This window comes from Pinus tabuliformis, chromosome 7 (assembly GCF_031772625.1).
Source record: "Pinus tabuliformis cultivar Carrire ecotype Pingquan chromosome 7, CPIR1, whole genome shotgun sequence".
Taxonomy (NCBI): domain Eukaryota; kingdom Viridiplantae; phylum Streptophyta; class Pinopsida; order Pinales; family Pinaceae; genus Pinus; species Pinus tabuliformis.
This window is the reverse complement of record NC_142293.1, coordinates 297,151,799-297,295,977: the sequence shown is the minus strand read 5'-3', so window position 1 is coordinate 297,295,977 and position 144,179 is coordinate 297,151,799. Positions and strand designations below refer to the sequence as shown.

The window sequence follows — 144,179 nt, the reverse complement described above, 5'->3', positions numbered from 1 at the left end:
AAGATACCCTGGTAGCAGTTTTATTGCAAGCAGATGAAGAAGGTTCAGAGCATCCAGTGGCATTTTTCAGCAAAACCTTAAGGGATGCTGAGCTGAGGTATGATATTGCGGAGAAACATGCATATGCTCTTGTCAAGTCCTTGAAATCTTTCAGAGTTTATATTCTGCATTCCAAGATAATTGCATATGTGCCCTCTGCTTCAATAAAATATGTCTTAACACAGCCTGATGCTGATGGGAGAAGGGCTAAATGGATTGCAAAGTTAATTGAATTTAATATAGAATTGAAGCCCACTAAGCTGGTCAGAGGTCAGGGCCTTGCCAAGTTATTAGCTAAATAAAATTGCAAATCGTTGGGCATAGATTTCATGGGCATAATCTTAGAAAATGGCCAGGCAGAAGAAGAAGAAACAACTGAACCAAAAAAGAATCAGACATTGGCCAAAAATCTAGCTTCTTGTGATTGGTACTCTGTAATAGCTAAATTCTTGCTGAAGCTAGAAATCCCTCCAAGCTTTACTCAAAGTCAAGCCAGAACTATTAAACTTAGGGCAACAAAGTATTGCATTCATGAAAGTTTGCTTTATTAGAGGGATCCTTCTGGAATCCCGCTAAGATGTCTGGATACAGAACAATCAATGGAGGCTATGCATCAATTTCATTCCAGCATGTGTGGAGGGTATCATTATTGGAAAACTACAGCCCACAAAATTCTTAGAGCTGGGTACTATTGGCCCACCTTGTTTTCTAATGTCTTTTCATTTGTTAAATCTTGTGACAGGTGCCAAATATTAGAAGGAAAACAACAATTGAAGTCCCTGCCCTTGAAACCAATACATGCTAATGGACCTTTTCAGCAATGGGGCTTGGATTTCATTGGAGAGATCAATCCACATTCCAGTGGCTAGCACAGATGGATCTTAGTTGCCACTGATTACTTTACCAAGTGGATTGAAGCAATCCCTACCAAGAAGGTTGATCATAATGTGGTCATGAAGACTGTTTTTAGCAGAGAATATCTTCACTAGATTTGGGCGTCCACGTAAAATAATCACAGATAATGTAGTAGCCTTCAAGGCAAAAGAGTTGGTGGGTATGCGTGACTCTTATTACCCTCAAGGCAATGGTCTAGCAGAATCTTCCAACAAAAGCCTGATGAGGATAATTAAAAAGCTGCTGGAAGACAATAAAAAGAATTGGGATTCTAAGCTCAGGTATGCACTATGGGCTGACAAAGTAACCACCAAGAAATCCACAGGGAATTCTCCTTTCAAGCTGGTATATGGCACTAAGGCTGTATTCCCCATTCAGTTAACTCTCCCTGTGGAAAAATTACTTCAAGAAGAGCAGAACGAGGAAGAGGACATGGAAAAAAGGATCATTGATTTAGCAGAGATACATCAGATCAGAGAATAGTTGGTGGAAAAGTTTGTAGCCCATCGAAAGAAGATCAAGGAAGCTTTTGATAGAAAGGCCAAATCAAACAAATTTCAGGTGGGAGACTTGGTCTTGAAGTGAGATGCACTGAAAGAGAAAAAGGGCAACCATGGAAAGTTTGATGCTTTTTGGACAGGGCCTTTTGTTATTTCTCAAATCCAAGGGAACAATACCTTCCTACTGAAAAGTATGGGAGGGGAGATAGTTTTTGATGGCCTAGTTAATCGGAGTTTTCTGAAAATTTACGTGATTTAAGGTCTTTGGGTCTTAAAGTTGTAAATATGTTGATTTGTCAGTTTTAGTGTAGGATTAGTCAGACTCCATGCCCAATGGAACACTAGGAAATTTTGCTATTTCGTTTTTACAGGAAAGGCATTGATCTACAAGTTCTTGAGACCTCACAGGGAGGATCTCATCCGCAGAAGGAGCCAGTGTTAGCTCTGCTACATTTTTGGACACTTTTGAGGGTCAAACGCAGGCCAGGCCGGGTTTTTGTGGCTAAAAAGGGACTTGTATCAGTTATCTTTCTCACCCCGCTCACACTCTCATTACCCCCCGCCACCTTTCTTTTTCCTCCAAAACTCTGTATAAACCCTGTTTCTCCAAGCCCTGAGTGCAAAGCTTAAGCCCCGCAAAACCATATTCATGTGATCTCGTGCTCCCATAGTCCATCACCACCTTTTGATCCCATCCATTGATCACCACAACTTGATCTAATGGTCCCTGCTGCAATCAATGAATGATCCACCCGTTTATTTCCTCCATCGTCCAATCATTTACCGCACAATCCAATGGTATCCGCTTCTCCCGTGACCATAAACTAACCACCTGTTAACTCGCGATAAAGTGGTTTCCGTCACGTCCCGTCCGCCACGCGGCACACATTGAATAGGATCGTGCACCCGTGTACGATTACCATCCAACCCCCTATAGCGGTGCGGGGAATACTACTTACCGCCAAAACTGTTTTTCCTGCTCGTTATCTCTCGTGTACCTTCGACTCCCGATAACCGTTGGATCTGCTTGCTTAAGATCCAATGGCCTGTGTCCATCCCAATCTCATATCTCCTGATTCCTCCTGCAAAACGACCCCTGTTGTCCATCTGCATGATCCAACGGCCAAATCTTCCTTCTCCATTCATCCATCATGCAGCCCTTTCGCCCATAACCTACCTCATGCATCTGAAGGATGAAGGGGGCCAGTATTCGGTACTCCGCGCAGTTACTCCACAACAAGTGCATTCAAGAGGCAATATGGCTGAGAAGGGAAGGTACAAAGTCAAGTAGGTAAATGCATTCAATGGTTATGGGATTGCATCCCATATAACAGTCCACCTGCTCGAGAAGTACAACAGAGCATCCACCGAAGATCAATTTTGTTCACTATGGTAAGAAATTGCACTCAGAAACTATATCAGAGAGTTAAAGCAGTTGGTGGTCCATTATGATCCCTCCATGTTATAGACATTTTTGTGCCTTACAGCATGAAGCATGAAATGTCGATAATCTGAGGGATCCAAAGTCCCTAAACATGTTGTTCCTACCCCTAGAGGAACAAGGTCAGCAAACCACAACACTTCAGATCAGTTCTCCACTGAAAAACACTCAAAAACAGGTCAATTTTGGATCAAAGCAACTGCTCCACTGAGCATCTGCGCTGAATGTCAACTGCTCCATGGTGTACCTGCGTTGAATGTCAACTTCATCAAAGGCTACCTGCGCTGAGTGAGTTTGGACATGTGGAGGAATCTTTCCTCAATGTGTCAGTGCCCAGGAAGCTTCCAAAATGACACTTGGATCAAAAGATTCGCCTAAGTGAAGAGTAAGAGGTTCTAAAACTTCGAGTGGAAGGTAGAATCTCCAAGTGGACTCAAGAACTGAAGAACAACTGGGGTTGAAGAGGACAACAGTCACACATCAAGCTGACTTATCTTCACTCCAAAACTCTATATAAGGATCTCATCCCATGGGATCTGGAGAGGGCGGAATTTTGTGCAAAGAATTGCTGTTGGTTTACAGTTGAGAGTATTGGGTGATTGCTTGAGCGAGGTGAAGAGGAGATTTCTTTCCGTCGGGAAGGTGATGCTGGATTGGGCCTCTTATGGTTGTATCACCGCCTGAACCTTACTTTCTTCCATTAATAAAGCATTTGAGGTTCTTCTATTCGCACGTGTTTCAATGATGTATTGTCTTACTTGCGTATTTGATTTATGCTAATCCTTGAATCAATTATGAATGCATGCTTCTTGTAGTTTCCCTTTCTCGTCTTGTTTGCAGGATCTTGTGTAGCTGGGCCCGTGAGAAGACAAGGAGCTGGGAGCAAGCAGCAAAGAGAGAAGATTGGATCGACCATTTGCGCAAGACATCGGTAAGTGGATCTCTTCCTTTCCTCTTTTGCATGTCATAAAGAAGTAATCTTAGATAGCTTTGCTTTGACTGTTGCTAAGGAACTATCACCCTTAGAGTGGGATAGGGTCATTCCGTGTTGGATACTTTTCCCCACAACAGACTGGAGACTCCGCTGGGGATCGTGTCTTGTTGGTAGCTTGTGTTTCTTGCTATTCATTTCCTAAACAAAGGGAGTACCGAATCGAACTGCATTCGAATCCTTCGAAGGCAAAGTAGAGGGCAGCTACTCTAGCTCAGTTCTGGGCGTGTTTATGATTTGAAGAGCTGATCCACAAGGACTCTTATTAGCTCTTTGTGATAGTGTTCATCTTCCTTTAATCATCCTCTAGTGTATACCTGGTTGATAGCCTCTGATTTGGCCTAAAACAGTTGATTTTTGAGCAATCTGTGACCCGGAACCAAAGAGAGACGAGAGTTTTCTCTTCAGTGCAGCTGCAGTGAAGGCTACCTGCGCTGCAACGCAGGTCCCGAAGGGGCTACCTGCACTGAACGTCAAACTGACAGTGTCTTACCTGTGCTGAACCAGTTTTGCATTGTGCAACTGGGGTTCCCTGCCTTCTGTTGCCCAGTTTTCAGTATTGTTTTTGCAGCATGTTGTCAACCTGTATACCCATCTGAAACTATCTTTCTTTGCCATAATTCCGCCTCAGTTGTGTGAAGAAACCGTGATTGTTCTTATTTTATTTCTTACTTTCATTCACAGTTTCCCGTAGCGAAAGTGAACTAGTCTTGCTGTGGCCTCTTGGATCTAGACCTGTGATAAAGTGTCGTTGTGATTCTAAGAGCTAGTTTATTGCTGTTCATAGCTGCTTGAGCATTTGCTTTCGTTATATGGTTCGGATTTCAGTATTTCTTGTGTTGAAATGAGTGAATCTTAAGGTGTTCTTTTGATTATTGGACAAAAGCTTGTTTGCTTTCGCTTGAAATTGAATTCGAAATCATACAACAGCTTTCTTTTTGTAATACATCAACATTAAGGAAGAGGAAAAGAAATACTTGCATTGTGCATGTGCATTTTGACAGTTTGCATGTCGATTTAGGAAAGTGCATCAGTGTGTGCTCTATGATCTGTTTGAAAAGATGATGTCTTTCTTTTCCCTCAGTAGTTAAGATTTTCATAAGTTGAAAGAATTGAAAAAAGCTTGCTTATCATTCTTAGACTGCATTTAGGAGTTGTATCATACATCACGTGGTGATCCATAAAGGCAAACTGCTAAGCAAGATCAACCTAAAACGAAATGAATTTACATAACAATGCTTTGAAACATAACGAAACACAGTAGAGGTCTAGGTAGAGACGTGTTCCGGCGTCGTTAAACATAGTGACTGTCGATCTCTACGAAGGTGGGTGATTCCTCATGAGGGACGATAGCACTAATACGGACTTGTGCTCCCGCGTACCGTCGCGTATATTGGGAGACCCCTATAGGAACAAAGCCTTTATCCATAGGAAGCCGTGTCGGCTGCCCTACTGATCGCGATGCAGTGAACACAGCATTCACGAAGATCGACCACTCGTACCGTAAAACGTATTCTGTGGTTTCGCGAAAGGTTTGGTACACCCTCTGCCTAGAACTCCAGAGTAGTTTCTTTTGGCCTTTTTCAAACTCTATAACTGAAAAAGTCCATCCGAGCATTTGTCACTTTGGGCTCGTTAATACATCAAAGGAGACTAGAGTCATCTTTAACTTTTTCTCGACTCTTAAAAAGTGAAAAAGCAAGTTGTGTCTTTAAAAAGCGTCTAAAATTAATTCAATTCGAAAACACATTTTACCCTGTGTATTGTTGGTTGATCAAGTAATCTGCAATCGTGGAAGAAATTCAATCGATGACCCGTCGTTTGCGGAAGCTTACGAGTCAACCGTCTTTGTCTCCGGAATCGAAAACAACCCGGGCAAAGCGAACTCGTTCAACCGGTTCCAAATCTCCTGTCAAAGTTAGAACAAGTGTTCCAACGACATCTGAGGTTCCGGTTATTCCAAACATTTCTGGAAGCCCTGCCCATATTGAAGAAGTTCAACAGCCCCAGAGGGACGGTAACACTGATCCTAGTCTGAGAGCAAATACTTGTGTTACTGAATCAGTTCCATTGGTGATCGGTTCAGAGAGTCTTGCTCCTCAAACAACTGTCGCTGTTGAAACAACCCCTTCTTCGGCACCAGAAATATTTTACGGACCTGATGGTCTTCCTCTTCCACCTGGTCTGATTGCAATAGAGGAAATTGTAGAAGATCCACAAGCAACTACTCCAACCCATTTTGGAGCAGGGATCACTCTATTTCCTTCTGCATCAGAGGCTAGCCTATCACCCAGGGAGGTTCCTGAAGAATCACTAGGCAATCTACTGGATAGACTCAAAATGTCTGAACAACCGTCAACATCTAGGACTGTGCCAAATGACACAGCGACAGCAGAACCCCCTGCAGTCACTCCGACAATGTTCGCCGGCATACCATCTGTCCCCAGCTCTCAACAGCTAGAGGGAGCCCCTTCGGGGGCCATGACGACAATATGGTCTGTTCCTGTTTGTTCTCCCGGGATAATACCCGGTAACTCCTATGTTGGAACTCAACAAATTGATCCTTTCAGAAATCAGTTTGGGCAATCCGGTCCTCAAGGTTTGATAAATCCTTTCGGTTCCGGACCACCACCGTATGGGGGGCAATATGCTTTTTCGTTACCCCCTCCGGGAGGTTACCCATACGGGAGTTCACAACCATATTCAGGTTATACTGGAATAACTACAAGTGGTTGGATACCTATGCTACCCCAACAACCAAGAGTTGTGTATTCTATGCAACAACAAATGCCTGTGACGAACATCCCGACGACACCAGCGATTGTAACCGTGTCGCAAGTTCAAACGATGCCTGTTGTATGTCAACCTCAGTTTCCTCAGGTTGTAATGTAACAGCCCTTTGACCCTGCAACTCAACCACAATCGCCAACTGGCGGGGCGGCACAAGCGCAAATGGGTACCATTACCCCTCATCTTGGTCCAGTGGTTAGTATAGCACAACAACCCATGGCGTCACAACCATGGTTGGTGCAGTGTCAACAACCGCAATTCCAGCAAGTGTACCAAGGTACCGAGCAGCAGATTTTTGCGAACAGTGGGCAACCGTACATACAAAACGGTCCAAACCAACCACTTTACAGTGGGGTAGTCCACCAACCGTATCAATCATACCAGCACCAAGTACATTATGCTGGTATGCAAAGACCAACTGATCAGGCAATCCCATCGTATCCTGGGTACGCTTCGCCTAATCTGAGTCAACAGCTGCCATTCGTAGCAACTCTAGAGTTACCCGATTTACATCGGTTGACGAACGATCCGATTGCTTATGCCCCTTGGTGGCCAGCGATTCCCCACAAACTCCCTTCGGACATTCCTAAATTCAATGGAAATCCAGGTGAAGACCCGTCGAATCACGTCATGACTTTTCATCTGTGGTGTTCGTCGAACACTCTAAACGATGATTCGATAAGACTTCGCCTCTTCCAGAGGACATTGACAGGTCCAACGGCCAAATGGTATATAGAATTGTCAAGAGCCTCTTTCGACAATTTCAGTTCCTTAGCCACGACTTTCTTAACCCATTTTCAATTACCAATCAGGTATGAAACAGGAACCGAGATACTGACCAACTTCAAACAGACGACAGCTACTCACATATCAGATCATATACATGAGTGGCGTCGCCGTCGTAGGATGGTGAAAACATACGTTCCTGATCAGCTATTAGCTGAATGGTTTATAAAGTCATTACTTCCAGATATAACGGAAGATGTGGCCAAGGGGGGAGTCGTAACAGAGGAGCAAGTCATCGCTCGTGCTCAATATTTAGACTTAGTATATACTCAGTCTGGCACGCTCTACGACAAAATACCTGACGCCCCTAGACCTGAATTTTCAATTCCTCCACCTCCTAAATCGAATATTGACTCTCATGTCGGAGATGGCGTGATTGGCACTGCAAGCGCGAAATCGAAAAAGGCTTCATCCCAGAAAGCCCGTAAGACTTCAGATCAAAATGCCCATGAAGAGATTCTTGCTTCGGAAGTAAATGCCATATCAGCAGATAAAGGCAAAGAAACTAATCAACCAGGAAGCAAGAAGAAGCAAAACAAAGGGAAGAAGAAGCAACAGGGCGATCAGTCACCTGAAAAAACTTCTTCAAACCCTCCTGAGAAAGGGAAAAAGAAATGGCCTTGTATGATATGTGACGAAGATCACAAGACAACAGATTGTCCATACAAAGCTGAGCTCAAGAGATTCTTTAAAAGTCCAAAGAACCCAGCTGTGTTGACGGATCCATTTCCCAATCCAGGTCAAAATATGGTTGATAGTGGAAATGCTTCCCCGTCACAAGTGCTAATGTTATCGATCTCCAAGCAGCAGAATGATGCTTTGATTTCGACAAGGAACAAAGATTACGGGAATCCGAAACTGTCAAACGAAAAAGGTAAAGATCAACCTAGTAGTTCGACAACGACTTCGACAGAAGTTGTCCCACCCATAATGCCAGAGTTAACAATAAAACCGCCTAAGGGTGTAGTACACAAGTCGACCTTTAATCCTCGCGCCAGAGCGGCGCAGCATTATAACATAGTAGAAGATTTGGCCCAATCGCCATCCGCTATGTCGACTCTAGAGGTACTACAAAATTGTCCATCCCAAAGGCAAGCGTTGTTATCGGCAATAGGGGGGGTTGATCCTAAGGATTCCAATCTTGTGTCCTTTGATCACAAAGGATATGACCCTCAGTTACCAGCTCAACTAGCTTTCCTTATTCAAGTGAAAGCCCTCAACAAGACTGTTCATCGAACAATTATTGATGAGTGGGCATCTACATGTATTATGTCGATGAGTTGCTGGAAAACATTAGGGTCGCCAACCTTGTCAAGATCTTCGACAACACTAAAAGCATTCGACGGTAGGACATATACCCCTTACGGTATTCTAAGTAACTTGAAGGTTGAACTAGGTGGAAAAACAGTAGAGATTGATGTTGAAATCATAGATGGAAATCTGGATTACAACATCCTGCTGGGAAGACCATGGATTTATGCCATGGCAGCTGTCGTGTCGACTTATTTTAGAAAGATCGCATTCCCGTTTGAAGGAGGGATTACGGTCGTCGACCAACAGAACTTCCTCCTTAATGGTTCACAAGTTACGGGAAGCATTCCCATGATCCATGAAAACGACCATTCAATCCAAGATATCGGAGTAGGCCTGCTGAAAGACCCCACGATGATGGGGACTTTCTCGCTACCGAATCCTATGTACATAGGGAATGTACCGTTGGTAGCAACCTGCAACATGATATCTTCCACGAAAGTCGCAAAAGACAGAGTCATCATGGATTGTGCAATGGTGTTGCATCCGAGCCCAATCGAAATATTGTAGCAATCAATGTTTCAGGCATGGGAGGTGAGCCCAAATCAACGCTCGTCAAGCGTTTGGGTAGATAGGTCAGGAGAATGTGGTACCCCTTTGGATCCTTGGTCACGAGTGCATGCAAGTGACGAAGGAATCCTGCAGTCAATGTTGATTGAGGGGGCACCATGGGATGATAACCACCATCGTTCCCTTCCTCAGGAAGATACTCAAGGCGACCTGTATCACCCTTCAGTATTTGAATTCCTAACAAATACTGTAAATACAGTGGATTCCGAGAGAAACCTATCCAATATAGAAGAGACTATAGCCATAAATATCTCGACCAAAACAGACATTGTAGAGAATATTTATGTCGGCAAAGGTTGTTCCCCTTCAGAACAGGAAATATATAAAGCTCTTTTCCGCGAATTTAGAGATGTCTTTGCTTGGTCATATGATGAAATGCCAGGCATTGACTCGAGTATCGTTGAACATGAAATTAAGATGTATCCTGATGTCAAACCAGTAAGACAACGGCTTCGGCAGGTGCACCCCAAGAAAGCCGCTGCCATTAAGGCAGAAGTTGAGAAACTCCTCCATGCTGGTTTCGTCTATCCAGTTCCTCTGACCGATTGGGTATCGAATATTGTCCCCGTGATGAAAAAACAGGGAACAATACGAGTGTGCGTCGACTATAGGGATGTGAATCAAGCTTGTCCAAAGGACAACTACCCTACACCCTTCATCGACTAGATAATTGATGAATGCGCCGGATGTGAAATCTTTTCTTTTATGGACGGATTTTCCGGGTATAATCAGATAAATATCCGCCCACAGGACCAGTCAAAGACTGCATTTATTTGTCCGTGGGGCACGTTCGCTTATCGAAAATTATCCTTTGGTTTAAAGAACGCGGGGGCGACGTTTCAGAGAGCAATGAATTATGCTTTCCATGACATCAAGAACATCGTTCAACCTTATCTCGACGATCTTCCGGCTCATTCGCAAAAGCGGACTGATCATCCGCAACATTTAAGAGCGATATTTCTGCGTTGCCGACACTACAAGATTAGACTCAATCCACACAAATGTGTGTTTTGCGTCGGTTCTGGTCGTTTACTCGGCTTTGTAGTCTCCAAGGATGGGATTCGTCTCGACCCTTGCAAGGTGCAGGCAATCATTAATTTGCCTCCACCTTCGAACTTGCTTCAGATTCAGAAACTCCAAGGGAAAGCAAACTTTCTGAGGAGGTTCATTCCAAATTACGCAGAACTTGCTAAAGGTTATACTCGTCTCTTGAAAAAGGATGTACCTTTCGTCTGGGACCAGGTTGCGCAAGCTTCCTTTGATGCTCTGAAAGAAGCGCTAGTAAAAGCATCATTAATGTACGCCCCAGACTATCAAAGAGACTTTAACCTGTATCTGGCTGCAGCAGATACGACCATTGCAATGGTTTTAGTTCAAGAAGTCGACGGAATTGAACACCCTATATATTATTTAAGTAAAAACTTAAATGATACAGAAAGTAAATATTCTCATGTTGAAAAGCTAGCACTTGCTGCTGTTCAAGCGATACAAAGATTTCGCCATTATGTCCTCTTCAGGAAGACCACCGTATTGTCAGATTGCAACCCCATGACTTATATACTGTCGCGACAGTTTCTTGGGGGAAAATATTCAAAATGGATAGCTATCCTTTAAGAGTTTGATCTGGAATTTGTGAAATCCAAATCAAAGAAAGCTTTAGTTTTCGCGGAATTATTATGTGATCTCCCATCATCGTCCAACGATGAAACGTCCAAAGAATCGATTGTGGACGAAAGTTTGTTTCTGATATCAGCAAGTGATGAGTGGTATGGAGATATAATAGTTTATCTCCAAACCCAAAAGTTTCGACCAGACACCTCCCACTCAGAACAAAAACGCATTCGATACCAAGCAAAAGACTACATGATCGTCGGTGATACGCTTTACCGTCGTGGTGTCGATACGGTTCTGAGAAGGTGTCTCACCCATGTGGAGGCCAAAAAAGCCCTGAATGAATGTCATTCAGGCACCTGTGGGGGGCATCAATCTGGATATGCTACAACACAAAAAATCTTACGAGTAGGATACTTCTGGCCAACCATGTTCAAAGATTGCATAACCGCAGTCAGAAGTTGCCATGCTTGTCAGATTTTTGATAGCAAAACCAGAAGACCCCCCGCTCCTTTACAGCCAATAATAGCTGTAGGGCCTTTCGCCAAATGGGGCATCGATTTCATGCAATGTAACCCCACCTCGACCGGGGGGCATGGGTATATTATAGTCGCAGTTGACTATTTTACCAAATGGGCCGAGGCGATGCCTACATTGGATAATACTGGTGAAACAACAACCCTATTCTTTTTCAATCATGTAGTCGCCAGATTCGGCGTACCACAGGCCATAGTAACAGATCATGGATCGCATTTTCGCAATCACATGATGGTTGAATTAACTGCCAAACTAGGATTGTCCCACGACAGCTCTACCCCGTACTATCCGCAAGCTAACGGACAAGTTGAAGCAATCAACAAGGTCCTGAAGCGCATGCTGCAAAGGATGGTGGGGATTCACAAACGAAGATGGCATTTGATCCTGTACTCGACTTTGTGGGCCTACCGAACATCAGTAAGAAATGCCACTGGGTTCACACCGTTTCAACTGGTGTATGGCCTGGAGGCGATCCTACCAATCCAGTGTGAAATTTCGTCCCTTAAACTCGCAATTGATCTCCTCCCCGGAACTTCGGAGGAAGAGGCTCGTTTCTTGGAACTAATCCAGTTGGATGAAACCCGTCGTGATGCCGCTTTGGCTAACGAAGCCCATAAAAAACGAGTCAAGGCGCAGTTTGACAAAAATGTCAAACCTCGCGTCTTCTCAGAAGGTGATTTGGTCTTACTTTATGACCAAGAATCCGACAAATTGGGAGCTGGGAAATTTAAATCCTTATGGATGGGCCCTTATATTGTTAAGAGAGTGTTAGCAAAAGGAGCCTACGAGTTGGTAGATTATGACGGGATTCCACTGGCGCAACCCCGCAACGGGTTGTACCTTAAGCGTTACTATGCCTAATAGTAACCCGTATGCTTTTGTTACATTTTTGTTTTCGCTAAAGCGTTTGTTTCGGTTTAAGTAATCCGCTTTTTACACTTATTGTAGATGTCAAATCCATTGGAACCGTGGGTTGGATATGCCGATGGAGCGAGTCGTAGTTCGAGGAACCTATCCTTTGCAGCATGGGCCATTTTTGACCCAAGCGGCGAGTTAGTGAGTTTCAGGGGGATATGTATTGGTCAATCAACGAATAACATCGCTGAGTATAGCGCGTTGATAGAGCTCCTCTCTGATGCCATCACCCATGGCATACGCCGGCTAGTCGTCAGGTTAGACTCACAGCTCGTGGTACTACAACTCAATGGTACCTACTCTGTCCGAAATCCAGCTATTTATCGCAAGTTCCTAAGGGTTAAAATCTTGGAAAGACAGTTTGATTTTATCCAATATCAACACATTTCCAGAAACTTAAACACATTAACCGACTCATTAGCAAACTATGTGTTAGATAGACATTTGCAAAATTGATAAAAAGAGAAGCATCGTCGATGTTTCATACATGGATCACATAAAAACTGGAATAAACACCGAAAATCAAAAATATATATAACTGTTTAAGGTTTACATATAATGTTCTGTAACCAAGACAAAATCGGTCATATGACCCCAAAACTCAAAAATGGCTGGGGGGCACCCTAGCCTAGTGATGCTCATGATAACATGCCACGGCCTGTGCAATCATGTGCAGAAGACGAGTCCATCGTCTAGGAACACCAGCAGTATGTCGCTGCAATCGTAAAGGCAACTCGTCGATCCGTACATCCAGAATCCCAAGGGTAAGACCCTCGACCTGTTCCTGCACAGCTGCTAGAGTCTCGGCCAAGTCAAGGTCGCGGAGAATAGCTCTCCCAGGAGCCTCCCCTACTGGGGCAGCGGCCGGAGCTCTCGGACGAACTGCTGGACGGACAAGACCAACATCTGCATGCACACATGAGTTTGATTAGAGTCTTGATAGAGTAAAGCACAAGGACATTATAAATAAAGAAACAGTAAATAGTGATAAGGTCAAGATTTTACCAAGATCGCCCCACTGCTCGCCATCCGGTAGCACCAAATCCGGATCACCTCGGAAATCCATGCCAATATATGGATACTCGGAAAAGGCCATATCCTGCCGCTCGAACCACTTAAAGAAGGTGTCAGTAAAGGTAATCTGAGATTGACCTGCATGTCTGGACATGTGGTCAACCCACCTCTGCATGCGTGGCTCAGTGGGAGAAGGCAAGTCGAGTGCAATGTACTGAGGTTGCATCAGTGGTATCTTCTCCAAAGCGAAGGCAGTCAGAACTGAACCAAAACCAAAATTCTTCAGCTTCCCGTCCTTTACTTTGGTCAACTGGCTTTTCATCTGAACCAGTACTGCATCACACCAGTTAAAAACTTTTGGCTGAAGACACTCCAGGGCATGCTGCACATAAGACCTGTTGGCAACATGAGGGGATGCACTACCGGCCATCCTACAAATCGTGTACAGAACAGACCTGAGAGACCTGTCAGTGATATCACGGATAGTAACCTTGCTGTCTCTGCTCGGCTGGGATCCTTCCCTACAATACTGACGGACATAGTCTCTCACGGAATCACTCCCTCGGGCCGAACCGGACAAGGAAATGGGGGCACCCTGCCTTGACAACCCAGTCAAGAAGTAAATGTCCACTATGGTCAAGGGGATGGACTTGCCCCTAATCTGGAACACTTGGTTAACAGGATCCCAAGCATCAAGCAAGTACTGCAGTAAAAGTATCTGTGCCCTCATGCTAGAAATGCGGAAGAATTTTAGCAAGCCGCAGTTCCGCAGCGCGTTCACCGTAACAGGATCATGGAGGGCAATCATGTCCTCCTCTTCATGCTCTCATGCTCGCCATGTAAGAGTCATTCTGCTCCAATAAACTCTGCAAAACAAATAAGAGGAGGAGTAAGATCCCTGACTTGGTGAAAAAATGGCAAAATTTCCATGAAAAATTGTGCAACAAAGAAGCTTTTCTACGCCCAACGCAGGTAGAGAAGGGTCCCACCTGCGTTGAGGGACAAAATGCCCTTAAACAGCTTGAACCCCAACGCAGGTTTCGAATGAGGCACCTGCGCTGATGGCAGAGCGCCCTAATGAAACCCCAGGGGCTCATGGGGGCAAGAAAACGGGCACAAAACTGGAAAATGAAACCATGAAAAGCGAGAGATAAGGTTTAGCTCCTACCTGGTCCAGACGGCGCTGAGAATCGTCCACAGAATATCTCGAAATCAGCTGGTGAAAAATCAAAAGGAAGAGGCACCTCCAAAGCTCCAACAAGCCAAATGCAAATGAAATGGTAAAATGAGAGGTAAAAACATCTTTTAATTGCTTTTTACGTAGTTCAAAGTGAAATATTGGCATTTTTACCTCATAATATCTATTTCTAACTAAGTTTGTTGCAACAATTGATGATACAGTACTATCTCTAAAAAGAAAAGACTAGTCATGGTAAAATATGAGTTTGATCTTATAAAACGAGCAGTTTTGGCAACGTTCATGCTCGTTAAAAAATAAACGCAAAACCGAGCAGTTTTAACGTGGAATTCATGCTCGTTAAAAAATAAACATAAGCATGTGAGCAAGCTTCCTCCAGAGTTCGCGCTCATCCAGAAAAATGAACCGGTAAATAACCATTTGAGACCGTAAATTCATCAGCTATAAAAAGCCTTGGTCGTGTTTGCACCGTCACCTCCACTTTTTCATTTGGCCGATCATTCACATCCACTTGATTGTTTACCTATTTTGAGGAACAGCTGCAAAGAGTGATTTCACCTAGCCATCCTTGTGACACTGCCGTGATTGGAAAATTCCAACCTGTACCTGGAATCTGCTGCTATCCCTGTTTATCACTCGTTCCTCAAAATACGAGTCTTCTTTGAGCTCTTTTCACTGACTCGTAAAATATGAAAAGTTTGCCGAGTTTTGGCCTTCCAGCTCGTTAAAAGGACCGGAAGAGCTATCCCTCCTCTAGATTTTAATCTTTTTGGACCTGAGGGATTATTGCACAAAACGATCGAGCGCTTGTCTAGTTCAGCTCGATAAAGCTATCGAACATTCATCCCTTCTGTATTGTTTTATACTTTTTCGGACTTAAGGGATTAGATGACGAAAAAGGACCTTTGGAGTTGACTTTATGTACCCTTTTTAGACTCTCTAAAAATGAAAAGGACCGAGTTGTCTTTGTCGCTAGGCTCGTTAAAAATACTGAATAGCGACAAACTTGTCTTTAGACGAGAACGAGTTTCCCTATCGCTAGGCTCGTTAAAATATAGCGATGGGCTTGCCCGAAGGGCAGATTATAGAACAAGCATATGTTATCCTCCTCAAGCTTGACAAAAATAAAGAGGTACTGGTCAGAAATGACTGGGGAAAAATTGGGAGAACCTCAAAGCTTAATGGTAGCAAGTCGCTCTTGAACATGACACTTTTGCCTCCGTAAAAACATCGGGTTGGGTTGTTTTCATTCACTGGTCCCTTCACCATGGTCTCGCCATGCCATCCACATTTGGGGTAATGCTACCGATCCATCACATCAGTGTCGTTATATGTTCAAGAGATGTCATTCAGAGAGTGTCAACCGGGTCCCATCCACTGCCATACATCATCTTTCATCCTTTCATGACCGCCACCCTGAATCATATTTCACAGATCGTTTTCACCATCATCACAATTACTAGCTCCGTTCCGTGTCACTGATGTGGGATTCATTAAGGCCCTCCTTTGACAGATCGCTTCTTGTCGACATCAGCTCATTATCCAAGAATTTGATCTAGGAACACCCCCTCAGTACTTTGAAGCTTGCATGCCTCAATGGCAAGTTTCTCACTTCCGGCGACAGGTATACATTAATGACCTTCGACCGGGAGACTTTGCGTGGTGTTCGACGCCAAATCCTATATTCATGCCACGTGAATTGTGCTGCAGTACCTTGAGGGTCATCATCATTATCGGTGATTCCTCTCGCGCTTGTTAACAGTTTACATCATTGACTGGTAATCAAGCGATGTCTTTCCATGTTCGACTCCAAGAAATTCTCACATGGATCGACCTGTACTTAGAGTGAAGATCGGACAAGTTTGAAGACCCCGGATCTAGTTTCATCCATCCGGGCTGCGACATATATTCAGGAGATAAAGACATAGACATGTGCAACAGATGATCATCCTACTAAAAGGATGATAATTTAAGCAGAGAATTATCAGTCTACTATCAGACGATCGTCTGTTTATGTACAGAAAATGTATTTATAAAGCTGAGCATGGGAAATGCCCGCATCAGCTAGATCATGAAAGCAGTATGAAAAATAATGTATTGTCTTGTATTTTGTTACAGGTCACCTCCCGACGATTGAATGAACTTCGGATCCTCCTAATAAAGCATTTCACCCGATAAACGACCTCATACTTTAGGGGGCAACTGTTATAGACATTTTTGTGCCTTACAGCATGAAGCATGAAATGTCGATAATCTGAGGGATCCAAAGTCCCTAAACATGTTGTTCCTACCCCTAGAGGAACAAGGTCAGCAAACCACAGCACTTCAGATCAGTTCTCCACTGAAAAACACTCAAAAACAGGTCAATTTTGGATCAAAGCAACTGCTCCACTGAGCATTTGCGCTGAATGTCAACTGCTCCATGGTGTACCTGCGCTGAATGTCAACTTCATCAAAGGCTACCTGCGCTGAGCGAGTTTGGACATGTGGAGGAATCTTTCCTCAATGTGTCAGTGCCCAGGAAGCTTCCAAAATGACACTTGGATCAAAAGATTCGCCTAAGTGAAGAGTAAGAGGTTCTAAAACTCCGAGTGGAAGGTAGAATCTCCAAGTGGACTCAAGAACTGAAGAACAACTGGGGTTGAAGAGGACAACAGTCACACATCAAGCTGACTTATCTTCACTCCAAAAATCTATATAAGGATCTCATCCCATGGGATCTGGAGAGGGCGGAATTTTGTGCAAAGAATTGCTGTTGGTTTACAGTTGAGAGTATTGGGTGATTGCTTGAGGGAGGTGAAGAGGAGATTTCTTTCCGTCGGGAAGGTGATGCTGGATTGGGCCTCTTATGGTTGTATCACCGCCTGAACCTTACTTTCTTCCATTAATAAAGCATTTGAGGTTCTTCTATTCGCACGTGTTTCAATGATGTATTGTCTTACTTGCGTATTTGATTTATGCTAATCCTTGAATCAATTATGAATGCATGCTTCTTGTAGTTTCCCTTTCTCGTCTTGTTTGCAGGATCTTGTGTAGCTGGGCCCGTGAGAAGACAAGGAGCTGGGAGCAAGCAGCAAAGAGAGAAGATTGGATCGACCATGTGCGCAAGACATCGGTAAGTGGATCTCTTCCTTTCCTCTTTTGCATGTCATAAAGAAGTAATCTTAGATAGCTTTGCTTTGACTGTTGCTAAGGAACTATCACCCTTAGAGTGGGATAGGGTCATTCTGTGTTGGATACTTTTCCCCACAACACTCCACGCCTAAAACAACAGAGCATTTTTGTAATCGACCTCTACATATACCTAGAAAACAGATGTAATGAGGGTTGATGGTTGTTGTTTTGATGTAAGGTTCAACCTCTGGAGATTGTAACTACTTTGATACTTGCAGCGTCTCATCGGCATTTTCAGCTAATACAAGCTTCTTTTGCCATTAATTGCTCACTTTCCACTTCTTTTTTGTTCTAGGTTGTGCTTGATTTGCATTTTTTCTTGAACTCTTGATGTGTGGCATTAGAGGGGCTGTCATCCCACCTCTGTGTTATAATATTGTATGTACCAGTGAATTATTGATCAAGTTTCTTTTCACTTAGTGAGAGAGAGTTCATCCTGACTGTGCACTAGGGAATTAGATTTGCAGACCTTTTACTAGTTGTAGCCAGCCATCACAGGGTCCTGTGCATCTGCTGGTGTGGTCAGTATTCTCCATATTCACCTAATCCTTAAATTGTGAGTAATTGGTGGACTAAAACCTTGTAGTTTGGGGGTATTCACGCATGTCTGGAGTCAAGCAAAGTAGGAGTGGTTATCTAGCTTGAATATGCATCATTCCTTCCATTCATCCATTTCCAACATTAAGTTGAGTTTGTGATGTCCCGAGCATCTCCAAGCTACAACCTAGGAGAGTTTCTTGGGGAGATAATAGTGTCAACACTTCCTCCTTCTTGTCTTAGACCTGCATATCGATTAGCAGTAGTTAAAACAGGTATAAATTTGAAATAAATCTACCTTTGCTGTCCCTAGGTCGACCTGTACTCTTATGCATAAAGATGAAGGAAATAGAAATTCAAGAACAAACAGGGACCATTCAGACTTTGGAGCAACCCCACAAAAGTGGATACGTGGCTCTTCACTCACATCTTATCATACTCTCTCCACCCTCTGATATTTCTGTAGGTTCTTGAAACTCAAATGACAGTGATTATGTGAATAAGAAATGGCAATTTCCCTGGCAATGCCAAAAAAGTTGATAGATTAATTTTTCAGATTAAATCCCTTAAGATTAATTGTCAACTCAAGGTTCGTAAGAATGAATTGCCTTGCGCTTCCTCTGTTAAGTCTATGTCAGAGTTTAATGCTTTCCTTATTAATGATTTATGAAAGAAATACTTACAAATCATATTGTCTAATGAGCAAACCTAACAATCAAATCTTACCTAAAATCTTTCACAAATCACAATATTCAAATCTGCACTTAACTGAGTATTCCTAGTAAAAACAAACTTCTATTCACACCAAACCCTAATCAAACTTTGCATACTGGTACCATACTCTATATGAAAAATCACTCAATCGTTTTCAACGAGCATCTATAATGAAAATTCTTTGAAAGAGATCAAACAACCCTATGATAATCACCACCCCACTTATTAAACTATTGATGCCATAATCATTCGTTACCAGAGAAAATAATGATAACTAATCTATAACTATCCAATTAATAATTAAACAAGTGATCTATCCTATTAATGCTTCAATCAACCAATTATTCTGTAGTTAAGGGTTTATGTCCAAATCAAGGTTTAGAGTTCAAGTACCAATTGGAAGAATTACTCTGTTTTGCTTTATCTTGTTGTTTTGTATTCAATGGATCACTTACAGAATTCTAATAAATGAAAACAACTATGATACTTATCTCACTTAATGCTCAGTTATCAATCCTGAAGGCTATACCTAATTGTATGCTATAATCAAACAAATCACTATGCTGCTGTAAGTCAGAACGATGATCTATTCATGGAGTAAACACCCTAATGTATGAACTAAGAAAGGAGTCATTCATTCAAAGGAGACTGTCTTTTGCACAGAAGTGAGGATGATCATTTCAATTTACCACTGGTATTAGCAATTGAATGAACAGAGGAGATAAATGGTAACTATAGAATAGTTCTTTTGGAAACGTCCTTGTAATGTTTATACTAGTTTACGGTGCATAAATCCACAGTAAAACAAGTCAATTAATCATTTGTGAAACCCATACATACTTGTATTTAAACTACCAGTTCGATAATTTAATTAAGTTCATTAAGTCTCTTGAATGATCTAGCTAGTGCCAGCCTATCTTCAAACGCCTCTGTAATGCTACAATTGGGATTGATTTAAGTCGATTCTCTTCAATGAAACAGAGGTTGATTTAGGGAAAATAGACAAAGCCTATTCGATTCAATTGAAATCATTCTTCATCTAGAGCTATTTGAAAGAGTTAGGGACTCCGATATCCACTATGGGTGACAATTCCAATCAATATATTAATGACCATATAATGTGTTCTAGGTGAGGGAAAACAAAGTGATGGGGTGGCTCTGGTTCGAAAGGAATGAAATCACACCAAAATCCAATTGCGATTCATAAAAGTGAAAAAGACTTCTGCAAGCATGACCAACAATCAATCAACCAAATAATAATTCACATGACAGAATTGTAAAAGGGAATTAAGCAAATCTAGGGTTGCAGTGTCACTTCTGTTTCAAAATACAAATAATCCCATATGTGTGGGCTCGGCCACACCTGGGGTTGGATAACTTACAATCGTTTAAACGATTCAATGCATAGTTAAAACATAAACTTCATTCCATCAACAAATTTGAAAACTGCTTCAGAACAATAACATTATGATTGTATTCAAACTGGTTTGATCATACATCAAAACTACTTCATAAGTTCAGTGCCACAGTGCTATGGTCCTCCCTTAACATATTACTTTCAATCGCCTTTATAGGCATTTACTAACGGTTAAACGTGAACTAAAAATAACAAGTGAATCTGCATTACTTGTTTCAGGTGAGTTGGTTCAAACAAGCATCTCGAATTGGTCTATCCATTCGTAACCAATTCCCAATTTTGTATATGCTGCAATCAAGGGAAATCGGGCGAGGATCTCAGGATCATGATGCGTGCTACTTGTGGTTGCACCCTCTCATCTTCTAGAACATGCTGCAACCTTATCCATTTCATTACTTGAGCGCCCATCTGCATATAGCCCTTGAGTACCGAAGTAGAAGGTCTTCATGCATCAACTGCTCCTTCTGGGGATCGACCTGCACATTCTGCTGAGAGTCTACACTAGATAATAATAATAAGTTAGTTTAAGAATATGCCACTTCTATTTACTTAAATCTACCAATAATTAGCTAAATGCAACCATGAGAAGGTTTACCTCAAGTGGAGAGTAGAGATAGGATTAGGATAGTGATTTAGTAGAGAAATGGGTTCCATGGTAACAAAAAGGGGCAAAATGGGAATTAAATCCGATAGTAATAAGAACAAAACTAAGGATCAACACAAATTCTTATTATTAATTTTATTATAATCTTTATAATACATATAACTACATACATGTAAAGGGAATTTTTTAGACACGTTTTATTACTATTTTTATTTTATTTTTTAATGTAATTAGCATAGCATAAAGTATATATAAAGAGGGAGTGTGCACATGCTTAGAAAAAGAGTTTATTGTAAGTATTAGGTTATTATATGTTTATTAACTAAATTTAAGTTTTAAGTTTTAAAATGTCATACTTCCAAATATGAATCTCCCCTCGATGGAATGACTAAGACATGCCAAGTTGGAGAGTGCATGGCCATCATCCCATCAAGCACTCACATATGAGGATGTGGCCATGCACCCTCCCTAATGTCATTAACAAGCCATCATGAAGTTTCTTGGAGGATCGTTTGACATCACTCCAATTTGGTGTCAGATCCCTCTGGAACTAGTATTCATTTAATGGTTGCAACTGAGTTGAAATTAATATTAGTTATGTTAGTGGGGTATGTATTTCTAGAGCCATCATTGGTTTCATTATCAACCTACAAGCCTTTGTAGAACACTCATAATTTGTAGGCGTGGCCATTTTCTCCAAGAACTAGTCATAATTTGCACAAGGCAGATGTTAATTCAAGCTACAAGGCCTTGTAATGTATTCAATTATTAGCATTCAAGGGCTATTATTGGTCAACTACAATAATTCCATAGGATTTTTTCTCTAGGGATACTACTTTAACTGTGTATAGTGGATAATTTGCTACCCTTTGTTGTTTCCTTTATTTATATTGTTCTCTCCCAGTGCATCCCCTGGGCATCAGTTACATTGTTTTCTCTTTTCTTTTTTGTCGTGTCAAATCTAAACCCCTCACTTAGACTGTTATAGTCATGTTTGGCTAGGTTTCTCCTTCGCTTTGGATATATTTTTCAAGTAAGGAACAATCCTTCTCCTTTAAGTTCTTCTCTGAATCCATCCTTGAGAAAATCCCTCATCTCCCAAGTTCCTCTCCTCCTTGGCTTCCACTAGCCTTCACTTCCATCTCTTAAGCAAACATTCATATTTCAGTAAGTTTGTGTTATCATTGATTCAAGCTTACAATGTATTTTCGATGCACTCAAAGCCTACGTGGAGTGGCCCACTACATAAAATGAGGCTTTTGAGCCCAATAGAAAGTTTAAACTTCAACACCTTTGTATTGCATCCACACTCACTGAATATTCATGAAAAAATAATGGCAGTGAAACATGACATTGTAGGAAAGCACAAATGTTTGATAGGTATCGAAGTGGCTAGAGAGGTAGCATATTGGGTGCTTAACACAACACACACCAGAGGAAGATACTACTAATACATGTATATTGTTGATATCTACTATCATTTGAAAATTCTATTGGGTACTGTATTGTTGGATTACAATGAGGCCAAGGATGAATTTTTCCTCGTGTTCGATGAGTTACAACTTTCCATGAAGAACCAAAAGAAACACTTGAATCAAATTGAAGATTGTTTGGGCCTTCCTCCATATCTAGGCTATGTGCAAGGAAGTAGCAAAGAGCTAATCACAGTGGAAGAACCAAACTCTGCTAATTTTGAATAATGGGTTATATTTAGCTGGTTGGGAGGTTAAACTAGTTAGTTATTTCTCATATTCCTGTGTTGACTACACCTACAACCAAGACAACTAAAACTTATGCCCAAACAACCACCATTAACTTGGTTCAGTCCACAAGACTAGGTAGACCACAATAACCGGGTGGTAAAAAGAAGAAGAATAAGAAAACTATTTTGAATGAGCGAAAAGAACCATAAGCTCCAAACGCCAATGTCAGGGCCAAGAAAGAGCAAAAGCTAAAGTTCCCATGTAATATTTGTGTTAGGGGCAATATGAAAAATTATTGTCCATATCTGGATGAGTTCAATGAGAACAATACTTAGTGAAATCCCGCCACACAACCTATTGTGTTGAAAAATCCTTTCCCACCTCAAGAACAATGCCAAATCATAATTGTTGAAAATATTGCACCTCCACAAGGGGTAAATGTAGGGAATACTCTTAGTGGGGATGCACCTGTGACCATTATTTTATGTGAAGAAATGGTAAACTTGACCATGAGAAGAAAAATAAATGAAATAGTCATGCAAACTTGGATGCAAATGCATATTTAAAAGTGGAAGTAAATATGGGTGCAATAATAGGTGCAAAAATTAGCACAAATTGTGGTGAAACAAAAGTGGATGCAACAACGGACACAAACTTGGATGAAAAAAGGATGCAAACTTGGATGCAAAATAAGATGTAAAAAGAAATGTAAACATGGACACAAACATGGGTGAAATAGTGGACCCAAAATTAGATGCAAAAGTGGATGTAACAAAAGTAGATGCAAAATGAGATGCAAAACATGACGTAAAATTCAATGCAAAAGGGGACACAAAAACATACACAATATTCGATGAAAAATTGGACAGAAAAGAGGATTCAAATGTGGATGAAAAAGTGGAAGAAAATGTGGGTGAAATGATATATGAAAAACATGGAAGAAATTGTGGCTCAACAAATATGGATGCAAAAGTGGATACAACAAAAGAAACAAATGAAGATGCAAACTCGGATGAAAAACAAGATGCAAGAAGGGATGCAAAAGTGGACGCAAACGTGGGTGAAACAGTGGACAACAAATTGGATGCAAAAATGAATGCAACAAAAGTAGATGAAAAAGAGCATACAAAACCCCATGCATAAACCCAACACAAAAGTGGATGCAAAAAGAGGTAATATTTGATGCAAATTTGGATGCAAACGTCGATGCAAAAGTGGTCCAAAACATGACACAAATTATGGTAGAACAAAAGTGGATGCAATGATAGATGAAAAAAAGAAGCAAACTTTGGTGCAAAAAAAAATGCAAAAGGGGATACAAAAGTAGACGTAAACATGGGTGCAAAATTGGATGAAAAAGTGGATGCAATAGAAGTTGATGCAAAAGTAATGCAAAACTTGACACAAAAGTGGATGAAAACATAGATGCAAAATTTGATGTAAACATAGATGAAAATGAAGATGCAAACGTGGATGCAAAATTAGAAGAAAAAGTGGGTTCAAAGGTAGGTTCCAAACTAGGTGCAAATTGTGGCACAACAAAAGTGGATGCAATAGTGGACACAATAATGGATGCAAATTAGGATGCAAAACAAGATGCAACAAAAGTAGATTCAAAACTAGACACAAACCTTGACATGAAACTTGGTGCAAAATGGGATGAAAAAATGGATGTAAAAAATGATGCAAATGAGGATGCAAAAAATGATGCATGTGTAGGAACAAAAAGTGGATGCAATAGAGGATCCAAAAGTAGGCGAAACAAAAATTAGGTGCCAAACTTGATGCAAAACCTGGAACAAAACCTAGTGCAATGGATGGTACAGGACTTGGTGAAAAATTTGGTGCAAAACCTCATGCAAGGCCTGGTGCAACACCTGGTGCTAAAATTGGTGCAAGGCTTGGTGTAAAAACGGCTGCAAATTTTGCTTCAAATATTGCACCATATTTGATAAATGGATGCAAATAGCACCAAAAATGGTCTCCAGATGAAAAATAGGAAGCGAAAAGGGATGCTAATCACAGGGTTTTTTTGTAGTGATATTTCTTCTCCGCACACCTTTGCAGGTGTGGCATCTCCCAAGTAAATTGGGGATCTTGTGCTTTCTTTGGTGGAGGAAAATTCATCTTTTGATGCAACCATATGGTTCGATGCACCTGAATCAAGGATCCAAGCTGATGGAGTGGATGTGATAGCATTAAAGCATGAACATCTCATGCTCTCCCTCTCCCATCTCCCGTTCTATTATCATCCTTCTTCTTTGCATTCTCGGGCACGGTGAGATTGTGCCGCTGCAATTGCTTAGCCATATCATCGATTGTTTTCCTCATGTAATTTTCTTCGGGATGAAAACCTTTGGAACAATAGCTAAAAAGTGTTCTTTCCTTCTTCTTCTTACCCTTAGGCAAAGAAGAGCTCTCTGAAGATTGTATGGGTCTCTCATTCTTCGATTCATTAAATTTACCCTTCGCTTTTTTCTTGTCTCTTCCACTGCTCTTTGGAGCATCAGTAGCCGTAAGTGCTTGGTTCTTTGAACTCTTGATGGCGCCCATTTGGACTAACTTGGCTTGTTCTTGAGTCAATTCTGCAATGAAGTCATTCAATGGAGGATTTTTCCATTTTTCTTGAGTCAATTTAGATGCTTGAAAAGACGATACAAATATGGAATATTCAGGGCCTAATTTCGAGAGAATCAAAAGGATGAGTTGATCTTCCTCTTTCTTGGCTCCACATGCATCAATTTCAATGAGGAGGGATTTAAAATTGGTGAAGTATTCTTGTAGGCTACTGAAATGAGTTGGACTTAGGGATACGAATTCATTATCTAGTTGATGCGCTCTCATTTCATCCTGCTTGCTGAATAGTCCTTCTAATGTGGTCTAGACCACATTGGGAGTAGTGGCTCCGTTGACATGAAAGAGGAGTTCTTTGGAAATTGATATGCATATCAGACCAATTGCTTCATCTAATTTATTGAAATAATTGATATTCTCCACTGCAGAAGTTGGTTCAGTCTTCGTTCCCATTGTTACCTTGTAAAGACCTTTGCTTTGGAGGAACAAAGTGATCCCTGTCTTCCATGCGAAGAAATTGAAAGGATTTAGAATGATTTTTGTGGGCTGAAAGAGATGATCCATTGCTTCTTTCTGTGTCTCCTAATGATCTATACCTGCGATAAAACCGTGTACAATCCACTAGATTTGAACTAACTCTGATACCATGTAGAATTCCCACAGAAACTCCAATAGATCTAGAATTCCAGTTAAATTAAACACAAGTAATTTGCTGATATTCAAGAGAGGAGAGAAATAATTTCCTCCATAAAATAAATGTATTAAATTAATGAAAAATAATAATACATGAGCAACCAAACCTCTAATCCCAAAGGGAGGTGGTTATATAGAAATTTCTGAATCTAGAAAACTAGAAAAAAACCAGTAAAAAATTAGAAAAGGCTAAGAAAAGCTAAAGGGAGGCCTAAAATAGCAACAATGACTCAAGACAACCTATGCCAACTATCAGCCACGAGGAAAGCATGAGGAGGGGCTCATTTCCCAAGGAAGGAAACTTTAAAACATGTTAAAATGGTCTAGGGGACCAAATCCCTTGATTTAAGGGGGAATCTTCATGTGGGGCGCCAATCCTCAAATAACTCAAGTGGATGAGGTGTGGTTAGGAGTGAACATGCACTTAGGAAAGTGGTTGGACCAATATTTCCATAATATTAAGCCTTTAAAGGCAAAAACAAGGGAAAGTTGGTCCACCGAGCTAGTTTACCAAAAACCAAGTGTGAACATGATTTTTAGTGCATGTGGCTAAGTCAAGGATACTTATGATAAAAAATAAATGTAGATGTTAGGATTATATTCCAACATTTAGGTATGTAGAGGAGAGGAGAGTTTATTCTAAGATATGAGGAATAAAGATATTTATCTTTTACATATCTGAACTATGTATGATGAGAAGAACTTTCACTATTGCAGCTCTTGTTTCATTAGCAGAGTTTATGAGTTGTAAAGGATTGTTGGAGATCAGAACAAGGGAATTGGACTTAATAAGTTGGTATTGAAGATACTATTGTTTTAATACTAGTTTCATTTTATAATAGAAGAGACTTGTGATTTTTAGTCATATTTGTACACTATTATCTATGTGAGTGATTTTTTGCAATTATCTGTTGTTTATCACTGCTCTTATGCGCTGAACTCTAATTTCTAAGTAACTACTTACTCAAAGATCAACCTTTTAATTCTGTCTTAACCAATCGTAATATTATGTGAACTATTTCTTTGTATTATTGTTTAATCATTTGCGTTGTTGGAATACTAATCATCATAATTTTTGTGAACTAATTCCTAAATGTTGTTGATTAATAATTCTAGTTAAAGGATCTATGAATAGGATATGTTAGGTAATCATAATATCAAATAATTGAACTAGTTCATTAACTTGATATTCACTATAAGCTAGACATATTTAAATCTCAATTCAATTAGTTATCTTACAATCAGTTGGGTTAGATCTACATCTTCCTCATCGAAATAACTTTAGGTTTTCTATCATTTTGCTTGTATTCTAGTGCTAGTTTATATTTAGATTACTTAATACATTCCTAAAAGTCCTCTTATCAAAGAGGAAAACTTTATTTGTGGCTTGGTTGAGCCCCAAATCATCTTAAGGATCACTTTCTTGCCTGATCAGCGTTGGGTGCAATATTTGAGGATATTTTAGGCATCCTTTTCCCCATTTTTGAACGTTTTCCCTAATTAAACCTACAATTTCCTGAATACAATTTCACTCCCTCTGATTAAGAATCAACCTTTTTATTTGATGTATTATTATGTTATTTTCTGCTAAGTAATTAATGAAATAATGCTTTCTTTGGGATGAGTAAGCAGGGTATCTGTGGAAGAGTTCTTTTGAATGTTTTTCTTTCAGGTGTTGCCATAAATATTCATAGCCATGGGTGAACAAATGTTGCTATTACTTTTTGTTACATAGTGTGAGTCGCTGCTACTTGTTGTTACACCCTAGGTTTTCCAATTCCTGCTTTTACACCGTGGAGCTACTGTTACACTATGAATTGTGAAGATTATAGCTGCCATTTCCAAAGATAGTTGTCAAGGGTTGCATGAAGTAATTCCATGTGGGACGTTAAGAAGATATGAGAAGTTACAATCGCATCTCAACAAGAGTGGTGTAATCATAATAAATGTTTGTTAAAAGCAGTTTGTAATTTTTTTAATCTTTTTATCATTTTTGTTAGCTTAATCAGCATGAGCATCTAAATATTCTCATGACTGATTCGTTTCCCTAATTTTTGGGCTTTGTAAAGAATTTATAAAAGAGATTAGTCTCATGAGAAGGGGATGATGATGGAACATAGATAATACCAACATTCTAATATTGTACTTTTCCACTATTTTAATACAAGCATATATTTGGTGATGTTACTGCAATTTCTGTGTGGAATTATTAAATAGTTTTCATTTTACTCTTGCACCCTACAAAGGAGGAAGGGCCTTCCTATTTAGCATGGATCACAGTGTTAATAGGATATTTGTTTTTTATGTGTTAGTGCCTATTTCTTATTACTGTTGGACACATTTCATTGTGGGATAGATATACTTCTGTTTTTAGATTTATTGTGTGCTGTTACACAGGTTAACCAATTCTATGTTATTCAATTGTTGTCGGGGAAGATTGGCAAAGATACAATAAACCAACACTTTATTTTTAATTTGCTTTTGATAGAGAGTCTCTAATTTTGCAAACACTGGGTGGTAAGACGAGAGGTAAGAACCTGCACATCTCTCTAACATACCTGAGTGGGCACACCACTGTAATAAATAGGACACTGAGGGTGTGAAATAATTACACATTGGGTCCATGTGTAGAATGTATGAGTGAAGAAGAATAAAAAAGTGGGAACCCTAATAAACCTACAAGAAAAAGGGTTCGGAAAAAAACAAGAAAAATATTGATCAAGGGACAGTAACATTTATCCGAGAATTGATCTCAAAAGTAGAAAGGGAGCAGTCAACACCACACAGGGACGTGAGAATAATAGGTCCGCAGAAAGTTGCTGCTTCTACATTAAAATCAAGAGTATCTGGTTCCTCTGTTTTAGGACCCCATTTTCCTCAAACTAGCCTACAAACTCCCAAATCTATAAAATCAACTCAGGAACAACAAGGAGAAACTTCTGGCCAGAATTTTGGATTAGAAGGACAAGGGGAAACCAAGGGGGAATATGAAGGACCATAATTAGAAGAACATTATTTCACTTTCCAATGCCTACACTCAGGTAGTGCAACAAAATAGCTAGCCCCAAAACAATCCAAGAAATTATCACAAGAACCCCTATCTACAGAACATTTGTCCGAGCAATATTTAGAAGGATACTTACAAGAACAAGAATGAGGATAAATTCCAATAGGGGATAGCAACAACAATAATGAGTGTTGGGAAATTTAATTGCTTAAATTGCTTTCATTAAATTATCAACCAAGGAAACTCGTAAGCTTGTGATGGTGCCAGCAATATATATGCAAGAGTAGGCAACTAACTCTATGTCTAACTAAATGATTTATGATTCAATATAATATGCAAGGGAAGAGGCTCCTAACTAAGGAGGTCCTGGTTGTCCTTCCCTACAGTATTATAGATTGAAAAGAAATCATTGATTACATTAAACTAGAAACTTGAAATACAGACAAGAGAATGAATTTAATTGTTGTTCAGATTCAAATAGAGAGAGAGAGAGACTAACTTAGTCCCTTGATTGTCCCCTCATATACTGATCCAAACTAAACTGAGATTCATTCATAAGCATAAGAAATGAAATAACTTGAAACATAAAAGCAAAAGAATGAATTTTAATTATCATACAAATCAAATGGAGAGAGAGCCTAACTTCGACCCTTGGTTGTCCTCTTATATGCTGATAAGATTTTAATTTAAAACTCATTCATCAATCACAAACAAATCCTCAAACATCTAAGCAATTAAATGAAATAAGATCTAATATGAAATAACATGTTCCTTTGATCCTTCTAGAGTGAGCTCAATTCTCCTAAGAACAAAGTGACAAGCTATTCCATATACTACATTAAGGAAACTTATATCTAAAACTACATAATGGAAATATATGTAAAATGAAGCTTTATTCTATTCCATCATAAGTTGGACACATGCTCCAAGAGTCCTCCCCCTTTGGAATGGAGGAGGTACTCCTATTTATACAATGAGATGAGATAACAAACTCATAATGATGATCCACTAATCTCTCTTTAAGTTCCATACTTCTCTCAACCATCTAGACACATAACCCCGTTTTTTCCTTGATCTTCTCCATGAGATCATGATCTTTTCCATGAGGCTTATCTTATCAAATTTGAATTTGATCATTCAAGGCCACATAAAGATGCCCTGGAAGCTTCCTTTGTGCCTACACATGTCAACAAACTCATTCTAATTGTTAGGTATAAGTATAAACATCTTATTTTCTAAAGTTTAGCCATAAATCCACTTAAAAATGTTAAAAATTAATAAACTTTGGAAAAGCATTGTTATAAACCAATAATGAGGTAAATGTAATGATATGGAGGTGGAATGGAGGTGACATGAAGGTAAAAAGTGAAGATATTGGTGAATAATGGAGTGAAAATAGGGACTATTTTGAGGCCCAACAACTCCCCCAAACTCAAGGTATTGCATGTCCTCATGCAATCTATTACATTATTTCTTGGTACTTGAGCTTTGGCTTAAACTCTGCATGATATCATTTACTTAACTTTTGCAAAGCATTATTTTGATGAACTACAACTTGGTTGGTTCTTGTGTTTCAACCATCTTTTGTTTGTTGCATTCAATGTATGATCTTTGCATATTGACAATGTGATTTTTATTGCAGAGTATGTTTGTTGGAATGCATCATGGTTGGTTCTTGTGTAACAACCATGATTCTGTTGGCATCCAATTAACTTTTAAATACTTTTGACAAAGCCATTTGTATGCTCATGTAATAGTGAATATAGCTTGAAGGTAAGTGGGGTATAGAATGTGATATATGAATGTGGATGTTATATGAATGTGACAAAGTATGTATGTAAATGTATCCTTCCCCTTAAATGGATGGTTTGGGCAGTTACGTGAAATGGGGAAAGGAAGGGGAAAGGAAGTGAAGTTTTTCCAAAAATTAGTATTCTAACTTTTCAAGGGAATTTAATGGTTAAAAGTTAGAAAATATCATACCTTAACTTACCCTTCCAAAAATAAATGAGATTCGTGCACGTGTGGCTGCAAAAACTGTTGTTCGTAGTCTTCTTTACTTGGTTGGGAAAATGGTGGATGAATCATGCATGTTCAGCTGCCACAATTCTGCGTTGAAGCTTCTTCTTCAAGTTGTGGATGAAAGATGGATCTGTATTGTCGTATCGACTGCTGGATCCTCTGCTACTAGATGATGAATCTGAGGTGTCAGCTGAACATGGCTGAAAGTCGTATCTGCTGCTAGATCCTCTGCTGCTGGATGATGAATTTGATGAGTTTTCTAAATATGGCTGAAAATCTATAAGGCTTGGAAGGTATACAAAATATATAAGTTACATTTCCCTCCCAGCCTTATTTATTGACTTGTCCTCAAGTGATGAAAAACTGAAAAACAATGAATGGAAATTGGCTTCATCTGCTACAATATATGGGTCTTCAAGTCTTCAACGCTCGTTGGCACAAATCTTACTATGTGATTGAATGTGTCGATGTCGAACATAGCAAGAAGTTGTTGACTTAGTGGCCGTTAATGAATGCCCCTAGCCAACACAAGAGCTCCCACCATTGATTCCAATGGGAGTCAGGATGCCTAACACATCTTGGTAGGTACGAATAAATTTGTCATGGTCGAGTCACCTACAAGATCCAATGAACAAGGGATATTAATGTACTCCCATTGTTCATTGGCAAGAGTACTTGCCATTAAGGCATGCAAGCCTCTAGGTGTTTTTTTACAATGATATTTAGACTCTAGGACTTTGACTCAATGATATCCATAGAAGCAGGGTTTTATTTGCGGAAATGAAGGGAAATGATAATGACAAAAAAAATGACAATAAGCTTGTAAGGAATGGATATAAGGGAATGCATGGTGTATGAATAAGAACTCTTGTTGTGAAAAATGGATATGGGAAGGTCATGCTTTATGGTTTGACAATTGGTGGAATTCAAAATCTTTTGCGAAAAGGGAGTTGCAAAGGAGTGGTTGTAGAGTTGGATTTGTCTTTAGAATTCGTCATGACTTTAGTCTTTGGAAGACCAATTGTCGTCACAATGTAATCTCCTTATGTTCACTTGATTATCCTGTAACCCGTAAAAAATTGATACAAAGAAAACATAAGTGTGCTCAGGAAGAAATGGCCAGTTTCTTCATGATTCTTATGCAAAAATTTCATACCAAATGAAACAAATTAAGGACAGACAAAGTGTTAAAATTGACTTAATCATGATATTAAAAGCAATCCATTCTTAAAAATAACCATGAAAAGTAGTACTCCCTGTTTTTGTCAGCTAACTTTTGTGCATAGCGAAAAGTTTGGCATCATAGATTTGTTGTGTCCTGCAGATTAGTACGTTATAACAACAATATCAATTTGCCAACTCTAAGCAAGTTAATCAGCATAATCCACCAAATGTTCTTTTAAATTATTCTTCCAAATGTTCCATTATTTTGAATGTTGTGAAAAGTGTGTTTGTTTGTTTGTTTGTTTTGTCTTTTTTTTTTTAAATTTTTTTTTTTTTTTTTTTTGCTTTCATCCAGTTCTTGTAATGCTCATGATTCTCTCAATTTTCATGCCCCCAAAGTTTTGTTTTATGCCAGTACCCTTCACATGCCAATGTTTACTTTTTAAAATCTTTTAAAACAACACTTGTCAACTATTTTTTTTTTTGTAGCTTGATAACAAAAGATAACAAACATAATATAACAATATATAACAATCATCACAAAAAATTAGTACCATTTAGTTATAACATATTAATATATTAATATAATTAATATATTAATACAATAATAATATATATATTAATACAAATCAAATATTAACTAAATATATAAATCAAACCTAATCAATCATTAAGAAATTATAACTAAATATATACAAAAACAAATCACACATGGATTAAAAATCAAAACAAATCAATCATTAAAAAAATAATAACTAATATTATACAAACTCAAATCAAAGGAAATCGAATCATTAAATGAAAATATATAAATATATAAATATAATATTTTTCAATAAATACAAAACAAATTTAAACTAAAAATGGAAAAGAAATCCAAACAAAACGTGAATATTGGCAGGTGAATTTCAACCTCAGCTATGGCTTGAGCAATTCGGAGACAGGTTCTTTGCTTTTCCTCTTCCAGATTTCGAGCTACCGGAGCTCCGTCGCAGCTCTCCGGACACAAAATTGAAAGAGAATGTTCTCCTGAATTGAAATTTTGCTGGGAGACGGGATCTTTGTACAAACAACGGACGGAGATTAAATTCATAGGATTTGATGTAGAATTTACCGCTGGCAACTTGAGTTCTACAAGTATCTTTCTCTCTTCTTCAGCGTAGAGATCAACGACATTTACCATCCCTTGGCTTCCGTCCGCAGCAACGCAGGTGTCGTAGCTTCCAGCATGGAAGCTTTTCAGCTTCAGTCTCGCGCAAGCTGAAACGGTTACACTGACATCCTGCAAAACGATACTCAGCAGGCCACCGATGCACTGAGCGAAGGCGTCTTGCACGAGGTCTGTGGTCTGAATAAATGAAAATGTGCCTCCTGAGTCTTCAGAAATGCGGTGCATGGTCGCTGCGTCGTGGTCAACTCCAAAGCCGAAGGCATGGACCGGGATTTGTACATGGCCACGCTGCTTGCTTTGTCTGGCATTCGGCCTATGTTCATGGCCAGGAAACAAAACCAATGCACGAGAACGAGATCGATGACGAAACCCTTGAATTTGGACTCTTGATCATCATCAGATTGTAAGCTTGTTTTCCATTCATTCTGTTTCATATTCGAAAGCGAATCCAGGGGCTCGTCGTCGTCGTATACTTCTGGTTCTTGGATAAAGCTTTGACGATGAATTGTCAAACTCACGATCGAATCATCTAGCATTCTGAGCACTGGATCCAATCTTCTCTGATCTTCTGAAGCAGCCTCTTCCTCTCTAATAATATTGTGCTGCCTACGATTCTGTACGTTTCCATTTATAGCCATCGGCGGAGTCGAAGCAGTATCAATATGCTTATTCTCATTTTCCCTTACGGGAACTTGCCACGGCACTTCTTTCCATTTGGATCAGCAGATGGGACAAATCAAGTTTTCGTGCCGGACATTGGAGGAAATGCAAGGAAAATGAACAAAATGAGAACATTCTACTGTAAAGATCGCATGTCCGCAGCCAGGTTTCATCGTCTCCAAGCATATTGCGCAACAGCCTTTCTGCGGCCGAATCCCGTTGCGAAACAAATTCGGTGGCAGCGATGAAGGGATCAAATTATCCGACACCGTTTCAGGTGACACAGCAGTTTCCCTATTTCGCAATCAAGGATTTTGGGTATTCGACCTCGGACAGTTGACAGGCTAACAATTCGCTCCATTGCATGAAACAGGCTGCCTGCGAGGTCTTCCGAACCTTGGACCTCCCGAACCCAAATCATCGAGTTCGGGAAAGAGCCTTGTCTGTCCCTTGCAACCTTCAATGCTTTGATACTTGTCCAATCCAATGAGATTTCAACATATCTCCACATAACAATCCATCTCATCGTTCATGAAAAAAAAAAACAAAAGAATGAAAGTCAATTTTTTTTATTTTTTATTTATTGTTGTTTTTATTTAATGTTTTGCTTTTTTTTTTTTTTAAACATCTAAGAAAACAAAAGAAATGGTTAATTTTTTTAATTTTATTATTTTTAATAATAATATGTGTATATATGATACATATATTATTATTATTCGTGGAATTTATTTATTTATTTATTTTTTAAATTAAAAAATTAAATTTCATCTAAAAATTTAAAGATGTTTTTTTTTCATTCACAAAATTCTTTATTGTCTTTTTGCAAATTAGTTCTCCAGCAAGAGTATTTTTATTTGAACAAAATCAATAGATTTTCTGATCTTCCTGATCGCACGAAGCGCAGGAAGAGAGCATACTAATCACTTGATTTGTTTTTATTTATGCAGGGGGGTTTTGTTGAAAAGACTAAACACTAAAACATCAGCAAACTCAAACTTGAACTCCCTTATGAAGATCCTGCTGTCACCAGGTCTCACAAGTTAGTTTTTCTAAAGAAAAATACTAGTACTGAATTAAATTCCTAATGCCTAATCCATTAGCACCATCCCCGACAATGGTGCCAAAATTTTGGGCAATTTAATTGCTTAAATTGCTTTCATTAAATTATCAACCAGGGAAACTCGTAAGCTTGTGATGGTGCCAACAATATAAATGCAAGAGTAGGCAACTAACTCTATGTCTAACTAAATTATTTATGATTCAATATAATATGCAAGGGAAGAGGCTCCTAACTAAGGAGGTCCTGGTTGTCCTTCCCTACAGTATTATAGATTGAAAAGAAATCATTGATTACATAAAAATAGAAACTTGAAATACAGACAAGAGAATGAATTTAATTGTTGTTCAGATTCAAATAGAGAGAGAGACTAACTTAGTCCCTTGATTGTCCCCTCATATACTGATCCAAACTAAACTAAGATTCATTCATAAGCATAAGAAATGAAATAACTTGAAACATAAAAGCAAAAGAATGAATTTCAATTATCATACAAATCAAATGGAGAGAGAGCCTAACTTAGACCCTTGGTTGTCCTCTCATATGCTGATAAGATTTTAATTTAAAACTCATTCATCAATCACAAACAAATCCTCAAACATCTAAGCAATTAAATGAAATAAGATCTAATATGAAATAACATGTTCCTTTGATCCTTCTAGAGTGAGCTCAATTCTCCTAAGAACAAAGTGACATGCTATTCCATATACTACATTAAGGAAACTTATATCTAAAACTACATAATGGAAATATATGTAAAATGAAGCTTTATTCTATTCCATCATAAGTTGGACACATGCTCCAAGAGTCCTCCCCCTTTGGAATGGAGGAGGTACTCCTATTTATACAATGAGATGAGATAACAAACTCATAATGATGATCCACTAATCTCTCTTTAAGTTCCATACTTCTCTCAACCATCTAGACACATAACCCCCTTTTGTCCTTGATCTTCTCCATGAGATCATGATCTTTTCCATGAGGCTTATCTTATCAAATTCGAATTTGATCATTCAAGGCCACATAAAGATGCCCTGGAAGCTTCCTTTGTGCCTACACATGTCAACAAACTCATTCTAATTGTTAGGTATAAGTATAAGCATCTTATTTTCCAAAGTTTAGCCATAAATCCACTTAAAAATGTTAAGAATTAATAAACTTTGGAGAAGCATTGTTATAACCCAATAATGAGGTAAATGTAATGATATGGAGGTGGAATGGAGGTGACATGAAGGTAAAATGTGAAGATATTGGTGAATAATGGAGTGAAAATAGGGACTATTTTGAGGCCCAACAATGAGACATGTTCCACTATTACCAGTTTTGAATTTCTAATAAGTGGGAAGAAGGCCCCATGAAAAATATCCCTCTATCAACCCTTCCATGTTTCTAGGGATTGATTGTAGAAGATCCTGATACTTTTCTATTTGATTTTGATGTTTTGTGGAGGAGTTATGACTATAATTTAGATGGTTAGAAGCTAAAACTATTTCCTCCCACTCTAAAAGGAGAAACATTAATATTTTTTATTGGACTAGGTTTTTCCACTATCCAAACCATGGGGAGATATGAAGACTACGTTTCTGGAAAAATACGAGGACTATTGCTGAACCAGAGATTTAAGAGAGGAGATATTTAGAATGACAAAGAATGAAGAAGAGAACTTGGAATATTACGTGGAAAAATTCCATTATAATCAACAAAGGTCCAAACATACTGATCTGGATCCAGAGATTTTGAAAATAATATTGGTTCGAGGGGTGAGAGATGACAACCTTGACATATTGAACTTGTTAGGAAAAGGAGATATATCTCTGGAGCCATAAGATGATATGAGAATTTTTTTTAAGGTGTTCACGAGGATCATCATGAGGGAGAAGAAGGGTAGGGGATGCCTCTATTAAAATAAAAAAAAATCCACAAATGGAGGTGTGACTAGAGTTGAGATTGGAAACCTATTTGAGAATCTCAAGACCGATATTCTTAGTACCTTATCTACCCAATTGACGACAACACAAGTGAAAAATATACATGATGAAGATGATAAGGCCTTGGACATTTTCTACCCAAAATCTAAAGAGAAACATTCCCTGAAGGAATGCAAAGTCAACAACATTAACTTGTGCAATCTTTGTGACCTAGAGCATTCTATAGGCTATTGTTGAGAGCTCCCAAGACTGAAGGAACCACTCAAGGAATCAGGCAAGGAGGCTCAGTCTTATTACTTTATTGGGTCTAGGAAACCTTGGCAACAATGATCACTGGGGTTGTCTGAATATTTTTTGTTGGGCGTGGGATCCCCCAAGGCAAGTTTTGGGGCTTAAAGTGCAGATTGTGACGAAATCTGATGTAAGGATTCCACGTTTTGTGGGCGTAGAGCACAAAATTGTAAATGAGTAATAGGGTTGTCCACCCTAATTTTTGTAAATGTAATGTCATATTTAGAGATCCATCCATGGTCCAAAGACCATGGGATTGTATAAATAGAGTGAGGCTCTAAGTTGTAAATAATCGGGAAGAAGGAATCAATGAATGAAGAATGAGGAATTGAGACTTATCTAAGTTTTTAGTAGAGTCTTTGGGTCGTAGAGTAGGAGAAGGCTCTGCAACTTAGTGCGCAGAGGCCTAGTAGTCCGTAGCTGAGTGTGTGGACCCTTGCAGCTAAGTGCGCAGGGCGAGTCGAGTCTGTAACCTTTGGAGAAGTAATAAAGAGAAGTTTTACATCATTTATGTGTATCTTTTTCCTGTTTTGTGCATTGAATCTATCATATATAAATTGCATTTCTATTGTTTATATGATGCGCAAACTTATATGAATGTGTTGATAAAGTGAATATAAGATAAAGTATTTGTTTATGTGAATATAACTAACTATTATAGGAAGATAATTAAGATACACGGTGTGACTTAGGGAAGTAGTGCAGATCACTGCTAGGGCAGAGTGAAATCACTTCAGCCCCTGGTGGGGGTGGGGCGTAGGTGATTGTAACAAATCACGAAGGTCTCGTAGGTTAGGTCAGTGCACGAAGTGACTTGTGCGAAGCTATTCATAGTTGGACTAAATCGACCCCTCAGACATCTCAAGGGTGTGGAAACTTGGTTCCAGCATCTCCCCATACTTCTTCAGGTTAGACCTTAGTCTGTGCTTTGCGGGTTGTTTCCCAAAGGGCCAGTAGTGTAGGGATTTTTTGGCTAATTAAATCCAAACTTGGGTCAGGCCCCCTCAAGCCAACAAATGGTTTCGTTGCCAAGACCGGAATTTGCATAGAGATGTCTAATGTCGTCCCATTGGAACCCAACTAAGAAAAAAATTGAAGGTTGGTTGGACAGAGGAATTCATGAACTCACAACAGAGGAGGACAGGAATCCATGACTATCAAAGGAAGAGTGGTTAGATTGCTACCTGTACACAAAGATCCATGAAATCTTCTTCGCATCTTTCCCTACTGAGTTGTACGAGTGGATCACGAAGCTAGTAGATAGCCAATGGAGGTGGAAGCTTGACAGTCCTATTGTGTGGACCCTAGAGTTGGTATGTAGATTGGAAGCATTGGAAGATAAGATTGCACGCTCTGTTGATCATTGGCTCAATCAGATTATAGGAGGACTCATTACTGAGTTCGCGGTAGATACTTCTGTCAGCTATAGCGAGGCAGAGCGACGCTTCCTCAGAGGACCGCAAGGTAAGTACGTAAATTCTCTGAATACTTGGATTAAAATTCTATTGTCTGAAAAGAGGGTTATGCAATTACCTTGATGTTTGGAGCTATGTGAAGTGGAAAAACCTATAGAAACGAAGGAAGTAAGGGACCAGAAAATAGCCCTTTGATTTCACCTCCGCGAGGGGACGAGGAAGAGCTCGTGAAGGTCTCTCTGTAAAGTGAGATCCATTTGATAAGGCAAAGGATTCCATGCATACCACCCCCACCCACGCCACCACTATTTTCACCACCTTCACCTCCATCTTCACCCGTACCACCTCCGCCACCACTGCGAGTCAACATGGCAAGCGCAATAAAGTTGCCCATGTTCAAGGGAGTAGGAAACGAGGATCTGGACTAGTTTTGGTTCGTGATAAGAGCTGTATGGGAAGCACAGGGAGTTACAGATGAAAATATAAAGAAAGTGACATTGGTTAGCACCCTGCAGGACCATGCGTTGACCTGGTATATTAAGCATTCTAATGACAATCTGAATGCGGGGATCGTGGATATCCAAACTGTGCTAAATAAGGAATTTAGCAGGTCGAAGTCAGAAGCACAGTCGATCATTGGGTTCAAAGAGATCACAATGCTACTAGGTGAGACTCCTTGGGAGTTGGATCAGAGGCTAAAGTGCACAAGCAAAGCTAATATGACTTTGACGAATGGACATCACTGTGAATGGTTTGTAGCATCGCTAACACCGCATTTGAGTAATGCGCTATCACAACAGAGGTTAACGACTTAGGCAGAGGCCTTGGGGATCATGATGAGGCTGCATGAGGCCTCAATATAGGATCCTAACTTGGGAGTTTAGCATATCCATGTGCAGTTGAAAAACTTATGCCTTGGAATGCAGAGTCCAAAATAGGATAGGACAACTCGACTAGAAGTGCGCGAAGAGGTATGGTACGTTAAATGTAAGGGTCAGGGTCATGAAAAAGACCACTGCCCGGTGTTTGAAAATTACCTCGTGGGAGGAGGACCGATTCCATTAAGGCTGGAAGTGCAAGAAGGACCAAGCATGGTGCCTGCTTTGTGGTGCGCGATTTGTTAAATAAGTGGAAGGCGTGCTACGGACAATTACCATTTGTTACAGAAGTATACAAAAAATTCATAGCAATTGTTCTGTAATTTTTTTAGGTCAGTAGGACATGATGAGCACACTTGTAGAAGCTATGAGTTAATGATGGATAGAACTCTCACCTATAGAATTCAGGCTGAATCGCGGCCCCTAGATCTGAGTGCAGGAATGGCGCGAACCAGATTTCAGGGGCGTGGATGAGGCCGAGGTGGAGGAGGACTTGGAAGAGGTCGCGAACAACTGATATGCTACAATTGCGTAGGGCCAAGACATTATGCTCGTGATTGTATGGATCCAACGCGCCCATCATGTCTGTATTGTACCTTGTTTGATCATGAGACGAAGGATTGTCCTACACAAGATGATAGAAGCAAACATCCCAAAGATAGCACTTGGGTTCACAAAGCTTCGGCAAAGGAAGCAGAGTTTGATTTGGAGCATGCTCAAGAAACCTTTGTGGAAGCAAAGAAGAGCTTCACTGATGCCTCCACTTCAGGAAGAGAAGATAGATCGGAGCCAAAAATGGACCCATTTATGCTTACGACATTCCTGGAAACATGCATGAAGCTACCGTGTGACAGTAAGGCTATAAAGGAACTATAGGAACTCATTAACAGATGTGCTGGGACTGTGCCAGGAGAACTGCATGTAGTTCGCAAGATTGGAAAGCATAAGGTAAGGACAGGGAGAGAAATGAGGCTAACCGTGCAGATTAGAGAATATGAGATGGACCAAGTAATTTTAGACTTAGGATCGGACGCGAACGTTCTACTGACATAGACATGGGAGTGCATGGGGAGGCCTAAGTTGCAGTGGTCTCTTATTCAGATGCGAATGATGAACCAACACAAGATAATACCCTTGGGGCGATTGTAGGGAATCACCATGGATATTGAGGGAGCAAGTGCACTAGCAGACTTTGAGGGGATAGAGATTGTTGATGACAACAATCCCTACCCCGCGTTCTTAGGAATTGATTAGGCCACTAACATGAATGGGGTGATTAATCTAAAGAAGTGAAAGATGATTTTTGAGAAGAATTCTCTACGCGTAGTTATACCTGTGGACCCTGTCGAGGGATCGCGCTATACAGAGCTTGTGCGTGACTATGAAAGTGAAAATTTGGATTGCATCTACAAGATAACTGCACGGGAGCAAGACTGGGTAAATCCCACAGTGGGTGGATGAACATCATGGGAGCATGAAATCTCCTGCACTTCAGATTTGGATGAGAAGATAGAATGATGGTAGAACCAGTTACATAAGGTAACCACCCTTAATTGTAACATGATGACAAGGTCAGTACGCTATGTATCCACAGAAGTGAGAGATCTCGCTACTTATGATGGATTAGGTGAGGTAGATGCTTTCTTGGATAGATTTGAAAGGGAGGTGCCAGAAGAGAAACATTTACAGGCCTTGAATTGGGTACTGCACGCTACGCCCACACGGTGGTGGGATATGCACAAAGGAAGCTTTGAAGACTGGCGCGCATGTAGAAAAATGTTACGCATACGGTTTGGGAAGCCTAGAGTGCGATTGGTAGATAAATAAAATGGGTGGGATGGTCTACGTGCGTATTTGTCCAGGTGGGTACAGGCATATGGTAAACAACCTACACAGATACACATGAACTATGTGTTGGAAAACATGGTCAATAAGCATGTGTTGGGGGGGAAAATGTGTGAACGGTTCCTCAAGTTGGAACGATAGACTGTGGAGAGAACAAGCACACAGAAGGTTATCCACGTGGAAGCATTTAACGAAGTGTGCAAAGCTATGAACAGGGTATGTAATGTGCAACGAAGTGATTGGGACATGCACATACCAACAGTCTTATGGGTTTATAGGATAGCGTGCAATAAACTGATGGAAGAGACACCTTCTAGGCTGGCCTATGGAGCAAATGCTGTAATGCCAATGGAGTATATCATGCCTAGTCCGCACATAGAAGCACCCACAAATATGATGGTTCATGGAGCCTTGGAAGAAGGGATCGCACAGTTGGAAGAGCTCGAAGAAGAACGCTTGGGACCTGATGAAGACATCCAGTAAGGTAATCTTAGGCTGTAAGAAATCATGAATGAAAGAGTTCGGTTGAGGGAGAAAAGAGCCATGGGGGAAGAAAAAGTCAAGAAGCTTGAAGAAGGAATACAGAAGGACTTTCTTGATAAGAAAAACATGGTGATAAAACAAGATGTGCATGATTAGTTGAAGAATTTGGGGACTACCGCCAAGAGTTGATCACTTTGATGCCCTGGATTGGACCATATGTTACTAAATGGATCACAAATGGTGGTGCAATGCAGATGGTAAAGTGCACGATGCAGATACTAAAGTTAAAAGGTGGAATTTTCTCAGGAAAAGTGAGTGATGGTCAGTTGAAGGCGTATACAGGTGGCCCAGCCACCTGACTAGCCGTAGGAAGCATAGTCTTAGCACCCCAGGCAGTTGAAAGAAGGTGCGGGACTATAAACTACTCTACTCTGGAGCTACGTGATTTCAGGGCTGCGCACAGGAGCGAAGTGTCACAGGGTCCGCGACAGTGCAAGGGTAAATGCGCTGTCGCATGGGTCGGCTGGAAAGTGACCATTATAGTCACTATTCACAATGTGATGCTTAGCTTGAGACCAAAAGGAGTGGGTGACAGGAATTTAGGGCAGGGATTATGGGCTAGATTTGGGAAAATTTGTTGCCAAGGGAGCATTACTGAACCAGATTTGGGGGGAAAAGTCGAATTCGAATTCAAAAGGCACTACAAATTGCAAAGGGCTGCCCAACAAACAACACTTGGCCATTTGAGAATTGAGCTATTGCGCACCTAGAGTTCTATGAACCCAGATCTGTTTTATTTTTTGAACTCGAAGGCGTTTTTTGAGCACTTAGCTGAGTCGTTGAGAGATTTATGGAACAACAGTATGACCACACTAGAGGAAGCCATGGATATAAATAACATGACCGCTGAAGAGGCCGCGCAGGCCATGACAATAGGAGATGCCCTTGAGAGTGCTAGGATAGTTGCGAAAATCCCTAAATCAGTGTGCACGCTGAGACCCAAGAAAGATAAGCAACCCATGCTTCCGGTGCACATGTCCCCCAGAAATCCGCTGCGAACTAAACTGACTATGGAAGAAAAGGGGAAAGCGGTTAATGTTGAAACCGATGAGGAGGAGGAAGATCTTGAGGAAATCCTAGTCAAAGAGGAGGAGGACGAAGAAATGGAGGAAGAAACCCAGGGTGCGGACCCTCTAACCAGGTTGCCAGCATATGTTCCTCCATGAAAAGGGAAAGCAAGGGTACCTAAGGACCTAGATGAGAGCAAGAGCTCTCTGCAGACTCCGCTACTACCTAACGATATCATTTTTGAAGGAGCGCACTTGGGACAGGTGCTGGGTCTAAAGTTTGAAGACTGGGATCTCATGGACCACGATAAATTCCCACACTTGGCAACCTCACAACTCATGAGGCCGAAGAAAAACACTGCGACGAGAGTCATAGAGTTGGAGCTGCACAAGTGGTTGCACAGAGTCGAGAAAGTAGGGTTGTTAAACCTGCTCTGGGTGCCACATTACCATCATGCCCCAGTGACTATCTTTGTCATCAGGAATCTGCTTTTCTTGGTGCATGATGGGTGTTTGTGGCTAGAGGAGCCATCCCCATCACGGACCACCTGATTCATAGAATTACTCGACTCACTTGTAAGGGGGAGGACCTTACTGTTGGGTGTGGAGCCTGATTATCTTCTATATTCAATGGTATCGCCACATAGGACCCCACTTTGAAATGGGGGCGGCAACGCCGCCCGTAAAATATTCGCTACAGGGGGGGTCTAGGGGGGGGCGGCTGCAACCTTTGGGAGCCCCCCCTGGCGGGGGGTTTTGGGGGCAGCGCCCCCGAAGCTAAAAAAAACTGTAAAATTGCCTTGTAAAAGTATAGTAATTTCTAGTCAATCTGGGCCGTTCATTAGGCGGATGATCTGACGGTAGAACTTATGTTTAGTTTAGGGTTTTTTGCCCTAGAAGGCAACCCCTCTCTTTGTATGAGGGTATTGTATTTGAGGCTGTGCGATAGATGTGTATTCTATGAGCGAGAAACAGAGAGGTGAGACTGTGAGAGAAAACAGAGGATATTACAGCGGATTTTCTGTAGGTTGTGTCTCTTCATTTTGCTGGATAATAGAAAGGAAGGACTGGCTGTTCGGGATGGACGTAGCCCAAACTGGGTGAACCACGTAATCTGTGTCTCTCTTGTTTTGTGCGTTTTCTGTGTTTATATTTCTGCAATATTTTATGTGTTCCATTGCTCCGTAATATATAATTTTCTAACAACTGGTATCAGAGCCGAAGGTCTATTTGGCTGATAAACTCGCAGGAAAGAAGGGTTTCTGGTTCGAGTGGGAGCAATGGCGGAAGATGGTAAGTTTAGGGTCGAGAAATTTAATGGCCAAAACTTCTCGCTGTGGAAGATGCAGATGGAAGATTATCTGTATCAGAAAGATCTATACCTACCATTGGGCGGAAAAACAAAGATGTCGATGGGTATGAAAGACGAAGAATGGAACCTTCTCAATAGAAAGGCACTCGGAACAATACGGTTGTGCCTTGCTGCGTCAGTCGCCTTCAACATTTCGAAGGAAACCACGACAGAGGGTTTGATGCAGACGTTGTCGAAACTATATGAAAAACCCTCGGCCTCAAACAAGGTATTTCTTATGAAACGGTTATTTAATATGAATATGTCAGAAGGTGGATCTGTTGCAAACCATTTAAATGATTTTAATACAGTTACAAGTCAGTTAAGTTCTGTAGGGGTAAACTTTGAGGATGAAGTTAGAGTTCTGTTATTCTTGTGCTCATTACCAGAAAGTTGGAATGGTTTGGTAATGGCCATTAGTAACTCTGTTTCTGGATCTAGTACTTTAAAGTTTGATGATGTTGTCAGTGCTATCCTTAGCGAGGAAATGCGACGGAAAAGCTCCGGTGAGACATCGGGAAATGCTTTGAGTGCAGAGTCTAGAGGAAGAAAAATGGAAAGAGGAAAGAGCTCAGGATATCGCAGTAAATCAAGGAAAGGCAGATCCAAGTCCAGATCGGGGATAGTGTGCTGGAAATGTGGAAAGAAAGGACACCTAAAGAAAGACTGTAGATCTCGGAAGGGAAAAGAAGGAGATGCACAACAAGAAAACAATCATGAAGCAAATGTGACAGGTGAGGTGTTACAAGATGCTTTGATTCTTTCTTTCAAAAATATTACTGATTCCTAGGTGGTAGATTTAGGGGCTTCATTCCATGCCACACCTGATAAGAAATACTTTCATGACTATGTTCAAGGAGATTTTGGACAAGTTCGTCTGGGTGATGATAAACCCTGTAAAATCGTTGGAATGGGTAAGGTTCTTGTAAAACAGTAGAATGGAAACCAATGGCTATTAAAGGAGGTAAGGCATGTTCTAGATCTAAAGAAAAATCTGATTTCAACAGGGCAGTTAGGCGGTGAAGGTTGTGTGACAACTTTCACAGATAAAGCTTGGAAGGTTACCAAAGGAGCCTTGGTAATAGCAAAAGGCGAAAAGGTTGGTACATTGTATTTATGCAATGGTATTTCTAACTCTGTTAATGCTTTAACTTCCAAAGGAGCAGATGCAGCATTATGGCATCATAGGCTCAGACACATGAGTGAAAAGGGGATGAAGATTCTTCACTCAAGGAATTTGTTGCCGGGTTTGAAGAATGTTGATTTGGACTTCTCTGAGAATTGCATTTATGGAAAACAGAAGAGAGTCAGATTTCTCAGAGTTGGGAAAGAAAAGAAGAATGAAAAATTAAAGCTTGTGCATACAGATGTATGGGGACCTGCTCAGGTATCATCTCTCGGTGGCTCTCGTTATTATGTTACTTTTATTGATGATGCAACTAGAAAAACTTGGATTTATTGTATTAAGAATAAATCTGATGTATTTGATACTTTCAAGAAATGGAAAGCTTTGGTTGAGATTGAGACAGGAAAGAAATTGAAGTGTCTTAGATCAGACAATGGAGGTGAATATTGCAGCAAAGAGTTTGATAGGTACTGTTCAGAGCATGGAATTCGTAGAGAGAAGACAGTTCCAAGAACACCACAAGGAAATGGTGTGTCAAAAAGGATGAACAGAACAATCATGGAGCATGCAAGGTGCATGAGATTGCATGCAGGATTTGCTTTACAGTTTTGGGCAGATGTTGTAGATACTGTTGTTTATCTAATAAAAAGAGGGCCTTCAAGTTCCTTGGATGGTGGTGTTCCACAAGAAGCATGGACAGGTAAAAAGGTAAACTACTCTATTTTAAAGCCTTTTGGTTGTGAGCCTTTGTCCATATTGATAAAGAAAATAGAACAAAGCTTGAGGCAAAGTCAAAGAAATGTACCTTTATTGGATATGGTGTTAATGATTTTGGTTATCCCTTATATGATTACGAAAATCACAAAATCATTAGGAGCAGAGATGTAATATTCAATGAAAATGTCTTGTATAAGAATCAGTTGCAGGAAAAGAAACAGGAAAAGGAAAACAAGAAATACGCAGTTCTTGATGAAATCACTGAAAAAGGAAAGGTGCCTGAAAATAATAATAATCAACAACCACAACAACAGCAACCACCACAACAACAACAGGCACCCCAAACACCTGAAAGTGGTGTTAGAAGATATACTAGGATAAGTAGACCCCCTGAACGATACTCTCCTTCATTATATTATTTATTATTGACTGATTCCGGTGAACCCGAATGTTATGAAGAAGCAATGCAGGTTTAAAGCAGGAAGAAGTGGGAGGTAGCCATGGAAGAAGAGATGGACTCCTTAATGCATAACCAGACTTGGGATTTAGTTAGGTTGCCTATAGGAAAAACTACATTGAAGAATAAATGGGTTTATAGGCTGAAGGAAGAAGATGGAGGAAAACAAAGGTATAAAGCTAGACTTGTGGTAAAGGGGTTTGCACAGAGGAAAGGTATTGATTTTGATGAAATATTTTCTCTTGTTGTTAAAATGACTTCAATCAGAACCATTTTAAGTCTTGTAGCAGCTGAAGCTTTGCATCTTGAGAAGTTAGATGTAAAGACAACCTTTCTCCATGGGGATTTGGAGGAAGAGATATATATGCAACAACCACAAGGATATGAGGTGAAAGGGAAGGAGAAACTAGTGTGCAGGTTGAAGAAGAGCTTGTATGGCTTAAAACAGGCTCCAAGGCAGTGATATCTAAAATTTGACAAGTTTATGTCTGAACAAGGTTATACTAGATGTCACTTTGATCATTGTGTTTATTTGAAAAAGAAAAATGATGGAAGCTATATTATATTGTTATTGTATGTAGATGACATGCTTGTTGCAGGATCTAACATGCAGGAAATAAATGTGCTCAAAAGAAAATTGGCAAATTCATTTGCAATGAAGGATTTGGGAGCTGCAAAACAAATCCTTGGTATGAGAATAACTAGAGACAAGAAAAATCGTAAATTAACATTGTCTCAGAATGAGTACATACAAAAGGTGTTGAAAAGGTTTAACATGCACAATGCAAAACTAGTTAGTACACCTTTTGCTAGCCATTTCAGACTTAGCTAGGAAATGTGCCCAAAGACCCAAGAAGACATGGATTATATGTGTAAAGTTCCATATGCATCAGCAGTTGGAAGCTTAATGTATGCAATGGTCTGCACAAAGCCTGATATTGCACATGCAGTGGGAGTTGTAAGCAGGTACATGAACAATCCAGGAAAGGAACATTGGATGGAAGTGAAATGGATTCTCAGATATTTGAAAGGTACCACAAATCAAGCATTATGCTTTGGTGGTTCAAACATCTCCCTACAAGGATATGTTGATGCAGATATGGCAGGTGACAGAGATAACAGGAGGAGAACTACAGGATATGTATTTACTGTTGGAGGAACAACTGTCAGCTGGGTTTCAAAAATCCAAAGTGTTTTTGCACTTTCAACAACAGAAGCAGAGTATGTTGCTGCTACAGAGGCTAGTAAAGAAATGATTTGGTTACAAAGGTTTATGGGTGAATTGGGTAAGGAACATGATATGGGCACGTTATACAGTGATAGACAAAGTGCCATTCATCTTGCAAAGAACTCAGCATTTCATTCCAGGACTAAAAACATACAGCTCAAGTACCATTTCATACGATCAGTGTTGGAAGATGGAGAGTTGAAGCTAGAAAAGATACACACTAGCCAGAATCCTGCAGATATGCTAACAAAAGTTGTAACCAGGGAGAAACTGAGAATATGCTCAGTTTCAGTTGGTCTTCAAGGATGATGATGAAGATGAGAAATAGCCAGGTCCAAAGAGGAGTCATTGTCCAGGAAATGGATCAGCGGTGGAGTTGCTACAATCAGTCTCCAAGTGGGAGATTGTTGGGTGTGGAGCCTGATTATCTTCTATATTCAAAGGTATCGCCACATAGGACCCCAGTTCGAAATGGGGGCAGCAATGCCGCCAGTAAAATATTCGCTACAGGGGGGGTCCAGGGGGGGAAGCGCCCCCGAAGCTAAAAACAGCTGTAAAATTGCCTTGTAAAAGTATAGTAATTTCTAGTCAATCTGGGCCGTTCATTAGGCGGATGATCTGACGGTAGAACTTATGTTTAGTTTAGGGTTTTTTGCCCTAGAAGGCAACCCCTCTCTTTGTATGAGGGTATTGTATTTGAGGCTGTGCAATAGATGTGTATTCTGTGAGCGAGAAACAGAGAGGTGAGACTGTTAGAGAAAACAGAGGATATTACAGCGGATTTGCTGTAGGTTGTGTCTCTTCATTTTGCTAGATAATAGAAAGGAAGGACTGGCTATTCAGGGTGGACGTAGACCAAACTGGGTGAACCACGTATATCTGTGTCTCTATTGTTTTGTGCATTTTCTGTGTTTATATTTCTGCAATATTTTATGTGTTCCATTGCTTCGTAATATATAATTTTCTAACACTTATAGATATTTCGGAGGGTAAGAGCAACAACTTGGCATTGCGGAGGCCACGAAGGAAAAATTCAAGCTGGAGAAAAATAAGAGAGGGTACGCGATCTCCAATATCAACAACAAGGAAGTCAGAGTTTCCACCCAGATACTAACTGGCAATGTTATACAGTAGTGTCGCACGGATGAGGTACCCATGTCGGTGATAACACTTGCCACGTAGTGCATGGAGGGGGTCCAGTTTAACTTGTCCGAGTACTTGTGCAAGGAGTTCCTGGAGAATTGTTGCGAGGCACAAGAATAGCGGAAGACCTTCCACTATGCATGGCTTTTGATTTCCATAGCATTGGTGGCCTGGGAATTGCTTGAGGATAGCCAGTTCCCCACAATTGCGTGGGATTTGCTGAAGGCAACAAAGTACGCTTCACTGTGGGCCACTAAAGATGTGCAGAGGATCTGAGACAATAAGATATTTGGGTGTTCATGGAGATGAACATCAGAATGGGGATTAACCATAAGCCACAGTTATCTCCCACTGTCTATAATAGGCTAAAAAACTTTGCGGAGTTCAAGGCAAACATCCACCACATGTATGTCAGGGTACGCAAGGACCCCGCGGAGAAGTGGAATGAGCTCTCGTACCTAGCCATGGATGATGTCATATTCGCTGTACTTGGTTCGTGGCCATTGGAGTGGCGCGCTCTAGCCATATCCGCAATGGAAACAGAATAGTCTGCTGCACAACGGAAGAAGGAGGAGGTAAAACTGTGGATGGTTTACTTGGCAGAGAAAAGAAGAAAAGAGGTAGCAACAACAAAGGCATAGGAGGCACATGAAACTGTGAAGGCTGTAACAGAATAATAGAAAGTAGTAGCTGAGCAACAACAGGCAGCAGAGAAGGAGCACGAAGGCCATAAGTCACCTTCGCCTGAGGAAGAGCCCGAGACAAAGGAAGGTGGCACGGAGCAAGAGACAACATCTACATAGTTGAAGTGCCAACATCCAAGAGAGCAGGTGAGGTCGTGAAAGAAATCGAAAGCTTCTAAGACTTCTTTCGAACTGATCACCCTCATAGAAGGAGATCTCCATGATATAGGGGAGACGGTGGGTGATGTCATCACGGAGGCCCTCTAGCAGTCCATGGAAGAGAATCAGATTGTGTTGGGGGCCCTCCAGGCACAGATACAAGAGTTGCAGGTGTGCACTCCTAAGGCTGGTACTCTCTCGACTAACCTTGCATTAGGAACGACCGCGACTGAGGAAATTCTGTGCGCTCACATGACCAACACCATAGTACTGCCAGAGGGGGCATTGGTTACAGAGAATGAGGTCGACAAGAGAGTAGGGATCAACATGGATGCGCTACCTCGAGAGACACTCTATCTCCTGTAGGATAGAGTGACTTTAGAGTTGTGGGTTGGGGAGGGCCACGCACTATAGGTGTTGAGTGAGAAAAAAATTAATATGGAACAACCGAGCCTACAACACGACAAGGTAGTGGCGTAGAACTAGCAAATGATGCAGGTGGTTGAGGAGGCCTGCTAGAGGGGTCCCTGAGTTGGCCATCCCAGTAGAGGGACCAGTTGAGGTGCACATCCATAGGTTACTAGTAGGGGTGCACGAAGCGAAAGAAGAGATGGCTAAGGTTAAGCTGGAGCTGAACCTTCAGATAGCAGAGTTACAGTTGAAGGTGCAACCTTCAACTCCTCTAGAGGTGAGGGAACAGCGCGCCAACGCCATTACATTGGGGATGGAGGACATCAACAGTGCAATGAAGTACTACACCAAAATGTTGGAAGAGTTGTTCGAGATCCTCATCACTCTGCAGGAGGACCCGAACATATGGTGCTTGGAAACAAAGGCACGTGAGCTGTAGCAACAGTATGATGATATAAAAAGGACTGCGCAAATGGTGGCCCTTACACAGAGGCTCATGTGAATACAACAGGAAAAAGAGCTTAAGGAGCAGGTAGACACAGCGTGACACAAAGAAGTGGTTTTGAAGGCACATATCCAACCTTGGATCAATGAGGCATTCATTATTGTAGCCTCGATCGAAACCAAGCTCGTGCAGATGCAGGGAATGTAGGAGCAAATGCGCTTCCAACCTTGCAGTAGTCCGAGCAGAGTTGGGAGGTATTAGCGCGAAGATCTCCACACTGATAGAGTGACTCGAGGGTGAGTCATGATGTTTGTGTTGGGGACCTGTTGGGCGTGGGATCTCCCAAGGCAAGTTTTGGGGCTTAAAGCCTAGATTGTGACCAAATTTGATGTAAAGACTCCGCATTTTTTGGGCGCAAAGTGCGAACTTGTAAATGAGTCATAGGGTTGTCTGCCCTCATTTTTGTAAATGTAATGTCGGCTTTAGAGATCCACCCATGGTTCGCATACCATGGGATTGTATAAATAGAGCGAGGCTCTAAGTTGTAAATAACCAGGAAGAAGGAATCAATGAATGAAGAATGAGGAATTGAGTCTTATCTAAGTGTCGAGTTGAGTCTTTGGGTCGTAGAGTAGGAGAAGGCTCTGCAACTGAGTGCGCAGAGGCCTAGTAGTCCACAGCTGAGCGCGCGGACCCTTGCAGCTAAGTGCATAGGGTGAGTTGAGTTTGTAACCTTTGGAGAAGTAATAAAGAGAAGTTTTACATCATTTCTGTGTATTGTTTTCTTATTGTGTGCATTGAATGTTTCAAACATATATTGCATTTCTATTGTTTATATGATGTGTGAACTTATATCAATGTGTTGATAAAGTGAATATAAGATAAAGTATCTGTTTATGCGAAGATAACTAACTTTTATAAGAAGATAAGATACATGGTGTAACTTGGGGAAGTAGCATAGATCGCTTCTACGGTAGCGCGAAATCACCTTAACCCGTGGTGGGGGTGGCGTGAAGGCGATTGTAACAGATCACCAAGGTCTCACAGGTCAGGTCAGTGTGTGAAGTGACTTGCATGAAGCTATTCACAGTTGGTCTAAATCAACCCCTCAGACATCTCAAGGGTGCGGAAACTTGCTTCCAGCATCCCCCTATACTGCTTCGGGTGAGACCTCAGTCTGCGCTCCGCAGGCTGTTGCGAAAAGGGCCAGTAGTGTAGGGATTTGTTTGGATAATTAAATCCAAACCTGGGTTAGGCCCCCTCAAGCCAACATTTTTCATTCAATCTATGGAATAATGTATATAATACTCAACAATTTCAATGGCAGTATCCCACTCCCCCTCTAGCTCAATTTCCTTCACCATGGTGTTGGGTGCAACTCTACTTGGTCCAAGTTTGGGTCAAAGAATTTTCATTTTGAGGAGTGGAGTGCATGGAGCTGGTGAAGTTTTATTCATCACACAATGTTTAGGGGCTTTGGCGTGGGTCAAAAGTCCCTTATTTTGTAACCATTATTGTGTATTAGTCCATCGTTTTATCGGATCCATGGTATGTGGACCATGGTATTTTAGTAAGGAAATCTATATAAAGAATATGTAATACTTTGTTGATAGCTAAGAATAGATAGAATTCATAGATTGATCATATTTTCTATCTTGGGCCCGTATTTTTGGGAAGGCTGCGCAGCTGAGTGCGTGGAGGCCTTGGAAGAATCTGCAGCTGAGTGCGCAGACCACTCGCAGCTGGGTGCACAAGTCAAAGAAGTGTATGTATTGAAGATCTTTGTTAATAAAGAAGTAGTTTTTGTGAAGTATTGGGCATATTTCTATGTTCATTATCTGTTGTTATAAATATTTTTATGTATTATTTTTATTGAATTACGTGGAATAATACATGTTATACTTTTCCCTGTTATGTTTATGCATTAAGTACCAATATGTGAAGTTAATCACCAGTGTGAAGTTATTCATGTATGCAAAGCTGTAGATAAATATAAAATATAAGTCAACACATGGATGCAATATCGCGGATATCCCTTGGCCTACAGAAACATGATTCTACAACCACCCATAACCACTTTAGGTGAGAGTGTAATCTTGTTGCAAGTCATTGCCGAAAGGGCTAGTGGTTGAGGGTTTCGTTGGTGTGCAGTAAACTTTAAACTCGGGTTAAGCCCCCTTAAACCAAAAAATGGTTCCATTGTTGGGATCAAGATCTTATTAAGGGATATGTTTTGGTGTCTATCGAATAAATAAATCTAGGAGTGGGTTGAACAGAAAGAAAGAGAATTTGTTGAAAAAGAGAAAAAAAACTCTCGAATATTAGCTGGAGACTGGTTGCAGAAGTATATCTTCAAAGAGCAGTACAAAATCTTCTTTGGTTCGTTCCACATTGAATTGTACAAGTGGGTATATAAGTTGACCAAGCATAAGACTCATTTCAAGAATGATGAACCTAAAAATTAGTAGAATCCTGAATTGATACGGTGACTCAAGAACATCAGTAATAGTATCTCAAGGGCTATTGATTTCTAAATCGATAACATTTTAGGAGGATTTATCATTGAGTTCATGATAGATGCGATCATGTCCTATAGCTAATATGAAGAAATATTTTTCAAAGGACCATCAGGTAAGTTCTTAAGCTCTTTTAATATGTGGATTAAAATGTTATTGTGTGAAAAGTGGATTTTGCGAATGCAGTCATATTAATGTTTGGGCAAAGAGGAAATAAGCCTAAGCCAGAGTCTATGCGAAGTGGAAAATGATATAAAACATATCTGAAGAATTTTATTGAGACTGACTATAGCCCCTTATTAGGAGGATCTCGGAGTGAATAAAAAAGAAGTAACCCTACAACCCCAAGACATTCCCCCTCCCATCCTGAAGGCGCATCGAAGTTAGGAGTTGAGAAAAATTAGGGTGCCTTTGGGATTCCCCATCCAACCACCCCCCTTACACCCCATCCCCCTCCCCATATTTCCCTTACCTCCCAACTCCCTCCCCCTCCACCTAGCCCCCCAATAAGGAAAATGGATGATGACATTAAGCTACCTATTTTTAAAGGATTTGGATCAGAGGATCCTAATCAATTTTGGTTTGTAGCTGATGCAGTATTGATAGCAAGACAAATCACTAGTGATGATGTGAAGAAGGCAGAACTCGTCACGTCATTGTGAGAAAGAGAGCTAACCTGGTATACAAAATACTCTGTGACTAATATGACTACTTCATTGGATGAAATTAAGAAAACATTGGTATTATAATTCAAGAAGCCGAAATCAGAATCGTAGTGCATCACAGAGCTAAAATAAATCAAACATACAATGAATGAATCTATGTGGGAGTTGGATCAACAATTCAAGGTATTGATGGGTCAAGTAAGTTTTAATATACCCCCCTAACAACATAAGGAATGGTTCATAGCCACACTATTGCCACATATTAGGTTACCTTTGACACAACAGAAGATTGTGACTCAAGCTGAAGCATTAGAGATTGCAATGAAGCTGGAAGCTTCGCCGATCGTAGGAGTACAACGGATTCAGAGTCAGTGAGCCAATTTGACCTTAGAATTGTAAGATATCAAGAAAGGTAAAGAAACTCGATTAGAAGTATGGTATACAAAATGTAAAGAAAAGGGTCATTATAAGGATCAATACCCCATGTTTAGAGATTATTTGGCAAGTGGAGCACCTAATCTAGTAAACCAAAGGCTGTGGTGCGAGATTTGTATAAAAAGGGGCCAAAATCACTATGAATATTTATACATGTTACAAAATTATGTGTAGACCCCTAAGCAACTATTTTTCAGCTTTTGTAGATTAGCAGGCCATGATGAGAAAAATTGTCGAATTTATGACTTGATGATGGAGCACATTGTTGATGATTATAGATTGCAAGCTGAACTACATACACACTAAGAGATAGGCTAGGATGCTAGTCGAGGAGGATTGCAAGTATGAGGATGAGGATGAGGAGCTGGTCAAGGACGTCTATAGACAGGCTGGGAACTTTGCAAGAGACTGTCAGATTCCTATGACAACTTGTAGCTACTGTAAGTCTTTTGATCATGTGATAGAAGAGTGCCCCGTCCTTATTGCAAAGATACAGGTGAAAAAGAACTAGTAGCTAGCAACAAACATTCAAATGATGACCACAAAGCTAAGGTAGGATGAACCGTGCATCAGTATTGTAACAAGAAGCAGAGTTGTAACTAGAAATGATAAAGCCAATGGGAAAAAAGAAGTTGATGCTACTTTGGTAAGAAAAACTACTGAAAAAGATCCTACATTTGATATCCTGAACGAAAAGAAAGTATTCATGGACGTAAGGTAAATCTTTATGGATGATGGGGCCTCAACCTCTACCACATAGCTGATTGAGAAGGATAACTGTGAGATAGTATTGGTTGCAACAAAAGATATGGATCAAGATATCTTGAAGTCTTTTCTACATACATGCACGAAGTTGTTGAGAAATCAGAAGGCTGTAGGCGGATTGCAAGAATTGATAGACTCATGTGCTTCTAAAGAGGCACCGTAGAGTGAGATGCATGCAGTGAATAATCTACATATAGACAAGAAGTGGAATGGAAACGAAATGAGGATTACAAATAGATTGGAGAATACAACGTGGATCAGGTTATCTTGCATCTAGAATTTGATGCCAATGTCTTGCCGAAGAAAACTTGGAATTTGATGGGTAAACCAAAGTTATAATGGTAAACTATCCAGCTAAAGATGGCAAATCGACAGAAGATTTTCCCTTTAGGAAGATTGTCAGGTGTCACAGTAGACATTGATGGAGTGCGCACTACCACTGACTTTGAAGTAATTGAGATTGTGGATGACAATAATCCCCACCCAACATTGCTTGGATTAGATTGGTTATTTGCTAAAATGGCTATAATTGACTTGAAGAAAATACAAATGGAATTTTAAAGTAGTAATATGAGAGTTATTTTTCCCTTAGATCCATCAGAGGGAGTGAAGTATACTGAACCTGTCGAAGAAGAGTACATCACAGATGAAATCTACAACATTTAATAAATAAAAATAAAATAAGAAGAAATGATTAACCCTACTACAGATGGAAAATTGACTAGGGAGCAAGATAGTTCCTACACTTCAGATTCATAAGAGGAATCAGAGAACTAGCAAAACAAGTTGCATGAAGTGTTTACAAGGTGATGTGCAAGGATCACTAAAGAAGTGTGTTCTATGATAGCTGAAGCATGTGATTTACCTTTCTATGATGGTTTGAGTAATATCAATACTTTCTTTAGAGATTATGAAAGAGAGGTAACTGAATGTTAGAGATTGTTAGCTCTGCATCAAGAACTGAGGGCTACTCCTGCTATATGGCAGGGTACCCATAAGAAGAATATAGGAGATCAGAAAAAGTGTAGAAGGTTGATGTGGGTAAGGTTTGGTCAAGTAGAAATAAAGCTCGTAGATAAGTATGATGACCAGACTGATCCTAGAAACTGCATACAACTATGTATGACAGCTTAGGGAGAAATTCCATGTGAAGAATGGGTGCATGGCTTCATCCATACCCTGGAGAGAATTCCTCATAATTGGTATTTGGAAACCGAGATTTGACATGGTACTGCTAGCTCGATGGAAATGGTTGATGGATTTATAATGACATTAAGATTTGAAGATGACTGTCCACATATAGATGCAGCTCTGAATATAGTTAAGAAGAATATTTTTGAGAATGAGGTTTGAATTATTTGGCAACCTGATTAGACTGTGAAGATACGTATTTTAATGGAATGTTATAATTACATTATGGAAGAGGATGAAGATCCTCACAATATTGACATCAAAGAATTATAATGCCATTGTGAAGTAAATGGGACCAAGATAGAAATGCATGATATAATGAAGCCATTGAAGATGAAGAAGGTGAATATAGGGTCAGAGGTTGAACCAAAGTACACAAAAATAAGAGATTACTGGGGTTAAGACACAGTTAGTAAGATAAGAAATCTCTTGCATGAATATAATGGGTTGCTCCCCACTAAGTTTTTAAATATAAAGGGCATAGCAGGGGATTTGAAAGTTATGAGGATCCCTTTGAAGCCTAATGAAAAGCCTGTCAAGTAGAGACCTTATAGACTAAATCCAAAATACAAGGAGAAAGTGAAAGAAGAGTTAGAAAAAATGTTAGCAACTGTGATAATTGAACTTGTCGAAGAGTATGAATGGGTAGGTCCCATGGTGGTTCAGGAAAAGAAGGTAAAAGGGGAAATTAGAATTTGTGTTGACTTAAGAAAGTTGAATGATGCCTGCGTGCATGACCCCTTCCCTACACCATTTACAGATGAAGTATTGGAAAATGTAGGAGGAAAGGAAGCCTATTACTTCATAGATGGATTCTCAGGATACCATCAGATCAGGAATGCACTAGAAGATAGACATAAGACAACTTTTTCTACAGAGTGGGGTTCTTACCAATACACGCTGATGCATTTTGGATTAAAGAATGTGCCTGCTATATTTTCTAGAGTTGTAGTTGCATCCTTTAAGGAATATAAACACAATTTTATGGAAGTATACTTCGCTGATTGGACAGTATTTGGGTTATTGAAGAAGCATGTGGCAAGCTTAAGGTTGATGTTGGATACATGTTGGGATGGGGTCCCCTAGGTTAGTTTGGGATTAATATAACCCAATTTTTGGTAAAGTTTTGTAAATAATGTAAAGTCTCCTTGATTTTTGGATGTGGAGCATGTATATGAATAGGAGTCAAAGGGGCTTAGCCCCTTGTTTTATGTAAAATTTTGAGTCAGCTTTGAGATTCACCCATGGTCCCCGGATCATGGCATTATATGAAAAAGACTATAAATAGGTGTGTCTTAAAGAGTCTAAGGTAGTGATAGCAAGGAGAAGCAGTTAAGATAGAAGAAGAAAGGCTCTACAGTTAAGTGTGCAAAGGCCTAGGTAGAGTCTGTGGACCCCTGTAGCTGAATCCAGAGGGAAGTTTTGAGTCTATAACCTTGAATCGAAGATCAATAAAGATAGTTTTACAAAGAATTCCTGAGTATTTATGCTTATCTCTATTAATGTTATATGCTACCGATGAATGATTTGTTTATGAAATATTGACTGAATGTTACATGATTCTCTTTATTAAGTGTTAATAATGTACAAAATGCATGTTTGAATACTTCCACGAAGACTCTGGTGGTTCCTCTTATGTTTACTAATGACTTGAGTAAATCTGTGAACACTTATTTAAGACCGCCCTCTGATGTGCGTAAGTAGGCCCATTCATTGTTAGAGGTCCGCAAGGACTAATCATAGACCTTTGCGAAGGTCTAAATACTATTTTCACAGAGTTGCAGCAACATGCTCTAAGAGTCCATCGATCTACGCGAAGGCAGATCTAAGACACTGAAAGACATCACACTAGTCTTTGGATGGAGAAACTTGGTTCTAGCATCCCCCCATACTGCTTCGAGTGAGACTGAAACCTCCACTATGCGGGTTTTTTCTGAAAGGGCTAGTAGTGTAGGGTTTTGTTGGTTGGTGTAGCTAACTCTGAACCTGGGTCAAGGCCCCCTAAGCCAACAAATGGTTCCATTGCCAACACTAGGACCTTCTTGAAAGAGATGTGTGATAGTGATATTCGAATTCAAACTTTTGTGATCCATATCTTGATATATAAAACATTTTCAGAAGAAATCACATTGAAGATTTTGGTCGACGCGTTTCGAACCAACCAGTGTGGTTCATCTTCAGGACAAGATGAAGAAACAGATCTAGGCCGTGGGTTAAATAGGAAGATGGGCCATCCTAACGGCTAGAAGAAAACAACTATATTTGACTAGGGGAGTAAAAGGGAAATATTTTGTATTGTTTAAATAATTTTTATTACTTAATAAAAATTATTTAAACAATATAAAAATTATTTAAATAATATAAAATATTTCCCTTTTCCTCCCCTAGTCAAATATAGTTGTTTTCTTCTAGCCGTTAGGATGGCCTGTCTTCCTATTCAACCCATGACATAGATCTATTTCTTCATCTTGTCTTGAATATGAACCACACTCGTTAGTTCGAAATGCGTCGACCAAAATCTTCAATGTGATTTCTTCCGAAAATGTTTTGTATATTAAGAGATGTGTGATGTTGCATCATTGGAATCTGACCAAGAAATAAATTGAAAAGTGGTTGGATCAGAAGATTCATGAGTTCACGGTGCAAGCAAACAGGAATCCACACCTGTCGAAGGAAGAGTGGTTGAATAGGTATCTGTATATGGAAATACACGAGATCTATTTCTGCACCTTCCCCATTGAATTGTATGAGTGGTTAGCTAAATTGACAGACAATCAAGGAATGTGGAAGCTTGATAACCCTATTATATGGACTCCAAAATTAGTGCGATGATTAGAATCTTTTCAAAACAAGATTGCACAGGCTATTGATCATTGGCTTGATCAGATCCTAGGAAGATTTGTTACAGAGTTTGCAGTTGATACCTCAGTCAGCTATAGCGAAGCGGAGTGTCGATTTTTCAAAGGACCATGAGGTAAGTATTTAAGATGATTAAATACTTGGGTCAAATTGTTGTTATGTGAAAAATGAGTGATTCCATTACCTTGATGTTCGAAGCTATGTGAAGTGGACAATTCTTTAGAAACCGCGAAGGATCAAGACCAGAGTAGAGTCCATTGATTGTACATCCTTTAAGTGACAACGAAGGGGTGGGACAGACTCCGTTGCGAAGCACTGTTAAGCTAATCACTTAGGGGATTCCTCAAGTAAATCATGCTTCCACCCCACCACTGCCTCCACCTCCACCGCATACACCTTCCCCCACACCTCCACCAACACCACCACCACCACCACTCAACATGGTGAAAGAAATCAAGATGCCAATATTCAAAGGCATAGGAAGTGAAGATGCAAATCAATTCTGGTTTGTTACGAATGCTATATGGACAATGCAACAGATTACTGATGACAATATAAAGAAGGCATAGTTGGTTATCACCTTGCAGGGTTGCGTGGTAACCTAGTATATTAAGTATTGTTCTGATAATCCTATTGCAATGCTAGCAGAGATTAAGGCGGCTCAAAAAAAAGAGTTTAGTAAGCCTAAGTTTGACTCACAGTCAGTAATTGCATTTAAAGAAATCATTATGAGGGTTGATGAGATGCCCTCGGAATTTGATCAAAGGTTGAAGTGTCAGATCAGAGAAGCTAACATGCAGATTACAGATAGCCAACATCGTGAATGGTTTATTGCATCGCTTTTGCCCCACTTGAAAATTGCTCTATCACAACAAAAGATATAAATGCAGGCAAAATCCTTGGAAATCATGATGAGGCTACATGCATCCCCTATTCAGGATACAAACTTGGGAGTACAATAGATTCACTCAAAATTAGCAAGCTTACACCTAGAGTTACAAAGTTTGAAGAAAGAAAAGGAGACTAAACAAAAAATGCGCGCGAAAGTCTGGTGTTTGAAGTGCAAGGACCAGGGGCACGATAAATTCAATTTCCGGTCTACGTGAATTATATTTTAGGAGGGGGGCCAATTCCCCTGAAGCCAAAAGTCCCAGCAGCGCCGAGCATGGGGGCTGCGCTATGGTGTGCTATTTGCAGGTTGTTGGACAACATGCGATGGATAATTTCCATTTACTTCAAAAGTTCGCTCAGACACCCACACAGTTGTTCTGTAATTTCTACAAATCTGTGGGCCACAATGATCACCACTGTTGAAGCTATGAGCCGAAGATGGAAATGACACCTACATGCTAGATGCAAGCAGAAACGCGGCCTCCAAATCAGGGTGCCAGAGGATCACGCAGAGGTTGTCAGGGTCAAGGACTGGGCTATGGAGGAGGAGGACCTGGTAAAGGTTGCAAACAAATTATTTGTTACAATTGTGGGCAGCCAGGGCACTACGCATGAGAATTCCAGAATCCTATGCACTCATTGTGTCAATACTGTAGAAAAATTGACCATACTATAGAAGAATTCTTGGTGTTGATAACTAAAATGCAAAAGAAGAAAATGCAGCCTCAGCAGCCTACGCAGAATCTACAGATGATGAGGGTTGAGTCATGCGAAGAAGACCAAAGCGTTAACATTGTGCTAAGAAGTGGAATGACGATTGGCGCTGATAAGGGTAAGAAGCCTGAAGAAGAAGGATGTGTCCACAAAGCACCAGAGAAAGAAGTTGGCTTTGATTTGGATCGCACTAAGGAGACATTTATGTAAAATAAGAAGAGCTTCGCTGAGGCCTCCACCTCAGGAAGCCAGGACAAGGTGCAAGAAGTCAACGAGCCTACAAGGGTTGATCCTTCTGTACTCACTACATTTTTGGAGACCTACATGAAATTCCTGCACGATATCAAGGCTGTGGAAGGCCTACAGGATTTAATAAATAAATTCGCCAGCAAGGAGAAATCCCCTAATGGACACCATGTAGTCAGAAAAATTGGTAAGAATGAGGCATGAATAGGGAAAGAAATGAGGCTAACTGCGCAAATAGGAGATTATGAAATGGATCAGGGCATATTGGATCTAGGATCTGATGCGAACATTTTTCCAAAACAAAAATGGTAAAGGATGGGGAGACCTATGCTGCAGTGGTCTCTGATTCAACTTAGAATGGCGAACCAATAGAAAATCATCCCCATGGGACGGTTATATGGAGTAACAGTGTTGGAATTATGAGACAAGTGTTGTCCTTGATGGTAAATCACTCAGATGATAAATTATAGTGCAGCAAAGTTATTTTCAAGTTCACGCACTTTCATGCAGAGAAAAGTTTCTTTCATGTAAAGAAAAGTTCACGCACTTTCATGCAAAGAAAAGTTTCTTTCATGTAGAGAAAAGTTCACGCACTTTCATGCAGAGAAAATTTTCTTTCATGTAGAGAAAAGTTCACGCACTTTCATGCAGAGAAAATTTTCATTCATGTAGAGAAAAGTTCACGCACTTTCATGCAGAGAAAAGTACCTTTCATGAAGAGAAAAGTTCACGCACTTTCATGGTTGGCTCATGGTATTAGTCTGACAGTTTTTGATCCTATGGTTTTGGTCCGTGGTATTGCATCCAAAAGTGTTGATCCCAAGTATTGGGTCTGTGGTATTATGTTATTATGGTTTTGGACCGTGGTATTGTGAAATTCCTAAGACTATAAAAGAGGAAGGAGATCATTTGGCAAGGCATCATCTGAATTATTGAATATCTGATAAAGTGCTAGATCTGGAATACTGTGATTGGGTTATGGTGCAGATCTGGATCTAAGCTAAATAGGGATCTCACCGGTTGATGGAGAACAAGATCTAAGGATAGATCAGGATCAAATGGTTTGAAATGAACAATCTCTATATATTTGATTATGCTTATTCTAGATCTATATATTGACGCTTGTAATGATCTATACAGGTTTGGTTCATTTTAGTAGCGTATACAATTTGAGCTATGATATTTGAAGTCACAGGTGGTTCTGGTTGTTGATGGATTCTGATGACAGTTTAAAGGTGTCAGTATTCTGCATATCCTGTTTGGTTGATTGTGTTTATCTTCAGTATTGATGGATGAGAACTAATATTGGATCAGGATCATAATGACTCATATTTATGTGATCTGATGGACTAGATCTAGGTGCTAACACATATATTATCCTTGTATATGTATTGATCTGGTGTTTGGGTGATTCAAAAGATTGATTGATTATGTGCTTCAATGATATAAATGGGTCCAATATGAAAATTGGATGAAACGTGGCCTTTCAGATTATGTGTTGTGCTTCAGGAGTATCCAGTCTGAAAATGTATGAAACGTGGTACCCAGAGGAGAGAATATTCCAGGCCGGCGCCTACGTACTAGTATATTAGCTAGTACAAGAGCTAAGGGGGTTGTAGCTCCCTTCTAGGAGAGTCTGGAAAACGAGAGAGGGTTGTAGCCCTTTACAGGTTGTAGCCTGTGTACTGGTAAAGGACTGCACCAGTACAAAATATTGTAAAATGAAGTATCTTATTAAAAGAAGATAGATACAACTTGCAGCAGGTGGTTTTCACCCACATTGGGTTTCCACCTTATATCATGGTGTTCATGTGTGCTTCTTGTGTGATGATCGGTTCTGTTTTACTGCACCTGCTTACTGTTCATATGGTTAATAAAGTTCTGATGCACTAACTAAAGATCAACATTTAATGGATTAATTGAATCATAAGTATTCTGGATATACGCTAGTTGCATTAGACACAGTTGCGTATACACGCGGGTTCCATGAACTGAAGTAGCGTATATGTATCTAAGTATGGAAATGAAAAAGTTTTATTAATTTGATAATACTGATTCACCCCCCCCCCCCCCTCTCAGTATTATTCCCAACAATTGGTATCAGAGCAGGTCCTTTGGTAGAAGCTTGATCACTTGAAGGAGATCCGTGGAACTATGGGAAAGAAGCTTAAGAAGAAAGCACCTAAGAAGAAGAAGGCATCTCAAAAGAACTATGACAATGGGTGTATTTATTGGGGAATATGTGGAAGAAGCTCTTCAGATTTAGAATCAGATTCAGAATCATTTCAGAATGAAGATGAACTATCAGGTATGAATTTGTTATCCTTTGATGTTCCAACTATCTTTCCATTTGAAGGTGATGTAAGTGATAACAAAACAACAGAATGTGTTGTTATGGGTGAGCAAGAAGGATATAAAATAGAGGCAGAATTTAAAAGGCCGGCGGACGAAATTAGAGATCAAGAAGATCTATTGAACATAAAGGATGGTGCCTTCAAAGAAGTAGCTACCAGACTAAAGGCTCAACAAGAGGAAGGAAGCAAGGTAAGGAAGTTATTCAAAGACAAATATCAAAAGTTGCAGCGCGAAGTAACATCACTAAGAAATGAAGTCAATAAAAAGAGCACAACAATCAAGAAACTCAGAGATAGATCCAGTTATTATGAAAGGCTTGAAGCTACGATCCTCTCACTAAAATAATATCTTGAAGAATCAAAGAAGCAGAATACAGATCTACTCCAAGCTATTGAAAAATCAGAAAACGAAGTTATCAGCTTAAAATCTCAGCTGGAATGTGCGTTCATAATTCGTCAAATGCAGCAGGATCTGAATGAAGAACAAGAAAAGGAGATTCTCAAACTAAGGCAACAAATGGAAGAAGGAAGAAAGTATGAAGAAATTTTGAAGAAGCAATGTCTGGAAAAGGAAGAACAACTTCAGATTGAGGTAAATATCTTAAATAGTAAATTAGAAGAAAAGGATAAATTGTTGCGATTTCAAGATAGTACTAAAGCCTTGGATGATATTCTTAGTAGTCAAAGGTTTCCTACCATCAAGACTGGTCTTGGTTTTCATGAATCTGTTGAAGGTGAATCTAGTTCACAAGGTGAGGCAAGGAACTCTAAAGAGAAATCTAAAATGATCAACAAGGAGATTAGAGAGATGAGAGGTCAACCCCATCAACAATCAAGGAAAGAGATTCTTCAAAGAAAATATTTCACTCCTAACTATGGAAGTAATAGTCGGCCATTTACTCAGACGAATAATATTGAATGTTATGAATGTCATAATCTTGGACATGTTGCAGCTAGATGCAGAAGAAGAATGGTTCAAGATCATCACACAGAAAGATCATCACATTCCAGGTACTTTAATGGATATTGCTTTGCTTGCAATATGTTTGGTCACAAAGTTACTGATTGCTACGGAAGGAATATGAAACATGTAAGATGTTATGCATGCAACAAGCTTGGACATACAGCAAAGGAATGCAGAAACAAAGTACGGGCACCATACCAAAAGAAGAAAACATCATCACGCTTGAAGATATGGAAGAAGAAGGAAGTACAGCCAGAAAGATGTGGCACAACACAATATAATCAGACACAGCATAGCACAGACATAACAGACTCAGGGGGAGCTGAAAGTGTAAAACTTCAGTGTCCTGAATCTCATACGCAAGTTTCTTAAAGGGAAGTCGCGTATATACACGAGTTAGACACTGCAAAGTCACGTATATGTCAGTCTGAGGAAAAAGCAGTAGGGACAGGCTCAGAAAAAGGGTCTGATATGATTCAGTCCATTATTTGCTCTATTGGTTAATAGTTACAGTCTGCTGAGGATGTGTGGAAATTTTTTGATACTTGTAAGATGTTTAGAAGTGTTTTGATCCTAACTTGATGATGATGATGTCTTGATGCTTATTGCTGATATATGCATGATCATATCTAACAGATGGCACAGGTTGAGGGGGAGCATATGCCTTTAATAATGCATTGTTGGCATTATGGTTAATAGTCCTTGGTGATGATGCTTATATGGCTAAATGATATATCTTGCTATGATGTGGTTATGAGTTGTCCATGATAAAATCTCATATGATTCTTGGGGTTACATAGTTGATGTTCAGATCATATTTATGGATGGATTCTCAGATGGTGCATATATGATGCTTACATGGTGAGCTTCATAAGGATAAGGAGAAGTACAAACCTTGAATACACAACTTCATTACTTGATGATGAGTCTCTCATATTCTGATGTTGTCATGTGCGTAAAGATCATATATTATAGTTATGATGCAGGATTCCTATTGTTCTTGGCACATATATGGATGAGGATTGTTGGCTGGATACATGGATGATTATTCAAAGTTGCATTGTTGGAGACTTGATGATGATGAGTTCTTACCTATATGATGATAGGTTGTTTCGTACATATGTTGATTGATATTCCCAATTGATGATACTTGGTCCATGAAGATCTGGATGGCTATGGTGTTTCTCACATATGATAGAATGATTCTGTATATACAGAATTATGTTCAAAAGGATGAGTTGATACGGACATACCTTGATGATTCATGCACTAATACAAGTTGCTGGTGACAGATGCTATGGAGCAGATCATACAGTGTCGTTGCTGATGTTTATCATGATCTTATTTAGGTGTTTGGTCTCTATTATAAATGTCATGTATATCATTCGATGTAAAGGTCATATCAAGACTCATGATGTAATAGTGTGTCTCTATCTATTGTAGTCATTTGATGAAATATTTCAATCCTATCAAGGTCATGTAACGGCCTATGTTGGTTTCCCCACTATGCCTGGGATGAATGGTGTAATGTACTTGGTTTTCATTTTCTGGTATATCCCCACTTGGTTGGGAGATGGATGTATGTATGAGTATTTGGTGCTAGGAAGGTCACGTATGATGTATAGAGTCATGTTCTTGTAGAACACCTTTTTGCATACCTTTCTTACAGACAGGGGGAGGATGAACAACACAATTCAGCAAGAGCAGAGCTTTCAGCATGTAGCATGGACAGATTGGTAAACCTTGGCATATACAAAGGGGGAGCTCATTCAGAGATTTCAGTAGGTACTCAGGGGGAGTATGGACAGCGGAATGTTTATCTAGGAAAGAGAATATCTTGGTTCGCCCTTTGCCCTTGATGTCAAAGGGGGAGAGTGATTTGGTGTTGTTGCCATCAAGTCCAAAGGGGGAGATTGTTGGCATTATGATGCATGTGTTGTACTTGATTCAACCCACTCGTAGAAGAACATCTCACTTAGTTATAAATAGATGAATCTTCAAGAAGAGATATCAGATGTGACTGAATGCTTGGGGTGCAGGACAGCTCAAAGGAATTAGATGATAGTTCTACGTGTGACAAGTTAGCTTTGCCATCAAGTCCAAAGGGGGAGATTATTGGCATTATGAGACAAGTGTTGTCCTTGATGGCAAATCACTGAGATGATAAATTATAGTTTAACAAAGTTATTTTCAAGTTCACGCACTTTCATGCAGAGAAACGTTTCTTTCATGTAAAGAAAAGTTCACGCACTTTCATGCAGAGAAAAGTTTCTTTCGTGTAGAGAAAAGTTCATGCACTTTCATGCAGAGAAAAGTTTATTTCATGTAGAGAAAACTTTCATGTAGAGAAAAGTTTCATTCATGTAGAGAAAATTTCACGCACTTTCATGCAGAGAAAAGTTTATTTCATATAGAGAAAAGTTCACGCACTTTCATGCAGAGAAAAGTTCCTTTCATGAAGAGAAAAGTTCACACACTTTCATGGTTGGCTCATGGTATTAGTCCGACAGTTTTTGATCCTATGTTTTTGGTCCATGGTATTGCATCCAAAAGTGTTGATCTCACACACTTTCATGGTTGGTTCATGATATTAGTTCGACAGTTTTTGATCTATGGTTTTGGTCCGTGGTATTGCATCCAAAAGTGTTGATCCCAAGTATTGGGTTCGTGATATTGTGTTATTATGGTTTTGAACCGTGGTATTGTGAAAGGCCTAAGACTATAAAAGAGGAAGGAGATCATTTGGCAAGGCATCATCTGAATTATTGAATATCTGATAAAGTGCTAGATCTAGAATACTGTGATTAGGTTATGGTGTAGATCTGGATTTGAGCTAAAGAGGGATCTCACCGGTTGATGGAGAACAAGATCTAAGGATAGATCGGGATCAAATGGTTTGAAATGAACTATCTCTATATATTTGATTATGCTTATTCTAGATCTGTATACTGACGCTTGTAATGATCTGAACTGGGTATAACTTAAGTTTGAAATTTCTGCAATTCATGTTTGAATATTTATAGATCTGTACGCGGGTTGGCTTTGGTGTAAACGTGTATGTATGCAGGTTTGGTTCATTGTAGTAGCGTATACAATTTGAGCTATGATATTTGAAGTCACAGGTGGTTCTGTTTGTTGATGGGTTCTGATGATAGTTTAAAGGTGTCAGTATTCTGCATATCCTGTTTGGTTGATTTTGTTTAGCTTCAGTATTGATGGATGAGAACTAATATTGGATCAGGATCATAATGACTCATATTTATGTGATCTGATGGACTAGATCTAGGTGCTAACACATATATTATCCTTGTATATGTATTGATCTGGTGATTGGGTGATTCAGAAGATTGATTGATTATGTGCTTCAATGATATTAATGGGTCCAGTACGAAAATTGGATGAAACGTGGCCTTTCAGATTATGTGTTGTGCTTCAAGAGTATCTAGTCTAAAAATGTATGAAACGTGGTACTCGGAGGAGAGATGATTGTAGGCCGGCGCCTACGTACTAGTATCTTAGCTAGTACAAGAGCTAAGGGGGTTGTAGCTCCCTTCCAGGAGAGTCTAGAAAACGAGAGAGGATTGTATCCCTCTACAGGTTGCAGCCTGTGTACTGGTAAAGGACTGCACCAGTATAAAATATTGTAAAATGAAGTATCTTATTAAAAGAAGATAGAGACAACTTGCAGCAGGTGGTTTTCACCCACATTGGGTTTCCACCTTATATCATGGTGTTCATGTGTGCTTCTTGTGTGATGATCTATTCTATTTTACTGCACTTGCTTACTGTTCATATGGTTAATAAAGTTCTGATGCACTAACTAAAGATCAACATTTAATGGATTAACTGAATCATAAGTATTCTGGATATACACTAGTTGCACTAGACACAGTTGCGTATACACGTGGGTTCCATGAACTGAAGTAGCGTATATGTATCTAAGTATGGAAATGATTGTTTTTTATTAATTTGATAATACTGATTCACCCCCTCCCCTCTCAGTATTATTCCCAACAAACAGTTGATGTTGAAGGTGTGAGCGCGGTAGCAGACATTGAAGTTATAGAAATTGTCGATGAAAGTAACCCCTACCCCAAACTCTTGGGAATTGACTGGGATATTCACATGAATGGGGTAATTAATTTGAAGAAGAGGATAATGTCCTTTGAAAGAAAGTCACTGCGAGTTATAGTGCCACTAGATCCTGTAGAAGGGGCACGCTATACTGAACCCCTCCGCGATTATGATGAAAGTGACAATGAACTGGATCAGATTCACAATAGAATAGCGTGGGATGAGGACTGGATCAATCTGACGACAGATGGATGGATTTAATGGGACCGAGTGAGTTCCTACACCTATGATTCAGACGAAGAGTTAGAACATTGGCAAAATCGCTCACATGATGTTTCACATTGCGATGCAATATGATGACGAAGTCGCTAGGCTGTGATTTGTCGGAGGTAAGAAAATTACCTTATTATGATGGTTTAACTGATGTACATCTATTTTTGGATGAATTTGAGCTCGAAGTCCCTGGGGAGCACTTCTTCCAAGCATTAGAGTTGGCACTGCGTGCCACACCTACATGCTGGTGGGGTATGCATAAGGATATATTTGATGGATGGATGGATTACAAAAGACTGATGTGGTTGTGGTTTGGGCTTGCTAACACTAGAATGACTAAGAAATATAATGGATGGGACGATCCACATGATTAGCTACCGAAATGGACTAAAGCATGGGGAACAGAACTGCAGTAAGAATGGGTACACATATTTTTCCATACTTTGGATACACTTCCCATGAATTGGTATCTAGAAACAGAGATTTTCCATGGCACTGCGGAGTGGGATGTATCGAAGGAAAGGTTCTTATTGACCTTCAGCTTTGAATACAGCTTCACAAGCATCGATGAAGTGCTACAAGAGATTAAGGCGGTTATCTTCAGAACGCCAAAGGAACCTATGTAATGGTTCCAACCAAACTGGAGCACCCAGCTGCGCCATCCATTGGAATGTTATAATTTAACCACTGAAGAGGAAGATGAAGGCCCGAGAAACATTAATATTCCAGAGGCAGAAGGGACTTGCAAAGTTGAAGGTCCGCAAATAGAGAACTGAAAGAAAAATTAAGACAACATCTTCTCAGATCAGTTGATCTGCCAGTCAAATCAACACATAAAACTCAAGGCAAGTTTGAGAAGACAGCTACATCAAAAAGTATGTCTGTGAGAAGTAAAGACAAAATCATCCCACCGAGTAACACGAACACAAGTCTACCCCCATACATCTTGGTGAGTCTTCCCGCTTTGGGCTACAACATTGTTGAAGACATGAAAAAGACCCATGTGAACATATCTTTGTATCATTTAACCAATATCATGGGTCAACGGGATATTATTTTATGCACACTTGGGAAAACCTCCACAGACAGTGTTACCGCTTCTAGGAAGGGACCAAGTAAGTCTCCTGACTCACTCGCATCTATGCTCAACATAATCCATATGGAGGAAGCAAACTCGCTTTTCCCACCCTTTTTTGTTGTCATTCGATATATTCAACTTCAATTTTCACAATTGTTTGGTTGAATCTAACGCATAAGTCAAGTTCATGCCACTCTCCATTGTTAAGAGGATCAATTCTCAATGGAGTAACATAACTGTGCAAATCATCCAACTTGACAGAACATGTGTACCAACTATTGGTGAACTCTGGGATGTGATCATCTAGTTATCATCTGTTGGATGAGTTCATCAGTGCATTAACATTGTGATTGTGGAAATACCAGAAGCATATGGCTTACTGCTCAACAAAGATGAGTCTAGCAAGATGCAAGGATACTTTTCTATGGAATGGTCACACTTGTGGCTTCTACACAAGGGCAAAAGCAACTAGGTCATGGTGCTGTTAGAAATATACTTGAAACACAACGTTACTCCCTTGAATGGTGAAAATGAACCATTGGATTTCGTAGAACTTATGTTCAGCAATTGCCTTCTGGAAACACAGCTGGGGTGTTATCTTGCAGAGCTAGCCCCCACCCTACCAGACACACAGTTGAGTCTCCTTCCTTTCCCAACTAGAAAAAATGAAACTTGTACAATAGACTATAACAGTAATAGAAGTAGTGATAGTAGTACTAGTAGCAAGCAGTCCTTGTACAAATAATTTGTGGACCTTATACTTTGATGGATCCAAGACGCAGGAGGGCTCTGGAGTCGGTTGTGTCTTAACAAACTTGTTGTAGAGGGAACATTTGGTTTCTATCCACTTGGAGTTTGAGTGCACGAACAACACCACCGAGTATGAAGCACTCATCTTGGGCTTACAGAAAGCTATCAACCTCAACGTTGTTGTGCTAAAAGTGGTAGGTGATTCAGAGATTGTGGTGCATCAAGTAGGTAACACTATACACTGTGTTTCAAGATTTATCAACAATAGGTATGGCAACTTATCTCTAACTTCCAAGATTTCAATATTATTTTTGTATCAAGAATGTGTAGCACAGTTGAAAATTCTCTGGTGAATGTAGCTGCTAGGATGTCACAGTTAAGGGATAGATTTTCTATTGAAATTTTGTACATATCACAGACAACATCACTAATTTATGTGTTTTTTATGATGACCAACAGATACTGCATTTCATGGATAATGCTGATGTCTTCAAGGACATAGCGATAGACAAATACGAGCATGAGCAGTATTTGCAAGATGAAACTGATGATATCAAAGGAAACCTCATCCCCAAGGGTGTGGTATCACTTGAGAAGTTGTACGACTTGCGAAACTGCTTTTGGGGACCCCTGAATGCCAAAACCCACAGTTCCGTAATGTTGTACGAACAAATCAATTTGGGAACAGAAAAAGATCCAAATTTTGTGAATCTCAGTACATGTTGCACACTGTAAGAGCGACAATATTTTTTTCACCTATTCAGATAGTACTGTGATGTTTTCACATGGATGTACGATGACTTGAAAAAATATGACACGCAAATAATATAGCACATTATTCCAGTCAAGGAAGGGGCCAAGCCTTTTGAGTAGAAGCTAAGGAAAGTGCATCCATCACTTGAGCCCCTCAAACAGAAAGACTTGACTAAGTTGCTAGATTCTTGGATCATCTACAAGGTTCATCATTCCACGTGGGCTTCAAATGTAGTCCCTGTTAGGAAGAATTTCGCGGAGACCCGCCTATATGTTTATTTTCAGAAACTTGATTGTGCCTAAGACAAAGATAACTACCCAATTTCATCTAAGGAGCATATACTGCAAACAATATTTGGAGCATAGATTTTTTCTTTGCTTGAAGGTTTCTCAAGATACTAGAAGTTCGAGTAGCAGAGCCTTGCAAAATTAAGACAACACTCTGTACCAAGTGGGACAGGTTCGCTTATCGTATAATGTCATTTGGGTTGGTAAATGTAGGAGCTACAATTCAAGGTGAAATGGACATCTCTTTCCATGGGCTCACTAGACAAAGAATATTTTTCTACCTCGACGACATGACAGTCTTCTCTAGACAGTGGTAAGACCACCTGCGCCATCTTAAGAAAATCTTTGAGTGATGTTGGATGTAATGGATATCCTTGAATCCGAAGAAGAGTGTCTTCACAATGTCTGATGGTAACCTCCTTGGGCACGTCATTGCCAAGAGTGGGATCAAGGTAGATACAGACATAGTTCAAACCATCACATAGATTCCATACTCCGTGAAAAAGAATTCTATGTAGTCCTTCCTTGGGAAGATCAACTTCCTCAGAAAGTTCATCTCTTATTATGCGCATATTTTCAAACCCATTCAAGAGATGACCAAGAAGGACATAGTTTGTAGTTGGGGGGGAAGGAAAAGGAAGCATTAGCCCGAATTAAGAAAGCTATAACAGAGGCGCCTGCACTATACAACCCAAACTTCAAAAAGGATATTTTGCTCTACACTTTTTCTTCTGACACTTCGCTTGTTGTTTTTATCACTCAGAAGGACAAGTTGAACAATGAATGACCTATCTCTTTCATGAGAGTGAGCTTGCAAGGATGTGAACTAAACTATCCTACTGAGGACAAATAAGCATACACAATATACAAGGTAGTTAAACACTTCAGACCCTACCTCTTGAAAAATCATTGCATTTTCATTGTGCCACACCCAGCAGTCAGATCACTGCTTGTTCAGCAAGAGCTGGGTGAGAGAAGGGTGAACCGGATGACAAGATTGCAAGAATATGATCTTAACATCAAGCCAATTCACACCATCAAGTGTCATGGTATTTTTAGACTAGCATGGGAAGCGGTGCATGCACAAGAGGAAGAAGAAGAGCTAGCTGGCTAGGAGCAAGAAATTGAAATATACAATGTTGAGCGAGCCCCCCCACTTCACACAGAAACTCTTGGTACACAGATCTGCGCCAATACATTGAGCATGGGACCATGACCTCTCACTTCTCTATTTAGTACAAGAGGGAACTCCAACTCAAATCTCTATATTACCAGTTGGTGCATGGAATTCTTTACAGAAAGCACCAAAACAATGTTTTTCTCAAGTGCCTAGAGGCATAAGATTCAGAAAGGGTGTTACATGATATCTGTTATCACAAAATCACAACTGAAGGGCTGCTGATCAGGCAGACTCTGTGTAACTATTTCAGACCAAGCTTTTGACTAAGGATTAGCCTCCCTAGCCTGAGAGGGCTCTCTCAAGAAAAGGTTATTGATTTTGAATGTTGATAAGAGGGCTAACTCTTGTACAATAGATTTAATGTAAGCATAACTGGTTGGAAACACACCAAAAGATATCTCATTGGGCTATGGAGTCTATAATATCAAGTAAACAAGAAAAACACAGTGAACTCATAGAAATCAAGGCTCTTAGCATTACAAGTCAAACATATTCCACCACACATAGCTTGCTGTATACACAGGAAGTCAGAGCATATAAGTATGAATTCTGAGTGATTGCATACAACAAAACCATAAAATAACATAAGGTATAACACATCATCACTTCATTTGACCATGACAATCCTTCGAGAATCTTGAGAAGAGTATAACTCTGTTTTACTATTACTGTCAAAAAAGATCTTACAGTGGCCCAAAACAACACACTTTTTCTATTAAGTATCCAACCTTTTTTACATCTAAGTTATTCCTATATATATCCTATCAAAACACTGCTGTACGAGACTCCTCATCAAGCATGAAGGGAGCTCGGGCTTTTGACATAAATCACCTTAACAATAACATAAACGAACTAATTTATTACAAGAGATATGATGCTACGAAAACAGAGGATTCCATCATATTGGCACTTTAAGTCTTCTTCCTTGTATACCCTGATGTGTCCTTTGAGCTTGCCACCTGTAGTACTGCAATAATAGCCATATCCAAGCTTAAAACAGATTCAATGTACATACAGCTCCGGATACTTGATGCATAGATGACTTCAACAACCGAAAAGAAAATGAAGCCTATATTCTTGGTTGCTGCCTCCCCTCGGTGTTCATATATTAATGATCCATCTTTAAGCCATTTAAACCTTGGATAGTCCCGTGTGACTGAAGAAAACTCATAACCCAGCCATCCCACAACTGGACAAGTGTATCATTTAACACCTCAGCAGCTCTATCCAAACCCTAAAATTTCGGAGATAAAGTGACTTTTAGGCAAAAGACAAAACTTCGACTTTTTCTTTGAATATTTACACCTGGCCTCCTTTTCAAAATATCTGACTGATCTTCTATAGTCTACATGCTGATATTAAACCATCTCTTTGAATATATGCTGATCTCAGCATTCCAACTCAAGCTTTAAACCTAACCAGTCATCTACAGCAGTTTCGTAGCGCGCTACGAAACTGCTGTAGGTCATCAAAATTAAATATATGAACCTCAAAACAGCAATATTTCAAATCTATGATTCCTTTAGTCTTTCCATACAGGTGTGAAGACACAAAAAAGTCTCAAAAACTTTTAAAAAGACAATGGCCTAACATATATCAAAATTTGAGAAAACACATTCCTCCTTGAATCATTTAGCTAGCTTGTCTAGCTTTTCTTTCAGGCTGATGACTTCCTCCTTCAACTTCTTGTTCTGTGCTCTTAGACTTGCATTCATTTGTTTCATAGTTTTTGCCTGTTTTAGAGCTGGTATTGTCCATACATAGGCGTCAGATACCGAACTAGCTTGACTGATCAAACTTGTTTTACCTTTCATCACAGCTTTCTTATAACTAGTATATCTCACTGCCTTCTCTTTAAAAATATTATGAACCTGAGGTATCTCCTTACTTGCTCCAGCTTGTTTTGTAATGGCAACCACATTTCCACTTTGACTGATAACCACCTTATTGTCCTTATTCTTGTTTTTAACTGCTTGGACTATTCCAGAGAAGATTTCAAGTGCCTCTGTCCTAGGCATGTCTGAAGGGACTTTCTCTTTTTGAGCCTTTTCTGCTTCCTTTATTTGCCTCCTAGTCATTGGTCTGCGAGGTTTAAAGGCATACTCTTCTCCTGGTTCTTCAAACTTTAACCTTTTGGAAGCCTTTGACTTCTTAGAACTCTCAGGTGAAGATTGTGTTAGATCAATATGCATAGGTGCCACCAATTGATCTGGTTCTATTTCAAGTGGTTCAACTTGGATTGGATGTTCTTGTTCTAATTCAATGGCTTCCAGCAAATCATTTAGATTACCCTTAGAAACAGGACTCTCTTCCACATGAGCAGATTTTCCTTTTTCTTTGTTCAGCTGGCCTCTAGTTCTTGCTCTTGAAACTCTTTCAACTTCACTAGACTTAATTTCATCTTTTCTTTTGTGAGTCTTCTGTTTAGATGATTCTGGTGTTTCTTTAAGCGGCAACTTAGAGGCTTCTTTTTCAAACACTTTGGATGATTTTGAAGTTTTGACTACTGATGCCTCAGGAGTTTCTTTGACTGCTAACTTAGGAGTCTTCTTTGTTGATGCTTCAGGTGTTTCTTTGACTGTTACAGACCTCTCTGGCTTCTTTGTTTTAGCTTTGGGCTACTTATGGTCTGTTATTTCTTTCCTAATCTCAGCCAAAGTAGTATCCTCACTCCTATCTTCTCTTTCTCTTACAGGTAATGGAGTGAGGCCCGTTTTACTAGGGAAACCGGCCATGAATACAAACGAATCCCAGTCTTTACCAATTTTATGTAGGCTATCCAACACCAATAATTTAACCAGACCATGATGAAAAAGAGATGTTTCATAAGCTTCCTTTTTCAACTGAATCTTGTCACACATCTTAGAAATACTCCTGAATAAGTAAAAAGGGATGTCTATTGAGCTCTTACCAGTGAAGTGTAGTAGCAGCTTGAAATGATATGAGTAGACTTTGTTGTACCGACCTTCACATGTCAAGTACTTCTGGATGCATGTCAATAATGTAGCATAATTCTCCTTAAGATAGCTCCTTGGGACAGCTTTAGTAAGATCTTCGTCTACATATGGTGCCTTTAAGAACTCCTTACACGGACCCATATCAAACTTGAAATTCTTGAACCATTCTTGGCCACCTCTTGGGATTTCTGTGACTGTAGAAATGACTTCAGGGGAAACCGGAAACTCCAGCATGGCCACCTTTGAATTTAATCCCGTGAAGTTCACTGCAAATGCCTTGGTCACTTCTGCATGTCCACCTTTGAGTTTTTCACAGAACCGCCAACAACCAGCAGCTCTGAACGCCTTTGCTACTTCCTCATCCCTGAGGGTTACATCTAATCCCTCCGGCTCTGTTCTCACACATCTACCCGAACGGTGCTCCTTTCTCTCCATGTTTCTTTGCACAATTCTACACAAGGAAATGACGGTGGTTTGTAGCACGATCACACTCTTTGGCTGTAGAACTCAGGCTCGCTTGTAGTAGTCTGATTAGAATAAAGCTCACGCTTTTCATAGAGTAGAAGACATTCATATGTTATGAAAAACACATTATGGAATGACCACTTCCTATAACGTCCTCCAAACTGACACCTAACTCAATGAAATCAGACCTGATGGCAAAGTAATGGCTAATCATGACACGTAAATGGTGTGAGGAAACAATCATAACCGGACTCGTGACTCACCACTTCTCGGATTAGACATTTCAGGAAGAAAACTAGACAACAGCCCGAAACCCCGATTTCGTAGCGCGGGTAGTTCAAATTTAAAGGAATGCGCTACGAAATCGCTGGCAAACGGGCCGCTACGAAAACACGCAAACATTATTTAGCAGCAGAACTGACCAATCACACTCGCGCTACGAAACTGCGCAAGTACCTAAGAGATCATACCCGCGCTGCGAAACTGCGCAAGTACCAATGACATGACATGACATAACTAACCATGATGGAAGATGACTAATGCCCTTGCCTTTACACGAATTTCATTCATAACTCTTGAATTTCAAAATTTGAAATTGAAATAAGTTAACAAACTTATTTACAAGACCTCAAGACTTTATAAAAACTTATGGATAATTAACATATACATGAACTATAGATTCTAGTGATAACAATATCCATGATGGACCAGTTGAGGGTCACTTTGCGGGAAACACAACAATGCACAAGGTCATGCCGCGGGTGAGTTTTTACAAGCCTACATTATTCAAAGATGAACATGCCTATGCTCGCAAGTGCCTGGTCTATTAGATATGTGCCGAAATAAAATAAAGGTCAGCAACCCCACTACAACCTATTGTAGTGGATGAGCCATTCTAGTAGTGGGGCTTGGATATCATTGGGGATATTTTCCCACCTTCGTCAAAGCAGCACTGCTACATATTATTTTACGTGGTGGACATAATCAATTCCACTAAAACAAGTGAATAATTCGGAAGTCATTAGCCTCCTAAAGAATAACATCATCTCCAGGTTTGGCATTCCTGTATCACTTTTTTTTGACAATGCAACATACTTTTATTCATTAAAGATTTATGACTTTTCATTGAAAAATGGTATCGTGTTAAAGAATTCTACTAACTATTACCCTCATGGAAATGGTCTTGTTGATTCCATGAACAATAACCTTATTTGCATCATAAAAAAGACCATTTACTATGAACAATGAAACTAGCACTATGCTCTGGCGAATACTCTATGGGCTGACTGAGTCACACCTAAGACCTCTATGAATACCTCCCCCTACTTCTTGCGATACGAAAAAGAAGTCATCCTCCCGCCAAATATATACTTTCATGTTCTCTAGTTGTCCCAAGAATCCAAAGGAAAGCCATGTCTATTAATTTAGCATAGGATGGACACATTACACAAGCTACAAGAAGAAAGAGTAAAAGCAAAATAAAAGTTTATGCCTCACCAGAACCATATCAAGAGATGGTTTGATAGAAAGTCTACAGGGAGTACCAGCTTCACTGTGGGTGACTTAGTCTTTAAGTGCGATAAACACCGTGAAGTAAAGGAAAACACATGAAGTTTCAGTCCCTATGGATTGGCCCATTCACCGTTCACGATGTTATGCTACTATACCAATAGGTGTCATATTTTATGATTGACTGGTTAAAATCCCTAATATGTTCATCCTTTCCCTCCTACAAAGGTTTTCCATATTTCGAAAAACCAAAAAATTAAAAAATGAAAAGAGGGTATACCCTAAAAGAAAAATCAAAGGGTAACAAAAAGAATGAAATGGTCAAAAAATGAAGAAATGAACCCCAAATCAAATAGACCAGGAAAGTGTGAAATTCCAAATGCCACTACTACTTCATGTTTTGTAAATAAAGTTTCAGGTGCAGTTTGTTGAAATTCATGTTGCAGTTGATGAATAGCCAAACAGCTTAATCTTGGCTAGTTCATGTTTCAATTTCCTATTTTAGAAATAGAAAATAGAAATCTGTCCAAACTGTTCAATCTTGGCAGATAAGTAGATAGCTAGAGAAGCAAAGGAGCTCAACTGTTTAAACTGAGCCCTTGGAAGAAATAAGTGCAGATTTAGGTAGGCTTACAATGAAAAGAAAATAAAAGCTAGAAGGGTTTGCTAGCCTAAATGCACCCAAAGAAAAAGGAAGAAAAAATGTTAGGTATAATAGGCTGGGTAGGTAATTTTCGTGTTGCAGAAGCATCCTTATGATTAATTTTTTCTCTCAAGATGTTCACCTTATTGTTATCATAAGTACCATGGAAACTATTTGGTTACAAATCAAGTGATGCACGACTAACTTCCCTTCACACTTCTCCCAAAATCACTTACTAACCTCCCCCCAAGGATATTAAGATGTGCTTAATATCACTGAATCACTCCATCTCATTTCATGAAAAAGGCCTAAGTAAAACCACATTCTTACTTTAGGCAAAGAAGCCACGTTTCTTGTGTAAAACCCTTTTCATTCCCTTAGCCTAACTTTCTTAACATTAGACTTAGTGCTTGCTTCCAATCATATTCATATTAACTAATAAATTTATTATATAAATCCCTTGCATAAATTCCCCTTCCCCATATATTGTTAATACACTAAAAACCCCTATATTATACATATCTCGCCCCGATTTTATTATAAATCATAAAGTTGTTCATCGAGAATTAATGGTTTATCTGAAATACATTAAGAACCCTCCCCACACTCATAATGAGTTAATTAACCTCACATTAATTAAAAAACCTAATCAAGACCCTGCAACCTCGCAAACCAATGATAAATGACCTCTGCTACACAGTAATTTGTCACCATCCCTGTTACTCCTCTTGTCGTACCTTGGAGGACCCATCCCGGGAGTTATAAGAAGTGACAAAGTCTAAAAACACTTGCATTATGTTCCCCTGAGTATGTACTCCATGTTCCCTGAAGACATCTTCTGCAGATTATCCCTGAAAAGTGATCTTTTTCCATTGGTGCAAGTCCACAGTACTCTACCCGCGCCAATGATGGAGATCCTCAAAAGAGGGCGCGACCATTGGCGCTCTGTCTTAGAGCAACAGTCACGCCAACCAAATTTAGTCGTGCTTTTTGCCTTAACGCACGTCCGATTGTTGTTTCCTTCATTACATGGAGCTTTTCTGAGGATAAAAAAGTCTTTTGTCGAGCTTTATCCATCTTTATGGCTTTTGCTAATCCGCGAAAGGTGTCCTGGTTCATTTTATCCTCCTCCCTTCTTCATTTATATAAGCTTGTCATTATGCATTGGACAAGCTAGTGTTGGCTAGTGTTGGAGAGTGTTAGTGCTAGTGATTTAGTGATTGAGTGATAGTAGTGATGATTATTGGTCATGGAGTGTTATATGTTGAGTTCTTGAGTTCTTGGATTGATGCTAGTGAGTGCTAGAGAGGTTATGCTGCCGGAGAGGAGATGCATTGTAAGACACATATAGTTACTTGCCCAGCCAGGAGAAGGGTCGACGTCAGAACAATGGTTGTAACTTTTCCTGTTTATTATTAATTGATGAGCGACTGCTATTATAGTTCCAATCTCATTATCCATCATGGTGATGTGTTGATTTATTTCCTTTTTGACTGAAATATAGTTGTGCCTTGGTAGTTTTTATGTTGGTATCTGTTTCTTCCTTTGCATGTGCAGGTGATCGTTTATGATCTGTTGGAGCGAAGGAGCGAGGATGTCAACTCTGCTTCAATCATAGCGTTGGACTCCAGGTTGGTCTTCTTGATCCACCTTTGATGCATAACTAGGAACTTGCGTAGCAGCGTGGTTTGATTGTGGCTAGTTCTGTTATAGGCTAGTGGGATCGCCTCTGTCCGCATAGGGGATTTACCTCACCAACAAATTGGCGACTCCACTGGGGAGTAACTATTTGATTTTTGTCTTGCATGTTAATTTTCTTCTGCTTGCTTGAGTGAATGAGCTTCCTGAGTCAGTTTTGAGATTATTCTTTACTGTTTGGCCCATCATTTATTTTTCTAGTTGGCAAGCTTAATTGGCGCGGTTATTTCTCTGACAGTCGCGCCAGTTGGCGCATGTTGCTCAAAAGCAACTCGCGCCAATCCTGTGGTAGCGCAAGTTGCAGGCTGACAGTTGCGCCAGCTCTGTAAATTTTGCCTATGTGTGGGTGGAAAGCTCTTTCAGTCTCTTTATATATCTCTCTCAGCGTCTGGAACTGTGTTGAACCTCTGCTTGACTGGTCTTAGCCTGTATCCCTCAGCTGTTTGCTCATTTCTATTGATTTTTGTCTCAGCCCTAGGATATCTAGTGACTTTGCATGTCTAACCTTCTGTGGGAAGTTTCGATCTCTTGATTATCCAGTCAGCTTGTTGGTTGTGTTCTGCACCTATCCAGTGCTTTGTTAAAGCTTGATCTTCTATACTCTGAATACTTCACTTCTAGCCTCTTTGAAGTTCACTAGTCTTTGTGTTTTTCCTTGCTTGCATGGTTCATTTTAGTGTTTCAGAATTGGTTCTATTTCATTAACTGAACTTGGATTGTGCATATCTCTTAGAATTTGTTTACATGCATCATGCCATCTTAAAGGAAAGAAAAAAAATCTCTTGCATCATAGTAGTTAGCATTTATTGTTATTTGTTGCTATTAAAAAGAAAAAGACAAAATTTCGTTTCTTGTTATTAGCTGCATTAGGGTCTTTGTTGTTTGTTGGAGTGATCATTTCGTTTGTGAAAAAGATCTCAACCTTCCTGTAGATAGAATTCATCGAATCAAATGATTTAATTTTGGCATATAGTTTGCATGTAAGAAGTTTTTGAGATATCACATACGGTAGGACCAAAAAACTGAAACATAATCAAAGATAAACTTTAAAATGAACTCAATGAACATAACAACGCATTGGAACATAATGCAAACACTCTAGAGGTCTAGGTTAGAGACGTGTTCCGGCGTCTTTAAACCTGGTAGTTTATCGTCGAGTGGTTGGGTGATTCCTCCAAGGTGAAATGATAGGTGCCAATACGGACTGTGCTCCCACGTACCGTCGAGTATATATTGGGAGACCCCTATAGGAATAAAGCCTTTATCCATAGGAAGCCGTGTCAGCCGCCCTACGATTCGCAATGCAGTGAACACAGCATTCACGAAGATCGACCACCCGTACCCTAAAAAGTATTCTGTGGTTTTGTGAAAAGTTTGGCACACCCTCTACCTAGAATTCCAGAGCAGTCACTTTTGATCCTTTTCGGACTCCTTAAACGAAAAGGTGCCTGTGAGCGTCTTGTCACTTCGTGCTCATTAAATATTCGAAGGAGACTAGAGTCATATTTTATCCTTTTCTCGACTCTTAAAAAATGAAAAGGTTAAGTTCAGTGTCTTAAAATTTATTGGCCACGATAACATCTACCCAATTAGCTTTCGTTTGTGTCAGTCCGAAGTAGGAGTTATCTCGATAAACTTCTCAAGTTTCATCCTGGCAGAATTACCATTTTCGTCTTCTACCGAAACACCGGTGGTGAGTCTTCCTGTGGTTCTAAGTATACAACCACTTAGTTCTCGTGCCCTGGGTGACGAGACTTACCAGTTTCATTGGAACCCTACGTGGGAACCTTTTGAGGACGGTATCCCTTGTTGGGACCATCCTTCTCCTCGTGGGTCAGTCCCACCAGTTTCATCCGACATGGATGATTTGTCTCCTACAACGACCGATGAGTCCGTTGCAACGAGTGGTGAAATTCCCACCTCAACGGACCCTATACATGTTAGTAGTACGCCTACTACTACAAATTTACCACTAGGCTATAAAGCTTTGAGAGATGCTACGCCTTCTGGAACTCCGTTCATAGGTCCCATTTGGTCATCACACACTTTTCCTACTACGGAGCCTTTTACTCCACCAAGTCGCAGTCTATCTGTTACCTCCGTCACGACCGCTCCAACGGTATGTGCAGCCCCTTTGACTTCTATTTCTAGTCGTCCCTCAGCTTCTTTGTTTGGAGTCTTTGACCCCATGACAAATGTCCCAATGCAGGAGCCATATGATCCATATTTGTCATCTCAACCGGTTGTTGAGGTATCGGTCCCATTGTCAATTGATTGGACCTCCACCTCTTTCCATGATGGTCAAGTTTTATCTGCGCAATCTCCAATACAACCCCCTCAAGACCAACCAGGGCAATCCGTTCATGGAAACCCTTTCGTTACTGTTGCTCCTTTTTCCTCTTCTTATATGCAACCTTCTGGTAACTCAGGTCAGTCGTCTTTTCAACAAGTCCAACCTGGTATCCAGCAGGGCTATCCCGTTGGACAAAGTGGTCAACAAACTATTAACCCAAACCAATCCAATGTCCGTTATAGTCCAATGTCTGGACAAGTTACTCAACCACTCGGTCAACCTACTGTCCAGTATTCACAACCCTCTGGGAAGGTTGGTCAGCTTCAAACACAGTTGAGCCAACCAACTGCCCAGTCTCCTCGACCATCTAGTCTGCTAGGACAACCTTCAACTGCGCAACAACAGTTCCAGCAGGTAGGCCAACCTCAGTATCAGCAGGTACAACCTTCTGGACAGATCGGCCAACCTCACCATCAACAAGGTTTTCCTTCTGGCCAGATAGCCCACCCTATAGGACAGTCTATTGGCACTGCTCAATCCGGTCCGTGGCCCCAAATGGGACCCCAATACCCATTTGGTCTTCAAATGCAGGCCGGGTCTCAATCACAAACTTTTTATCCAACCCAGCCTGGTCCTTCAACTCAATTCAGAGCCCCACCACTGTATGGCTACCAACAACCTCAAGGGAAATTTTCGTTTGCCCCGTACCAGAACTACCAGCAACCGCAAGCGAATCCCTCGCAAACTTATCAACAGCAGTACGGCACACCTGCAACATCATTTGGTAATCCTTATGCTGGGGGGCACTATACAAATCCCTATGGCCAATCCACTACGGGGCCAAATCCTTCCGGACAAACTCTATGGGGGCAACCACCACCTGGCTGGAACCCTGGTGCTCCACCCTACCAACAGCCCCAAATGTCTTTCAATCCTCAATTACCATTCTTAGCAACTTTAGAATTACCATATGTATCCAAATTAACCAATGATCCTATTCTTCATAATCCTTATTGGCTTCCAGTTCCAACTAAAATACCTGGTGACTGTCCAAAATTCGATGGTAAAGCCAATGAAGACCCACAAGCCCATGTTATGACCTATCATTTGTGGTGTTCATCTAATTCATGGCTTGACGATTCAATTCGGCTCCGCCTTTTTCAAAGGACTCTCACTGGCTCTGCCGCTAAGTGGTATATCGAACTTCATCGCGGGTCCTTTCAAGATTTCAATTCCTTGGCTATGGCATTTCTCACTCACTTCCAGTTACCCATTCGATACGAAACGGGTACGCACCTCCTCACTTCCTTAAGACAAACGACAGCTACGCATATCTCTGATCATATCCATGAATGGAGACGGCGTAGACATATGATCAAATTTTGGATTCCCGACCAGCTTCTTACCGATTGGTTTACGACTTTGTTCGTGCATCCGATAGCTCGGGATATCGCCATGGGGGCGTGTGTCACTGAAGAGAAAGCTATTGCTCGAGCTCAGTACCTTGACTTGGTTTATTCTCAATCAGGTACATTATATGATTATCTGCCTGATGTCCCAAGACAAGGAACATCTAAAGCCCCGCCAACACCCACTGTTGACGGTATCATTGGTTCGGTTAATTCATCCTCAAAGAAAAATTCGACGAACCCTGCGAAGCAAAAAACATCTACTTCGAATGGACAACCTTCCCAGGCATCGCCAGGTTCGAATGTTACTTTTGAGGTTAATGCCGTCCAATCTAATACGGCAAACAAGGCTTCGAAAGAAAAGAAAAAAGGGAAAGCGAAAAATAAGCCGGAGCAACCTAAGCAGGAAACCCCAAAACCTCAACCTGAGGACGGCACTAAACGCAAACCCAAATATCCTTGTCTTATTTGCAATGAAGATCACTTTACCAAGGATTGCCCGAGGCGGTCCGAAGTTAGTCGTTTGTTAAAAGGCACCTCTGGGACTCCTGCGGTGCTCAAAGAGCCCTTTCCCACCCAACACACTCAAAGAACTCAAATGGTGGCTGACCCTACTCAGCCTCCCTCTTCCTTTGATTCTCAAGTGTTTATGGCTGGTACAATTCCCATTAATATCAGTACTCGAATGAAAGATTATTCGTCATCTGCCGGGAAGGAGCCTGAGGTTCCCCCAAGTGCTCCCCCGTTCAGTTCAGGTCCGCTCCACATCGAGAGACCTACCACTGAAACGCCTCTTCGACCACCTCCAAAAGGAGTACTCCGGAAATCCTCGTATAATCCGAATGCTCGTGCTGCACAGCACTACAACATCGTTGAGGACTTAGCACAGACTCCGTCAACTATGTCCGCTTTAGAGGTTCTCCAGAGCTGCCCTTCTCAGAGGAAGTCCATGCTATCTGCCATTGGTGGCATAGACCCGGCCGATTCGGATTTAATAACTTTTGACTTAGAGTGCCACACTCTAAGACTACCTCCCCAAATCGCCTTCCTCATACAGGTAATTATTGATTCCAAGACGATTCATCGTACAGTTATTGATGAAGGTGCCTCAACTTGCATCATGTCCGTTGCCTATTGGAAAGCGATTGGATCTCCGACGTTGAGCCAATCTCCCACTGCCTTGGAAGCTTTTGATGGAAGAGCGTCCCGTCCTTACGGTATACTCCAACGTCTACCAATCTCTTTGGAAGGGAAGACGGTCGAGATGGAAGTTGAAGTCGTTGATGCTACTCTAACCTACAACCTCCTTCTCGGACGTAGCTGGATATACGCAATGCAAGCTGTTGCTTCATCTTTCTTCCGAATCATCCGTTTTCCTCATCAAGGGAAGATCGTTACCGTTGACCAGCTCTCTTTTTTTGCTTCTTCTTCCGAAGGCACCATCCCGTTCATGGACCATACCTCCAAATTACCTAAGACTCTGGGAGCTGGACTTTTCAGAGATCCTGATCTTATGGGTGTTTTTCCACTCCCTCCTATAAATGTCGCCTCTGTCAACATGATCGCTACTGGCTCTGATCCGTGGCTCGTACCCCCTACAGACCAAGTAGATTCCTGGGGTGACCAGATGCCATTGAGTCCCGCCGAGTTTAATTATGTTGAAATCATTGCTGCCTCGGCTCCCTCCTCTACGCTTATTCCATCCTCAGGACTTCTAGATAAGGCTTCTTCGGATTCTCTAGGAGAAATATTCCTCTCCGACGAAGCTATTATTGAGACTATGTCTCTAGAGGAACCTCCCTGGTATAGTTCTCACCATCGTTCCTCATTTCTCCCTGCCTCACAGCATTTCCTGACATGCCTCGAGCGGTTTGCTCTTTGTCTACCATCATAAATCCTTCAAACGCCTATTCAAATTGATCAGGTTTTTTCTGAAGGAAATATGGCAAACATTACACGAACCCAACCCCTCGACATCTCTGTTAAACCCGGGATAGTCGAGCATCTTCATATCGGAGTCACTTGTACTCCAGCGGAGATTCAACTTTATTCTGAACTTTTTCGCGAATTTCGTGATGTTTTCGCATGGTCCTATGAAGAAATGCCTGGCATTGATTCTAGCATAGTGATGCATGAAATAATCACGTACCCAGATGCTAAGCCTATTCGTCAACGTCTACGCCCTGTACACCCTCGGAAGGCTGCGGCGATTAAGGCCGAAGTAGAAAAGCTTCTTAACGCCGGTTTTATTTATCCTATTCCTCTTACAGATTGGGTTTCTAACATAGTCCCTGTAACTAAAAAACAAGGTACAATCCGGGTTTGTGTCGATTACCGTGATATAAACAAAGCCTGTCCTAAAGATAATTTTCCCACACCATTCATTGATCAGATCATTGACGAGTGTGCCGGCAGTGAAATGTATTCTTTTATGGACGAGATCAATATTGCTCCTGTTGATCAACACAAAACGGCCTTTATTTGCCCATGGGGGACTTTTGCCTATAAGAAGCTCCCTTTCGGTCTTAAAAATGCCGGTGCTACCTTCCAGCGCGCGATGTCTTATGCATTTCATGACATTCGGCATATTGTGCAACCTTATCTGGATGATCTTCCTGCTCATTCAGCTAAACGTGAGGACCACCCTAAACACCTTCGCGAAATCTTTCTTCGCTGTCAGTACTACCGCATCTGGCTAAATCCCCACAAATGTGTCTTCTGCGTTGAATCTGGCAGACTTCTCGGTTTTATCGTTTCTAGAGAAGGCATCCGTTTGGATCCCCTTAAAGTCGAAGCTATCATCAATCTCCCTCCCCCAAATTCTTTGCATCAGTTGCAAAGTTTGCAGGGGAAAGCCAATTTTTTACGCCGTTTTGTTCCCAACTATGCCGAAGTAGTTAAAGGTTTTACGCGATTACTGAAGCGTGATATCCCTTTCCATTGGGATGCCACAGCTCAGGAATCTTTTGAACGTCTCAAGAGTTTACTTGTTTCTGCTCCATTGCTTCGTCCTCCGAATTATTATCGCGACTACACCTTGTATTTGGCTGCCGCCGATACCACTATCGGCATGGTTCTTGTCCAAACTGATGATGATAACACTGAACATGTTATTTACTATCTCAGCTGCAACCTGTTAGACACGGAAACTCGATATGCTTATATCGAAAAGTTGGCACTAGCCGCAGTTTGTGTTGTACAACGTTTCCGTCATTATATTCTTTTGCGTACTACTACTATGATTTCTGATTGCAACCCCATGACGTACATATTGTCACGCCAGTTACTAGGGGGAAAATACTCAAAGTGGATTGTTATCCTCCAAGAGTTTGACTTGGAATTTACCACTGCCAAGTCTAAGAAATCCCTTGTGTTTGCTGAGTTAATTTTCTCTTTGCCATCTTCTTCCTCAACCTCGCCTACAGAAGACCAAATACCGGATGAAACCCTGTTCCTCATTAGCACCCTCGATCCATGGTACGGAGATATAATCACATATCGGCAAACGTCCTCCTTCCGCCCGGGTGTGTCTAAAGACGCTCGGCGGAGGATTCGTCATCAATCTCAACCCTATCGTATCATTGAAGATACGTTATATCGTCTTGGTGTAGACTCCGTTCTCCGCCATTGTCTTACTCTAGAGGAAGCTGAACGGGTTCTAAATGACTGCCACTCTGGCGCTTGTGGTGGACATATGTCCGGATATGCTACAGCCCAAAAAATCCTTCGTGCTGGCTATTTTTGGCCCTCTATTTTCAAGGACTGCATCCTTGCTGTCCGTTCTTGTCATGAGTGCCAGATATACCAATGGAAAATGCGAGCGCCTTCTGCTCCGTTGCACCCTGTGGTTTCCATCGAGAAATCACTCGACCTTTAGGAATTCTTCCCAATGTACCTATCACGTTAGAAGGGAAGACTATCCAAATGGGTCTCATGGTAGTCCAAGGTCCGTTAGATTACAATTTACTCCTTGGACGAGACTATATTTATCGCATACGTGCTATTGTGTCCTCACTCTTCAGAGTGATGTGTTTTCCGCATGAAGGAAGAACGATCAAAGTCGTAGACCAACTTTCATTCCCCGGTTCACACTTCACATATAGTCATCTGCCATTCCTGAATGGTCTTATTTCCACAGGAAATGCCCCAGCACCCACTCCGTCATTCTGATGATGGCAGCTCACCCGGGCGCATGACTGAAGCCTGGGGGGGCATGCATCCTCCTTCAAAATCGAGTCTTTCCAAGTAAACCTTCATTCCATCCACTCCGTGAATGCCATGAAGCTTGGGGGGCATGTACCTCGATTTGTATAATCATGCTGGGGGCATGCAACAAATTTTTTTTTACAAGCAAAGTTCTCCATGGTTCAAGCTTGTGTAAAAATGAACCCATACCTGATTTACATCCCGTGATTGCCTTTTATCCGCTAAATCCTGCTAGATGAGCCTTGGTTGTTTCATTCCATCGCCACCATCTTTTTGGCCGATCATATGCTTTCACTTGGTTGTTTCTCCTTTCCTGAGGAACCGCAGCGATGAGTGGTTTTATTAGCCAGCCTCTTAACCTTTACGTGTTTCAAGTGAGTTCCACCATTACCGGAACCAGTTGTTATCCCTTATACTACTCGTTCCTTCAGGACGAGTCGCCTTTACGCTCTTTTCTGACTCGTAAAATATGAAAAGATTGCCGAGTATTTTTCCCTTTTTGACTCGTTAAAGAAAATAAAAATGGAGGTCCGCTTTCAGCTCTTTTCTGACCATTTAAAGAGGAAAAGATTGCCGAGTCGCTCCTCTTGACTCGTTAAATGGTGATAAGGGGCGGTCGTTTTAAGTTCTTTTTGTCGACCGTTAAAACATGAAAAGATTACCGGGTTTTTGTCGTTTCAAACTCGTTAGTGGTTACGAAACGACGTGGTTTTGACCGCTTTTTTACTTTTTCAGGTCGAAGTCATTAATCATGAAAATTACTCCTCGATCGTAATGATCGGGCGGTTCTTTCGGGTATTATTTTATACTTTTTCGGGCCCGAGAGACACAAATTTACGAAAAAGGACATCCTTGGAGTTTCCTTTTCTGCTGTTTTTTCAAACTCTCTAAACATGAAAAGACGCCGAGTTCTTCCTTTGTCAGACTCGTTAAAACTTAATGACATCGGATTTTGTCACAACACAAGCATATGCTATCCCCATCAAGCTGGTTAAAAATAACTGGGGTACTCGCCAGAAATGGCGGGGGGAAAAGAAAATTTTTGAACCATAATTATTACCGTAACGGCAGTATGTCGCTCTTGAACATGGCACTTTTTGTTTTCGTGTCCGGGGTGGGGATATTTCATCTCATATCTTTCACTTGCTTCCATGGACTTGGGTACCCTATTTGACCTCTCATTCACTCATTGCCTCGTCATCATGACCTTTGATACATTGATGTCAAATACTGCCAATTCCGTTAATGTGCCGCCGATATGTTCAAGAGAAGTTGACCTCTGAAAAAACAACCTCCCTCTGATAGTTCGCACAATCTTGATTCACAACTTCATCTCTCTGTCTCGTGTCGATGATGTGGGAAACATTATGGCCCACCTTCGATCAAGGTCATTCCCTGTCGACTTCAACTCATTATCCAGGGAATTGATCTAGAGACTCCTTTCCGGTGCCTTGGAGCCTGCATGCCTCAATGGCAGGTTCTTCGTGTTCGACGTGAGGTTTTCATCATTGGCCTCCGATCGAATTATTCTACGGGTGTTTGACTTCAGACCATTTATTCACACGCCGTAGATTGTACCTATAGTACCTTGAGGGCCATTGTCATTATTGGTGGTACCTCTCGCGCCTGTTAACAGTTTCCACTATTGACTGGTAATCAGGCGATGTTCATGCATGTTCGACTTCAGCTCATATATTCACATGCTTGGACTTGTACTCTTGTTCGGGTCGAGATGGAGCGCAAGACCCTGGATTGTGTCTGTTGTAATCCAGGCGTGATTCTTGATACTTGACTCATTCACTGGATGGCTGCGACCATACCTGAGTCAATTCATTGATCCTAACCAGATGGCTGCGTCCATACTATGGATCCAGATTATTTATGTACTCTCTTATGGATGGCTGCGACCATACCACGTACATCATGTAATTGAACTATTAGTCATGTCTCTTAATACAGCTCCTCAGCGGTAGTAACTATATGTGCTCTTATGTGCTCTTATGTGTGTTCTTGTAAAGCATTTCACCCCTCTCCACCTCTCGGACTTCATGCTTTAGGGGGCATCTGTTACACAGTAATTTGTCACCATCCCTGTTACTCCTCTTGTCGTACCTTGGAGGACCCATCCCGGGAGTTATAAGAAGTGACAAAGTCTAAAAACACTTGCATTATGTTCCCCTGAGTATGTACTCCATGTTCCCTGAAGACATCTTCTGCAGATTATCCCTGAAAAGTGATATTTTTCCATTGGCGCAAGTCCACAGTATTCTACCCGCGCCAATGATGGAGATCCTCAAAAGAGGGCGCGACCATTGGCGCTCTGTCTTAGAGCAACAGTCGCGCCAACCAAATTTAGTCGTGCTTTTTGCCTTAACGCACGTCCAACTGTTGTTTCCTTCATTACATGGAGCTTTTATGAGGATAAAAAAGTCTTTTGTCGAGCTTTATCCATCTTTATGGCTTTTGCTAATCCGCGAAAGGTGTCCCGGTTCATTGTATCCTCCTCCCTTCTTCATCTATATAAGCTTGTCATTATGCATTGGACAAGCTAGTGTTGGCTAGTGTTGGAGAGTGTTAGTGCTAGTGATTTAGTGATTGAGTGATAGTAGTGATGATTATTGGTCATGGAGTGTTATATGTTGAGTTCTTGAGTTCTTGGAGTGATGCTAGTGGGTGCTAGAGAGGTTATGCTGCCGGAGAGGAGATGCATTGTAAGACACATATAGTTACTTGCCCAGCCAGGAGAAGGGTCGACGTCAGAACAATGGTTGTAACTTTTCCTGTTTATTATTAATTGATGAGCGACTGCTATTATAGTTCCAATCTCATTATCCATCATGGTGATGTGTTGATTTATTTCCTTTCTGACTGAAATATAGTTGTGCCTTGGTAGTTTTTATGTTGGTATCTGTTTCTTCCTTTGCATGTGCAGGTGATCGTTTATGATCTGTTGGAGCGAAGGAGCGAGGATATCAACTCTGCTTCAATCATAGCGTTGGACTCCAGGTTGGTCTTCTTGATCCACCTTTGATGCATAACTAGGAACTTGCGTAGCAGCGTGGTTTGATTGTGGCTAGTTCTGTTATAGGATAGTGGGATCGCCTCTGTCCGCAGAGGGGATTTACCTCACCAACAAATTGGCGACTCCGACATGGATGATCTGTCTCCTACAACGACTGATGAGTCCGTTGCAACGAGCAGTGAAATCCCCACCTCAACGGACCCTATACATGTTAGTAGTACGCCTACTACTACAAATTTACCACTGGGCTATAAAGCTTTGAGAGATGCTACGCCTTCTGGAACTCCGTTCACGGGTCCCATTTGGTCATCACACACTTTCCTACTACGGAGCCTTTTACTCCACCAAGTCGCAGTCTATCTGTCACCTTCGTCACAACCGCTCCAATGGTATGTGCAACCCCCTTGACTTCTATTTCTAGTCGTCCCTCAACTTCTTTGTTTGGCGTCTTTGACCCCATGACAAATGTCCCAATGCAAGAGCCATATGATCCATATTTGTCATCTCAACCGGTTGTTGAGGTATCGGTCCCATTGTCAATTGATTGGACCTCCACCTCTTTCCATGGTGGTCAAGTTTTATCTGCGCAATCTCCAATACAAGCCCCTCAAGACCAACCAGGGCAATCCGTTCATGGAAACCCTTTCATTACTATTGCTCCTTTTTCCTCTTCTTATATGCAACCTTCTGGTAACTCAGGTCAGTCGTCTTTTCAACAAGTCCAACCTGGTATCCAGCAAGGCTATCCCGCTGGACAAAGTGGTGAACAAACTATTAATCCAAACCAATCCAATGTCCAGTATAGTCCAATGTCTGGACAAGTTACTCAACCACTCGGTCAACCTACTGTCTGGTATTCACAACCCTCTGGGCAGGTTGGTCAGCCTCAAACACAGTTGGGCCAACCAACTGCTCAGTCTCCTCAACCATCTAGTCTACTAGGACAACCTTCAACTGCGCAACAACAGTTCCAGTAGGTAGGCCAACCTCAGTATCAGCAGGTACAACCTTCTGGACAGATCGGCCAACCTCACCATCAACAAGGTTTTCCTTCTGGCCAGATAGCTCAACCTATAGGACAGTCTATTGGCGCTGCTCAATCCGGTCCATGGCCCCAAATGGGACCCCAACACTCATTTGGTCTTCAAATGCAGGCTGGCTCTCAATCACAAACTTTTTATCCAACCCAGCCTGGTTCTTCAACTCAATTCGGAGCCCCACCACTGTATGGCTACCAACAACCTCAAGGAAAATTTCCGTTTGCCCCGTACCAGAACTACCAGCAACCACAAGTGAATCCCTCGCAAACTTATCAACAGCAATATGGCACACCTGCAGCATCATTTGGTAATCCTTATGCTGGGGGGCACTATACAAATCCCTATGGCCAATCCACTATGGGGCCAAATCCTTCCGGACAAACTCTATGGGGGCAACCACCACCTGGCTGGAACCCTAGTGCTCCACCCTACCAACAGCCCCAGATGCCTTTCAATCCTCAATTACCATTCTTAGCGACTTTAGAATTACCAGATGTATCCAAATTAACCAATGATCCTATTCTTCATAATCCTTATTGGCCTCCAGTTCCAACTAAAATACCTGGTGACTGTCCAAAATTCGATGGTAAAGCCAATGAAGACCCACAAGCCCATATTATGACCTATCATTTGTGGTGTTCATCTAATTCATGGCTTGACGATTCAATTCGGCTTCGCCTTTTTCAAAGGACTCTCACTGGCTCTGCCGCTAAGTGGTATATCGAACTGCATCGCGGGTCCTTTCAAGATTTCAATTCCTTGGCTATGGCATTTCTCACTCACTTCCAGTTGCCCATTCGATACGAAACGGGTACGCACCTCCTCACTTCCTTAAGACAAACGACAGCTACGCATATCTCTGATCATATCCATGAATGGAGACGGCGTAGACGTATGATCAAATTTTGGATTCCCGACCAGCTTCTTACCGATTGGTTTACGACTTCGTTCGTGCCTCCGATAGCTCGGGATATCGCCATGGGGGCGTGTGTCACTGAAGAGCAAGCTATTGCTCGAGCTCAGTACCTTGACTTGGTTTATTCTCAGTCAGGTACATTATATGATTATCTGCCTGATGTCCCAAGAAAAGGAACATCTAAAGCCCCGCCAACACCCACTGTTGACGGTATCATTGGTTCGGTTAATTCATCCTCAAAGAAAAATTCGACAAACCCTGCAAAGCAAAAAACATCTGCTTCGAATGGACAACCTTCCCAGACATCGCCTGGTTCGAATGTTACTTCTGAGGTTAATGTCGTCCAATCTAATGTGGCAAACAAGGCTTCGAAAGAGAAGAAAAAAGGGAAAGCAAAAAATATGCCGGAGTAACCTAAGTAGGAAACCCCAAAACCTCAACCTGAGGACAGCACTAAATGCAAACCCAAATATCCTTGTCTTATTTGCAATGAAAATCACTTTACCAAGGATTGCCCGAGGCGGTCCGAAGTTAGTCGTTTATTAAAAGGCACCTCTGGGACTCCTGCGGTGCTCAAAGAGCGTTTTCCCACCCAACACACTCAAAAAACTCAAATGGTGGATGACCCTACTCAGCCTCCCTCTTCCTTTGGTTCTCAAGTGTTTATGGCTGGTACAATACCCATTAATATCAGTACTCGAACGAAAGATTATCCGTCATCTGTCGGGAAGGAGCCTGAGGTTCCCCCAAGTGCTCCCCCGTTCAGTTCAGGTCCGCTCCACATCGAGAGACCTACCACTGAAACGCCTCTTCGACCCCCTCCAAAAGGAGTACTCCGGAAATCCTCGTATAATCCGAATGCTCGTGCTGCACAGCACTATAACATCGTTGAGGACTTAGCACAGACTCCATCGGCTATGTCCGATTTAGAGGTTCTCCAGCGCTGCCCTTCTCAGAGGAAGTCCATGATATCTGCCATTGGTGGCATAGACCCGACCGATTCGGATTTAATAACTTTTGACTTAGAACGCCACACTTTAAGACTACCTCCCCAAATCGCCTTCCTTATACAGGTAATTATTGATTCCAAGACGATTCATCGTACAATTATTGATGAAGGTGCCTCAACTTGCATCATGTCTGTTGCCTGTTGGAAAGCGATTGGATCTCCAACGTTGAGCCAATCTCCCACTACCTTGGAAGCTTTTGATGGAAGAGCGTCCCGTCCTTACGGTATACTCCAACATTTACCAATCTCTTTGGAAGGGAAGACGGTCGAGATGGAAGTTGAAGTCGTTGATGCTACTCTAACCTACAACCTCCTTCTCGGACGTAGCTGGATATAAGCAATGCAAGCAGTTGCTTCATCTTTCTTCCGAATCATCCGTTTCCCTTATCAAGGGAAGATCGTTACCGTTGACCAGCTCTCCTTTTTTGCTTCTTCTTCCGAAGGCACCATCCCGTTCGTGGACCATACCTCCAAATTACCTAAGACTCTGGGAGCTGGACTTTTCAAAGATCCTGATCTTATGGGTGTTTTTCCACTCCCTCCTCTAAATGTCGCCTCTGTCAATATGATCGCTATTGGCTCTGATCCGTGGCTCGTACCCCCTACAGACCAAGTAGATTACTGGGGCGACCAGATGCCATTGAGTCCCGCCGAGTTTAATTATGTTGAAATCATTGCTGCCTCGGCTCCCTCCTCTACGCTTACTCCATCCTCAGGACTTCTAGATAAGGCTTCTTCGGATTCTCTAGGAGAAATATTCCTCTCCGATGAAGCTATTATTGAGACTATGTCTCTAGAGGAACCTCCCTGGTATAGTTCTCACCATCTTTCCTCATTTCTCCCTGCTTCGCAGCATTTCCTGACATGCCTCGAGCGGTTTGCTCCTTGTCTACCATCACAAATCCTTCAAACGCCTATTCAAATTGATCAGGTTTTTTCTGAAGGAAATATGGCAAACATTACACGAACCCAACCCCTCGACATCTCTGTTATACACGGGATAGTCGAGCATCTTCATATCGGAGTCACTTGTACTCCAGCGGAGATTCAACTTTATTCCGAACTTTTTCGCGAATTTCGTGATGTTTTCGCTTGGTCCTATGAAGAAATGCCTGGCATTGATTCTAGTATAGTGATGCATGAAATAATCACGTACCCAGATGCTAAGCCTGTTCGTCAACATCTACACCCTGTACACCCTCGGAAGGCTGCGGCGATTAAGGCCGAAGTAGAAAAGCTTCTTAACGCCGGTTTTATTTACCCTATTCCTCTTACAGATTGGGTTTCTAACATAGTCCCTGTAACTAAAAAACAAGGTACAATCCGGGTTTGTGTCGATTACCGTGATATAAACAAAGCCTGTCCTAAAGATAATTTTCCCACACCATTCATTGATCAGATCATTGACGAGTGTGTCGGCAGTGAAATGTATTCTTTTATGGATGGTTTCTCCGGTTATAACCAGATCAATATTGCTCCTGTTGATCAACACAAAACGGCCTTTATTTGCCCATGGGGGACTTTTGCCTATAAGAAGCTCCCTTTCGGTCTTAAAAATGCCGGTGCTACCTTCCAGCACGCAATGTCGTATGCATTTCATGACATTCGGCATATTGTGCAACCTTATCTGGATGATCTTCCTGCTCATTCAGCTAAACGTCAGGACCATCCTAAACACCTTCGCGAAATATTTCTTCGCTGTCGGTAGTACCGAATCCGGCTAAATCCCCACAAATGTGTCTTCTGCGTTGAATCTGGCAAACTTCTCGGTTTTATCGTTTCTAGAGAAGGCATCCGTTTGGATCCCCTTAAATTCGAAGCTATCGTCAATCTCCCTCCCCCAAATTCTTTGCATCAGTTGCAAAGTTTGCAGGGGAAAGCCAATTTTTTACGCCGTTTTGTTCCCAACTATGCCGATGTAGCTAAAGGTTTTATGCGATTACTGAAGCGTGATATCCCTTTCCATTGGGATGCCACAGCTCAGGAATCTTTTGAATGTCTCAAGAGTTTACTTGTTTCTGCTCCATTGCTTCGTCCTCCGAATTATTATCGCGACTACACCTTGTATTTGGCTGCCGCCGATACCACTATCGGCATGGTTGTTGTCCAAACTGATGATGATAACACTGAACATGTTATTTACTATCTCAGCCGCAACCTGTTAGACACGGAAACTCGATATGCTTATATCGAAAAGTTGGCTCTAGCCGCAGTTTGTGCTGTACAACGCTTCCGTCATTATATTCTTTTGCGTACTACTACTGTGATTTATGATTGCAACCCCATGACGTATATATTGTCACGCCAGTTACTAGGGGGCAAATTCTCAAAGTGGATTGTTATCCTCCAAGAGTTTGACTTGGAATTTACCACTGCCAAGTCTAAGAAATCCCTTGTGTTTGCTGAGTTAATTTGCTCTTTGCCATCTTCTTCCTCAACCTCACCTACAGAAGTTCCATCCTTAGATGATCCTACATCTGAATCCAAACCAGACAACAGTCAAACGGTCCAGATTACAAGTGACCCGGTTTCGCCTTCAGAAGTTACCTCCTCAGATGATGTTATCACTGCCAAGAATGAAGAACACACCATCCAAATTCTATTCATTGACATAGACGTTAATGATCAAGTGAGCGTCCCTCTCATTTCTTCACACCAGGAAGAAAGTCCATTAGAATCATACCCGGCTGTCTACCCAGTCCCACCTCCAAGCAACCTAGTTGTTTCCTTTAATTGGGATCAACTAGTCAATCCTCGGTTACCAGCCTCCATACCATTTCGAATTATAGTCCAAGTCTATCGCATGGTTATGGCTGGTACAATTATTGATGAGGGATCTCCTGTGAGTATCCTTTCTTCAACAGCTTGGGAAGCACTTGGTTCCCCACTGCTTCTGCCTGAGATGAGAAACCTTATAGGTTTCCATCAAGAAATCACTCGACCTTTAGGAATTCTTCCCAATGTACCTATCACGTTAGAAGGGAAGACTATCCAAATTGGTCTCATGGTAGTCCAAGGTCCGTTAGATTACAATTTACTCCTTGGACGAGACTATATTTATCGCATACGTGCTATTGTGTCCTCACTCTTCAGAGTGATGTGTTTTCCGCATGAAGGAAGAACGATCAAAGTCGTAGACCAACTTTCATTCCCCGGTTCACACTTCACATATAGTCATCTGCCATTCCTGAATGGTCTTATTTCCACAGTAAATGCCCCAACACCCACTCCGTCATTCTGATGACGGCAGCTCGCCCGGGCGCGTGACTGAAGCCCGGGGGGGCATGCATCCTCCTTCAAAATCAAGTCTTTCCAAGTAAACCTTCATTCTATCCACTCCGTGAATGCCATGAAGCTTGGGGGGCATGTACCTCGATTTGTATGATCATGCTGGGGGCATGCAAAAAAAAAAAATTTACAAGCAAAGTTCTCCATGGTTCAAGCTTGTGTAAAAATGAACCCATACCTGATTTACATCCCGTGATTGCCTTTTATCCGCTAAATCCTGCTAGATGAGCCTTGGTTGTTTCATTCCATCGCCACCATCTTTTTGGCCGATCATATGCTTTCACTTGGTTGTTTCTCCTTTCCTGAGGAACCGCAGCGATGAGTGGTTTTATTAGCCAGCCTCTTAACCTTTACGTGTTTCAAGTGAGTTCCACCATTACTGGAACCAGTTGCTATCCCTTATACCACTCGTTCCTTCAGGACGAGTCGCCTTTAAGCTCTTTTCTGACTCGTAAAATATGAAAATATTGCCGAGTATTTTTCCCTTTTTGACTCGTTAAAGAAAATAAAAATGGAGGTCCGCTTTCAGCTCTTTTCTGACCATTTAAAGAGGAAAAGATTGCCGAGTCGCTCCTCTTGACTCGTTAAATGGTGATAAGGGGCGGTCGTTTTAAGTTCTTTTTGTCGACCATTAAAACATAAAAAGATTACTGGGTTTTTGTCATTTCAAACTCGTTAGTGGTTACGAAACGACGTGGTTTTGACCGCTTTTTTACTTTTTCAGGTCGAAGTCACTAATCATGAAAAGTACTCCTCGATCGTAATGATCGGGCGGTTCTTTCGGGTATTATTTTATACTTTTTCGAGCCCGAGAGACACAACTTTACGAAAAAGGACATCCCTGGAGTTTCCTTTTCTGCTGTCTTTTCAAACTCTCTAAACATGAAAAGACGCCGAGCTCTTCCTTTGTCAGACTCGTTAAAACTTAATGACATCGGATTTTATCACAACACAAACATATGCTATCCCCATCAAGCTTGTTAAAAATAACTGGGGTACTCGCCAGAAATGGCGAGGAGAAAAGAAAATTTTTGAACCATAATTATTACCGTAACGGAAGTATGTCACTCATCAGTCGCTCAGAAGTGACAAAGTCTAAAAACACTTGCATTATGTTCCCCTGAGTATGTACTCCATGTTCCCTGAAGACATCTTCTGCAGATTATCCTTGAAAAGTGATCTTTTTCCATTGGCGCAAGTCCATAGTTTCTACCCGCGCCAATGATGGAGATCCTCAAAAGAGGGCGCGACCATTGGCGCTCTGTCTTAGAGCAACAGTCGCGCCAACCAAATTTAATCGTGCTTTTTGCCTTAACGCACGTCCGACTGTTGTTTCCTTCATTACATGGAGCTTTTCTGAGGATAAAAAAGTCTTTTGTCGAGCTTTATCCATCTTTATGGCTTTTTCTAATCCGCGAAAGGTGTCCCGGTTCATTGTATCCTCCTCCCTTCTTCATCTATATAAGCTTGTCATTATGCATTGGACAAGCTAGTGTTGGCTAGTGTTGGAGAGTGTTAGTGCTAGTGATTTAGTGATTGAGTGATAGTAGTGATGATTATTGGTCATGGAGTGTTATATGTTGAGTTCTTGAGTTCTTGGAGTGATGCTAGTGAGTGCTAGAGAGGTTATGCTGCCGGAGAGGAGATGCATTGTAAGACACATATAGTTACTTGCCCAGCCAGGAGAAGGGTCGACGTCAGAACAATGGTTGTAACTTTTCCTGTTTATTATTAATTGATGAGCGACTGCTATTATAGTTCCAATCTCATTATCCATCATGGTGATGTGTTGATTTATTTCCTTTCTGACTGAAATATAGTTGTGCCTTGGTAGTTTTTATGTTGGTATCTGTTTCTTCCTTTGCATGTGCAGGTGATCGTTTATGATCTGTTGGAGCGAAGGAGCGAGGATATCAACTCTGCTTCAATCATAGCGTTGGACTCCAGGTTGGTCTTCTTGATCCACCTTTGATGCATAACTAGGAACTTGCGTAGTAGCGTGGTTTGATTGTGGCTAGTTCTGTTATAGGCTAGTGGGATCGCCTCTGTCCGCAGAGGGGATTTACCTCACCAACAACCTCGATGCTATATAGAACTTTAAATATGTTGTATGGGCCCCGTGTCGTAACCCTGAGTCACCTCCAATGAGCGCCAACCATCCGATTGACACCCGCTCATCGGATGACTCACAATCATATCATGCCCCCCCTTCCATCTGATGTTTACCGCCCGGGGAGCCACCGGTGACACGGGTCGCCATCCTGCCGTGTTTGCTGCCTCCCTGCCCCAAACCATTTCAGCTCATAAGCAGTGCGGGCCAACACCACTTACCACCCTCCTGCTGACCCCGCCCACTGACATCACTGCCACATCATCCTCCCGTACCCCTGCGTCACGACAAAAAGTCACATTCCGATGAAGTCATCTGACCAAAAAGTGCCAAAAAGCCCCGCGAAAGCCAAAATTTGTCAAAAAGTTAAGGAAATGTCATTTTCACCCATTTTTCTCTGCGAAATTGTTTCATACAAATTACGTCCAAATCATTGCACGACCATACAGTCCACCACCCGACCAAACAAATTCCAGCATCCTGCTCCACAGCTCGTCGGTCAACCTGCAATTACACTGTTCACCTCTAAAAATAGGTATTTACCCCAATTTGCCTCCCGAACCTGTAATTTCATTTTTCCTCTATGAATTTTACCCAACAAGGCCAAATTCAAGTAAAATCAGTCCATAACTCTCAAAAAAGGACACCCAGAACTGCTCCTTTTCCCATTTTTTCCACAGAAACTCAACCCCCAGTTTGAAAACACAACAAACAAAAATGGAAGCTCCCGTGGCCCTCAATGTGACACCCCTCAATGCACCTCATAAAGACCAGGATTGGTTACCCTTGGCTGACATATATTTTCAAATTAAAGAGTTATTTGGTGATATGAACCATCTCCATGGATTTTGCTGAATTAGGAATAGTCATCTGAGCAACTCTAATATCTTTGGAATATGGGAATCTACTCTCCCCAGGTATTACCTTCCCTCAGTCAATGTGTTCCCAGTTATTATCCACCAATGTTGTGCAATTATGACCCTATCAGTAAAGCAGTTATGACCCCATCCCAAACTATTCTCTTTTACATAACTGTTGAATCTATCAATGAGATGTTACACTTCCATCCCACTCAGCCCCTTGCTCCTCTTTCCATGGGATTTTTGCTTAAGTAAGGCTCTCAATTTCCCAGTGTAGAAATAACTAGATTGCTAAATTATTCATGAAGCCAGATTTCCAGCCCCAAGGCCCACCTCCCTATGTACATGCCTAGTTTACTGAAACAGGCAAGCTTATTCTTGACATGATATCTTTTATCTGAGGATTCAAAACTAGTGAATTTGTTGATGAGACCAACTTAGTTATGTTTTCAATGTTTACTCCAGGACAACCCCCTGTTGTCAAGTATGATTATGTCTCTTTTATTGCCAATAAAATCAATGAGCAATTCATAAATCTGGAAAGAGAAGTAGTTTTCAAGTACACCTCATTCATATACCACCTTTTGCTATATTATCAGCCAGACAATTTTTTATTTCCCATCAGGAAATTGGATTCCAAAGGAGAGAGGAGGTCTGTGATCTTTTGGACCTCGGTCTTCCACAATGTTTGTGAATCCCCTTATACTTACTATGAATTTATTGACTGGTTTATACATCCAGCCTCCACTCTATTGGTAGGAGCTCCTCTTCCTAGGCTCTCTGGTGATATAAATAAGATTTTACAGCTCTCCAAAAACTACAGAATAGGTGACTAGTACCTCTACCAGAATCACACTGAAATCAGAATATATGGTTGTGAACTTTGCCCTTAGAAGTTGCCTAGGTACGTGCCTATGAGACTATTTGCACTGGAGTATTTCAGGCAACTTATCAATGTAGATTTAACTCACTTTTGCAATGTAAAGAAAAAGGCTCAACTGAGAATAAGAAACCAATTAGGCCCTTTTATCATTAACACGAGGGAGGCATGGGAAGATGCTAACAAGATATTAGGGGAAGACCTTAAATTGAAGAAAAGTTTCTGGTGGGTGCCATATGACCCAAATAGCTTTATAAGTGACAGAAAAGTAAGAAACAGGCTATCAGCTTGCATACATCATAGGATCCCTAAAGTAGAACAATTTGCTAATCAGGATGAGTGGGTAGAGGGTACATTATTAGAAGAACTTACTCAGCAAGAAAAGATCGAACAAGCTATGAAAGATCTTGAAAAAACCCTTGATCTGGACTCTTTTGGACAGGTATCTTTCAAGCTACCTCAACAAACTGGAGTGGGTACATCCTTTGCTGGAACTTCATAGCAACCTGTACAAGAAACTAGCACACCAGTTACAGGGTCTTCTAAGGGCAAGGAAGTGGTAGACACGGAGTAGCAAGTAATGACTGATCAGCAGGGGCAAATTCCTCCGGCCCAAACAAAAGCAGCAAATATTCCTGCATTACAAACTCCTCTGAATGAGGAAAAGGGCAAAAAAAGAGACAGATAAGAGGCCACACCCATCAGTGGACATGCAGAATAGCCGGGTGTAAAAAGGCAAAGACTCAGTCCTTTGTCAAAGGAGGAAATCTTTGAAGAAACAACTAAAAGTTTAAGAGGGGAAAAGATAGCCAACTAGCAGACTTTCCCAATGGTGGACACATCAACTAGCTCACACAGGCAGGAGCTAGAAAGGCAGCATAGTGTGGAAGTTTTATCCACTAGGCCACCAAGTAAGCAGACCTCTGATATCAAAAGAACATTCACAAAGATAAAGGCTTGGAACGATCCACTGAGGCTTCAAATTTACAACCAATATCTTAAGATGGCCCCCACAAAGCAGTTAAGATTAATGTTAGAATATGACATAAAAGAAGGAAAGATGATCATGAGTTATTTCAAGTCCAAGGTGCAGCAACCACAATTAGCTGATTATATCAGGACAAATCTGGAGGTCTTAGCCAAGGACATTCATCCAATAGACCAGATTGAGCTGCATAAACAGACTGGAGAGATGGTATACTCCATGCTAGCTGACAAAGCTATGTTAGCTCATAAATTTTAAAACTCCTTGAATAATACCTCTGCTTAGTTGGATTTAGAGAAAGCTTCTTCTCTAGCAAAGGACAACAGGATCAAATCCTTGGACGACATCATCATTGAACTAGGACATGATCCCAAAGATGCCAAAGGCATAAAGGCATTAATAAGGAAGAAAGAAGAGGACATCACTTCATTTAGAAAACAACTCAAAATTCCTCCTTCCATGCATCCACAGACTGCAGATGTTGTACAAAAAAAATCTAAAGAGGACATGATGGACCTGCTCATGAGATTGAATGAGAGATTGAGTGAGACAGAGCAGGCATTGGAGAAAGCTCTACAAGAAAAGCAGGGAGCGTCGACCTCCCAGCCACCTGAAGTAGCTCCAACAGTCATTACTGCCCCTTCCACACTTATAACAGCTTTGCCTCCCACTGTCCCGACATCAACAACATAAGTCATCACAGGAGCGACATCAACAACAACAGCACCAGGCAGCAGTACAGCTATGAGCACAGAGCAATTAATAAAAGCCATGGAGGAATTGAAACTCCAAGTGTCTAAGTTGAAGCAAGTCAAAGAAAAATTGGCAAAATTTGAACAAAGTTATGATAAATCCAAGATGAATGTGGCAGAGAAAACAAGGGAGATCAAAACATTAGAGAACAAGGTGAGAGAATTAGAAAAGGATCTCTCTCGGCATAAACGTCTAGCAGAAATCAGGGCAATTTTGTGGACCAACATCACTCAATCCCTTAGTGATGTGTGGAGGTCTATCCAAACTATTTATGAGTAGATTGAGTTGATAAGAGTGGCCTAAGTAGAGATTCAAAAAACAAGAGCCTTATTAGGACAGATGCCTGAGCAAGTTAACTGGAAGCACCAAGACCAGTGAAGAACTGGAAGCACTAGAAATTAGAGACAGAATAGGCACCATTATAGCCATCAAGAAAGTTCTAACCATGAGAAATCTAATGCAAAATTTGGACAGAAGATGCCAGGACATGCATGTAGAGATTAATTCTTTCACGGAAAAGTTTACAATCTTGCATGAAAAAGGCTTGCCAAGTCCTTTGGGAAGTAATGATTGTCCAATGAAACATAAAGACTATGTATATAAATTGAATACATATGCTGTTGATGAAACTAATGCATCATCAAGTACTTCAGGAGAAAAGTCACTTCCATCGGGCCAAGCCCTCTACGACAACCTGGAAAATTTGTTTTACATTGAGCACGAGGTGAAGCATCTGTTCACCATCCCACCTAATTTCTTTAGGTACACAGAGACTGACGAAACTTTGAGGAAGCTTCAGAGACATAAATTACCAGGACCAGAGCGGTGGCAAAGCATGTTAGAAATTCTATAAAATTATCTTTGGTCAATTCAAAGTTTTGAACTATCTGCTATAATGCGGAGTACAGAAATAGATCACGGTCATGTGGGTCAAAGCGAATTACATCAAGGTCCAAAAAAGTCTGGCCAAGATGTAATAGCCAGTGCAGAGTATTAGTAGAAAACAGTCGTGAATCGACTTGCAGCACCTACTTCCAGTACATCTCATAAAGACGGAGCAACCAGCATAGCATGAATTTATTGCATCTATTTATTGTCTCCCTGTTTTCGAGACTGTCTGTCTCTATCTGTGTAAAAGAAGCATTAATTGTCAGCAGATATTATTTCTATCAGATATTATGTAAGATATTTTGATGTTTTTTGTATAAATACCCCCCCCCCCCAGATGAAGTATTAGGGGTTGGTTGGTTGGTGGATTGAGAAGCATTCTCAGACTTTGTTGTAATAAAGATTTTTGGAATAAAAAGGCAGTTGGAACCATTTTTGTCTGGCTTACTAAATGAGGAAATGATGTTGAGGACCATGTTACAGAACTCTTGAATTATCTTATGGATCAATAAGTCCCTTCTAACTTGTGTTTTACAGTTTTTATGTTTATTATATCATCTATGTTTCATGATCTCAATAATAAATAAAAGGATTAATTAAAAATTTTCTTTACTGCACTCTATCTTCAATCTTTGTTATTTTCCATGTTTTCTTCAGAATTAGTATAAATAGTGAATTCTTAATTGCTCCTGTTTCCCCTGATTCTTCCATTTTGAGTATTTGCTAAGGAATTCTTAACTGCTCCTTAACAATAGTCAGCCATTTTCCCTCTGTCAACATGATGAAGGATTCTTAATTGCCTTTCACCCATTGACTCCATTCCATCTAATTTCAGCTTATGAATTGACCCATATCTAAGTACCTTGCTCTGTGATACCTCCTCTGTTGAGAAACCTGATCCAGGAAGCTATCCTTCTTTGACTCCATCATGCCCAATGGACTGAAACTCTTCAGTTTTACCTCACTGTTCTATTGAATCTCCATTCCTCCGACCAAACACAAAACAAAATCCTTGTACTTCATAACTAGCCTAACACATATAAAAAACAAAGCTAAATTAAAGAGAGAGCCCTCTCTAGATGCAGATTGGCTAGAATTTGTATCTCAAAGATTGGTCTGTGGTTACCTTGGCCGTATTCCCTTTCTTACAACTTTAGGGAACAACCTAAATGATAACATCATTGGAAACTCCACTGGGGACCTTAATAATTCTTTGTTACTGCTGTGTATTTCATAAGCTACAGGTGGAGCCTGAAGTTAGCCAGGTAGCCTTTGAAACTACTTTTGTTTTGCAATTGCAGGAGTAAATAAACGCTAGTTCAGTCTATCTCCAATCTAGTTTATGTATTAAACAATTATCCTGAAGTACTTGATTGGTTCCTTGTTTCAATAGATCTTTAGGAAAAGTCATAATCTCCTTGTCTAAAATTTCCTAGAGATACTATAAAAGTTGTATTACTAGAAAATATTTCAAGAAAAACCAAAAACATACCCAGAAGCTGGCTCCAAAGAAAAATATATGTTACACTAGATCAAATCTGGATCCAAATCCCCCACCTATCTTTGAAAATCCTAATATGATTCCTAAGAACCTTAGAAGCCAACAGAGCCAAGAACATTCTGTTAGTTCACACCTTGACACACATCAGCAGAACCTTATCCAATTTGAGCTTACTCCTGGAAAAGCACTAATCCATTCTGCCATTACTGTTGCTTCTCCTAGTTCTTCATCAGAACTTCAAACCATCCTTTCCACACCCCCATCTACGGCACATATTTCTACTATTATCCCTGCTCTTCCAGCAGTTATACTTATCTCTGCAACCATGGCAAACCGATATGCTCCCCTACAGTTACCTGCAAATCCAGGGGCCATGCCTCAAGATTATCAAAACAAAATCACCTATTTTGATGGTACTGGCACTTACACAACTCAACAATACACTAAGAAAATGATATATTATTTTGAAAACTATGAGATTGATGATGATGATGTGGGAATGAAAGTATTTGTCTAAAGCTTAACTGGAGATGTGAGAACCTCGTTTAGAGCACTCCCTGCTAACACTATTGCTGACCCGGAAGCTCTTTATCAGACCTTCTTGAACAGATGGGAAAAGAAGAAAGATTCTCTCCACATCTTGTCAGAATATGAAAACTTGAAAAGAGACCCACAGAAAACTGTTCAAGATTACTACACCAGATTTAACAATGTATACAATGTTATTCCTGAAAATCTCAGACCTCCACCAGACTTGGCCTTGATCAAATTCCCTAATGCATTTTATTCTGATATGGCATATCAGCTTAGGGAAAGAGCTCCTCGAAGCTTAGAAGACATGCAGAGTATAGTTGTCAGTGTTGAGGCCAACCTGATTTCTAAAAGGGCTCGAGCTAGAGCTAAAAGGAGGATGCCCATCAAAGAAGAACCTTCTGCATTTGAGAAAAACTTAGATGCAATTATTAAAGGCATGGATAGACTTGGTGATAGAGTAGAAACCATTGAGAGGAAATCCCCTTGGGATGGTCAACCGAGCAATACTGGGAGAAATCCAAACTTTAGAAAAAACCAGAACTCTAATACTGGAAAGGCTGGCCCTGACGAAAACATTAGACCTCCATTTCAGGAAAACTATGCTGAAGCTTCAACTTCTAGTGAACCAACAGAATATACTCAAATTAACTTAATGGGTCTCAATAGTGAACAACAAATTTTCTTTACCCAAGAAGACCAAGAAGCTCACACTCTTAATCAATTCCAAATCCAAACAAGTGAATCATTTGATTTTAGGGAAGGATATGACACAACCATTTATGAAATTCACAAACAATATAATCTGAGAAGCAGAAGGATAGATGTTCCTGAAACTAATAAACAAAAGGATACTAAACAATCTAGCAAAGCTAAAATCAAGAATCCTCCTGTACAAACCCCTCCTAGAACAAATCCTAACTCAAACAACCCAACAGTTGAAGATGTATCAAACAGCCAACAACCTAACAGACAACCTTCAACTTCCATTCCTTCCAAAGAAACTATGGAAGAACCTCCAGAAATTGACATAGAAGCAACTTCAGCCCATAACAGTACTCCTGAAAAAGAAAAAGACACAGAAAATACAGAAGAAAAGGAAAATCTCAATGCTCGAAATGCAAAAATACAAACTGAAAAACCTTTCAACCTTGAGACCGAAATAGGCAAATTGAAGATAGCAATTCTATTATCAGAATTAGCCAAGCATGATGTCTATAGAGATCAAATCAGCAGATCACTCCAAATTTTAGAAAACAAAGACACAGTAAATATCCTTGATGACCAACCAGAATTAATTTTTGGCCCTGAGGTAAACGGTCAATTAGTAGATGGAGGTGTTCCTCCTTTCTATGTAAGTCTGAACATTCATGATAAAATACTTCACAATGCAATGTTTGATTCTGGTGCTTCTCATAACTTGATGCCTAAATCTGTGGTGGAGAAGTTGGACCTAGATATTACCAGGCCATACAAAGACTTGTTCTCTTTTGATTCAAGCCAGGTCAGATGTCTAGGATTGATCAAAGATTTATGTGTATCATTAGTTCAATACCTTGCCAAGGCAATTTTAATGGATGTAGTGGTAGCTGATATTCCACCCAAATATGGCATGTTGTTATCTAGGTCTTGGGGTGCAAAGCTCCAAGGATCTTTACAGCTGGACATGTCCTATGCCACCATTTCAGTATTTGGCCATCCAAAGAGATTGTACCGAGAAACTCTAATGAAATATGTGGTAAGTAGCCAGGAAAAACCCCATAATTTTCCCATCTACTCCATGCATTCTGATATGGATTCCTTCATCCTATACAATGCTGAAATTTATCCCCCAACTAATATCAAGGCTTTAGCATTAGAACAAGAAAAATTCATAAATGAAAAATCTACTGTTCAAACTCAAGAAATTTCTAAAATGATGGATATAACAAACACTCAAGAGAAACTAGATGAAACTCAAAAGTCATATTTGCCTAGTAAACAAATTTCCAAGGCTCCTGGTACTAACTATGAACATGAGATCCTTTGGTACTTGGAATTTTATGGATTAGTCAATAAACTAGGAGCAGGAGCAAGGATTTGGATACATAATATGGAAAATGATCATGCTGAAGGACATGCTTACAGGTTGAATTTTAGATGTACCAATAATATCACTGAATATGAAGCCCTCTTGCTAGGACTTAAATTGATCAAAAGTTTAGGGGCAGTCAAGATATCAGTATTTGGATACTCTGATTTAGTCATTCAACAAATGAAAGGAAACTTCCTTACAAATGATCCAAGATTAAGATCTTATAGAGGGGCAACAATTGAAATACTCAATACCTTTCTAGAAACACAGCTGGCCAAAATCTCAAGAAAACACAATTTGCATGCTCACAGTTTAGCAACATTTTCTAGCACTTGTAAACTGCCATTTGAATCCAATCATCAGTTTACAGCTGAGATTAAACACAGGCCAACTGTACCTGATAATGTAAAGGACTGGCAAGTATTTGACAATGATACTCAGATCAACAATTTCTTGACCCTAAAAGAAGAATTTTCTAGCACTTATATAGACATGGATGCTGTTAATGATGTAGATCAAATAGATAAAATTGAAATAGACACTACAACAGAAACTGCAACACGAATACTTCACCCAACGAAATTTACCAAGGAAGAGTTGCAAGAGCTTAAAGAAATAGACATTGATGAAACTATTGGAGGAGAGTCTGAAGTTATTGATTTAAAGGACAATTATTTGCCCACAGGATTAACTCCTTTATAAGATTTCTTTGATTCAAATGATATCCCAAGCAATTTTTAGTAAATCACTCATAGATGCACCCCTAAAAACCCAATCATGGAAAACAGGCTTATGCACATGTGAAAGCCATCAAAGATTTCAGAATCTACATATTATACTCTCATATAATAGCTTATGTGCCAAGCACTGTTGTCAAAGATATCCTAACCCAAGAGGGGATTGAAGGCAAGAGAGGTAAATGGATTGCTACTATATTAGAGTATGATATTGAAATAAAACCTACAATGCTGATAAAAGGACAGGGGTCGGCTAAACTCATGACTGAAACCAATTGTCAAGCCCTGGATATTAACGAACTGGATAATGAACAGGAGATGGCAACTCCACAAATCAGCCAGGCCTTCCTAGAATCACCTTGGTATGATGATAAATGTTATGTATTATTAAACCTGCAAGCTCCTCCAGGGTTATCCAGAACAAATAAAAGGTTTTTAAAAATGAAAGCTTCAAAGTTTTGTATTTTAGATGGTGCTCTTTTTTGGAAAAATCATGAAGGTGTTCTATTAAATTGTCTAATAAAAGATAAAGTTGATAAGGTACTCAAAGAATTTCATGCAGGGGACTATGGTGGACATTTGTACTGGAAATCAACTGCTGATAAAATCCTAAGGGCTAGATTTTAATGGCCAACCTTGTTTACTGATGTCAAAAAGTTTGTCACTACTTGCCATAAATGTCAAATTTTTGAAGGCAAGAGGAAACTTTTACCTCTACCCCTTAGACCGATTTCCACTGAAAGACCATTCCAACAATGGGGTTTAGACTTTATTGGGGAAATCCATCCTCCCTCTTCTGGTCAACATAAATGGATCTTGACTGCTACAGATTATTTCACCAAGTGGATAGAAGTCATCCCTTGCAGACAAGCCAATGATTCAGTGATCATACAATTCTTAGAAACCAACATCTTGTCCAAATTTGGCTGTCCTGAAAAATCATAACTGATAATGTTGTTGCTTTCAAATCCAAGAAATGATCAGTTCCTGTCATAAGTACCACATCACCTTAGGCCACTCCACAACTTATTATCCTCAAGGTAATGGTCTAGTTGAGTCCTCCAATAAAATCTTGATCAATATTATTAAGAAAGTGTTGGAAGAAAACAAGAAAAATTGGCATAAGAAACTCATCAATGCACTATGGGTAGACAGATTAACTACCAAGAGATCCATTGGAACTAGTCCCTATGAACTTGTCTATGGTATGGAGGTTATATTTCTTTCATCTCTAGGGGTACCTATAATGAAATTACTGCAAGAAGCTCAAGTACAGCCCAATGACATTCAGAGAAGGATTGATCAGACTATCCATTTACAGCAGACCAGTGAAGAAGTATATCAAAGATCTCAAGTGCTACAAGAAAAACTCAAGAAGATATTTGATAGGAGGACTAAGGCAGAAGACTTTGACATAGGAAACAAAGTGTTAAAGTGGGACTCTAGAAGAGAAGATAAAGGAAAACATGGGAAGTTTGACTTCCTATGGAAGGGACCTTTTATTATTCAGGCTTCACAAGGCAACAATACTTACTTTCTGAAAAGCCTGGATGGTATGGAAGCAGAAGATGGACCAGTTAATGGTCGGATGCTGAAACACTGTCTTGATCCAGTTTGTTAATATATCAGAACTCTAACTTGTACATAAGGATGCTCAGTTTCTGCAGTTTATTACAGCAATAAGTAAAGGAAGGAATGTGTAGAAAATTTTGAGGAACAGTCAGGGAATTTTACCACTGTTGTGTTTTGCCTCATTTTTAGTTTATCAGAAATTGTAGAAGACTTGGGAGCTGAAAACTTAAGAACAAAAATTCAAGAAAACTACCCAAAACAGAGGTGCAATTGTTTGAATCAGCTCAAGAGATGTGTATATTTTACTTGGCCCTCTGTACAGTTTGTTTACTTACAGCAAAGAAAAATTTCAGAGTGCAACAAGAATTGTACATAAGCCCATCTGACTTTCTGTTCTTGACTTTTCACCAGGAAAAGCCATCCCCAAGTGGAGCCAGTGTTATGCTCCTATACCAATAGGTGTCATATTTCATGATTGACTGGTTAAAATCCCTAATATGTTAATCCTTTCCCTGCTGCAATGGTTTTCCATATTTTGAAAAAACCAAAAAATAAAAAAATGAAAAGAGGGTATACCCTAAAAGAAAAATCAAAGGGTAAGAAAAAGAATGAAATGGTCAAAAAATGAAGAAATGAACCCCAAATCAAATAGACCAGGAAAGTGTGCAAGTCCAAATGCCACTACTACTTCATGTTTTGTAAATAAAGTTTTAGGTGCAGTTTGTTGAAATTTATGCTGCAGTTGATGAATAGCCAAACAACTTAATCTTGGCTAGTTCATGTTTCAATTTCCTGTTTTAGAAATAGAAAATAGAAATCTGTCCAAACTGTTTAATCTTGGCAGATAAGTAGATAGGTAGAGAAGAAAAGGATCTCAACTGTTTAAACTGAGCCCTTGGAAGAAATAAGTGCAGATTTAGGTAGGCTTAAAATGAAAAGAAAAGAAACACTAGAAGGGTTTGTTAGCCTAAATGCACCCAAAGAAAAAGGAAGAAAAAATGTTAGGTATAATAGGCTGGGTAGGTAGTTTCGGTGTTGCAGAAGTATCCTTATGATTAATTTTGTCTCTCGAGATGTTCATCTTATTGTTATCATAAGTACCATGGCAACTGTTTGGTTACAAATCAAGTGATGCATGACTAACTTCCCTTCACACTTCTCCCAAAATCACTTACTAAACCCCCCCCCCCCCCCCCCCCCCCCAAGGATATTAAGATCTGCTTAATATCACTGAATCACTCCATCTCATTTCATGAAAAAGGCCTAAGTAAAACCACATTCTTACTTTAGGCAAAGAAGCCACATTTCTTGTGTAAAACCCTTTTCATTCCCTTAGCCTAATTTTCTTAACATTAGACTTAGCGCTTGCTTCCAATCATATTCATATTAACCAATAACATTATTATATAAATCCCTTGCATAAATTCCCCTTCCCCATATATTGTTAATATACTAAAAACCCCTATATTATACATATCTCGCCCCGATTTTATTATAAATCATAAAGTTGTTCATCGAGAATTAATGGTTTATCTGAAATACATTAAGAACCCTCCCTGCACTCATAAGGAGTTATTTAACTCACGTTAATTAGCAAACCTAATCAAGACCCCGCAACCTTGCAAACCAATGATAAATGACCTCGATGCTATATAAAACTTTAAATATGTTGTATGTGCCCCATGCCATAACCTTGAGTCACCTCCAATGAGCGCCAACCATCTGATTGACACCCGCTCATCAGACGGCTCACAATCATATCGCACCCCCCCTTCCATCCGATGTTTACCACCCGGGGAGCCACCGGGGACACGCGTTGCCATCCCACCGTGCTCGTTGCCTCCCCGCCCCAAACCATTTCAGCTCATAACCGGTGCGGGCCAATACCACTTACCGCCCTCCCGCTGACCCCGCCTGATGACGACACTACCACATCATCCTCCTGTACCCCTGCATCACGACAAGACGTCACATCCCGATGATGTCATCCGACCAAAAAGCACCAAAAAGCCTCGTGAAAGCCAAAATTTGTCAAAAAGTTAAGGAAATGTCATTTTCGCCCATTTTTCTCTACGAAACAGTTTCATGCAAATTATGTCCAAATCATTGCTCGAGCATACAGTCTGCCACTCGGCTAAACCAAGTCCAGCATCCTGCTCTGCAGCTCATCGATCAAACTGCAATTGCACTGTTCGCCTCTAAAAAATAGGTATTTACCCCAATTTGACTCCTGAACCTGTAATTTCATTTTTCCTTTGTGAATTTTACCCAACAAGGCCAATTTCAAGTAAAATTAGTCCATAACTCTCATAAAAGGACACCCAGAACTGCTCTTTTTCCCATTTTTTCCACAGAAACTCGACCCCTTGTTTGAAAACACAGAAAACAAAAATGGAAGCTCCCGTGGCCCTCAATGTGACACCCCTCAATGCACCTCATAAAGACCAGGATTGGTTACCCTTTGTTGACATAGATTTTCAAATTAAAGAGCTATCTGGTGATATGAACCATCTCCAGGCATTTTGCCGAATTAGGAATAGTCATCTGAGCAACTCTGATATCTTTGGAATATGGGAATCTAATTTCCCCAGGTATTACCTTCCCTCAGTCAATGTGTTCCCAAATATTATCCACCAATGTTGTGCCAACTATGACCCTATCAGTAAAGCAGTTATGACCCCATCCCAAACTGTTCTCTTTTACATAACTGCTGAATCTATCAATGAGATGTTACACTTCCATCCCACTCAGCCCCTTGCTCCTCTTTCCATGGGATTTTTGCTTGAGCAAGGCTCTCAATTGCCCAGTGCAAAAATAACCCGGATTGCTAAATTATTCATGAAGCCAGATTGCCAGCCCCAAGGCCCACCTCCCTATGTACATACCCGGTTTACTGAAACAGGCAAGCTTATTCTTGACATGATATATTTTATCTTGGGATTCAAAACTAGTGAATTTGTTGATGAGACCAACTTAGTTATGTTGTCAATGTTTACTCCAGGACAGCCTCCTGCTGTCAAGTATGATTATGCCTCTTTTATTGCCTATAAAATCAATGAGCAATTCATAAATCTGGAAAGAGAAGGAGTTTTCAAGTACACCTCATTCATATACCACCTTCTACTATATTATCAGCCAGATAGTTTTTTATTTCCCATTAGGAAATTGGATTCCAAAGGAAAGAGGAGGTCTATGATCTTTTGGACCTCGGTCTTCCACAATGTTTGTGAATCCCCTTATACTTACTATGAATTTATTGACTGGTATATACATCCAGCCTCCACTCTATTGATAGGAGCTCCTCTTCCTAGGCTCTCTGGTGATATAAAGAAGATTTTACAGCTCTCCAAAAACTACAAAATAGGTGACTGGTACCACTACCAGAATCACATTGAAATCAAAATATATGGCTATGAACTGTGCCCTTACAAGTTGCCTAGGTATGCGCCTATGAGACTATTTGCACTGGAGTATTTTAGGCAACTTATCAATGCAGATTTAACTCACTTTTGCAATGTAAAGAGAAAGGCTCAGCTAAGAATAAGAAACCAATTAGGCCCTTTTATCATTAACAAGAGGGAGGCATGGGAAGATGCTGACAAGATATTAGGGGAAGACCTTAAATTGAAGAAAAGTTTTTGGTGGGTGCCATATGACCCAAATAGCTTTATAAGTGACTGAAAAGTAAGAAACAGGTTATCAACTTACATACATCATAGGATCCCTACAATTTGCTAATCAGGATGAGTGGGTAGAGGGTACATTAATAGAAGAACTTACTCAGCAAGAAAAGATGGAACAAGCTATGAAAGATCTTGAAAAAACCCTTGACATGGACTCTTTTGGATAGGTATCTTTCAAGCTGCCTCAGCAAACTGGAGTGGGTACATCCTCTACTGGAACTTCATAGAAACCTATACAAGAAACCAGCACACCAGTTACAGGGTCTTCTAAGGGCAAGGAAGTGGCAGACACGGAGCAACAAGCAATGACTGATCAGCAGGGGAAAATTCCTCTGGCCCAAACAAAAGCAACAGAGATTTTTGCATTACAAAATCCTCTGAATGAGGAAAAGGGCAAAAAAAGAGACAGAGAAGAGGCCACACCCATCAATGGACCTGCAGAACAACCGAGTGCAAAAAGGCAAAGACTCAGTCATCTGTCAGAGGAGGAAATCTTTGAAGAAACAACTGAAAGTTTAAGAGGGGAAAAGATAGCTAGCCAGCAGAGTTCCCCAGTGGTGGACACATCAACTAGCTCACACAGGCAGGAGCTAGAAAGGCAGCATAGTGTGGAAGTTTCATCCACTAGGCCACCAAGTAAGCAGACCTCTGACATCAAAAGAACATTCACAGAGATAAAGGCTTGGAACGATCCACTGAGGCTTCAAATTTACAACCAATATCTTAAGATGGCCCCCACAAAGCAGTTAAGATTAATGTTAGCATATGACATAAAAGAAGGAAAGATGATCATGAGTTATTTCAAGCCCAAGGTGCAGCAACCACAATTAGCTGATTATATCAGGACAAATCTGGAGGTCTTGGCCAAGGACATTCATCCAATAGACCAGATTGAGCTGCATAAACAGACTGGAGAGATGGTATACTCCACGCTAGCTGAAAAAGCTATGTTAGCTCATATATTTAAAAACTCCTTGAATAATACCTCTGCTCAGTTGGATTTAGAGAAAGCTTCTTCTCTAGCAAAGGACAATAGGATCAAATCCTTGGAGGACATCATCATTGAACTGGGACATGATCCCAAAGATGCCAAAGACATAAAGGCACTAATAAGGCAGAAAGAAGAGGACATCACTTCATTGAGAAAACAGCTCAAAATTCCTCCTTCCATGCATCCACAGACTGCAGATGTTGTACAACAAAAATCTAAAGAGGACATGATGGACCTGCTCATGAGACTGAATGAGAGATTGAGTGAGACAAAGCAGGAATTGGAGAAAGCTCTACAAGAAAAGCAGGGAGCGTCGACCTCCCAGCCACCTGAAGTAGCTCCAACAGTCACTACTTCCCATTCCACACTTATAACAGCTTTGCCTCCCACTGTCCAGGCATCAACAGGAGAAGCCATCACAGGAGCGACATCAACAGCAACAACACTAGGTAGCAGTACAACTATGAGCATAGAGAAATTAATAAAAGCCATGGAGGAATTGAAACTCCAAGTGTCTGAGCTGAAGCAAGTCAAAGAAAAATTGGCAAAAGTTGCACAAAGTTATGATAAATTCAAGATGAATGTGGCAAAGAAAACAAGGGAGATCAAAACATTGGAGAACAAGGTGAGAGCATTAGAAAAGGATCTCTCTCTGCATAAACCTCTAGCAGAAATCAGGGGAACTTTGTGGACCAACATCACTCAATCCCTTAGTGATGTGTGGAGGTCTATCCAAACTATTTATGAGCAGATTGACTTGATAAGAGTGGCCCAAGTAGAGATTCAAAAAACAAGAACCTTATTGGGACAGATGCCTGAGCAAGCTAACCGACTAATACATTTTTTGAACACCAAGACCAGTGAAGAACTGGAAGTACTGAAAATTAGAGACAGAATGGGCACCATTCTAGAAATCAATAGAGTTCTAACCATGAGAACTTTAATGCAAAATTTGGACAGAAGATGCCAGGACATGCAGGTAGAGATTAATTCTTTCACAGAAAAGTTTACAATCTTGCATGAAAAAGGTTTTCCAAGTCCTTTGGGAAGTAATGATCGTCTGATGAAACATAAGGCTATGTATATAAATTGAATACATATGATATTGACCAAACTAATGCATCATCAAGTACTTCAGGAGAAAAGGCACTTCCATCGGGCCAAGCCCTCTATGACAGCCTGGAAAATTTGTTTTACATTGAGCACGAGGTGAAGCATCTGTTCACCATCCCACCTAATTTCTTCAAGTACACAGAGACTGACGAAACTTTGAGGAAGCTTCAGAGACATAAATTACCAGGACTAGAGTGGTGGCAAAGCATGTTAGAAATTCTACAAACTTATCTTTGGTCAATTCAAAATTTTGAACTATCTGCTATAATGCGGAGAACAGAAATAAATCATAGTCATGCGGGTCAAAGTGCATTACATCAGGGTCAAAGAAAGTCTAGCCAAGGTGTAATAGCCAGCACAGAGTATCAGTAGAAAACGTCCGTGAACCGACTTGCAGCACCTACCTCCAGTACATCTCATAAAGACGGAGCAACCAGCGCAGCATGAATTTATTGCATCTATTTATTGTCTCCCTGTTTTCGAGACTGTCTGTCTCTATCTGTGTAAAAGAAGCATTAATTGTTAGCAGATATTATTTCTATCAGATATTATGTAAGATATTTTGATGTTTTTTGTATAAATATCCCCCCCCCCAGATGAAGTATTAGGGGTTGGTTGGTTGGTGGATTGAGAAGCATTCTCAGACTTTGTTGTAATACAGAATTTTGGAATAAAAAGGTTGTTGGAACCATTTTTGTCTGGCTTACTAAATGAGGAAATGATGCTGAGGACCATGTTACAAAACTCTTGAATCATCTTATGGATCAATAAGTCCCTTCTAACTTGTGTTTTACAGTTTCTATGTTTATTATACCATCTATGTTTCATGATCTCAATAATAAAGAAAAAAGAATAATTCGGAATTTTCTTTACTGCACTTTGTCTTCAATCTTTGTTATTTTCCATGTTTTCTTCAGAATTAGTATAAACAGTGAATTCTTAATTGCCCTTCATCCATTGACTCCATTCCATCTGATTTCACCCTATGAATTGACCCATATCTGAGTACCTTGCTTTGTGATACCTCATCTGTTGAGAAACCTGATCTAGGAAGCTATCCTTCTTTGACACCATCATGCCCAATGGTCTGAAACTCTTCAGTTTTACCTCACTGTTCTATCGAATCTCCATTACTCCGACCAAACACAGAACAAAATCCTTGTACTTCATAACTAGCCTAACACATATAAAAAACAAAGCTAAATTATAAAGAGAGAGCCCTCTCTGGATGCAGATTGGCTAGAATCTGTATCTAAAAGATTGGTCTGTGGTTACCTCGGCCATATTCCCTTTCTTACAACTTTAGGGAACAACCTGAGTGATAACACACGAGAAGCTTGGCCAACACACATATCATCTACAATCACTTGACGGGAAGATTGGCACTCCCCCTCTCAACGACCAAGACTTAAAATACTATTTTCAATGATCTAGGGTTGTGCCCTGCAATATGTAAAGAGTCCTTTAATTCCTTGTTCTATTCTTTCCTTTTTTGTTTTGCTTTGCTTTTTTTTTTTGCTTTGCTTTGTTGTTTTATTGCTTTGTTTTGTAAATAAGTATTGTCATGCACTGCATTCTGGTTTCTGAATGTGTATGTGGCTGAAGTTCAAAGAGCCTTGTGACACCACAATGCTTGGCCAGTCCTATGTTTGTCTTCTTTGTGCTTGGTTATAACTTTTGGTCGATGAAGGCTTGACGGAAAATATGATTCGTCTGTAAGGAAATTTTTGGCCAAACCATGAAACTGTGTCCAGTTTGGGAAACCTCATGCCTATACTCACTTTTTTCCTCTATGTGTTCAAGCTTATCAAACTAGTAGAAACAGAGAAGAGGAAAATCTAAATGAGAAAACCTAAATCAGACGTCTTTACATGCTTCTCTAAAGGAACAACCTCTTCTACTCTCAATAAGTTGTGATCCCTCTTCCACCCCAAAAATAAATAAGTGCCTATGCATAGTCCTCTTTCAAAAATAACAAAGGAAAAAGAAGAGAAAGGCTTCCTGTGCGGAGAGGTGAAGCAAAAAACTGCACTCGGGTACTGTCTAGGCTCACTCGCAGTGGAGCAATGTTTGTGTTCTGTGTGATTCCATCAGGGTCTAGGCTTGCTAGCAATGGAGCAACACCAGAGATGAAAAAATTTAGTCTAAAAATATTAAGCTCATGAGCCAAATTACCCTTCGTGATTTGAAACACTATGATCTGGCTAAATCTTATGTTGTGTTCAACTGAGTTGGTATAAGGTGAACCACTTCTGTCCATGGGGAAAGTGGGGAAGCTGAAGTGAACCAAAATCAACCAAAAAAAAGAAGTTGGTATTCAACCAGTGTGTTGCCAAGTGTTGTAGCGGTTGCAACACCCTCCAAAATTTTGGCTTGAATTCACATTTCAGAGCCTTCCTTAGTTTTTCCTTTGATGGTTGCAAACACTCAAGCTCACCCCATGACCTCTTGTGAAGTCTTTTCACCCTTTCTCTTGTTTGACCAACAGTCATATTTTGGCATATTAATTTCTTTTTCATGCTTGTGATCCTGTTCTGGTGATTTTGAAGGTTTGTATTTATGTATTTGCATTGTCTTCGCTATGTGAACATCCATCATACTCACACACAAAGTTGTAAGCATTGTCACACAAGTGTCGTCACGGTCATCTGAAGGTCTATCTCAAGTGTTGTACTTGTCGCTCTCATCTCTAAGAGAGTCTCACCGAGGACATGTTTTATCTTGTTGTCTTGGTGGTCGATGTTGTCTCGTTGTTAAAGTATGCTAAGTGTATGATCACAATGTAAAGTCTACACAAGTTCACTTGCCTCCCACACTTAGCCCTTTTCCTGAAAATTTGTCCAATGACCCTGTTCTACATCCTAGAATTTCATATTTCTTGAGGATTTCCTCCAGGTCAATTGCATTGCTCAATCCCAGAGGTGAGTAGCCTGCCTGCCTCCCAGAATAGCGTAGAAAACTACCTCCATGTCCAAACTAAACTATGCATTTCTCAAGCACAGTCATCAAGCCTCCTTTTGTCTACTGAAAGCCTGCACTGCACTGATACCTGGGTCTGCACTGTTCTCCAAAACTACGCAGGCATGCCCAGCTGGCCCTGTGTTGCCTTGTCCTACACTACTTTCAAAAACTGCGTAGACATGCCTAGTTGGACCTTTGTTGCCTTGCTCTACATTGTTCTCCAAAACTGTTCATACATGCCTAGCTAGCCCTCTACTGCCTTGTCTTGCACTACTTCCAAAAACTGTGTAGACATGCCTAGCTGACCCTTTCCTGAATAACCTGCACTGCTCTCAGAAATTACACAAAACTTCCCAACAGGTCCCCTGCAACCCTGTCTTGTCTTCCCTCCAGGAACTGTGCAGAAGTGCCCCCCTGAGGTTTCCACCTTGCAACTACCACTGGTCTCCTTAACTGTGCAATTATGCCTCCCAGTGGTCACTGCGCAATTTTTCCTGACAGTGAAGGTTGTGCTTCCAGAGTTCCTCATCCTAGCTTGAGCTACGCTCTACACTATCTTAGTGACTTGTCCTTCCTCTCTGTCACCTCGAACTGTGCATTGCACAGCTGTTGGGCTCTCTTCCGAGATTGTCGTCTGTCCCAGGCCCATAACTACTGGGACTAGTGATGTATGGTGTACAGATGCGTCTTCGGAATTTTTCTTAATTTAGAATCCTATCAAGGTCAGAACGTTTGCACGCATTTTTTTTAGATGTTTGTAAGACTACTCTTTAAATATTTGTAATGCATGTTTTCTTAACCTGTACTAAGATCGTTGAACTACTTTGGTTGTTTTAGTACTTACATGGTTGAAGATGTGATGTATTGTTTACCACTATTGTCTCGTCCTTATGGACTACTCCGCAGGATATTAGATAGGCCATCCTTGTTTACTAGTTATAAAGACTGTTACCCTCGTGTGGACTACTTTGCTGGAAGGTGTACATGTTTTCCCTTGCACTTTAGTTTTAACGATTATTGCATCCACTGTGGACTACTCTATTGGATGTTGCATAGAACACAGACACAAGTTCCATTATGCACTCAGCAGGCATACTCACCTCTCTTTTTGAAGATACATGCATAACACTCTCATGTGGTGAACAACAAGAGCTAAGAAAAATCTCTAAGATAATGAAAATTGGGCCATCGTACTGGATGGGACTCCTAGACCAAATAGTGTCAGTTCTAGTTGGGTCTTAATACTGGGGAGACCCCCTAAATGTTGGCGGGTCCAGCACCATCAACAAGTCCCAAGAGTTGCAAAAATTTGGGCAAGGTCCATTGAGGTGTTTTTGTCTCATGGATCATTACCTTTCTACAGGGGCCCACCATATTTAGTAGCGGGGGGATCAATGTCAATTAGATACTAAGGAGTGTAGAGCAGTGTTGATAGCGAAGTAGGAGGCTTAGTAGTAGAGTCAATAGCAACACCGTTTTCCCAGTAGATAGTTTGATTAAATTATTATTGTTATTTTTGGATGCTCTTCAGTTGCGTAGGTTGCAATAGCAACAACAACGATGACAAGTGTTGCATGCAATACATTCCAAAGGTGTTGGATCAAGGTAGATGTGAATACATTTCTTGTTGAGAGGGAGTGTTGAAAATGCAGCAAGAAATTCCTAATTTAATTTTTCCTTGAATTAAATTAGGAGAAAATTTTAATTCCACATCACATGACAACTTTTACGAGTTAACTAAGTTAGTTTGACTTAGTTAGTTCATTTAATTCAAGGTGAGGATCTAACTTGAGTCATGTATAGTGGTTGCTACTTTATAGGAACCTAGGTTGAGTTTAATTTGAGTTGTAATAATTTAATTCAGTTAAACTGAGTTAAAGTCTGTTAAGCTAGTTCCAACTATTGGAGGAACTAGTAGGAGGTCTAGCAGCGGTGTGCAGCTTCATGTGTTCAACCAGTTAACTTATAAATCAATCATAAGTAAATCATGCATGCACAAATTTGAGTTACCCAGTTTATATTGGAGTTCAAGGGTTGTGTACTATCAATTGTATAATTTTCTGAGTTGTATAGGTGGTGCATACAGTTAGAGAAGGACCTATAGGGATTGCGCAGTTTTGGATGAGATAGGGGTATAATTCCCAGAAAACAATGCAAGGAAATGGGTGCTTAGCATGCACCAAAATTTTCTAAGTGTTAGTTAGAGTCAACTTCCAAGGCAATGAGATAGATTATACTTATGCAGAGATTGTTCAGGTTGAACAAGCATTGTATTTCTTCTCTATTTTCTGATCTAGTGTAATACAGATAGGAAGGGGTTTTGAGCAACAAGCTTTCCCCTTAGACAATTATTTGAGAATACGTGATTGAATCTTTTCTCATGTTTATATTGTGATTTCTTGATTTTTTAATTGTTTCCGTTGATGAGTAGTGTAGATTCAAGTCTTTTGTTTTAGCAAATTACATAACCAGTTTAAATCTACAAGGAATTTCTACAACATTAACACATGTCAGCTAGAACCATATTTTTAGAGAACTCCCTAAATGTTTTTCATATTTAGTATAAATTCTCCAACATACACTAGCGACTTTGTTTCTCGATCCATTTCCCAAGCCCAACCTTCCTCATTTTATGTTCATGTTCTTTAATTATTCACAAGGCCTATTTCAGGACATGTTTTTATTGGTTCTCTTCATATTTCCTACCATAGCCCCATGGATTTCCTACCATGCCTAACAAGTTTCCCTAGGCCCAAAGCATGATAGTTGGAAGAAAAAATTGAAAAGTAAAATGAGGACAACTAATATAAAAAGGGAAATCACAATGGTAATTATAAAATTTTCAAAAAGAAGACATAGGCATGTGAAATTATATAATCAAAATGATATCATGAAGTCAATAAACTAAATCCATGGGACATAAGAATTAAAATAAAGCAGTTCCCAAAAATCAACTCAATCCACTTGAGTCTAGTGTTCATGGCACTCTTATCCATCATACAATTGCAAAAACACACACACACATATTCACATACCATTGTGAGTTCAAGACTTCTTTCAAAGGCTCACAACAACCTTGGAGTCTAACATTCCACAAGATACTATATAGGGAAGTATTTTCCAATTCATATTTGTATAATTCAATGAGATTAAGGGAATTACCCCTCCTCTTTCTTAGCATTTTTCATTATAGATTCATGTCCCTATGGATTTTATGTGTTTTCCTTATTCCTTTCCTTCTTGTGGGCATAGTCCCTTCTCAAGCGTTTCCCCCAGAGAACCAGCAAGGGCTTATTTGCCCTTTCAAACTCATGGGGCCATTTCTTGGCCTTGCCAGTAGGACCTTTGTCCACATCTCAGAGACTAGGAGTGCATTGCAACAACCCTTAAAGGCAGGAAAAGTTTTGGCTCAGTATGGTATTCAACTTTGTTTGATCCTTTTGGATCCTAACAAGCCTCCGATTCTCTACCTTGTGGCTTTTAAGCTCAACCTTCAAATCCCTGAGCTCAACTCTCAAGTCCATGAGCTCAACTTCCAAATTCCTGAAGGTCCTTTTTCTTTGGAGGTATTTCCCTCTTTCTTGTTCTTGGTGGACTTGGTCCATATCTTGTTGCATCATGCCACGATACATGATTCCTTTTACTACCATCATGTCTTGCTATGGGTTTCCACATACACTGAGTTGTTAGTGTATTAATGAAATAAAAATACATATTCCAGTGGTGATATTACCAAGTTAAGTCAAACAATTTACCATGCAGTTATTCATACATCCTTAAATTGTTATCAAACACAATTACCATCATGCTACTACAAATGTTAGAAATGAAATCCTTGATCTAGACTGATAAAATAATTAAAATTAGTCTATTTATCGATAGCACCAATAACATGTTTGAATTATATTTTTAAACACTTTAGAGATACTTTAGCTTCTTATTAAGGCCTACATTCATGGCATCCACAACATCAAGGCGGGGTCAGTTACGAAACTACATCCATCTATCCTAATTATAATTTTTCACATTTAAAAAATGCATCATAGGACCTACATGCAACCCCAGGTTAGAACACAACCATTCATTAAACTATTACACCCAAAATTCACTTTTCACATGCAAATAACCAATATACAAGCCATGATCATAATGCTATAACCAAAACCTAAAATAAACAATTATCAAACCACTTAAGTCCCTAATACAATCACAAACATTATCCTCAAATCCATGATGTTCTCAGCCATATAATGTACATACCATGGGGTTTTCACATCCAATCAGCATATACATGAATATATAAAGTCTACTAAAAGAAGCTATGCTATGCAATAAAAGCAACACAGGGTTTTCCCCAATCACTCATATTATAGGGGCATTCACATGAAAATTCATCCCAAGTGTGTAAGTATGCACCACTTAAATAATCGTGCATAAGGTCCTTTAGGTAGATCTACAAAAACTAAATAAATAACAAGCATTCATGGTCACATCAATAGAATTTCCATACCTTCAAGATGCCTAATAAGAAACACATGCAATACCATTGAGCTTTTCAATAAAATCAATCATACTAGAACAACCTTATAACCAACGTGAAAATCAAAATAAAATGTTATGAATATCATGCACTCATATCCATATTCAGCTATAACACTTAGAGCTAGAGCTCCACACTAGCTCCAAATATCCAAGCATTAGACCTACTACTCTGTAAATTCTACAATAAGGTACCAATTTATTCCCAAAGGTCTAGAGTTGAAACCTTTGTAAACATTCCTTTGCTATACAACCCATCCAGTCCATGTGCTGAACTTGGAAGCTTTGATAACACTTTGTAACATACCCCCTACTATCCCTAACCCCTACTAAGGGTAGAAGGAGGAAGTTACTCTGGTGACTCAAACTCTAAAGTCACATCATGGAAATGGGATCCAAATTTTTGATCTTTTTCAACTTCTTCAAAACTTAAAACATATGGCATTGTTGCATTCATCTCATCGATACATTTTTAATGATATAAAATTTTCCTCAATATGACTCCTAAATCAAAGTATATGGTCGATCAAAGTCTAGCTTATCAGGTCTCACCACATCATCTAACCTATCGTTTGGTGCCCAACTAGCTGCTCAATTCACAACCATATCACAACCTAAGTTGTAACTCTACCCCAATTGTCGACCCATTCATGTCTAGTGTCACACTCTATATGAAATTCCTCTTTTGGTGGTAGTTAAATATGCACCAAGGATTAACCACACCCCCTTTGAGATACAAACACACACATTGTTGGGAACGAGATCCCCCAAGGATAGTTTTGGGGCTAAAAGCCCATGTTTTGGGTCAAATTTTGTAATAAACTTGTAAAGACTTCGCATTTTGTGGTCGCAGAGTGCGAAGGTGTCATGATTCATAAAGGGTTGTCCTCCCTTAGTTTTGTAAAATAAAGTCGGCTGTAAGAGATCTACCCATGGTCTGCGGACCATGGGATTTTATTAAAAGAGATAATCTCTAAGTATTTTTGGAGGAGGTCATGGAAGAAAGTCGAAGATAATCATAGCTCTTAAGTAAGAAGTCTAAATTTCGAGTCGTAGCATAGGTAGAGGTTCTATAGCTGAGTGCACAGAGGCCTAGGGTGGAAGTCTGCAGCTGAGTGTGTGGACCTCTGCAGCTGTGTGTGCAAGGTGGATAGAGTCTATAATTACTTGAAAGACATCAATAAAGAGAAGTATTCTGCAAATTCTATGTTTTGTTCTTGTTAATGCATCTTGACATGTTATGTCTGAATTTCCTTTATATTGCTTATATGTTGCGCGAATGTATGTAATTCCGTTGGTTAAGTGAACGAAAGTAAGAACATTTGTTTACACAGTGCTAACTATGATTGTCTAATAAGATAAGTAAGACACTTAGAATAGTTTGGGAATCTGCACGGTATGCTACCACATCAGCACAAAAGTACCTGAGCCACGGGTTAGGGCTGGGTGAAGGTCAATCGTACCCTTTCGCAGAGGTATTGAAGGACGGAATAAAGGGCTAGTCTGGCAAGCCCTAGATCTAAGTGACCTACACGAAGGCAAGAATAGAAGGAATAAACTAACATCATGACCATCTCAGGGTGCGGAAAATTGGTTCCAGCGTCCCCCCATACTACTTTGGGTGAGACTTCGATCTGTGCATTGCGGGATGATGCTAAAAGGGCCAGTGGTGTAGGGATTTGTTTGGCTAATTAACGTTGAACCTAGGTCAAGCCCCTACAAGCCAACAAATGGTTCTGTTGTTGGGATCGAAATCTGCATAAGATTTGTGTGATGTCTTATCACGAGAATCCAACTAAGAAAGATATCAGATTGGTTGGATAGGAAGATCCACGAATTCGTGGCACAGGAGAATAGAAACCCACGACTGACAAAGGAACAGTGACTAGACAAGTACCTATATACAGAGATCCATGAGATATTTTTTTGCTCCTTTATGGTTGATCTATATGAGTGGATCGCGAAGCTGGCAGATAGGTAAGGAAGGGGGAAACTTGACGGTCCTATTTTTTGTACCCTGAAGCAAGTACAAAAATTGAAAGCATCTAAGGACAAGATTGCCTGTGCTGTCAATCATTGGCTCAATCACATCATAGGAGGACTTGTGATTGAATTCACGGTCGATACCTTAGTCAACTACAGTAAGGTAGAGCGACGCTTTTTCAAAGTACTGCGAGGTAAGTACTTGAAATCTTTGAATACCTAGATTAAAATGTTATTGTGCGAAAAGCAGGTTATACAGCTACCTTGATGTTCAGAGCTACACAGAGCGAAAAAATTTACAGGAGTAAAGAGAAAATGGGTCCTAAATATATTCCATTGATTTCACCTCTGTGAGGTGACGAAGAGGGAGTAGCTCAGGCTTCTCCACAAAGTGCTATTCAGTTAATAAGACAAGGATTCCCGCGACTACCACCTCCACCCACACCACCTCCAACTTCACCACCATCGCCTGTGACTTCACCCGTACCACCTCCACCTCCACCGCAGTTCAGTATGGAAAATTCAGTGAAGCTGCCTTTGTTCAAAGGATTGGGGAATGAGGACCCGAACCAATTCTAGTTCACCATGAAAGCTATATGGGAAGCTTAGGGTGTTACAGATGATCACATGAAGAGGGCAACACTAGTTAGTGCTTTGCAGGATCGCGCGCTAAATTGGTATATCAAGTACTATAATGATAACTCGAATGGTAGAGTGGAAGACATCCAGATAGCACTGAATAGAGAACTCAGTAGGCCTAAATTTGAGGCACAATCTATTGTGGTGTTCAAAGAAATCATGATGCAACCAGGCGAGATGCCTTGGGAACTAGATCAGAGGTTGAAGTGTAAAATCTGTGAAGCCAATATGAAATTAACAGATGGAAAACATCGCGAATAGTTTGTGGTTTCGCTCCTGCCACACCTAAGGGTTGCGTTGTCACAAAAAAAGATAATAACTCAGGTGAAGGCCTTGGAGATTGCCATGAGATTGCATGAAACACCGATGCAACATCCAAATCTGGGGGTTCAGTAGATCCATGCACAGTTGAAGAATCTTTGCCTTGAAATGCAAAGTTTGAAGCAAGATAGAACAGCCCGACCAGAGGTGCACGAAGAGGTATGGTGCCTGAAATGCAAGAGTCAGGGGCATGACAAAGACCATTTCCCAGTCTTTGCAAACTATATTGTAGGAGGAGGACCGATGCCTTTGAGGCCGGAGGCCTTGGAGATTTCCATGAGACCAAGTGCGAGGCCTGCATTGTGGTGTGCTATATGTCGGTAGTAGGAAAACATGCCACATATAACTATGATTTGCTACGGAAGTCTGTACAGACACCACAAAAACTGTTCTGCAACTTTTGTAGGTTAGTAGGGCATGATTAGAGTAACTGCAGAAGTTATGAATTGATGATGGATAGAAATCTCGCCGATAGGGTTCAGGTAGAAACACAACCCCCTGACGAGAGCACAGCGATGGCGTGGATAGGCTATCAGGGGCTTGGACAAGGATGAGGTAGAGGAGGAACTAGCAGAGGTTGGGGACAATTGATCTACTACAATTACGGAGGACCAAAGCATTATGACCGCGATTGCACTAACCCCACACGTCCATCGTGCAAGTACTGCACTCTATTTGATCATGAAACGAAATATTGTCCTATATTGATAGCAAGGATATGTGACAAAGGGGCGCTACTGCCTCAGCCGACCTAGAAACTGCATATGATGAGGTCTGAGTCACGCGAAGAAGACCCAAAAGTGAATATAATGCTCCGAAGTGGAATCACAACAGGAGATGACAAAGGGAGACAGCCTGAATATAGTACATGGGTTCGCAAAGCTCTGGTAAAGGAGGTTGGATTCGATTTGGAGCGTGCACATGAAACATTCATGGAAGCAAAGAAGAGCTTCACTGAGGCCTCCACCTCAGGAAGCAAGGATAAGCCTGATCAGGAGATGGACCCTACTATGCTTACAAACTTCTTGGAGACCTATATGAAGTTACTGTGTGACAGAAATGTTGTGAAGGGGCTATAGGAGCTCATAAATAGATGTGTCAGAAAAACTCCGGGTGAGCTGCACATAGTACTAAAGATTGATAAGAGTAAAACAAGGACGGGACAGGAGATGAGACTGACCGCACAGATAGGAGAGTATGAAATCGATCAGGTTAACTTGGACCTAGGATCAAACGCGAACGTCCTACTAAAGAAGACTTTGGAACAGATGGGGAGACCCAAACTGTAGTGGTCTCCAATTCAGCTAAGGATGTCGAATCAGCATAATATCATCCCCATGGGGTGGCTACAGGGGGTCACTATAGATATTGAAGGTGCGAGCGCACTAGCTGACTTTGAACTAATAGAAATTGTGGAAGAAAACAACCCCTATCTTGTGCTCTTGGGAATTGATTGGTCTACTGATATGAACGGGGTAATCAACCTAAAGAAGCGAAAGATGATATTTGAGAAGAAATTACTATGCATGATAGTACCCCTCAATCCTACTGAAGGATCACGCTACACTAAACCGATTCGAGATTATGAGAGAAACGATGATCTGGACTATATCTACAAGATAATGACACGAGACCAATATTGGTTGAATCCCATAGTGGATGGATAGATTACATGGGATCGTGAGATTTCCTACACCTCGGACTCTGATGAAGAATTAGAGCAGTGGCATAATTAGTTACATGAGGTAACTACATTGAGTTGTTACATGATGACCCGGTCGTTGCGCTGTGTGTCGTTGGAGGTAAGAAATCTGCCTACTTATGATCGACTGAATGATGTAGATATTTTTTTGGATGCATTTGAGAGGGAGGTACCAGAAAATCAGTGATTCTAGGCATTCGACTGGGCATTGCATGCTATGCTTGCTAGGTGGTGGGGTACGTACAAAGGAAGATTTGATGATTGGCGTGAATGTAGGAGGATGACGAGAACATGCTTTGGGAAGTCGAAGGTGCGAATGACAGACAAGTATGATGGACAAGATGATCTGCGCATGCACTTGGCCAAATGGACTCAGGCTGATGGAGAGAAGCCCCAACCTAAATGGGTGCACTTGTTCTGTCACACTCTAGATGTGGTCCCAATGAACTAGTATGTAGAAACGGAGCTCTGCCATGGTATAGGTGAATGGGATATTCTTCACGAAGGATTCATAATGACATTCAATTTTGAAGACAGGTTTGACTGTATTGATGAGGTGCTACAAGAGGTGAGAGTAGCAATCTTTAGGATACTGCAAGATCCTTTGGACCTGATTCAGCCTGAGTGGGATACTCAGCTGAGTCACATGCTGGAATGATATAATGTGACTACTGAAGAAGAAGATGAGGATCTGTGAAGGATTAACATTCCTGAAATAGAAGGCCACTGCGAGGTTGAAGGACCATAGATTGAGAATCCTGACATAATCATGTCGTTGAAGACAAAACAAGTAAACATTGGTACAGAGGCAGAACCCAAATTCGCAAAGATTCGAGACTACTGGGACGACACGATGGTGGATAAGGTCACTGAATTACTCCGCGAATACCAAGATTTATTCCCTACCAAGTTTACGGATCTAAAGGGGATAATCGGGGACCTTAGTGTTATGAAGATCACATTGAAGCCCAACGCGAAGCCAGTTAAGAAAAGACCTTACCATCTCAATCTGAAGTATAAGGAGAAGGTCTGCTTAGAGCTAGACAAGATGCTCATGGCAGGCATCATTGAACCTGCGGAAGAATCTGACTGGGTAACCCCAATGGTGGTACAGGAGAAGAAGTAAAAGGATGAAATAAGGATATGCATGGATCTCATTAAGTTTACTGATGCTTGTGTACATGATCCTTTCCTGACTCTGTTCACTGATGAAGTGTCGGACAATGTGGGCAGCCAGGAAGCATATTCCTTCACTAATGGGTTCTTGTGGTACCACCAGATCAAAATCGCTCCGAAGGATAGGATCAAGACAACCTTATCGACTGAGTCGAGGTGTTTTCAATACACTGTAATACCATTTGGATTGAATAATGTGCCTGCGATCTTCTCGTGCGTAGTCATTGTGAAATTCAAGGAATTTATTCATAAGTTCCTGGAAGTATACTTTGATAACTAGACTGTGTTTTAGCTGCTAAAACACCATGTCACCAGTTTACACCTGATGCTAGATACTTTTTGAAAATACTATATCGCGCTCAATCTGAAGAAGTGTCTATTTTGTGTTCCTTTTGGGACCCTTCTCGGTCATGTGGTTTGTAGACAGGGATTGATGGTGGATCCTGCGAAGATAGCAGTGATACTAAACTTGGAACCACCGAGGAGTGTGCAATAGTTGTGTGCTACCCTAGGACACACGAGATATTACAAAATGTTTATCAAAGGTTATGCCCAGATCACCGCGCCTATGGAAAAATTGTTGAAGAAGGATGTCACCTTCTACTGGAATGATGACTGTAAGAAGAGCTTGGATGTATTGAAAGAAAAGATGGTCACTGCGCCGATTCTAGTATTCCCGAATTGGAAGAAGAAGTTTCATGTACATGTTGATGCATCATGTATAGCGTTGGGGGCAGTGCTAACACAGGCTAGCATAGGAGACTTGGACCATCCTATCACATTTTCAAGTAGAAGGTTATCCAAGGCGAAGAAGAACTACTCCACCATAGAGTGCAAAGGGTTTGCCATGGTGTATGCGCTCCAGAAGTTTAGGCACTACTTGCTGGGAGGCCATTTTAAGATGTATACAGATCACTCCACACTGAAGTACCTGCTCAATAAGCCTATGTTGGGGGGGAGAATCTGTAAGTGGTTGTCATTTTTCCGGGAATATGATTTTGAAGTTATTGTGAAGCCTGAACAACTAAACGTGGGACCCAACCATCTGTCGCGCATCGAAATAGGGGAAGAACCTACTAATTTGGAAGAAGGATTGCCTAATGTGTAACTATTTGTAGTGCACGTCGTGGATGGTCATTTTGAGGATATCATACATTTCCTAATGACGAGGATGGCCCCAAAAGGGTACACTGTCCAGGAGAAGAAGGAATTAGTGGTGTGCGTGGCATATTTTTCTGTCATTGCTGGACATCTGTACAAAATGGGGTCTGAAGAGATATTGCGATGATATGTAATAGAGTTTGAAAGAAGTAGAATCCTCGCAGATGCTCCTCGGGGTGTTGTGGGAGGACATTATGCAAGAAGAGTGACCGCAGAGAAGATTCTACGCGCAGGGTTGTGGTGGCCAACCCTCCACTAGGACTCAAAAGCATATTGCAAGACATCGGATGTGTGTCAAAGGACTGGCAGGCCATCGCAGAAGGATGAGATGCCTCTGAATCCACAGATGACGTTGCAACCATTTAAGAAATGGGTGATAGATTTTGTGTGACCCATTTATCCCCAAGAAAAAATGGGAGCGAGGTACATTATCACCCCGGCGAAGTATTTGACTCATTGGGCGGAGGCACAACCGGTGAAGGATTGCACAAACATGACTGCTGCAAAGTTCCTTTTTGAGTATGTACTGATGCAATCTGGCTGTCCAGAGATCTTGATGAGTGATCACGGTACGCACTTTCGAAATGAGATGATCAGCACGTTGACAGAGGAATTTCAGGTATATCACCAGAAGAGCATGCCTTATCACCTGCAAGCTAAAGAGATGGTGGAAGCATTCAATAGAGTGTTGGAGAATGCGCTGACCAAGGTTTGCAATGGTCATTGAAGTGATTGGGACCTACTCATATTTGCAGTACTATGGGCTTATCGAACAACATGGAAGAAGTTGACTGGACAAACCCCCTTTAGGCTTGTCTATAGTGTTGAAGCGGTAATGCCTATGGAATATATTGTGCCTAGTTTACGCATAGCAGAACTCACGGGTATGAAGGATCGCGGATCCCTGGAGGAAAGGCTCGCATAGCTGGATGAGCTCGAGGAAGAGAGACTTCTAGCTAGATTTCACCAGTAGGTCCGAAATCAGCACGAAAAAACATGGCATGATCGTCACATTAAGCTGCACACCTTTAAGGTAGATGACCTGGTTTTGTTATATGACAACAAGTTTGATAAATTTACAGGGAAGTTGAGAATGCAATGGTTAGGGCCTTATGTCATGAAGGAAATTACTGATGGAGGAGTGGTACAGTTGGTCAAATTGAATGGAGAACCCTTCCCAAGAAAGGTGAATGGTAGTCGATTAAATCCATACACTGGTGGTCCGGCCATGTGACTAGATGAAGGTTGCACAGCCTTAGCGCTCCAAGCAGCTGAAAGGAGGCGTGAGACTATAAACTACATTGCCCAGGTTGGGGAGTTGTGTGATTGGAGGATTGCGCGAAGCGAGGAAGTGTCATAGGGTTTGTGGCAAAGCAAATGGGTTTGCGCTACCTGGGGAAAATTCGTACAGGTCAGTCGGAAAGTGACCATTAGAGTCACTGTTCATGATTTGACAGTAGAAATGTGGACAATTGGAGTGGGCGACTAGAATTTAAGGAAAACTTTATCGCTCAGATCCTTGAAAATCTGCCACTAATATGGCATTAATGAACCAAATTTGGGGGGAACTGTCAGATTTGAATTCAAAATGCCCTATAAATTACAAGTGGTTGTCCAGTGAAAAACACTTGGCATTTTGAGAATTGAGTTTTTGAGCTCTCGAGGCTTTGAAAGAAACCCCATCATTTTTAAACTTTCCAGAGACGTCACGAGCACTGTTAGAAAGCGTTATGTCAGCACGATAGAAGTTAGAGATACCGAAGTAGAAGAATCGGTGTCGGAAGTTGAGATGGAGGCAGAAGTAGCTGCTCGAGAGGTCATTGAAGTGCTAGCCAAAGTCCCCAAATCACTGAGAACATCGAGACCAAAGCCAACCCAAACCAAGGAGATCATAAAGGATAAGAAGGGAAACAACCTGCCATTTCGGTGCATGCATCGCCAAGAAGAAACCCACCTAAACCCACCATACAAGAGAAAGACAAGGCTATAAATTTGGAGCCAGAGGAGGAAGACATTGGAGACATCCCAATGGACGATGAGGATGTGGGAGTTGAAGTGGAGCAGGTTGAAGCCCAGGGTGCGGACCCTATTACTCGATTGCTTGAGTATGTCCCTCCGCACAAGCCCAAGACCAAGGTAACAAAGGACATCGATGAGAGCAAGACCCCCTTGCAAACCCCTCTACTACCACATGAGATCGTTTTCGAAGGACCGCGCTTGGCACGGGTGCCAATACTAAAACGTGAATACTGGGACTTGGCTGACCACGAGAAGTTCTCGCACCTGGCGACTGATCAGCTGATGCGCCACATTATTGATAAAAATACCAAGATGACCACATTAGAGCCACGGAGGTGGTTTAGAGGAGTAGACAAGGCAGGGTTGCTCAACCTCCTTTGGGTGCTGCACTACAACTACACCATGGTGACAGTCTTTGTCAGCAAGCACCTGTTGTGCTTGGTGCATGATGGGTGCCTATGGCTGGAGGAGCCAATCCCCATCATGGATAGATTGATTCACAGAATAACACGATTTCCAAATACAGGAGAGAATCCGGCCATGATCTTTGGCAAAAGAGGTGGTGAACTGGCCCTTGTAGAGTCTATGAAGGAAAAGTTAAAACTGGTGAAGAAGCCACACAAATATGCTATATCTAGCATCCGTGACCCTGTTGTGAAGGTAGCCACATAGATCTTAGCAGGGAAGGTGATGAGGAAATGTCATGCTGATGAGGTGCCAGCGCCTGTCCTCGCGCTAGCAGCCCAGTGTGCTGAAGGAGTCCAGTTCAACTGGTCGAACTACCTTCACGGAGAGTTCCTGGTGAACTGTAGCAAAGCACAGGATCTCAGTAAGACATTCCACTACGTGTGTCTCTTGCTGTCAATTTTGTTGGTATCATGGGAGCTACCAAAGGATATTCAGTTCCCTTTAGTCGTGCCAAACCTACCAGAAGTAACGAAGTACGCTTCATTGTGGGTGACCAAGGATGTGTACCGAGTCAGGGACAACAAGATCTTCTGGATCTTGATGGAGATGAACATCCACATGGCTAACAATCGCCAGTCACGGTTGTCGCCTATGGTGTATGCAAACCTACAGGGCTACGTCGAATTTAAAGTAGACTTCCATCGTGTATCCATCAGGACACGGAAGGACCCTGCGCAAAAATGGTACAACTTGCCTTACCTGGCAATGAATGATGCCATTGATGCGGTACTTTATTAATGGCCGTAAAGTGGCGCACTACAACAGACTTGGTGATGGGAGGGAGCAATTCCGCCGCATAGAAGAAGATGGAGGAGTCCAAGCTAAAGATGACTCAGCTGGCCGAAAAGAGGAAAAAGGAAGTCACTGATAAGGCCCAGGCGGAGCGCGAGGCCACGCAGTAGACAATGAAGCAGACAGGTGGGATAGAGCAGGGTTCTAACAAAGGCATGAGGTCCCTTTCACTTGAGACAAAGGAGATGGACGAGAAACATGGCGCGGACCCTCAAGAGACGTTCACCCACATCAAGCGCCCAAGGGATAAGGAGAAAGGAGGGTCCAAAAAGAAATCAAAAGCTAGCAAGACATCACTGGACCTGATCACGTTAACAGAGGGCAGCTTACATGATATCGGTGACACAATGAGGGATTTCACTGCAGAGGCCGTGCAACAATTTGAGCAACAATAATAGCAGATAGTCTTGGGGGCTATCTAGATAAGTTTGCAAGAGCTGCAGACTCACGCATCTCATGCTGGCACAGTTTCCACCAGCTTGGCTATCAGCACTTCAAAGGTTGTCGAGATACTATGCGCAAAGGCCTCTAGTGCGATAGTGCTGCTCGATGGACCACTGACCACAGAGAATGAGGCTAACAGGCCCACTACCAGCACCCTCAAGGCTGTATGGTTGAAACTAGCAGTGCTCCCGCCAGAAGCACTCCACCTCTTACAGGATGGAGCGATTGCAAAGTTGAGGACTTGTGAGCATCGTGCCCTCTAGGTGATCATTGAACAACGGATCAACAATGAGCAGATGGAACTACAGAGAAATGTTGCCATCACCGCTGAAATCAAGGTGACCAATCAAAGCAAGCACATTATGCAAGTCGTTGAGGAGGCATGCCGAATGGTCCCAGAATTGGCCATTCCATAGGAGGAACCAGTCGAGGTACACATCCACAAGCTGGCCATAGCGGTGCATGAAACTCGTACTGAGATGGCGAGGGTTCAGTTGGAGTTAAACTTGAAAATCACGGAGTTACAATTGAAGGCACAACCTTCAATTTTGCCAGAAGTGAAGGAGCAATGGGCGACCGCTATCACAGAAGCAATAATAGAGGTGGATAGTGCAGTAGCAGACTACACGCAAATTTTCAAGCAGTCATTTGAGGTCCTGACAAGCTTGCAGGAGGACCCCAATTTCTAGCAACTAGAGATGAAAGCGCGTGATCTACAACAACGCTATGACGAGGTGAAGGGCACAACATGAATCGTCGCACTGACACAAAGACTAGCCAAGCTATAGGAGGCCAAGTAACTGAAGGAACAAATGGATGCAGCGTTGCACAAGGAAGCAGTGCTGAAGGCAAGACTGAAGCCCTGGTTCGATGAATCTTACACAGTATTGAAGGAAATCTTGCGACTCTACAAGCCATGTATCAAAAGCTTTAGGCCGACAGTTCAGGCGCAGTGACCAAGTAGATGGTCGAAGATGCGAAGCAGGTAGTTGTACAATGCGCGGTTGAGGTTGTGGTCATACGAATTGAGGCAGAAGGGCTTCATGAAAAGATCTCCATGCCTGTCGAGTGACTCGAGGGTGAATCATGATGTTTGTGTTAGAGGCCTGTTGGGAACGAGATCCCCCAAGGAGAGTTTTGGGGCTAAAAGCCCATGTTTTGGGTCAAATTTTGTAATAAAATTGTAAAGACTCTGCATTTTGTGGTCGCAGAGCACGAGGGTGTCGTGAGTCATGAAGAGTTGTCTGCCCTTCATTTTTTAAATTAAATTTGGTTGTAAGAGATCTACCCATGGTCTGCGGAACATGGGATTGTATAAAAAGAGCTAAGCTCTAAGTAGTTTTGGAGGAGGTCATAGAAAAAATTCTAAGATAGTCATAGCTCTGAAGTAAGAAGCCTAAGTTTTGAGTCATAGTGTAGGTAGAGGCTCTACAACTAAGTGCACAGAGGCCTAGGTGGAAGTCTGCAGCTGAGTGTGTGGACCCCTGCACCTATGTGCACAAGGTGGATAGAGTCTATAATGACTTGAAAGACATCAATAAAGAGAAGTATTCTACAAATTCTATGTTTTGTTCCTGTTAATGCATATTGACATGTTATGTATGAATTTCCTTTATATTGCTTATATGTTGCGCGAATGTATGTAATTACGTTGGTTAAGTGAACGCAAGTAAGAACATCTGTTTACGTGGTGCTAACTATGATTTTCTAATAAGATAAGTAAGATGCTTCGACTAGTTTGGGAATTTGCACGGTACGCTACCACAGCAGCACAAAAGTATTTGAGCTACAAGTTAGGGTTGTGCGAAGGTCAATCGTACCCTTTCGTGGAGGTATTGAAGGATGGAATAAAAGGCTAGTCTGTTAAGCCCTAGATCTAAGTGACCTACACGAAGGCAGGAATAGAAGGAATAAACTGACATCACGACCATCTTAGGGTGTAGAAACATGGTTCCAACATCCCCCCATACTGCTTCGGGTGAGACTTCGGTCCATGCTTTGCGGGCTGATGCTGAAAGGGCTAGTAGTGTAGGGATTTGTTTGGCTAATTAATGTTGAACCTAGGTTAGGCCCCTACAAGACAACACACATACACATATATTTATATATAACATGTATGAGGCAAACGCTTTCAAAATATCATGGGATGAACTTCCGGGGTTATGTGGAATTTGAGCAATTGTGCTGCCACATCAAACTGCAGAGAAGTGTATCAAGAAATTTCATGAGGTATTATAGCCTTTGTGGAACCTCCTCCTATGTGACTTCACTCCAAGTGGGCCCATCAAAACCACATCACCCCAATACATAAATCACAACCATTTTTCTATGACCTTTATTCAAATCCCCCATGTTTATGTCACCCATGTTTACCGTTGGGGTGACATGGAAGTCTACCTAACCATATTCAATTTTCTATGTTGCATGCTTCCCAATCATATGGGATTAGGCCCCATTACAACTACGCATGTGGGCTCTATCATTTCCGCCTCACCCTGAGAATAAAATCCTAACAGAATTACACCAGGCACGAGAAGAAATCACTAGGGACGGGGCATAGGGGTGACATCACACCATTCACACAGCTCCCCTACGGGAATGCCACATGTCCCTCACTTACAAATAACATACCCCCTCAAAAACCTTAAATATGATTGACATGTTTCTTGCTCCCAGACTACTACATCGCACTATGGTCACATCACTTACCATGTTGGTCATGGGTCCAACTATTGTTTCACTACGGGGTAAATTTTAATTTCATGCTATAAAAATTATACTGGGTCCTCTGTCGGGTTATGTTGAATGGTCCTTTGCTTAAACTCTCTGGGGTAATTCTTCTGGGATGAAAAACCATCCATTTCTTGATAGTTTTTCCTCCCATCTATTGTTAAGACCTCGTCAACACTTAGCCATGGAACCTGATTGCATGGTGTTTATAGCTCAAGCCTCCTTATTCCTCCAAGTACTAAACTTCCAACCTGTGACTTCTGAAAGTATGTATATAGTGGGGCTTCCTTTGCCTGATGCCTAGTTATAACTCCATTCACACATGGGCCTATATGATGCAAAGGCCAAACCCCTTAATGCCTTGAGGGCTCAACGCTACGTGATTATATAAATATGTTGTTGTAAAGATCTTATAGATATCCCTCCTAAGATTTTAATATCTAACATGCATGTGTGTGCGTGTATGTGTGTGTGTGTATATATATATATTCTACCCAATTCTGAAAATTGATATACAAGGATAATAGAAAGATCTCTCCTAAGCTTTTAACAGGGCTTGATCTAACCCATTCAACACACACAAACACACATATATGTATGTATGTATGTATGTATAAGTAACACTATACATCCTAATCTTAGCAACTGATAATAAGGCCTAAAAGTCAAATCTATTAGTTGCATAATAAATAAGATAGAGATTTGTCCACCCATTATGCTTAATCCCATGGGACCAACTTCATGCTCATAATAGTTTAGAGACCTACGAGAGTCTTAGACTAATAATAAGAAGATAAACAAGCTCATGAATACAACATAAATCCATTCATGTACTTAGGAAATACATAGGAAATCAACATTCCTCAAGCATGCATCAAATTACATTCCATAACATATCACAATCATTGGATCAACACACTAAATCAATATCATTATAGGCCTTAAGCCTACACATTAAACATATGCACAACAAACAATGTACAAAGGATTTAGTATACCCTTATCTTATATGATGTGCTTAACAACTGAGATTGGGACTTCCATCCCCACCCAACCTTAGGCACATTGTAGAGAATCCTTTCTTGCAGTAGTCACCCCAAATATAGATTCTAGAGCTTGAGGGTGAGTTCTTAAGGGATTAATCCAATTCTACTAGCTAAAACTCCAGATGACCACCCACCTCCACCCACTAGCTACTTAGTGCATTTAGCTCCTCACATGGAATCTAGAGGTCCAGCACCTCCACCTTTCAACTATTTAGTGTATTTTGTTACTCCTAGGGAATCTAGAGGTCCACCATCGCCACCCTTCAAATATTTTAATAAAAACTATATCTCTACAATCACAGGCTAAAACAGGGAATCCAGAGGCTCACCATCTTCAATATAAACCAAATGAGGCAATTCAGAGGCCTAATGCCTCCACCGTCAACAATTCATTCATTCAATGGTTCTACCCAATCCTTGGAATCCAAAACCCACTGTAAAACCAAAAACAAGAAGAGGGGGATAAATAACTCTCTCCTTACCTAGAATCCAAGGAACAAGCCTCCACTGAAGTTGTCTAAGGAATCTAGAAAAAACCATCTCCATCCTTGGTTGGGTGTGAAGCCTAATTATCTTCCTGATTCTTCAAAGGTTTTTTTTTTTCAGTCGTGTTGGATCCCTGTTTCTAATGGGGTGGAAATGCCACCCATTTAATCATAGTCAAGAGGGGTCCAAGGGGACGAAAAAGACCTTTGTGAGCCCCCCCGGCAAGGGTTCGAGGGAAGTGCCCCCGAAGCTGAAAATAGATGAAAATTTGCCGTATAAAATATTGTAATTTGTAGTCAATCCGGGTCATTCATTAGGCAGATGATCTGACAGTAGAAGTTATGTTAATTTAGGTTTTTATGCCCTAATAGGAAACCACCAGTTTATATGAGGGAATTGTATTGGGGTTGTGTATGGTTATTCTGAGCAAGAGATAGAAAGAAGGTTGTGTGAGAGAAAAGAGGAAATTACAATTGATATGTTGTAGGTTGTATCTCTTCATTTTGCTCGATAATATAAAAGGAAGGATTGGTTGTTTCTCCATGGACATAGCCCAAATTGGGTGAACCACGTATATATGTGTCTCTCTTGTTCTATGTGTCTCTGTATTTGTGTTTCCGCAATATTTTGTGTATTTCATTACTCTGTTAACTAATTTCTAACATCCTCCAATCTTATAGTGAATCCAAACACTACCGTTTCTAGTAGAGAGATATTTTTACCCCCTCCCAATGCTCAAATGAATGATTACTCTCCTCATTTCCTCCTGGTAGTAGCACAAAGTTATGTGCTCCTTTCATCCTATGCTATGATTTCTTTCTTCCTCAATAGCACAACCATTTCCTTCTAAAATCATCTTCCTCAAAATTTTCTTTGTGTTCTTGTTCAACATTTTTTCTCTCAACTCTCTTCTCTCCTCTTGGTGTATCCAATCGTCTCCCCTTAGTGTGTGAGAATGAGATTATCAACAATGCTCCTTCTCAATCTATGTTTTCACCATCTAACAAACAATATTCCTTTCATGTGTGAAGTGTGTTGGATTTCAATGTCGTCTGCACTTCCATGTGTTTTTAGAATACTTGTTGTTCCATTTCCTCTGAAAGTCCTCCACTACCATGTTATAATCATTTCAGTTGCATGGGAAGACACTCCTATCACCCATCCTAAAGCTTGTTCATGGTGGTTCTATTCTTGAGTGGTGGTGCCAATACTTCCTATTTGTTGACATCAACTGTCCCAGCTACCAATGCAACCCATCACCCATTAATTGTCCTTTATTCCTCATGAATTTATCCAAGGAAGGGATGGTTCCTCTGTCCTCTTGCCTAGATCTATTACAGGGAAAATTTCACAGATGGGCTAGTTTTTGGACATTTTTTGAAAACCATATTCACCAATTTCATTTAAAATTTGTCTATTTTTTACATATATATGATTGAATGGGTGAAATTCTCCAAAAAAATATTGATTTTAATAGTAAGTTACATTTTTTTATTGAATATTTTCCTACATTCTACTCATATGAATTTCCAAACCTGAATAGTTTCCTACAATACTAGATATATGAAAAATAGTAAATCCTTAAAAAATACCTTGCTCCATTAACTGATATGATCAACCCAATTTAAAGCATACTTTCCAGCCGTTCGTAGCTGCAAAAAAAAATGTCAAGCTTCCTTCAAATCCCAAGTAACCTCCTTTCTTAAACACTAGAATTCGTGTTCCAATTCTCATGCCTTTTTAATTACAACCAAAGTAAATGAAATATTTATAATGAAGGGGAATTTTACTAAGGTTGTCACAATTGGTTGAGCTAGCCTCCCATAATCCAGGTTAGGGATTAGTTGTGTAGGAAATTGAGGTATAGGAGTACCTGAAATTGTGGAGGATGAAGGGGTTTCAAGGGAGCATTTATAACAGCTTGTTGGGGTGCTCCATAGGTGGGATTCCTCTACTATAGTTTCAAAATCTATTTTTGGGGAGGAGGGGGCCATGATTATGTTGGAATATCCCATGGCTATGAAGTGTACTGTGTAACAAGGTTAGTCCCATAAGGATTATTATAAAATCAAGATTTGTCTTGGACCATTCCTAGAGGTTTGAGTTGTTATGGTTTCTTTGGAGAAACAAAGTATAACTTCTCTTTCACATCTTCTTCTTCATATACAACCTTCAAACTAGGAAGAGACAAAAACTTATTGGTGTTATGGTCATTCCCACATATATCATAAATCTCTACCCAATTCACTCTGCATTCCTTAAGTGAATGCCTTTTCTACATTTCATATAGAACATATCTAGATCCTCTTCTGCTTCCTCCTTCTTCTTCTTAACCTTGAATAAATCTAATTGAGATCTTGAGGAACTAAGTAGATTAGTGTTTAAGTTTTCCAATAGTCCCCTAACTCAACTTTAGTGACAACATTGTAGAAACCTTATTATTTCTTACCATCATTTCCTGTGTTGCCTTTCCCGCTTTAGATGCTCCTTGAGTATATCTTTTGTATATTTCTGTGATGTCATTATATTCTAGCTGAGAAACATCTCCCACACCCATCAGGTTAAGAAGTTTCACTCACTCATCCAAAATTCCTTCTAATAACAAAACTTAGAGTTTCTTAAGGTATAAGGCTTCTTGCCTCGCTTGTTGAAAGTTGTAATTAAATCTCTTAACATAGTCCTCAAGGCTCTCATCTTCTTCTTGGTTCATTATAAAAACTTCCTCCCTTCTTTCCTTGGCTTTACAATAATCTTGGTATTTTCTCAATAATTTTTGCTTCATATGTTCCCATGAACGATTCTACCTTAGCCAAGGCCCTTGAACCAGTGTAATGTTGCATCTTTCAATGTAGTAGGAAATAGCTTCAACTTCTGAGCATTGGTCACATAATCATAGCTTTGCGAGAGGAAATCAAACTTCAAAAGTAAGGTATAAATATCTTCCTTAGATAGGCCTTGAAAATTTGGTAATGTTGAATGAGAGATATTGTTCATTTTGGCATCTAAGTCCATTTCTCTAATGGGTAATATGGAGGAGTCAAATTATTTTTTGATAGGACGATGTGCCATCTTTTCTAACGAAGTATCTTATGCTTCTAAGGATGCCTTTGGAGATTCAACAAAGCTCATACTTTTAGGATGGTACTGCTCCTTAGAAGGACACTACTTAGTTTCTGGATATTTTTAATCACTGAACTGATTTTTTGGAAGGTATTGTTCATTCTCCAAAGAGATTTTCATGATAAGTTGGATTATCAAAAATTAAATATTTTCTTGTATCAAAGATATGTTTAGCTTTGAATTCTTGTGTAAGACCTTCTACTATGGAAGTAGAAGGTCTAGGTTTTTTCCTTGCAAGAAAGCTTGTTGTTGTTGTCATGTAATTTGGTTGACCTTGTTCCTTTCCCTCTTGCGCATGTCTTCCAATGTTAGTATGGGGGTTATTCTTGATAAATCTACAGAATTGGTCTCTACTCCTATGCATCTAACAAGTTTTACTAAAAGATAAAAGGTGAGAATAATCGAGTATTGAAAGTTTAAAATTAGCAAATAAATTCACAGAAATTTTGACACAAAACTTATTGTACTATTGAAATTTTAATGGAAACAATGACAAAAATGGCAGTCTTTTCAATTAATTCTAATTATATTAGTGAGAAATTGATTAGCTGTGCATTTAAACTATCAATTTGAGGTTTGTTTGGAACTTACACATTTATGTGCACAATCTATGCTGCAATATGTTAGGTGTCATGGATTTGTAATAATATGATGGTTGTCATAGTACAATATAGATATTCTTTCATAGGTCACTAATTGAGCAAAACACAAGATGCTTACAGAAAATAAAGCACACTTGCTGGAAAAGTAAATCACACTTGCAGAAAAGGAAACAAACTAATTACTAAAAGTGATTTGTTCCGTTATAATGATATTTTTGGTTTGTTATAACAAAGATTTGATGGCATGTTCTTAGGATGCAATGTGTGATATGAAAACAACCAAAATAAAATATTCAAACATGACACATTTCTCAATCATAAGATATTATTGAAAGCAATGTAAATAATCTACAAGCGAGTTGCAACCACGACCAGATTTTCCATAGACATGCAAATATGTTAGCCAATCATTAACCATAGAATTATTGCCTACAATTAGATAATCTGGAGTTGCAACAACAAGTAAGTAATATGATTACATCATTACAAAATATTGGAATTACAATAGAAGGAAATGAACATAATTGCAGAAAAAGGAAACTACGAGTTGCAGTAAAAGGAAATTAACAAAGTTACAACAAAATGTCAAACAAAGGAATAGCAACAATGTAAACTATTTTTTAATTTAACTAGAATTGTAAATACTAAGCTACCTACTAATGCTACTAGTAGTACTAATCTAAGGAGAGGGCCCTACCTTATTAGATGAGGTACTATAAAATATTCAAACACACAATCACAAGATAGAGATTGAGTGAATAGAACAAAAGGATCTTCCTGTTAGAATAGATGAATTATACAAAAGTCAACAACAATATCCTTTTTTCTCCTCCTCGGGCTTTGAAGGAAGCCAAATATTTATACAAAAATGTTAATGTCTAAATTGAGTGTACGTTTGGAGGGCCAACTTGAGTGAATTAGATAGCTCATCTTGTTACGACAATATATTCAAGATTCAGTACAATTTGAGCAAAGGCTAACTCAAATTAGCTCGGCACTATTGAAGCTATGTCGTCCTTCCTGATTGGTCTCCCACTTGCATGTCTCGCCTTCCATTGTGAGAAACCTGTTTTTGTTGTAGAACTATAACATTGATCATCAAGATAGCCTAGTGTGTCAAAGTTGTAGCGATGCAAAGTAAAAGGACTCATGAGTTGCAGTAGCTTCATTGGTCCGAGGTGAGTTACATCATTCCCTTCATTAACTATGCCATAGTTGCAATACTATAGTGAATTTGAGGGTAGGATAAAAGAGAGTCACAGAAATATGCCTAGTGGCTAATAGAGTTGCAACACCTATTGTTAGTTGGCAACACTTTTTTTGGAGTTACAACCACTGTTGCAAACAACATGGAGGAGCTGAAACACTACACTTTTTCTCTTGTTTAACATTATTACTATGAAAGATGACAATATCACAACATAATGCATAAAAATAAGTATAAAAGTGGCGAAAAAGGAGATTATTCATACCTACACTGGAAATGGGGAAATAATGGATGAAAAGTGCATAAAGGAGGTGATGAAAAGCGGAAGAATGACATCAAAAAGGTTACATGCAAGTGATGAAAATATGCCAATTTGGACACCCGTCACAAGGATTAACCCCCTTTACCTTGACCTTGTAAAGTACATGCCTTGAAAACCAACAAAGAGAAAATTTATTTGATACCAATGATCTAGTTTATGTGGAGAATAAAATCAATATAGATATATATATGGAATCACATAGAGTTATTTCAAAGAGAACAATAACACTATTGAGACCCAATTCCTACTAATGAATAAAATAGAAAAGAAATGCAATATGCAAAACAATAACAACGTTTTACAATGGTGGTACCATATCATTGAAGAGAATTAAACTTATTCACAAGAAGACCACTACAAAGGCTAAATTTTTCCTTCTGACATAAAGTATAAAATCCTAAGAGGAAAAATTCTTAAATATCTAAAACCCTAACACTAGAAGATGAGATGGAAAAATGAACGAGATTCCCTAGGAGGTTACTTGATACTTCAACTTTTCAAGGCCACAAATCTCATAAACAAACTCTATTAGGACAATTATTGGACCCTTAAAAGCTTATTCAATGCCATGGGGACTTTACCTTGTTAACTAATATCTTACGAGGTTCATT

At 40.5% G+C, this 144,179-nt stretch overlaps 1 pseudogene; it reads right to left on the bottom strand.

The window, feature by feature from the left end:
• Positions 1-32,859: 32,859 nt before the first annotated feature.
• LOC149247043 (E3 ubiquitin-protein ligase WAVH1-like) lies at positions 32,860-91,379 on the bottom strand (annotated as a pseudogene).
• Between the last annotated feature and the right edge of the window lie 52,800 nt (positions 91,380-144,179).